Here is a 144,179-nt window from a genome sequence, read left to right as displayed (position 1 = left end):
TTGGCCAACCTACCCTAGTAAATGCATGTGAGAGCACTTAAGCCTGGAAGGGTTGGTAAACCAATCTGTCAAGCCCATTTTTCACTTGTCTGGGAAAATGGGGAGAGCAAATTATATTAACAATTCCAATGACTAAAGGGCTGTAAAAAAGTGCTGCCTCTTTTCTTGATCTCTGGATACACTGTATTGTTGTTGTCTAGAGGGATGAAGGTCCCCTGTGAGACGTGGACTCGAACTTCCCTTTTTAAGTCTTTTTAAGCATGTTGTGCTGTTTGCATTGTCTTTCTTTGTACAGAGCTAAAATGACTCAAGTGAGTTAAAACATATCTACCTTTGTGAACATCTGTTACCTATTGGACTGTGCTTGAAGAGATCATTTGAATTTGTTATCAAGGGTCAGTTCACATAACTCATGACAAGCAACCTATGTCCACAAGTGTTTATACAGGATAAAAGTCGTGAATTAAATGGCTAAACAGCGATCATTACATTGCAGCATTGAACATTGTGCAGTGTTCACACAAGCAGATAATATAAAATGTAGATGTGTTCAGAGTTCACATCCCATAAGTTCTACTATTTATTTCAAATAGATTAATTCATAAAGTATTGTCCAATCGTTTTGGTGTATAATGTTCAAAGAGAATACTTGTGTATAAGCCAAGTTTTTCAGCACATTTTTTTGTGCTGAAAACGCCCCCTCACCTTATACATGAGTCATTGCCCAGAAAGATGGCGGGGGAGAGGAGCGGCGGAGCAGCGGGTCACAGAGGCAAGAGCCGGCAGCTGCGGCTAAAGCCTGTGCCCACTGCTAAAGAGAAATGTATATTCACTGTGCTGGCAATGAATATTAATTTCTCTTATAGCCTGCACAGTTACAGCCACAGCCGCCGGCTTCCAGCACACATCCTACTTACCTTCCCTGTGCACCCTCGCTGCATCTGTTTCCGGTGCCAGCAGCTCTTCTGGCCGAGCGATCACGTGTCCCTGCTTTTTAAGGTAATGAAAATTCACGTCTCTCCACTCCCATAGGCGTGGAGTGAATATTTATTAACTTAACCCCTTTCTGAAATCCGACGTACTCTCCAGTCCACGTGGGCTGGGCCCCTCTGACCATGGATGGGATAGTATATCATAGCCGATTGGCCACGCACACAGGTGGTGCCCCAATCGGGGCCAGGTGTCAGCTGATTGCTACAGCTGACACCCGACACTATGTGCCAGGAGCAGTCACGGTCTGCTCCCGGCACTTTAACCCCCAGAACACTGTGATCAAACATAATCGCAGTGTTCAGGAGGCAGCACAGGGGCTGACAGCCCCTCTGCCTTTGGATCGCTGCCATGGAGACCCGATGTCATCATGACGACATCCGGGTCTCCAGAGCTGAGAGACTTCCTGTCACGTGTAGTGCATGTCAGGAAGTCTCTTAGGTTAGTGCACAGAAGCTGCAGCACTGACAGCTTCTATAGCATGCAGATCTGCATGCTATAGAAGCGATCAGCCTGCACAAAGTTATTGTCCTATAGTAGGACAAAGTGTAAAACTAAGAATGAAATTAAAAAAATTTAAATAATTGTAAAATATTTTTTAAAATAATAAAAAATAATAATAAAAAAATCAATATTTATTCTATCATTAAATAAATATTTGAATAAAAAAAAGTCTACACAATAAAAGTACACATATTTGGTATTGTTTGGTATTGCCACGTCCGTAACTACCCACCTATAAAACTGTCCCACTAGTTAACCCCTTCAGTGAACACCATTGAAAAAAAATCAAGCCAAAAAACAATGCTTTATCATCATACAGCCGAACAAAAAGTGGAATAACACGTGATCAAAAAGACAGATATAAATAAACGTGGTACCGCTGCAAATATCATCTTGTCCCGCAAAAAACAAGCCACCAAAAATTAAAAAAAGTTATAGCTCTTAGAACAAAGGGATGCAAAAATAATTATTTTTTTATATAAAATAGTTTTTATTGTATAAAAGCGCCAAAACATTAAAAAAAGATATAAATGAGGTATCGCTGTCATCGTACTGACCCGAATAATAAAAATGCTTTATCAATTTTACCACAAGAGGAATGGTGTAAACGTCCCCCCCAAAAAAGAAATGCATGAATTGCTGGTTTTTGTTCATTCTTCCTCCCAAAAATCTGAATAAAAAGCGATCCAAAAATGTCATGTGCCCAAAAATAATACCAATAAAAGCATCAACTCGTACCGCAAAAAAATAAGACCTCACATGACTCTGAGGGCCAAAATATGGAAACACTATAGCTCTCAAAGTGTGGTGATGCAAAAACTATTTTTTGCAATAAAAAGTGTCTCTTAGTGTGTGACAGCTGCCAAACATAAAAAACAGCTATAAAACTCCACTTTAAATAATAAATAAAATCCCGCTTTATCACCCCCTTAGTTAGGGAAAAATAATAAAATTAAAAAAATATATTTATTTCCATTTTACATTAGGGTTAGGGTTAAGGTTAGGGTTGGAGTTGGGGTTAGGGTTGGGGCTAAAGTTATGGTTAGGGTTACGATTGGGATTAGGGTTAGTGTTGGGATTGGGGTTAAGGTTGGGACTAGGGTTAGGGGTGTGTTAGGGTTAGGTTTGTGGTTAGGGTTATGGATAGGGTAGGGATTTGTTGTGAATTCTGCTCTTGGGCTCCCTCCGGTGGTTATAAGTGGTAGCGCTGCTGTCTTTGGATCGCAGCATTCATTAGGTGTGTCCACTTATTGCAATTCTGACTGGGCTATTTAGTCTTGCTTGACCCTTTAGTCAGTGCCAGTTGTCCATTGTTCCTGGAGGATTCACATCCCTGCCTGGTCTCTCCTGCTTTGCTGTTCATTTCAACAAAGATAAGTTCTGGCTTTGTTTTTTGCAGTCCACATGCTGTGGGCCTTATTGTTCAGTTCTTTTCCAGGTTTTGTCTTGTCCAGCTTGGTCTGCATAAGGATTTGTTCAGCCAAGCTGGTATCTCTGGAGATGCAGATATACCCTCCATATCTTTAGTTAGATGTGGAGATTTTGTATTTTCTGTGGTGGATATTTTCTAGTGTTTTAATACTGACCGCATAGTACTCTGTCCTATCCTTTCTATTTAGCTAGAGTGGCCTCCTTTGCTAAATCCTGATTTCAGTCTGCGTATGTTATTTCCCTCTCCTCTCACAGTCAATATTTGTGGGGGGCTGTCTATCCTTTGGGGATTTTCTCTGAGGCAAGATAGTTTTCCCTTTTCTATCTCTAGGGGTATTTAGTCCTCCGGCTGTGTCGAGATGTCTAGGGAGTGTTAGGTACATTCCACGGCTACTTCTAGTTGCGGTGTTAAGTTCAGGGTCTGCGGTCAGTACAGGTACCACCTTCTCCAGAGTACGTCTCATGCTGCTCCTAGGCCACCAGATCATAACAGGGATTAGGGTTAGGGGTGTGTTGGAGTTAGGGTTGGAGTTAGAATTGTAGATAGAATTGGGGGCTTTCCATTGTTTAGGCACATCAGGGGCTCTCCAAGCATGACATGGCGTCCAATCTGAATTCCAGCCAATTTTGCATTGAAATGTCAAACGGCACTCCTTCCCTTCCGAGCTCTGCCATGCACCCAAACAGTGGTTTATCTGCATAGGGTATCGGCGTACACAGGACAAATTGCACAACAACTTTTGGGGTCCATGTTCTCTTGTTACCCTTGGTAAAATAAAACTAATTGGATCTGAAGTAAATTTTTTGTGAAAAAAAAGCTAAATGTTCATTTTTTAAAACATTCCAAAAATTCCTGCGAAGCACCTGAAGGGTTAATAAACTTTTTGAATGTGGTTTTGAGCACCTTGATGGGTGAAGTTTTTAGAATGGTGTCACACTTGGGTATGTCCTATTATATAGACCCCTCAAAGTGACTTCAAATGTGATGTGATCTCTAAAAAAAATGGTGTTGTAAAAATGAGAAATCACTGGCCAACTTTTAACCCTTATAACTCCCTTACAAAAAAAATTTGGTTACAAAATTGTGCTGCTGTAAAGTAGACATGTGTGAAATGTTACTTGTTAAGTATTTTGTGTGACATATCTGTGTGATTTAAGAGCATGAAAATTCAAAGTTGGAAAATTGTGAAATTTTTTTCACACATAAACACTAGTCATATCAAAGAAATTTTCCCACTATACTCATGAAGTACAATATGTCCCGAGAAAACAATGTCAGAATCACAGGGATCAGTGATTCTTGTCACACTGTACTACTGAGAGTTAATGCAGAGTAACTCAAGCTCCACTAGATGGCAACAGAGTGGACAGTGAGAAGCAGACCCACAGCAGTACAGCGAAGTCACCACTAGATGGCAGCAAAATAGTCAGAGAGCAGAGTTTAAAACCAGGGGAAAACGCAGTACAAAAGGGAAAAACCGAGTTGCAGAGTCAGAGGAGATCAAGGGTCAGTACCGGTCAGTAGCAGGAATACCAGAGGAGAGAAAGAGAGAAAATCAGGTCAGAGTCAAGCCAAAGTCAGGTACAGGGAAATCCAAACAAACAGAGAAGTCAGGAGCTGAGACAGGTAGACGGGAGATAAACTCAGGTCGGGTTAACTGAATGCAGCAGGACAGATCAGGAACTCACCAGAGCCAGCTAGCACAAGGCAAACAATATAACTGGCACTGAACACAGGTAGCAGCACAGATACATAGCAGACCGGACACAGGAACGAGGCTGTGAAAGTTAACCCCTGACATGACCAGACCAGGAAAGACAAAACAAAACCTGGCCTGGATCATGATAATTCTGTTCTGCAGAAAATAATTTTGAATAGAATACCATTTTGTGACATAAGATACATTTTGTAAAATAGAATAGCATTTTATGGTACAGAATTATATGGAATAGCATCTTCTTAGAGAATAGAATTTTGTCTCCAATAATTTTTTAACATGATAAGAAAGCCCAAAAAAGACTTACTCTAAGTAGAAATGAGCGAATCTCCCAAAAGTCTAGCTTCGAACACAAGATTTGATTTGTCCTGAATAAAATTAATACAACTCGCCATTTCCCCAAAATACATTTATTATGCTTTGAGGTTTCTATAGTTCCAAAAGCACAATAAACAAAGAGAAAAGGGGTTAAAAATAATGATTCCTTACTCACCCATGGTAGGCCCATCACTCACCTATCCTGACCTGTTGCATCTCCCCAGTCCTCCGCATCAGTCTTTGGTTCTTCTAGTAATTCCTTCTTTTACTGAGACCTGTGATTTGCATCAAGCTGTTCACTTGGGAACCCAAACATGACCAGATCTTTTGACTGTCCCTTCCAGACAGTGGCGTAACTACAAAGTTATGGGCCCCGGTGCGAACTTCCAAATGGGGCCCCCCCCTACCCCCCCCCCTACCCCACCCCCTACCCCCCCCTACCCCCCCCCACAACCCCCCCACCTTCCCCCGCCCCGCTTCCCCTAGATACGCCTCGGACTGTTGCAGGAATCTCCTGCACTGCAACATGGTGTTGGGTGCCAGCACAGCCCACACAGTGGTATATCCAGCACAGCCCGCACAGTGGTATATCCAGCACAGCCCGCACAGTGGTATATCCAGCACAGCCCGCACAGTGGTATATCCAGCACAGACCGCACAGTGGTATATCCAGCACAGACCGCACAGTGGTATATCCAGCACAGACCGCACAGTGGTATATCCAGCACAGCCCGCACAGTGGTATATCCAGCACAGACCGCACAGTGGTATATCCAGCACAGACCGCACAGTGGTATATACAGCACAGCCCGCACAGTGGTATATACAGCACAGCCCGCACAGTGGTATATACAGCAGAGCCCGCACAGTGGTATATACAGCACAGCCCGCACAGTGGTATATAGAGCACAGCCCGCAGTGGTATATAGAGCACAGCCTGCACAGTGGTATATAGAGCACAGCCCGCACAGTGGTATATACAGCAGAGCCCGCACAGGGATATATAGAGCACAGCCCGCACAGTGGTATATCCAGCAGAGCCCGCACAGTGGTATATACAGCACAGCCCGCACAGTGGTATATACAGCACAGCCCGCACAGTGGTATATACAGCACAGCCCGCACAGTGGTATATACAGCAGAGCCCGCACAGTGGTATATACAGCACAGACCGCACAGTGGTATATAGAGCACAGCCCGCAGTGGTATATAGAGCACAGCCCGCACAGTGGTATATAGAGCACAGCCCGCACAGTGGTATATAGAGCACAGCCCGCACAGTGGTATATAGAGCACAGCCCGCACAGTGTTATATACAGCAGAGCCTGCACAGTGGTATATAGAGCACAGCCCGCACAGTGGTATATACAGCACAGCCCGCACAGTGTTATATACAGCAGAGCCCGCACAGTGGTATATAGAGCACAGCCCGCACAGTGTTATATACAGCAGAGCCCGCACAGTGGTATATACAGCACAGCCCGCACAGTGTTATATACAGCAGAGCCCGCACAGTGGTATATACAGCACAGCCCGCACAGTGGTATATACAGCACAGCCCGCACAGTGGTATATAGAGCACAGCCCGCACAGTGTTATATACAGCAGAGCCCGCACAGTGGTATATACAGCAGAGCCCGCACAGTGGTATATACAGCAGAGCCCGCACAGTGATATATACAGCAGAGCCCGCACAGGGATATATACAGCAGAGCCCGCACAGGGATATATACAGCAGAGTCCCCACAGGGGTATATACAGCAGAGCCCGCACAGGGATATATAGAGCACAGCCCACATCTCATCTCATCCCCCCCCCCCCCGATAATGGCCCCACAGTCCGGTTAAAAAGAAAAAAAAAAAAAAAACTCTCCTCACCTTTCCTTTTGCCCGCGCTGCTCCTGGCGGCTGAAGTCTGCCCAGGACACTGCAGGTGCGCGATGATATGACGTCATCGCGCACCCGCAGTGTACTGTCAGAGGCAGAGCGGGGAATGATGGGAGAGGAAGCGTCAGGTGACGCTCTCTCCTCCCATCATTGCATTGAACTATACCGGTGTCATAGACGCCGGTATAGTTAAATGCGGCGGCGGCGGCGGCGGCACTGGGGGGGGTTCCGGGGGAGGAACAGTGCAGCGGCCCACTACTGGCATCGGCTCTTCTGGCATTTGCCAGAAGTGCCCGATGGCCAGCCTGGCCCTGCTCAGACCTGCCGGCCCGGGGCCCCTGACCTGCGGGGCCCGGTCGCAATGGCGACCGCTGCGACCGCGGTAGTTACGCCCCTGCTTCCAGAGCTCAGGGCTCATGTGAAGACCACTGCAGAGAATTGGGAAGCTGCAACAGTGTAAGTACAGATGATCAATGGGCACAAGACAAGTTAGTGACTGGTCACCATTTCCTGGATTCTTGCAAATTCAATATCAAAATTTTTAGCTTCACCAAAATCTGAAATTGAGGAACTTTTTAAGTAATCTTTGGGAAATGTAAAATAAATTTGATTCATAACAAATTGATTCACTTAATAATATATTGCAGTGCTGATTCAAAAGAAGGCAAACTCCCCCATAAAGCCAAAGCCAATTTTTTTCATCAAAAAGAAAAAATTCCTTCCCAACTCAAAATATGGTCTCCTACACATAAAAGTTTTGTGATGTGTATCATTATTTACCGTATTTTGCATTTACCAAATGCATTTTTATTGCAAAACATACTGTGCCTTATTACTTTTTTTGCTATATTACAAAACTAATGTGAAGTCTAAAAGACTCCTTCAGATCATAGTTTTACAAATTTGACAATGTTTTCTTAAATGCTATATTAATTCTGAGTAACATTTTAAAAAACATATGCTTACTCACCAAACCGGTGCCTTACTATGTCAAGTGAGCGCTGCAGCCAATCAGAAGCCGCCAACGGGCTGCAGTGCTCTCACCTTCCCCTGACTCTCAAGCTTCATCTGCGGAAAGTGTGAGCACGGTAGTCGATTAGCGGCCACTGATCGTCTGCAGTGCCCCTGTGACACAACAGTGTCTCGTGAACCTGCCGGCAATGAAGCAGCGCCAATGCGAAAGGTGAGTATAAAGGTTTTTTATTTTACTTGGGTCAACACAGCATTTAAGAAGGAGGTTGCCCACTACTTTTAACAATTAAGTGTACTTCATATATTTACAAATACAGGAACATTATAAAATAGTTAACCACTTCCCGATAAAAAAAACAAATTTATAATATGTGGTTGAATTAGTAACAGCTGGAAAGTGTTGTAATCGAAAACACCTTCATGCTGCCAGCGACGATATAACACATAAACTTTAGAAAAGCAAAATCAATTGTGCTAAGAATAGGCAGAGACACTGCCAAGAATGACTGATGTGTTTTTAAGATCGACTTGACTCCTGCTTTACATTATTGTCTACATCTTACATGCCAATTAAAAGTGGAAGAGGCAGAAGATGCTGTGTTTCACTTCCCAAAGAGCCTTACATCATAATTTACAGCGGCAGCATTCATTACAATACAGTGCGGACTATTAATCATTAATGCCTATTTACTCCTAATAGTGAGTGATTTATGGAAAGCTAACTTCATTTATATTTACGTGGAAGTAGTCAGTGGTGCAGTGTACATTTGTTAAGTAGTTGTTATTTGCTATAAATTGCAATGTACATGTCTGTTCCATATGGACCGTCCTCCTGAGAAATGAAAGGTTCTTTAAATGACTTTCGTCTTTAATGAATTGTGTAGGTCAGCATTCTAGTATTGAAATTGTAGCTTATGTCTCGCTTATGCTGATTGTTTCAAGCAATATGGAAGCTATTAATTATATTTCAGTACAAAATGTTGACAAGATACTATTCTGGAAATGTTAAAGATTGATTCTGAGTCTTAAAAGAAAGATTTGTATATTTTTGAGTGAAATAATTCTGGATGATATTTATACCTATCTTTCCTATGAAGATAGCTACAACCAATACTGTAATACTGCAGTAACCACCGATAGACCAAACCGCTGCACGACCAGCTCTATCCTCACCTACAGTATTCTCACCCATCCCTTGTAGATTGTGAGCCCTCGCGGGCAGGGTCCTCTCTCCTCCTGTACCAGTCATGACGTGCATTGTTTAAGTTTATTGTACTTGTTTTTATTATGTATACCCCTCCTCACATGTAAAGCGCCATGGAATAAATGGCGCTATGATAATAAATAATAATAATAAATAGGAAGACCAAATATGCTAAATCAGGGGCCTTCCATTTAGCCTTTGACTAAAAGTTGTATACGTGTGGCCATACAAAGTAGATCAATGTCGGATGTATTTCCCAGCTTTCTCCAAAGGCCATCTTCTGGAGCAAATAAGTATTGGGCTGTTGAGTTTCAACAAAAAACATATCCAATCCTTTCATTTTTAGAGGAGATATGATACTGAAAGAAGTGTTTGGCGCCAATTGTAATCACTGTAAGTCTGGGCTGGAAAAGTTGCCATTTCGGTCTGGGCCAGATGGAAAAGACGAGAAAAGTGGCCAACTCCATCAGAATGAACGTGAGCTCTAAGTGAAATTATCTGTAACTGTGCTGTAATCTCTTAACATGTTCTGCAGGACTGGTATCTACTACTATTTGGTCACCATTTAGCGGCAATATCAGTGGTGGTCTTAGTATAAAAATGTATTTTCATTAACAGCATACGCATCTGCTGAGGTTCCCTTATACCAACTATTAGGGTCCGTCACCGTAGTTGTAATCAGGGTAACCTGGATAGGGGCCCACTCAGAGGTTTCATCCCCCTCTGAGCTGAGCGCCTCTAATACTGAGTCCAGTCCAACATGAACAATTTGATGAAAGGTCCTCTTTAATAGAGAGCAGTGACAGATGAAAAAGCATCCAAATGCAGAAATATTATTTGTCTAACATAGGAATTCATAATGCTTTTTGTATAATGTAGTGTTACATCTATGAAGACATTTTCATCATTTCGAGCAGACATCGATTTTTAAAATGCTTGTACACTTTAGCAGAGCAAGCTCAACCTGGCTATTTAATATAAATGAATACCACTATCTGCTCCTGTAAATCATGTCCTAATTGCTGTAATTACTGCATATTTTACCTGTCCAGACAGCACGGTTATTAGCTAATCACAGTATGATAGTTCTATCTTTGCTCCCATTTATTTTTTCATTCTTCTACTTACCATAAGGGTCTACAAGCCAAGCAATTAGGTCACATCACACGTTCCCTTTTTTCAGATCTGATTGGCATTGAGAGTGCAGATTAGAGAAATAATTGACATTTGACAATCTCCTCTGAACTTTTGCAGAAATCAGTCAAATTTAATATGATCCCCCATTGCTAAAAGCAACTATTTCTGGAGACATGTCTTGTGGCATCGCTCATGGCTCAGTTCCTCAGATTTTATTTACTTCTTCAGAAGTTTGTTAATGTAGAAAAAGTGAAAGCTGAGTAGAGAGATCATGTCATCTCCGGGCCTAGATGAATAGGAGCAGAATAAAGCAGTGAAAGCTGTAACTGGAAAACACATTTACATTTTCACACTGTGTTTCTGATGCTTTTGACAATGCCGGGCTTTTAGAGGCTTTGAGGTGCAATGTGTGATGCCGATTGTCAGAAAACACCACAGGGGATCAAAGCAAAAACCGGCTGATAATTCTCCCTGCATGAGCAGACATCTTGTACATTTTTAACTCCCGATGATCAGCAAAGATTAGGCATGAGTTAATATTTGCAGTTTAATAGTTGAGAACATTGAAAGTAGAAAAGGAACAATACAAAATAACAAGCTAAAGTTAGGAATGCATGGTCAACAAGACCCAACACGATGGAGGAATATAATGGAAAGGTGAATATGGCACAATTCTGAGATTGAGATGCATTTTTTTAATTGATTGTGAATAAATGTACAAAATTGGATACAATTGCACAAAGCCAACATATTACAGGGAACCTTTCACATCATTTAGCCCTCCTAAACTGCCCCCAATATCTTATAGGTCATGCAATGTTCATCACTAACATTTTGTTCTCAAACACCCCAGTATATAAGGAAAAAATACACTTTTAATCTTTACTCAATTTCCGACCAGGCCCTGGCCTTCATTTATATGGGTGGCACTGCATATCGTATCAGTAACGTCCAATGCAGTGTGATTGATGGGCTAGACTACACCGACATCATGCCAATTGCTGATGAAATCCCGCACTTGTGTGCTGACAACCACCTGCCTGGGCATGTGCATTGGAGCTGGGTGTAAACTTACCCTCTTCTTCACCTCTTGGCAGTGGTGGGAGCACAGCAGGATATCTTCAACCATTGGCGCGATGTCGGTGAAGTCCAGCCCATCAATTAAACTGCGTTGGTCGTGATTACTGTACAAAGGACCATGACTGAAACAATATGACTGAAATCAAGGGTTTGGTAGGCAATTGAGCAAGAAACTCTTGTACTGGGATGTTTAGCTTGCAACCAATATGTTAGTGATGCACATTGCATGAACTGTAACTCTTTGGGGTAAGTTTAGTAGGGATAGATGAGGTATTAAGTTCCCCTTAAAGGGAACCTGTCACCCCCAAAGTTTAAGGTGAGCTAAGTCCACCGGCATCAGGGGCTTATCTACAGCATTCTGTAATGCTGTAGATAAGCCCCTGATGTATCCTGAAAGATGAGAAAAAGAGGTTATATTATACTCCCCCAGGGGCGGTCCCACTGTGGTCCGGTCTGTTGGGCGACGCGGTCCGGGGCCTCCCATCTTCTTACAATGATGTCCTCTTCTTGTCTTCACGTTGCGACTCCGGCGCAGGTGTACTTTGTCTGCCTTGTTGAGAGCAGAGCAAAGTACTGCAGTGCGCAGGCGCCGGGAAAGGTCAGAGAGTCCAGGCACCTGTGCACTGCAGTACTTTGCTCTGCCCTCAATAGGGCAGATAAAGTACGCCTGCGCTGGAGCCGCAGCGTGAAGACAAGAAGAGGGTGTCATCCTATGAAGATGGGAGGCCCCGGGCCGGACCGCGATGCCCATTGGATCGGACCGCCCTCCAGGTGAGTATAGTCTAACCTCTTTTTCTCATCTTTCAGGATACATCGGGGGCTTATCTACAGCATTAAAGAATGCTGTAGATAAGCCCATGATGCCGGTGAGCTTAGCTTACCTTCAATTTTGGAGGTTACGGGTTCCCTTTAAAACAACCTTCTAAAGCTAAGTTCACATTTGCATTCGGGGGCTTTGCGGAGGGCTGCTTACGTCCTCCATTAAGCCTCGCCTACTTCTGCATGCGTCCCTATCTTTAACATTGGGTACGCAGGACACAGGACATGCGGATGTATGCAGAAGCATTGCTTTGACGTGCCCACCGACCGCACAGGAACACAACAAGTTATGCATTCCAAAAGCTATCTAAAGGGTTCTTGTGGTATATTGTGGTGACAAGGTGCTAATAGTATCAGTAAGTTGGAGTTAACTGAATTGCAAGACCCCATTGGATTAACCATGTTTTATAGCACAGCCCACAGATGCTCCATATGATTGATAACTGAAAAATTTGGATGCCAAGTCATCACCTTGAAGTCTTTGTCCAGTTCCTAAAATTGTGGCACATTATGCTGCTTAAAAAGGTGACTAAAATTTGAGAATGTAAACCTAAAATCCAACAACGCAGTTCTAAATATAGCTGGCAAACAATACAAAAATAATAATAATAAAAAAAACTATAAATCAGCACCCACAAAAAATATGTACACAAAGTTTGATACCTTATTCACCCTTTATTGGAAAATGTATACGAAATTCCAAATTCATAATAATATAAATTTCAATATATTATACACATGAACATAACAAAACAGGACAATATAGAAAGGTTCATATTTCCAGTCTATCGTAGTGTCCACACAGCCAGCAACTTGCAATGTCCACATATCCAGTGGCTCGTAGTGTCAACACTGCCAGCCCCTTGTAATATCCACATATCCAGCTCCTCATAATAACCACATATCCAGTCCCTCATAGTGACCATAGAGCCAGACTCTCATAATGTCCACACAGCCAACTCCTCGTAATGTGCACACAGCCAGCTCCTTATAATGTCCACACGCCAGCTGCTTGTAAATTCCCCACATCCAGCCCCTCGTAATATCCGCACAGCCAGCCCCTCATAATGTCCCCATAGCCAGCCCCTTGTAATGTCCACATAGCCAGTTTCTCGTAATGTCAAGACAGCCAGCACCTCATAATGTGCCCACAGCCAGCCCTTCTTGTGATAGCTGCAATTTATTGGCAAAATAAAAGAGGAAAGATTAAAAGAAGCTTATACCCATCTAATCCAGGCTCCCCATCCAACCCAGCCTCCGTCTCCTCTTCTGTCTGGTGCAGCAGTGGGTGCTGTATGGCGCGTTGCCGTGATGTCATTGCACCGTCTAATGACCCCTGCATGTTCAGTCTCCAACAGAGCAGGACAGATGTTGTCTGCGTTCTGATGGAGTTACCGGCAGAGCAGGGAGCTTATTACACCTCTTCTGCTCCTATGTCTGGTATTCACATGCTGAAGACACAAATACAATTGAGTGCAGAGAGTAACGGCTGGAGCGCAAGCAGACAAAAAGGGTAAGCGGTGTCAGCACTGTCAGGTGTTGTTTTCCAAAGTACGCTCCGCAAGGGAAGACAGGAGGTAGCACACTAGGCGGGGGCCTGCCCTGCCTATCCCGTGTCCCGGCCCTGCTTTATGGTATAAGCTAATGAAGGAGTAAAAGAGGTTAATAAAGAGGTAAATGCCTGCTTTGAGTAAACTTTGCTACCAAATGTCTTTCTTTCAATAAATCATCTAAAGATGAGTGGAGCAAAGTATGATGATAGTGATAATGATAATGATGATGATGATGATGATGATGATGAATATAAATGATTTAAGCCTCATGCTTTTGCACTTCTTACAATTAACTGTAGGCGTGATTTTTCACTAGCACTTCCATAACACTTAAGGCTTTAAACCTAAATTTGTGGACTAATTAAATTAAGCTCACTCATGTAGTTAGTGTTACATTATAAATAGTAATAGAACAGATTCCATCCAGAATAATGAGTGCAGCATGTTAGTATTGTGGCTTCTCGTTACTTTTTTACTTTGTAAAGTGTAAGATATCACTAAGATTTTATTTTACATCATGTAAATATTCTCCCCTAACTGTTGCTTTTCACCCGTCTGTGGTTTTTCACAGACCGTGTGTCCATGCAAAGCACATACAGACGTGTCCGTTTTTTTTTCCAGCAGCACAGGTGAAAATGTCCAAAACATGTCTATACGTCCGTTAATAACACATACAGCTCACGGGTGGCATGCGTGTCCCATCCACGTGCCGTACATATTTATCATTGCAAAGAATAAGACAAGCCGTGTCATTTACCGGTATTTATCCATCGATGAAAAACTCCAATGACTGATGGTAAAAACGTACACCTGGATCACACACTGATGGTAAAAACGGACACACTGATCACACACTGATGGTAAAAATGGACACACTGATGACACACTGACGGTAACAACTGACGCACAGATAACACACTGATCCAAAACACTAGAGTCCAGTGGCCTTTTTTCATGGACGTGTTTAAACAGAGATGTGTGAATGGGGTCTTACACACTGGAAGAAGCAACTGTAAAAAATGTGATAAAAAAAACAAGGACAGAAAACAGATTAAAGGTTTATATTTATTAGTGACATTCAAATACAAAACTGATCTTTAAGATAAAATGGAAGATGGTGGTTGGTTCCCTTTAAGCAGCAGCTAGAACCACTCACAGCCCTTTCATGAAGTATAATTTTATTTTACATTTTGTAGCCAATAAATTATTCACGGTGCATTCTCGTGCACTTAAAACCTTCCCTAGGAGCAGATTAGAAGAGACGCTTACAGAGGTCACATTTATTGGCATTTAACTAAAAATCTAGCACAGTGTGAGTGATAAAGTTATACCAGAAATAAAAATGATAAAATCAGAGGCGAGAGGTTGAAGGGATTATGTAACATAGTTAATGTGACTTTAATAGATTAGCTCTGAGGCTGTGACTCACGAACCACAAAATAAGTAAATGTTTCGCTATAAAATGAATGGGCCGTTTGAAGGAAGATTAAATTGATAGCTTATTCAGAATATAGCTGACTTATGTTCAGTAGATGGAGATATTTTCCGGTGTCATAAACTTTAAACATATCTGTCAGTTTCCTGAATGGGGCATTTTAAAAACTTCACGGAGAATCACAGCGAAAATAAATCCGTTTGAGCGCCTTGAATTGAAACACAAAGGATAAAGTTCATGACTTTATATCAAGTCTTATTTTTGTTCAGTCTCACTTTGAAACTTTTAGTGATGACCATTAAGCACACTGCTGCGTACAAATGGCCAGGCCATCGCCTCCGATGAATAAATGATGAAAAAGTTATTTTCAAGGCACAAATTTAAGCAGTAAAGGCAATAAACATTAAAAATATAGGCAAGGGCGTACAAGAGATTATTCACCAAGACTGGGGAATGCCTAGTAATGAAAATTGCACTTGGGAGTAAGGAAAATGGACCATGTATTATAATTAATTAATCATCATATGAGAATTGGGTGGGAAATTCAAAAATTCCTGCCTTGTACACCAAGGCTCCAAAGGGTGAACTGGAGAAAAATTCATCAAGAGAACATCATGATTCTCCTTGTGAATTTGGCCATCTTTGAGTTTCATGCTTACAATGAGAAACAAGAGTTTTTGGGGGTATTAAAAGGTAAAAGCTAGAGTTTATTGAAAGTTCACATTACATATAATTAACACTGATAAATACAGAAAAGAAATCAGATAAAGTGATACATGTGCAGAAACAATACCAGGGTAACCAGAAGCCTCCAACAACATTTGCCCCTCAGTGCCGGACAGTCCGTTCAATCATAAAGTGCATGTGCAGCGAAATATGGCACAGGTAGGTTTGCCCTGCCCAGAGTGGACCTTATATATGTGGTGACCAGAAAATAGAGAAAAATATATGACACCATATAGGACCGGCAAACACTTACCACGAGCAGGAGTTGGGGGGTTCTGGGCCGGGTGTAGAAAAAGCCCGACGCGCGTTTCGCGTCCTCAATAGACCGCTGAGTTTCAGTTGAAATTTACACTTCTTTACACTTTTCTTTACACTTCTTTTGTAAATTATGATGGATTTACTGACCAGAGCTGCTGTTAATATGCCCCCCCAAAAAATTGAAAATGTTCTGCACAACTGCAAAATTTGGTGACATTTCAAACAGTTTTACGCCAGATATATTTCGAAAACTGTTTAATGACTTGGGTCCCAAAACTGTTTAGGCCTCGACTCACGCAAAAAAGCGTCAAAGGTTTACTTTAGTGACAACAGCCATGGTGAATACAGCATCCTACTTAAAGTGAGTCAGTCAGTAAATTTTTGCTATGTAATCTGAGGTCAGCATGATGTAGGGGCTGAGACATTGATTTCAGGGATGTATCACCTATTAACCTCTCTGTTGTTGTTTCAACACAATGAATGTTTTAGCAGCAGGAGATTATCACCGCCTGGACTGATGCCTGCCTGATGCCTGTTCCGACCACGCCCCCAGCTCTGATTAGCAGCTGACTGTCAGTAGAAAATGTACCCAGAAAGCTGTTGTGTGGGCGGAGTTAGCTTTCTCAGCTCTGCTAGATACTACTATCTAAAAATTCTGGTTGTTCCATGAGGGCTGCACCCAGTAAAATAAGTGACACATCATTGTAATCAGGTTCTTTTTTTCCTACAATTTGCTGCTCTCAAAAGAGGTAGCAAAAGACTGGTGACAGATTCACTTAAACTGATATAAGGGTCCTTTAATCTTCCTCGTGCAAAATGCCCTTAAATAGTGAATGAGACAATTGATAATAATTATGCGAAAGGCTTTTTCTATATTCATAAGAAAGAAGCAATGAATGCATTTAGGCTTTAAATGAAGCACCACCTTACAGAAACAGCACCACACTTACCCTGGAGCTGGACTCAGCATGTGAAATAAATGGAGGTAAGATACAAAATTAGCTTACTAAAAGGAGAACCGATATAGTGGGTAAGTGTAAATGTAATATAGGTACTAATGCCGTGATAATATAGGTACTAATGCCGTGAGGGCTAAAATAAACTACAACATCCATACACTATAAAACTGAATTCTTGACAATATTAAGGGAAAATCAAATGTCTCCTAAGTGCAGGGTAAAATAAAGGAAGAAGCCTATCTAGTAATACTCGTAGGAGAAGTTCACTACTACTGATAAACTATCACACGTAGATGCAGTGTTATATGTACTATTGTGGTAGAGGTCTGCAGAATCCACCAAATACATGGCAATTGAAAGGAAAAGTCCCTCAATGAAACAAAATATTGTGAGAAGTCGACCTCCCAACATGGTTTACTGTCTACACAGCTTTATCAGGGGAAGAAGAGGGGCAAAAAGCTACTATATTCAACAAAACGTGTATTCACATGTCAGTGATTTTCATCGATAGGACAGATAGCGATTACACCCTGTGTGTATGTTTATACTGTATGCCCATTTTACTGTTGGGGACCGATTGTCAACGAAAAAAAGAACTATGTCTGATACTGATCCAATTTGCTGTTTCAAGTCACTGGATGTCATTTGTATGGTTGCATCCTCTTGATTTATTGTGTCATGGTTTCCTCACTTACTGTGGCCTAGGGACGCTGTAAGTGACAGCTGAGCCGCCCTATGGGATCTGGAGTGTGCTGGACTGTCAGTTTTGTGAGTAACAGTATAGTCATCCAGTGTGATACTGAGGCATGCTGGGCTGTCAGCATTTTGACTGACAGCCCTGCTGCTAAATCTAGTCTAGTCTAGCAGAGGGCGCATCACCGCAACTCAAGGTAACTACAGATCACCCTGCTTTCCTTTCAGTACCCGGGGTTTACAGGCAGGAGCGAGTGCATTAGCACAGCTCCTGGCTGTAAAATTATTTGACCCCTTCAGATGGATTTACATCGTGGGACATAACGACGGAAGGTATAGAATATTGTTGTTTGTTTTTTTTAACTTTGTTACAGAACGATGGTCTTCAGGTGGATTAAGAGTCTAATAAAATATTACAACAACATGTGTCTTTATTTCATTAAAATGCTTTGTAATAATGTGTGTGTGTGTGTGTTTTATTAACCATTTCATACTATTGGATTAATAATGGATAGGTGTCATAATTGACGCCTCTCCATTATTAATCTGGCTTAATGTCACCTTACAATAGCAAGGTGACATTAACCCTTCATTACCCCATATCCCACCGCTACACGGGAGTGGGAAGAGAGAGGCCAAGTGCCAGAATAGGCGCATCTTCCAGATGTGCCTTTTCTGGGGTGGCTGGGGGCAATAACCATGGACCCTCTCTAGGCTATTAATATCTGCCCTCAGTCACTGGCTTTACCACTCTGGCGGAGAAAATTGCGCGGGAGCCCACACCAATTTTTTCAGCCATTTAACCCTTTATTTTAGCAGCTACAGCGCCCAAATTTTGCACATACACACTACTAACATTAGTAGTGTGGAATATGAAAAAAAAAGGGATATGAGATGGTTTACTGTATGTAAACCATGTCTCATATCCTGTCGGGTTTGGGAAGGAGAAATGAAAAGCCGGCAATTGAATTACCGGCTTTTCACTAACACCGCTGCGTATTTCTCGCAAGTCACACTGCTGGTCCGTGTGTAATCCGTATTTTTCTCGCCCCCATAGACTTTCATTGGCGATTTTTTTGCGCAATACGGTGACAAACGCAGCATGCTGCGATTTTCTACATTGGGCCGTGTGCAATGCGTATTTTACGGACGTAGTTTATGCGCTCATACGTCCGTAAAACTCGCTAGTGTGAGGCCGGCCTTAGAGACCTTTTTATTTAGTACTAGTTTTTATGATCTTTACCAAGTGGGCATTGCTCACGGTATGAATATGCAGAGCAGCCTAAAGACATGCCCCAGAAAATCCTGTGAGTAACGCCCCCTTGTAAAGAATTAAAATTAGGACAATATCTCTGAAACCGTACGTCAGATTAATGAGAAATAAAAAACAATGGAATACTCAGTAAAACAGAAGGAATAAAAAAAGAGTAAAAACTGGTCACTTTTCAAATGGGGTCAGATCCTCTTTAACCCCTTAACGTCCAATGACCTTTTCCAGCACATGACGACTGGTCTACATGTGCCTGGAACAGCTGCGGGTGGAATTGTGATTCAACCACAGCTGTTAACATGTTAAATGCCGCTGTCAAACGGAAGTGCGTCATTACCTCCTCCCATTGGCGCCCGTGTCACATGATCGCGGGTCGCCGATGGGTTGACATGACAACTCGGGGTCAGCAGGAGACCCCTGTGGTTGTCATTGCTGGAACGCTATGAAAGTTAGCATAGAAAGCTAGCATATCTGCTACATAGAGCAGGGCTGCAGCCCTGCTCTATGTATCAGAGGCGATCGGACAAGTGCAGCTTCTAGTATCCCATGGAGACTATTGAAGCAAGATAAAGAGTAAAAAAAAGTTTTTAAAAATATGAAAAAAAAATTAAAAATATGTAAAAGTTCACATCACCCCCCTTTCGCCCCATTCAAAATAAAACAATAAAAAAAAGAAATGTACACATATTTGGTATTGCCGCGTTCAGAATCGCCCGATCTATCAATATATAAAAAGAATAAATCCAATCGGTAAATGGAATAGCAAGAAAAAATATCAAAACGCCAGAATTATGTTTCTTTGGTCGCTGTAACATTGCAATAAAATGCAATAACAGGCGATCAAAAGATCGCATACACATCAAAATGGTATCAATAAAAATATCAAATCGGTGCACAAAAAATAAGCCCTCCGCCAGCCCCAGATCCAGAAAAATGTAGACGCCATGGGTCTCGGAAAATGGCAACTTTTTTCTTTTTTTTTTTTTTTTTTTTACAAACTCTGGAATTTTTTTTCACCACTGAGATAAAAAAAGAACCAAGACATGTTTTGTGTCTATGAACTCCTAATGACCTGGAGAATCATAATGGCAGGTCAGTTTTAGCATTTATTGAACATAGCAAAAAAGCCAAACAAAAAATAAGTGTGGGATTGCACTTTTTTTTTGATACAGGAAATAAATATATCTTGGTACCGTGTTAGCCAGTAGATAGAAAAATATTTAGAATTGAGAGTCCTCAGTGCTTAAAAGGTATCAACCACTGAGGACTCTCAATTGTAAATATTTTTCACTTTTTTTTTGCAATTTCACCGCACTTGGATTTTTTTTTCCCATTTTCTATTACAAGACAAGGTAAAACCAAAAAAACAATGGCATCATTGAAAAGTACAACTCGTCCCGCAAAAAATAAGCCCTCACATGGCCATATTGACCAAAAAATAAAAAAAAGTTATGGCTCTGGGAAGAAGGGGAGCAAAAAAATGAAAATGCAAAACCAAAAAATACCCCTGGTCGTTAAGGGGTTAACCCCTTCCCTACATGCGCTGTATATGTACGGCGCTGTATATGTACGGCGCTGCAGGAGCTGCATTCCCACGTGCCCTTTCAAAAAAAATCTGAAATTGTTAGATTCCGCCACAAATCGGGGGAAAAAAAACAAACCAGGCAAGCACATATACAATAGACTTAGAAAAAGACGCAAGTAGAATATTTTACAGGGGGCAAACAAAAGCAAAAGGCAGAAATGAGCCAAAATAAGACAGAAAACAGGCACAAAGACACAATGGATGGATCGGGGCCAAATACTTAAAAAAGAAAGACAACTTAAAAGAAGAGCAAAACGTGTACAGAATAGGGAACAAATACAAAAGCCACTAAAAAAGCAAATTACTGTAGAAAAGTCGAGAAGCAACTATGAGCAACTGTGTGTATATTTATACATGGACTTAATCTTTAACATTAAAAATGCAAAGTAAAATTTAGTCTTGTGCTTAATTAGCCAATTAATTTAAGCAATAGAATGTTTCAAAGCGATTAGTTTCTTTTTCATTTTTTTTTCTGCTATTTGTCAAAATAGCCTTGTTTTAACAAAATGAACAGATATTTTGTTTTCCACCTCCTTTAATTGAGCAGAATTGGACCGTACAATGACCTCAGTGTTATACGCCTGTTAGCCACAAGAGGTCACTAGTTGCTCAGTTGTGTTCTTGTGAACCAGGCCAAGCAACATAACAGCCCTTTACTTTAATTAATGCACTAATTAATCCGATAACCCAAGTTATTGTAAAAAATTTGAATAAACTAAAGCTAATGGATCATAGTTAAAGGAAATAAAAAGAGCGAGCAATAATTATCTTGTGCAAATGTAGCTACTTGTATTTTTTATAAAATGCTTCATTAATTGCTCATTAATTAACACAGCGTGGATTCCCTCTGCCCCGACATCCTATCCCAGAACCAAGGCTCACTTACATGTCAGTTTGTCATTCATGTCCTATCCATTTTTTTAATTATGGACAAAACAAATTTATTTCATTGGTATATTGAAATTATTGTTGTATTTTTTTGTGGACCATCAGAGCGATGTCCATTTTTTATCTCATTTGTGGATCAAGGTCGTTCATTCATGTAAATAGGATTGTGAAAAATAACGAATATTGCTTGGATGCTTCCCGTGTGTCATTGAAGTGCTAGCCATTCTTCACATTAACCCCTTAAGAACCAGGGGTATTTTCGCTTTTACGTTTCCGTTGTTTTGCTCCCCACCTTCCCAGAGACATTTTTTTTTAATTTCTCCGTCAATATGGCCATTTGAGGGCTTGTTTTTTGTGGAACAAGTTTTACTTTTGAACGACACCATTGGTTTTACCATATCGTGTAGTGGAAAATGGGAAAAATATTCCAAGTGCAGTGAAATTGGAAAAAAAAGTGCAATCCCATAATAGTTTTTTTTTTTTTTTTTCACCATGTTCATTAAATGCTAAAGCTGACTTGCCATTATGATTCTCCAGGTCATTATGAGTTTGTAGATACTAAACATGTATAAATTCTTTCTTATTGAAGTGGTGAAAAAAAACCCAAAGTTTCTAAAGAAGAAAAAAGTTGGCGCCATTTTCCGAGACCCGTGCGTCTCCATTTTTTGGGATCGGAGCTGGATGGAGGCTTATTTTTTGCATGCCGATCCGACCTTTTTATTGATATCATTTTGGGATAGAACGCCCGTTATTGCATTTTATTGCAATGTTGCAGCGACCTAAAAAAATGTAATTCTGGACCTTTGACTTTTTTGCTCATTCTTTTTAAATTTCGATAGATCAGGCGATTCTGAACGCGGCGATACCAAATATGTGTATTTTTTTAATTGTTTTATTTTGAATGGGACAAAAGGAGCGTGGTTTCAGCTTTTATATTTAAAAAAAATTTACTTTCAACTTGCTTCAATATTCTCCATGGGAGAGGCTGCAATCATCCGATCGCTTGTGCTTCGACCCTGCTCTATGTAACAAAAATGCTCATCTGCTCTGCTCATAGCAGTTCAGCAATGACAGACACAGGGGTCTCCTGCAGACTCTGGGTTGTCATGCCAACCCATCAACACCCACGATCATGTGACAGGGGTGTCGATCAGCAGAGATAAGACAAGCATCCAGTTTGCGAGAGTTAAATGCTGCTGTCAGAGGTTGATAGTGGCATTTAACTAGTTAAGGCTACTTTCACACTAGCGTCGTGCACTGCACGTCGCTATGCGCCGTTTTGTAGAAAAAACGCATCCTGCAAAAGTGCTTGCCGGATGCATTTTTTCTCCATAGACTTTTATTAGCGACGCAGTGCGAGGCATTGCCACACGTTGCATCCGTCGTGTGACGGTTGCGTCGTGTTGCGTAGGATCGTCGCCACCAAAAAACGTTGCTTATAATGTTTTTTGGTGCGTCGTGTCTGCCATTTCCGACCGCGCATGCACGGCCAGAACTCTGCCCCCTCCTCCCCGCACCTCATAATGGGGCAGCGGATGCGTTGAAAAACAACATCCGCTGCCCCCGTTGTGCGGCGCTTTCACTGCTTGCATCAGTACGTCACAACAACGCAATTTGTCGTGCGTCGTACGACGCTAGTGTGAAAGTAGCCTAAGGCTTGTTTCACACTAGCGTACGGGAGTGGTGCGTATGGCAGCGTGCTTCCTCCCTGAAACCACGCCTACGCTCTGCCTACGCCTCCTTGTGCCCTGCGTACCTATCTTTATCATTGGGTATGCAGGAACGTATGCTGTTTGTGGATGCCTCCGCATGCGCCATTTGGACGATGCGCCAAACTGCGGCAAACGCAACATGTTGCATTTTGTTGCGGTCGGCGCAGTGTCCAAACATGCAGAGGCATCCGCAAACGTCCCTGCGTACCCAATCATAAAGATAGGTATGCAGGGCACCGCAGGACGCAAGGAGGCGTAGGCGGAGCGTTGGCGTGGTTTCATGGAGGAGGAAGTACGCTGCCAACCGCAGCACTCCCGTAAGCTAGTGTGAAACCAGCCTAACAGCTGCAAGTGGATCACGATTCCATCCGCAGCTGTTAGAGGCACATGACAGCTAATCAGATCAGCTGTCATGTCCTGGAAAAGGTAACGGATATACATGTCATAGGTCATTCAGGGGTTAATAAGAGAAGCCTGATTTTTTTTGTAGTAGAACAATGGGTAACATTTGGACTGTAAAAACTGACACAAGGATCAAAATGAGATACAAACTCTATGAAAAAAAAGGTACATGTAGGAGAGAGGTAAAAAACACTCATTAATTCATGTAGATGAGTCGCCCGTCAGAGCCATGGGGTACTCGGCACCGGGTCCGGTGTTCACAGGGGGATGTCACGGTGGCGACCCAATCCGTGGCCCTGGGCGCGCATTTAAAAGGGAGAAAGTCTTTAAAGGGATTTGGTGAATAGAGAATATGTTCGTGACACTACCTGTGGTATTCGGTCAGTGGGGACCGACGCTGCTTAGAGAGGTTCACTGGGGTGATGTTATGGCAGCTAGATGGTATAACTTCCCACAGGTGAAGTGTATCCCCAGGGCTCCTGGTGTGTAGATGGAAGATGGTGAATTGCGCAGTAAAGAATGAGGACACAGGTTTGCAGTCTCTTTACCTGGTTTACTGAAGACTTCAGGCAGCCACAGTCCAGGGTACCAGATCACAGGGCAGGCAGGGTCCGGCCGGCTTGGAAGCGAATCCAGAGTCCCCTTTACCAGATGGAGTTAAAGGGAATCGGTCACCTGAATTTAGCGGGCCCTTTTTTCAGTCCGATGGGCGGTGTTTTCGGGTGTTTTATTCACCTTTTCCTTTCCCTCTGGCCGCACGCTGGCCGAAATATCATCTTGAAGTTGATTTGCTTTCCATCGTAGAACACGCCTGCGCAAGGCAATCTTGACTTGCGACACGCAGTATGCTTTGCCCAACTGTGGGCAAAGCCGAAAAGCATTAGTGCGCATGCGCCGGCACACTATGTCCCTGAACACAGCGAAATACTTCCGGGACATAGTGCACTGGCGCATGCGCACTAATGCTTTTTGGCTTTGCCCACAGTTGGGCAAAGCATGCTGCGCGTGCGCAAGGCAAGATTGCCTTGCGCAGGCGTGTTCTACGAAGGAAAGCGAATCAACTTCAAGACGATATTGCGGCCAGCGGGAAAGGAAGGGGTGAATAAAACACCCGAAAACACCGCCCATCGGACCGAAAAAAGGGCCCGCCAAATTCAGGTGACAGGTTCCCTTTAAAAGCCTTCTTCTAGTGCGGTGGCATTGTAGTCCCTTACTGCCTATGGCTTCAGATAAGGTCCTCACAGATCTTCTCTGTCCCCCATATAGGATAGGACAAAACCTGTATGAGTGGTGACTTTAGCCTTTTTACAGGGACTCTAGCACGCCCCGGGCTCTATAGGTGTCACCGTGCCTCCTGGGTATTAAAGTGGACAGGTAACTTGCAGTTCAGCTGTCCTGCCGGTCTCTGCTGTAAGTCGTAGAGTTCCTTACAACCTCGGTGGTCCGGCTACCGGAATTTGCGCTTCAGAGGGAGGCAACCTGCTTGTAGTTGGTCTCCCCTGATGTTACTCTCGTGTGCTTTGCTCTCCTTCATGCTCACTGAACAATGTTCGGCTTTCTGTATGTCTCTTTCCAGGAGCTGTAGTACTTCAGACTACACGGCCCCTTCAGACGTTCTTCCTGCCTCAGACTGCTCCAGTCTGCTTCTTGGCACTAACTACCTCACTTTCCCTCCAAAATCACACTATATCTATATATGCAGGGGAGTCACCTAGTAAATAGGATCAAAAGCTTCACCTTGTGGCCTGGAGTGTGAACATGTTGTGTGTATGGTGGTTACCTGATAAGAGTTATCCTTCATCGCTGCCAGGTGTAACATCACTCTCCCCGTGAGGAAAGCAATGTTACTGTGATGACCAGGACCCTGGGGTGCCACATATATGTCAGGTGTGACAATTCTCCTTTAAAAACATCCAAAATGGAACTCTTTTTCTATCTACTTATTAGATTACTAACTAAGGATGTACATAGAAATTACAAGGTTCAATATCAAAATTTCTATTCCCAACCTCCCTTGTCTCCACACCACCATCAAAAAAATATGCAGCGATGTAGTAAGGATCATAGCACATAGACGAAATAAAGAAGGGCCACACCACACCTCCTATCTTTGAAAGACAAAGAGGGGGGATTATCAAGGTGCCTACAACGTAATAGTGACCCTGGTGAAGTTCAATAATGTTTTCACCCGGTACACAGCCCCTTTCATCACACAAAGTATGATGGTCCTCACACATGATAATGCAGTCACACAGTGTGATGGGCCCCACAGTCTTCTAACACAATATGAGGGCCCCCACAGCTGCCTCCCCACACTCACACATACACATAATATTATGGCCCCTACAACACCCACGCACACTCACACACACACACACATAATATGATAGACCTTAGGGTACGTGTCCATGGGTACAACCCGCAGCATCCAGATGTTACAGCCTAGTGGAGGGGATTTTTTGAAATCCAGTCTCCAGTATGCATGCGAACACGCATCCGGCGGCCTGTGTTTACGGACATGCGACGCGTCTTTTTAGAACGCAGCATGTCTATTTACCTTCTTGCTAAGCTCTGTTGCCGCAAGGTAAATATCACAGCCCTATGTATAGGGTGCAGCGATTCCGAATGTGTACAATGAACACATCCGGAATCACCGTGCGTACAGAAGGGGGCGGTGCTTTGGGCGGAGTGGGTTTTCAGCTCCGTCCAAAGCGCCGACAATCCGGACTGTGGACACGCACCCTTACAGCCACCTAAAAAAACACAATCTATCCCAGCTGAATCATGGTTTTCCTTAGTAACGCTCCATACAGCTTCTGCTTCTTTCTTAAACCCAGGAGCCAGGATACCTTCAACGCTCTAGCAGTTTTCTGGATTGACTGACCTTAATGTCTAAAGTAATGATGAATTGTCATTTCTCTTTTCTTAGTTGAGTGGTTTTTGACATATTTTTGTTGAAAATGGATATGGAATAGGACTCGGCACTGTATAGAAATATGTACTGACACTGCCTCTGCAAAATACAGCTGATGGTCGCCTTCACTTTCTGAAGGCCGGTGACTCGACAAATGAACTCTTGATGAGGCATCTCTCTTTATTGAAAGCCGTTCCAGGTGATCACCTGTTGAAGGTACTTGAGAGAATGCCAAAGGTACATAAAGCTATCATCAAAATAAAAGGGGTACTTTGAGAAAGACCAGGCTGGAGCGAGCCGCCCCACCCCCTCCCCCGGGCGGCCTGCGTGGAAGCCGACATGACAGGGGGTTTGGAGCAGGGAAAAAGGGGGTGGGGAGTTTGCCCTGAGGGGAGGGTTGATGCTGGCCTGGAGAGGGTATGGGGTGAGTGGGGGGGAGGAGCCGGTCACTTCCCGCTCTGAGGACCTGGGAGCAGGAAGCACCAGCAGCTTACCATGGCGTCCATTGAGGGAGTCCTGTCACAGCTGCGGGCGGCGGCGGCGTCTCAGCCTCCAGGCTGGCTGGAGGCTCAAGTGGCTGCTATCCTCGGCGGTGGCGGCAGCAGCGTCAGCGGCGGTGTGGACCCTCCGGCGGTCGGGACCGGTGAGCAGCGGCGTTCTAGGCGGGTGCGGCCCCCTGAACGCTTTTCCCCAGCCGCCGCTCCTGTGGCTCAGCGTCGGCGCAGGAGCCCCTCACGGGACCCTCCAGGCCGCGTGCCTGCTCAGAAGCGCCCCAGCAGGCCGCGGTCTGGGAGGAATGCGCCTGCCGCGCTGAGGCCTGCGGCGCCAGTCAGGCCTTCTCCCCCAGCACGCCGGGGGGGCGGGGCCTATGCGCGCCAGAGCTTCCAACGCTCCCACTGATGTAACGGCGGGCCGTCCAGGTGATGACCAGGCCGGGCGGCCTGCTTTCAGCGACAACATGAGACGGCGGGGGAGTATCCCTGCAGCAGCGGCGGGCAGCGCCCCAGACCCGGTGGGGCTGCTGGACACGACCAGGGGGCACCATCCTTCTGGAGCACCGGCGACCGGGCCTGCATCTCCCTGGGTGGCTGTGCCCGGCGGCAGCGTTTCCGACAGCGGGTCCGGGTCTGGACATTCAGGACGCCTGGCAGTCACCCCGGATGACGGATTCGGCACGGTCCCCTCTGCGGTAGGCGGATCGGTTGGACCGGTATTGCGGAGCGAGGTTCACGTCCAGGACAGTACACGGACGGCTTCGGGATCAAGAGACGGCTGGACGGCGTCTGCGGCTGGGGGGATCACAGCTCCCCTGCAGCCTGGTGAGAACCCATCTATGTTTTGTTTGTCCCCTACTAACTACTGTGAATCGGGTTGAGGGGGATGTAGAATGTGGTGCTGGAGTTGGTATGCGGGTAGATGCGGGTCGTGAAGGGGTGGGGGAGTTGTTGTCGGGTGTACGCGAGCTGTTGTCACGGTTGGGCAGTGGCAGGCCAGGGCCATCCCCTTTGTCAGCTTGGGCCGGATCGTTTGCTCCAGGGTTGGCGTTATCTGGCAGCGGGTCTGCCGAATCGGGTAGGTTGTCCGAGCCGGTCTCTGTATCGGTGCAGACTGAAAAAGAGAAGGAGGGGGGCATTCGGTTGGATGATAAGGCGCGTGGCGAGGTGTACGTATGCTTTGAAGGGCCGTTGGGGGCGCACTTAAAAAAGGAGGTGCGTGAGAAGATTTGGAAGGATGAGTATGTCGAGATATTTTCGCTCTTGCCGTTGGAGAAATTTAACCTCGATAAGAGTAAAAAGGAAGATAGCAAGAAGGAGGATGAAGAAAAGCGGCGATGGCGCCTTATTCCGCAGACGTTTGTAAACTGGCTTCAGGCGTTCGCGATTTTGGCAAGTGTTATTGGCGAGAAGGCTCCTGAGAACTGCTCAGCCTTGTTTTGTTATCTGGATTCCATAGGTGAGGCGCATAGGGCATATGGTGGGCAAGCTTGGTTACGATACGACGAGCAGTTTCGGCAGCGGAAGGCGGTTCGTCCGGCGATCCGGTGGGATCAGAAGGACATTGGTTTGTGGTTACGGGTGATGGCGCCAACAAAGTTTGGTCACTCCTTTCAGAGCGGGGCCGGACCTTCCGGCCAAAGCGCTTCGCAGGGTTCCTCTCCAGGAGCCGGGGGTCAGTCGGGTCAGTCCGGCGGCCAGAAGCATGGTGTTTGTTGGCAGTTCAACGATGGCCAATGCAAGTTTGGAGCGACTTGTAAGTTCAAACACTTGTGCTCCAACTGCAACGGGGCCTCGCACGGAGCCTCCAAGTGTTTTAAGAAAAAAGGGAAGCCAGAGGGTAATTCCAAAGGGGAGGATTTTTTCGCGAAGATTAGCTAGTGCTACGGCTGGGATTTCCGCCCCGCATCATTTTGTTCGTTTGTCATCTGAACACAAGGCCGACTTGGAGGTCTGGGACCGTTTTTTGTCCGGGTACAACGGGCGTTCATTGTTGATGGATGAAGCGCTGGGTAATGCGGATTTGGAGTTGTTTACCGACGCGTCGGGTGGTTTTGGATTTGGGGCCTTCTTCAGGGGCCGTTGGTGTGCTTCACGATGGCCTGAACCTTGGTTCGAAAACGGATTGGTACGAAATATTACTTTGTTGGAGATTTTTCCGATTTTGGTGGCTGTGCAGCTTTGGGGCGACGATTTCCGAAATAAGCGGGTGCGCTTTCACTGTGATAATATGGCGGTTGTGTGTGCCTTTAACAGTCTGACGACAACGTCGCCTCCTGTGATCAGAGTTCTTCGGCAGTTGGTTTTGTCTTGTTTATCTTTGAATGCTTGTTTCACGGCATCTCATGTGCCCGGTGTCAATAACGGCATTGCTGATTCTTTGTCTCGTTTCCAGTGGGAGCGTTTTCGGTCGCTGGCTCCGGATGCCGAGGAGACGGGGCTGGAATGTCCGGCGGAGCTTTGGAGCGTGGTGTCCGGGCTGCAGAACCTTTAATTCAAGCGTCCCTGGCGCCGAGTACGTGGTCATGTTATCAGGCGGTATGGAGTGCGTGGGAGAGCTGGTTGGCGTCGTGTGGTGTGGCGGGTACTGGTCGTGACCTAGTAGGGGCATTGTTGTTGTGGATGAGGCACGGCGCGGATCAGGGTTGGTCGGCAGCAAAAGTTGATAGGACAATAGCGGCGTTGGCTTTTGGTTTTAGGCTCCGCGGCCTGCAGGATGTGACGAAGTCCTTTTTGGTAAAGCAAGCTGTGAGGGGGTTGAGAAGGACAAGTAGCCGTGGCGATTGCAGGCGCCCGGTGTCTTTTGAGATGTTGGAGCGGTTGGGGGCATGTCTGGATAATATTTGTGTTTCCGTTTTTGAGGCTGTGTTATTTCGTTTAGCTTTTTCGTTGGCCTTTTACGGAGCCTTGAGGGTGGGGGAGTTGGTGTCTCCCACTACAGTTCATCAAGGGGGCCTTCGGGCTGGGGACTTTTTTGTTTCCGAGAGGTCGTTGCAATTTTGGATTCGGAAGTCTAAGACGGATCAGACGGGACGGGGCAAAAGGGTGATTTTGAGTGCAGTTCCCGGGTCCGTGATGTGTCCTGTTCGTTGCTGGCAGGATTTTGTTGGGCTTCGCCCGCAGGGTGATGGGCCTTTGTTACGTCATGAGGATGGGGCTTTTCTGTCAAGATACCAGTTTGTAGCGGTTTTCCGGCAGTCTTTGGAGACTATTGGTGTGGACTCGTCCAGGTTTGCATCGCACTCTTTTCGGATCGGGGCCACTACGGAGGCAGCACGGAGTGGTTTGGCTCCTGAAGTGGTTCAGAGGATAGGGCGGTGGGAGTCTGGTCGTTATCGGAGCTACGTGAGGCCCTGAGAGGCGGGTGGCTGTCATTTTTTTCTGTACCTGTGGTTGGTGTGTGCTTAAGTTGTTTATGTTTTTCAGGTTCATCCTCGCTGTTGGTGTCGATTTTTGGCCACTCTTACGTGTACTAGGGTGCGCGGCGAGCAGACGTCCGACAGGATGGAAGACAGCTCGGTTTTTCCAGGGACGTGGCCATCATCAGGTGGTTGGGGTTTCGGGGTTTGGGTTGGAATAGGGTCCTGGAGGAGGTACACAATGGGGTTCGTTTGGACAGGCCTCCCGACATTCTGGTTTTGCATGTCGGAGGAAATGACTTGGGAGTTCGCCCTTGTCGCGAGTTAATCCGGGACATTAAGCATGACATGCTGCGCTTATTGGCTTCCTTTCGGGACATGTCTTTAGTGTGGTCGGAGATCGTTCCAAGGAGGTCCTGGCGGCATGCCAGGTCGGTGGATAAAATTAATAAGGCCCGCATCAAGGTTAATAGGGCCGTGTCTGGTTTTGTCGCTCGGAATGGGGGTTTCGCCGTGCGTCATTTTGAGTTGGAGCGGGGTGGTGACCAATTTCTTTTGGGTGATGGCGTTCATCTGAACGCGGTGGGTATTGACTTGTGGGCCCTTGGGCTGCAGTCTGGCATTGAGAGAGCCATAGCGGTTAAGGTTGGTGGGGTCTCGGGTACTTGAGGGGGTCAAGTATCCTCGTGGTGGCGGGGGGAGGGGTCCTTGGAGTTGGTGCTAAATTGGCCTGGGGGGTCCGTCGGGATACGGATTCTCCAGTTGGATACGTTTTGGTTGCGGGTCTGGTGATTTGGAGGAATCTTGGTAATGGTGGCCAGATTCCTAAGTTGCAAGTGGACAACGGGAACCCTTCGGGGTATTTTGGTGCTCTCGAGCCTGTGGGGTAACGGCTGAGAGTAATCTATGGTTGGTCTTTGTCCACTTGCTTATAATATGGTTAACACCAGATTTTTAGCTTCAAGGACCCCCTCCCCGGATCAGGTTACGGTTAAAATGTTGTGTTTGTTTATAATAAAGGCCGCTGTGGCCATTTATATCCAATTTGAGACTCATGTCTTTATTCGGAGGTTGGGGAGGTGAGGGGTCGGAGACTCTTGGGGGGGAAAACATTTTTACGGTGGTCGACAATACCAATGTCAAGACCAGGCTGGAGCGAGCCGCCCCACCCCCTCCCCCGGGCGGCCTGCGTGGAAGCCGACATGACAGGGGGTTTGGAGCAGGGAAAAAGGGGGTGGGGAGTTTTCCCTGAGGGGAGGGTTGATGCTGGCCTGGAGAGGGTATGGGGTGAGTGGGGGGGAGGAGCCGGTCACTTCCCACTCTGAGGACCTGGGAGCAGTCCCGCCCACCCGCCCTTTATGTTGTGTATTTTGTTAATTTTCGTTGTTTTAGTTAGAGTCATAGTGGCTGTAGGCGGGGGGAGGGGTCCTTGGAGTTGGTGCTAAATTGGCCTGGGGGGTCCGTCGGGATACGGATTCTCCAGTTGGATACGTTTTGGTTGCGGGTCTGGTGATTTGGAGGAATCTTGGTAACGGTGGGCCAGATTCCTAAGTTGCAAGTGGACAACGGGAACCCTTCGGGGTATTTTGGTGCTCTCGAGCCTGTGGGGTAACGGCTGAGAGTAATCTATGGTTGGTCTTTGTCCACTTGCTTATAATATGGTTAACACCAGATTTTTAGCTTCAAGGACCCCCTCCCCGGATCAGGTTACGGTTAAAATGTTGTGTTTGTTTATAATAAAGGCCGCTGTGGCCATTTATATCCAATTTGAGACTCATGTCTTTATCCGAAGGGTTGGGGAGGTGAGGGGTCGGAGACCCTTGGGGGGGAAAACATTTTTACGGTGGTCGACAATACCAATGTCAAGTAAAAGTTTAACACGTATTCTGGTTTGTTTCTTGTTTCTATACTCCTTGTTTCCATGCATGCTTCTTTATGTATTTGCTGCCTACAGTATGATTATACAATGTGCACATTTCAATAAGGACACGAAAACCCATTGCTTTAACAGTTGTGTCCAAACTTTTGAATCTTGTATTGCACAACTGTATTACAGTGCTATAACGAAGGCATGTGACTGATCTACTGTGAAACTGCAACTACATATAACCCTGAGTAATGCTGCAACTAATATCTTGTGGAGCTGTTACTGACTACTAGTAAGGGTGCGTTCACATCTGGGCCAGCATTTCTGTTTTCCTGCAACTTTATAGTGATAAAAATTAAAATAACTTAACGGGGATATGCAAGACTACCAACCTATCTGTTGACTGTTGTACCTGCACCATTCTCCACCAGCACAGAACGGTCACAGACCTCCACTGATGTCACATCAACAAAGTCTCGGTTTCTTTTCCTGTTGACAGGGCAGGACTAAAGGTGTAATGCTGATTGACAGCCAGCTCCTCGCTGCTGAAATGAGGGAAGACGGCTGTCAATCAGCATGACACCAGTAGTCCTCACCTTGCCTCTGTTAGCAACTAAATGTCTGTTGGTCCATAGGCATATATTTTTTTTAAGTCCTGGATATCTCCTTTAAGTGCTGAATCCATCATTGGATAGAAACCCACAGTACCCCACCAGGTTTCTATCGTGGTGTCTTTTTTTATCATGGCTTTTTTATACTTTTGCTGTGCCATTTTTACATATTCAATGAAACTGTGATGGAGGCTCCTAGCAGTCTCTAACGCCAATGTGACCTTAAAAGGGTTGTCCACTACTAGGACAACCCCTTATTGATCAAAATTTTTGGCCCCAATAAAATTAAAAAAACTATACTCACCTCCCGTGTTGGTGCCGTTCCAGCAGTGTCAGCACTCGCACTCCCGGGACTCTCGTGTGGATGTTGTGAGATGTGACCCAATCGCCCAATCAGCACTGGTGTCACGGTCTCCACCTTCGGACAAATCAAGCATGAAGAGGAAGTCCGGCCTGCAGTCGATCTCTCACTTCCTCTTCATGTTTAATTTGACAGGAGGCAGGGACAGTGACACCAGTGCTGATTGGGTTCTGGGGTCACGTGTCACAACAGCACAGGAGCTCCAGGAAGAGCAAGTGCCAGCAAAGCAGGAAAGCCGCCAGCACAGGAAGTTAGTATAAGCTTTTTTTATTTTATCGGTGCCAAGCATGGGGTATGAGAAGAAGTTGTCTAAGTAGTGGACAACTTCTTTAAGTTTAATGTGTGAAATGGGAGAGCAAAGTGGGTGAAAACTTGCAAAATTGAATGAGCGTTATTGAGTAATTTCAAGTACTCAGTTTCTGTGATTGAGAGAGTGTAACTAAGTCCGCGTTGATTGTGAATGTTTGACTGTCTAAAATATTTGTAAATGTTTGACTGGTGAAAATAGAAAAAAAACAGCAAACTGTTATGCTCAATATCAAAGGTGTACCACCTAAAAAGGCTAGACCCCATACAGAAACTTCTGAATTGGCCTTCATTCTCTTGTCTGAACCCATAGATGCCATCATGATGGCCAAAAAAATTATATCTAAAATATGTAAACTATATGAAAAGCGCTAATGACAAACTACAATAGCCCATTCCCATGGCAAGACATAAAAGTTTGAATGGTGGGTTTTGAATGTCGAGGGGCCTCTGATCCCAATGACAGGTTAACAGCAAAGAGAGAACTTTCTCACTAGGCTTTTTAAATCTAGAAGGGGATCATGAAAGCTCTGCCAATTTTCCACCAAGTCCCCTGATTTCAGGATAATTGGTCTTCCCAACAGTCAAAATACGCTATTCCAAATTTTTGCCCCATCTAATAGAAATTGGCAGGCATTATATCATGGGAGAAAGGGCATAAATAGGAGGCCATAATGCAAGTACACAAGGTCAATCTACCAAGAGGCCTAGGACTCTGTGACAAAGGAGGTTCAAGGAACAGGACAAAGGTCTCTGTGGAGTTTAATAGGCCATGGCTTTGTAGGGAGTGATTTTTCATAGCAAAGTGTTGTGAAAATTCTACAGCTAATCCCCCGATTTGCATGGTAGCCTAAATGTTTAAAGGCACTTTCCAGGCACACTGTCAGAATTCTGCTCTGTTTGCCTGCTGGAGTAGTTGTCAGGTGAGCCTTCACATGAAGTCATGTTTGGCTGGCTACTTTTCCAACGTCTCTCAATGTTCTGTTTAGAAAAGTGGAATGGATGTCGGCACATGACTACAGGTATAGAAATTGCATATAAGCTGTCAAGTGATGACAGCTTCAGTAGGCGAACAGAGCATAATCCTAGCAGTATGCATATTGCACAGTCGAAAAACGGTAGTCAGATAAAGTGACTGCAAAAATTCATACATGGCCCGGAAAATTCCTTTAAACATTGGAATAAAGAACAGCTGTTGGTACCAGCACTCTCCTCCTTCCTTCCACTCTATGCTCATCGCGACAGTGACACGTGGGCAGCAAGTGCCAGTAACACGCAGCAAGTGACAGACAAAAGTACCACCCTTTTTAATATTTTGCCTTGGTCTAAGATGGGACTATGAGCCTACTGCCAAGGCACACTGAGACGGTGGGATGGAAAGCAGTCACCACGGCTGCTGGGGTTGTCGTTTCACCACTGCAGAATATCTTGGTGATCTATGCCCGCCATGTGGACAGTTGCAGTGGCATAGCTAGGCGAGGCAAGCAAAGAATGTCTTCTAGGTGCTGGATGCTAGAAGAGCTGACAAGAGGAATTTATATACAGGGTGAGGTAAATCTTTCTCATTGAAGGAAATCCTAGCTGCAAAGTAGAATTTACAGAAATAATCATATATTTTCACAAAAAAAGAATCATTTCCTGAAAAAGATTCTCTAATTCTTTCTCCAGGGTAGCAGAGATAGACGTTAATATGATTTAATGCATATTGTGCACCTTAGTAAAATATTAGTCAATGAATGCTACACTGCTGACCGAGACAGATTAAAGTCCATTGAGAAAGAAACATTATATTGTACAATTTCACAGGTTATCGTGGATTAATGATTGAATATGAAGTCCAATAAATCTGCTGTTTTATTGATCTGTTCCAAGAAGGTCAAACAATTACGGATTACAGCGGCTTATATTAACTGCACATTTAGCTGTAACCTGCACCTTTCTTAAGCCGTCTGGGCAATGTACAATTTTGGCACTGATGATGAAATATGTTTTAAGGGAGTTCTTGCTAGGAAGTGCAATTAAGAGAGGTGTAAAAGGATCTTTCATGTGATATATGCCTGTTGTAATCTTCACATAATAGTTATCTATTAAGATAAACAGAAGAATATAATTCAATGGAACACCAGGAGGGGTCATTTTACCCCTTGGAGGCTGGTTCATTTTTCATTTCTTTCATTTCTTTCTTTCTTTCTTTCTTTTTCTTTCCTTCTCTCTTTTTTCTCTCTTTCTTTCTTTCTTTCTTTCTCTCTCTCTTTATTTCTTTCCTTTCTTTCTTACTTTCTTTTTCTTTCTTTTTCTCTTTCTCTTTTTTCTTTTTCTCTTTTTCTTTCTTTCTCTCTTTCTCTTCTCTCTCTTTATTTCTTTCTCTTTCTTTCTCTTTTTCCCTCTCTCTTTCTTTCTCTCTCTTTCTTTGCTTTCTTTCTTTTGTTCTTTTTCTTTTTCTCTTTCATTCTCTCTTTTTTCTCTCTCTCTCTTTCTTTCTTTCTTCCTTTCTCACTCTCTCTTTCATTCTTTCTTTATATCGTTCTCTCTTTCTATCTTTCTTTCTTTTTCTTTCTTTCTCTCTCTCTTTCTTTCTTTCTTTCTTTCTTTCTTTCTCTCTCTCTTTCTTTCACAACTTTATTTTTCCATCAATATAACTGTATAATGGCTTGTTTATTGTGGGCATATTATAGTTTTGAATAACACCATTCATATTAGCATATAATGTACTAATAAACAGGATGGAATTGAAAAAAACAACACCCCCAATAAATTACCTTGGAACTTTTCTCTATGAGTCAGTAAGGTTTGTATGTCCTTAACCAATATAGTTTGTTTGATTTTTTTTTACTGCTTAAAAAAAATAAAAAATAACATTTACAAAAACTTGGCTTCAGTTGCCATATTCTGAGTCTAACTTTTTTATTTTTCACATTGTGTGAGAACCTGTTTTTTGTGTGATAAGCTGTTGCTTTCTTTAGTATCCCTGTGGGATTATTTTTAGTACATTTTTGGCCAAAAACAGCAATTCTGACTGCTTTTATGTGTTTCGGTGTTTACCATTTGGGATAACTATTTTGGTAATTTATTAGATAAGACAATTATGAATGCAACAATACTAAATGTGGTAATTTTGTAAAAAAAAAAAAATACATTTCACTATTTACAATTTGGGAAAAGAGGGGTGATTTAAAGTTTTTAAAGTTTTAAAGTTTTTCTTTTAAATAATTACATTTATTATTAGTACAATTAAGAGACTTAAGCAGGTTTGCTTCATTGCTTATGTACCAATGCAATACCATAGCATTGCAATCTACTGTATAATTATTGATCTTCTGTTCGTGGTGTACAAACATGGCAAACACAGTGGCCTACAATAGGCCCCCAGGTGCCATGACATTGCCATTGGTACACCAGTGAAAGCATTGTGGAGAGCTGGAGGAAATAATGGGTGAAAGAAGGAGCCCCCCTCCCTTCTCTATGAAAATATCTGAAATCTGACGAGAACCTCAAAAACAATTTAATCCTGCAGGGGCCTATCAGATGAAAATTTTTATTTTTTACAGTGGATAATAAGAGAACATGAGTTCCACAATTTATAACGCAATTTCTCGGACACACAGTGATACCCCCAAACAGCTGCTAGTCACACGGTAGGGCTCAGGAGCCAAAGCAGCATTGGACTTCTGGAACACAATTTTGCTGGACTAGTTTGTGGACCCCATTTGCAGAGACCCTAGGGTGCTAGAATTTTTGAAACTAAACCCTTTAATGAAATTATCTACAGGTGTTTTCCAGAAAATAACATACAGTAGATGTTGCAGACTGAAAACTACAAATATGTCAGCTTAGTGCTCAATGCATCATGTTTATTGAGTCATGCACAACATTAATTTTAAAGTGGGTTCTTCCCAAAACAGCAATACCAAACATATGTATGCTACCTGCAGTTTAGGCACATTATGGGGTTCTGATGGTAGTTGGGCATTTGGATTTGGGAGTAAATATTTCTCAGGATTTTATTTGTATGAAGATCCATGCTGTTTTTCCAGAGTCGTTGATTTACCTGTGATATGGAACCACATTATTTTTACATTGACACATGATGGTCCTGGGGGAGGGGTTGTTTTTTTGAGATGAGATGTAATTTTACTGGTATCATTTTGGGGTACACAACGTTTTTGATTACTTTCAAAGCTATGTTCACATTTATGGTATGGTACATCAGGGTTTCTATCTAGACTCCCAAAAAAATAGGTGCAGATGAAACTACTCATGGAACCATTTACTATAATGAGACATAGAAGTAACTTTCAACTCTGACCTGTGTCCCGGCAGTGCAGTGTCCCGTCTTTTTAGCCATCCGCCGTTTGGTGGTTGACCCAGGTAAGGACTGGGGCTGAAATTCTGTCCTGGCATTTGAAATCACACAGGCCCATGTTGTCCCCGTCCCCATGAACCAGATGTGATATATTACTAAAATTACTCTGGATGGAGGAAAGGAAGATTTTCTACAAGACCAATATTTCTAATGATACCTGTGGCCTGTTGGGGTAAGTGACGGAGTCAGCGACTTTGTGCTCCATCACAACTATTAACAGTACGGGTGTCTTGAGAACAGAGATTCTGTTAACAACGTAGCAGACAAGGCAGCCCATGACCAGAGAGGCCCTTCTGGCACTTGCATAATTGCCAGATGGCCAGACCGAACCTGTGGTCGACCACACTTTTGTGCACTAAAAATACAGACACCACCAGAACAGAGGTCAAACATCTACCTTATTATAGTGAATGGAAGTAGGCATTTTGTCTGAATTGCCTTTTTGTGGGGATTTAGTCTGAAACCCCGAGGTAAGAGCTCCTTCGGCTCCCGTTGCTGCCTACTTGGTACTTCTCTGAAGCTCAGTAAAAGGGTTCACTCACACTTGCAAGAGAGAATCATCGGATGCTATAGACAAATTACTCTTGGCTCAAACACTACTGTGAGCGTGAGCCGATTGTTATTTAACTATGATCCAATTCTCTATCATGTGAGAATTGGATCACAGGTGCGGAGAAGATCAAGAACTAAACTTCTCCATCTTCTCCATTGTGTGAGTCGATGTATATCGGACTGCACAAAGAAGACATCAAAGTGCAGTCTGATGTTTTGTACACAACCATAGATTTTTATGGGTGCATGCCATCTGATATACATTGCCAATCTCAGCATGCAGCAATTTTTTTTCTCATGCCAACTCAATTAAGTAACATCATAGCTAACACCCGGCTCTCACTGCCACCGTACTCCCAGCACTTTAACTCCTTAAATGCTGCAATCAATATCCCCTCCGGTCGGCACCCCCACAAAGTCATCGTGAGGGCCCCATCACTGCCATGGTGACCTGAGGTTGTCATGACGACATCTGGGACACCAGACTAGCATGTTTGTTATACCATGCTGAGTGCATGGTCTATCAAGCTTGTGTGTCAGTGCAGAACTGAAAATTATAAATCAGAACAATGGTGGTGCATTGCAATGCTTTATGACAGCGATAAAAGTGGTAAAAGTGAAAGTCCCATAGAGGGACTAAGTAAAAAAGTTTTAAAAAAATGAAAAACATTTAAAATATATATATATATACCACATGCAAAATGGCATAGAAAATAAATAAAGCCAATTCTTTACCTGCTGTTGATTTTTTCCATTCTGCCTCCCAAAGATCGCAGTAAGACTCGGCTCACATTTATTCTGCACTCTACGCTGAGTGCTGACACAGGGGTTTCCATGTAAATCACTGAAATACATGATTCAGATGGAACGCCTGGGGGAAGATTCCCTATAATGAGGAAGATGTAGACACTGTGGACGCTGTCTGACCTGTGGTTCGGCGGTGTCCGTCATTTTAGACGTGCATAAAAGCGCGGTTGGCCACAGTTGTGTGCACTTCTGAAAAGAAGTACAAAGCTGAACAGAGGTCAGACAGAGTCCAAAGTAACTCTGCTGCCTCATTATAGTGAATGGATCACTCGGGGGGGGGTGTTATCTGAATCATGTCACTCGTAGATTTAGATGGAAACTCCTATGTAAGTGATCAGCATAGAGCACCGGATAAATGTGATCCCAGACATTATGTCAAATGTTTCCAATAAAAGCTTCAGCTCATTCCACAAAAAAACAAGTCTGCACTCAGGTCCATCATCTGTTAAAGGAAATATAGGAGGTTTCCACTCTGCTCGTAGTACAAAGGCAATTGAAAAGCAAAATGGCTCCTTGCCCCCCAAAAGAAATTCAGCAAATTCTGCGCTCCAAAATTCAAATGTCCCTCTTTCTTCTGAGTCCCACAGTGTGTCTAAACTTCATTTAACGTTTACATGTTTGCATTTCTGTAGCAATAAGAGTCTGCGTAATTTACGGGTGTATGTCTCTAGAAGCATGGGCTTGGCATAATGCATTGGGCACTACAACATACTGGGCATTAAAATGCCAGATTTGCAGTTTTCACTCAGCAACATCATCTGGTGCTTGCTTCTGGAAAACACAGTAGTTTTCAACCACATATTGGGTATTGGTGTTCTCAGAAGAAATTGCATAACAAATTTTGGGGTCCATTTTCCACTGTTATCTTTTTAAAAATAAAAAAATTGGGGGTTAAAGTAAAACTTTTATGGAAAATAAGTACCGTATACACTAGAGTATAAGCCGAGATTTTCAACCCATTTTTTAAGGCTGAAAGTATACTCGAGCTATTGTCCCAGGGGGTTGGCAGGGGAGGGAGAGCGGCAGAAGTGGCGGCTGTCACCTCATACTCACCCCCTCCTGATGCGGTTTCTGATTGTCCCTGCTTCTCAGATGGTCTCTGGTGCCTGCAGCTCTGTGTTCAGCGGTCACGTGGTACTGCTCTTTAAAGTAATGAATATGGACACAACTCCACTCCCATAGGCGTGGAGCGCATATTCATTACTTTAATGAGCGCTACCACGTGACCACTGAACACAGGAACAAGCTGTCAGTGCGCACTGGAAACCATAATACAAAGCTCCTGCACAGGCGCACTTCTCTGCCCTGTTGTGGGCAGAGCAAAGTACCTCAGTGTGCAGGTGTCGGGACAGGTCAAAGAGCCCGGGCGAAGGCGCACTGCAGTACTTAGTTCTGCCCTCAACAGGGCAGAGAAGTACGCCTGCGCAGGAGCGCTGTGCTGAGGAGACTGTGTGGATGACGAAGGGACGTGTCATCCACATGAAGCAAGCAGAAGGACAGGGATCGTAAGAAGATGCGAGGTGCTGGACCAAGACCAGCGACGCCCATCGGACCGGACCGTCCTGCAGGGGAGTATAATAAAAAGGAACTTTTCTTCTCTTGCGGATTGGGTTGGGGGCTGATATGCAACATTATAGAATACTGTATATCAGCCCTGAAAGATGGTGTCGCATCTCTTATCGGCCAAACCTGGTGACAAGTTCCCCTTAATTATCATAAATTGAATAAAAACTCAGCAACAGGTTGGATAAATAAGGCTGCAGTGCTTTATTAAGGATATTATTCAATATTAACCAAATAAATACCATATAACTTTATCATTAAACATTAACGACTCAGTTCTTACTTGACTCAAGTCGATCAACCAGTCCTTTGTTAAATAAAAAAGATCACACAGCCAGATGGCTAAGTGTTACCTCCCTTCAATAAAGCAATGCGACAGTAATGATCAACAAAAAAGGGGGTGAGTGAGTGGGGAAAAATCTTCTGGATCCTGTCAGAATGCCAGCACACTCATCAAAATAGGGATAACTAGGTAGAGGGTGTGGGTGGAGGAAGTGAAGGGTTGTTATGGAAACAGGATTGAGGCTCAGTTAGTCAGTCAGAAGAGTTAGTGAGTTGGTGAGGAGAAGAGTGAGCAAGGAGAAGCTCCAGAAAGAGAAGGGGTCCTAGGGGCCAGGGAAGTGAAGAATCCACCGGTGACGCCTGAATCCAAACCGACCGTAGTTGGGTGGAGGGACCAGGTCGCAGTGGGGGACCGGCCCCAGACAAGTGGAGAGACTGTAGGACTCAGCTAGCAAACCGAAGGCTGTGGTGTCTGTATGTGCCACAGCCAAATCTACACACATTCACTAAAAAGGCAGCCGCATAGGGTCAAGGGGACCAGGAGGACGTCGCCCGACAGGACCTGAGGCTGCTGTTTTGGGACACTGTATGTAAGAAGGAAGGCGGGAGCCAGCGCAGAGTGAGACAGCCTGGAAAGGTACATAAAAAGGGGGTCCCAGAGAAGTGCACCCCAAATTACCTGAGAGCTGGCTAGACCACTGACCGGGAGAACACAGCACCTAGCTGGTGACTGTAACCCACAAACTGTGAGTAAAGTGTGAAGACTGCACCCCGCTGTGTCGTCAGAATAATTTAGTCCTTTTATCTGCCCTGGAGCTTCACTCTACCTGTGGGGAGCTGTACCATCTTTACTGCATCACCATCGGCCCCAGTGGACCTGAACCGCAGCGTCGGCCATCCCTTGCCGAACACCATGGGTGGCGTCACAAATCAATCCCAAATAACTTTCCCCCTTGCATTTTTATTGCACGCCCAGGGCCACGGAGTCGGGTCACGGCCCCGTGACTTCCCCAAAGAAATGTCTGACCCTGTTCTGAGTACCCCACTGCCCTCGTGGGCACCGCAGTTGCAGCACCCCAGGTAGCTGGATGCTGCAGTGATGTTGCCTTCACTACGGGGAGGTTAATGTCATGCTTGGAGGCAAGGGGGAATCTATCTATCACATAAGGCACTCGCATTCAACATATCTAAATCTAGGCCAGGAGGGGGAGCTCAAGACCCGATTCAGGGGAGCTTTCTTACACTTTATGTATCCTGGTCTGGAGGAGGAGCTAGCTAATCTGTGGGAGACAGTAGAGGGAGACAGTTAGTCTCCAAGAGAGCAGAAGGATGTCTGAAGCAGATGTGGGGGCCGAGCAGCCATGAGGGAGCTGCTACCCCTGGAAAGAGAAGCAGAAGGAGAGTTGAATTGTGGAGGAGCTTAGAGGGAAGAAGCACAGAGGAGGAAGAGGCTCAGTAGGGGAACAGCGGAAGGACACCCTGAGAGCCAGAGCACAGAACCGGGTACCGGGAGCCCGAGGTCGTGTTCTCTAGGACACGCGACAGAACTGGAGGGCATAGTACTGTGTGTCAATTGCCTGTAATAAGTCTGAGGTGAAGTAGTGACCTTAAGAGCCAGGTCATCTAAGAGATCCTATAAACAGGCTCAAACTGCCTATCATACAGACATCTGTCTTAGGACAGGAGAGAGGGCACCCTGCCAGCAAGCTTTAAGCCACAGGGACCTCGCCATCTGGCGCAAGTAGGAAAGGTTTACAGACCTCACCCGGGAGAGGGATCTCCTATTGCCTCCAAGCCGGCCGGACTACAGCTACCCTACACCTGGTACTCTGGACTGAGGACTGCTATCATCAGTAAACCAGGTAAAAGACTGCAAACTCTATGTCCGCCACTTATTCGTCGGCATACACCATCTTTCCTTGGGAGCCCTGGGGACCCCGCTTCACCTGTGGGAAGCGTTACCATCTTGCTGCAACAACATCACCCCAGAGGACCCCTTTAAGCAGCATTGGTCCCTACTGACCGAATACCACAGGTGGCGTCACAAACAATAGACATTACAAATCCCTTTAAAGATCTTTCTCTTTAATTGGGCGCCCAGGGCTAAGGACCAGGTCGCAGCCAGTGTGACATCCCCATTAAGACCGAACCCAGTACCGAGTACGCCGCTGCCCTGGTAGGGCACTCCACAGTAGCATCTATTGGAACGCGCCATTTTGCTACAGCAAAAACAAATTTGGCTACATCAAAATGGTACTGGCGCCTGTGCAAGTGGCATCTATCACCGACGCATCATACCATTAATTCTCCTGGTAGTCACATACAGAATTTATGGTGCTGTCATGTGTATGTACAGTACCTCCATTACTTCATTGAAACAGGGCTATGCAGAGCATCAATGTCAGGACCGGTGGGGTCTTAGCGGCTGAATCCCCACCAATCAGCAAGTTATCAACTATACTATAAAGGGATGGTTGATAACTTCTAAACATGGGAATAACCCCTTAAGGTGAGGTGTAGACAACCATTTTCTCCCCATCTGAGAAAAACTATTGGTTATGCTAACCAGACTCTGATCAGAGTGTGATCAGAGTCTGATCAAAGTGAGATCCTATTTTCTCAAAGGTGGGGGTGGGGGGGATTCTCCACCTTTTCCATTATTTCAGTCCATGAAAACCAGACAGCAGTCAGATGTCACCTGAGTGCAGTCTGATTTTCACGGACCCATAGATATGAATTGTTGAGTGCCATCCGATTCTCTGAGACAAATCATGCACGCTGCATTCTTTTTTTCTTTGGACCACTCGGTGTGAAGGAAAAATCAGGCATGTGCAGTGCACGACCCCATAGAATGGGCATGAGTGCTATCTGTCACAACCAAGGATAGCACTCGTCCGATTAAATCGGTCGTCTGCAGGAGCCCAAATTGTAGTCACCCAGACAGGAAGCCAAATATCATAAACTGCAGATTTTACTAGTGAGCTGCAAAAAGAGAAGTGGACAAACATTCTGGAAATTCATCTAATAGTAACTATACTAGGCTAAAAGATTGCAATGTTTTCTGATCGCTGGGAATCCAGGCATCCGCTCTGCAGACTTCATCTACATAAGGGAAATATGTTGTATTGTACAATGGTATAGTATTTTTTTCTTTTACACACTGGTGTTTTTGATACATTTTATGTCTCGGCTGCCTTTTCAAAGAATGCTGATTATGAGTCTTACTGCCAGTCATGGTTCCAGGGCTGCACTTCCTTACGGCTGGGCTGGATGCCAAGCTAATATTTGTAAATAGCAGTGCCAGGTACTGGGCAGCCCAGGCAAACATGCCGAATGCTGATTTGCTAAGGGACAGATGGCAGTTGCTGGTTCACTACTGGTGAAGACAGTTGTGATAAGTCTGGGGACTAGCGAGGATATATAAAGCAAAGATGACAATGTCCAGAGTCTAGCACAGGAATAATCCAGACTGACGAGCAGTCAGACTGGCTGAGGAGGGCCAGGAGAATGGCAAAGACAGATCAGCCTATGAAGGTAAGATATTTCTAAACTAATTCTACCTGTTAAGTTTTTATTACGTCTGATAAAAAATGATTTTGGATAAAATATAGCAATGCTACATAAAAATGTATATGGTCAGTCAAAGCATTTTTCCTTAACCTTATGCCTCTGCAACCAATTTTTATTTTTACGTTTACATTTTTCCCCCCTTCTTCCAAAAACCATAACTTTGCTATTTTTCTGCTTACATAGCAGTATGAGGGATTACGTTTTTTTTTTTATGTAGTTTTGAATGACATCATACATTTTGCAATATAGTGCACAGGAACGGGGGAAAAAAATCCAAGTGGGATGAAATGGTGAAAAAATAAATGCAATTCTATCATTGATTTTTGGGTTTTGCTTTTACGGTATTCATTGCATGGTAAAAATGATTCTCCAGATCAGTATGATTATGGAGATACCAAACTTGTATAGATTTGTTTTTTCTATTTAAGTGGTGAAAACAATTCAGACGTTTGTAAAATCATGGTGTCTTGTTCCTCCATCTTTCAAGACCCATATTTTTTTTTACTATTTCTTTCGATGGCGCTGTGTGAGGAATTGTTCTTTTCGATGGTGAAATCACAGATTGATTAATACCAGTTTGGGGTACATATAATATTTTTTACACTTTTGTTAGGGACTCAGTGTTTCCGGTGCTAAACTCCAAACATGGACTTCGAGAAAGAGAGAATTTTCCAGATCCAAAGTTTGGGTCCCCATTGTTTTCAGTGGAGTTTGGGTTCAAGTTCGAGTAGAGTTTTAGTACCTGAACTGTAGGGTACCAGAGCCCGAAGTTCCATGGGTCCGCTCATCCCTAGTGATGACCAAAAAAAAACATAATTCTAGCATTTATTTTTTTTTCACCTTTAGGGTGCTTAGTATATGACTTGAATAAATGTATATTTTGATAGTTCGAATTTTTATAGACACAGCAGTACCAAATAGCCAATATGCTTTTTTTTTTATTTCTTGACTTTTATGTAAGGAAAAATGCAGTGATTTGAATGTTTATACTTTTTAAACTTCTTTTTTTTATTTTTCCTTAAATTTTTTTGTCTCCTGAAAACACCACTCCAGTATTTTGCTTCAGCGCAGGAGTGGCGCTTTAAATGTAAGCCCCCTGCTCCCATTCTTATACTCGCCTTCCAGCGACTTCACCTTTTACAGACGCTGCTCCGGTCCCGCAGCACCATCTTGTGCCAATAACTTCTGACTGGCCAGAAGTCTGAAGTTACGTCACAAGAGCTCAATGCACGTCTGTGATAGCCAGAACGAAGCTCTCCTAGAGATATATTGTAAAGTGATCTCTGGTTCGCTCCATGAAAAACTGGGGCTGCCGGCATATCACTTTTAGCCGGAGACCAACTGGTGCAATGCTGGAAAAGGCTGAAGGTGGCGCCAGGTGAGTATGAGTCAGGGGCATGGGAATTACATGTCAAGCACCATTCCAACGGTGCAATAAAAAAAAAACACTGGAGTGGTGCTTTAAGAGTCAGGAACCTTCAACCATTTGATTGCTTATATTGCAGCATATAGGGTAAATAGGGGTCCCCTTTGAAGCTCTGACTTTAGCTGAGCTTCACAGGAGTACCAAGATGGCAGTGACAGGGGACTTCAGCTGGCTCCCGGCTGCCAAAGTAATCCATTGGTGTCCTGCCATGGTGTTGCAGTGGGCCAGCAACCACTCCATGTAAATATTTTTAGCAGAGATGGACAGTATCACCTAAATGGTTACTAGCAGCACTCGAAGCTCAGCTGTGGATACGTGATAACTTGTTTTTACTAGAGAACCCTTTCAAGATCTAGTTAAAACATGGATATTTTCAGACCCACACAGACAGCACACTGATCTACAAGTCCAGAGGGGAGGAGGGCCCTGAACAAATACTATTTTATAAGGAATACCACAGTATGTCCTATTTAATAGACTCGGTGGTAACCTGTTGCCGCAGGACGTTCACAATTCCTTTTGAATGGGGCTTAGTGCAGTCAATGGGTGGGGCTAATAAAATGGGGAGGAGCCTTCTATCTGCACAATTTAACATCTTAGAGATCAGCACTAGATGTAATTATTCATACTATGTCGATAGCTTTACTGGCAGGCTTATGATCTGGTTTGTGCATTGATAACTGTGCACATTCCGAGTGTGTTTGCGATTGTGTGGTTTCCACTGTATGGAGCCCCATACAGTATAGAGAGCTGCACTGTTCAGCAGGTTGCTATCTCTTCCTACGCCTTCTTATACAGGGGGTGCTTGCACTGATGAGCGCTCCTGAGTTCTCTACGAAGTCATTGACTGGCTCCTCTAGCTGTGTGATCTCAAAAGAACAAAATGATCAGATGTCCAAAATCGGAAATGTCAGATTCTTATCATCATCTGTCAGGAGAGAGTCAACTGGACCACTTTCACAGATTGTCAGCCGATCCCGCTGATAAAGCTGGTTTATAAGATGTTAATTTAATGTGTACAGGGGCCTTATCACACTTTTCTTCCCCTCATGCTGTCCCCTCACACTTTTTGCCCACCCTACTGTCTCCTCACACTATTCCTCCCATACTTTGCCCTCACACATTTCTCCCACCAAACTGTTTCCTCACAATTTCTCCCCTTATACTGTCTTCCTCCACTTTTCACCCCCATACTGTCTCCTCACACGTTTCTCCCCATACTGTCCATCACACTTCCCCCTTACTGTCCCTCCTTATTCTTTAGCTCCATTGGAGCGCTTACCTTACTGTCGATTGTCCTTCTCTGCGGCGCATGAGTGACATCAGCAGTGTGATCACATGATCATGTTACCTAAATACTCTCCTGACAAAGTGTTGAAAAGACCCTAGAACAATTGATTGCAGGAGCTGGTGTTTTTCATTTTCTCTTAGCCAGATCTCAGCTTGATAACCGGCTTGGAGAATGGGTGAATCCCACTTCCAGGGAGCATCACAGACCGCTACATTAGAGAGCCCCCCTAGATACTCCCCCGACAAGACCAATGGGTGCGGTGTGCTTGTATGACATGTGCGGTTGTGTACAAACTTCTGTAACGAGTCCCATGTGTGTGATGTTCTTGTGTGACATGAGCGCTAGGCTTGCCCAATGTGTGCAACATATTTTGTTGTATGATGTGTTACTTAAGGAGCACGCCTATCCACAGTTCTCACACAGGGGGACTTTGCTCTCAGTGTCCACCTCTGTGTGCAATTAGTATGTAAATTAGGATTTCTAATCTAAAATTTAAAAAGTTAATGCGCAACGTTGTTTATTAGCTTCATTTAATATATGACAGAGTAGCAGGTGACTCAATAGCAGGTGAATCACTACGCCCATTCTCTTCCACATGGTGGATAATGAGAAAAGAAGAATGGGGAAATACAATACAAATAAGATGATTATCTTATCCAAACAGGGAACTACAAGCTGTCTGTTTCTGTAGAAATGCTTGCTAGCTAATAAAGACCAGTGTTCACAGCACCATTAACGCTGATTCAAGCAGGAAGTTTCTGTCTTTCTACAGTGAGAGGAAGAAAGGAGAATGTTTAACCCCTTCACAACATATGACATACATTTATATCATATTGTCATGTTCCTTAACTTTGAGGTCGGCTCACAAGCCGAGCCTACATCTACCCTGGCTGATGATGGCTGTTTAATCAGCCATCATGTGCCTCTAACAGTTGTAGGTGGAGTGTAGTGTAGTCCATGGTTATTAACCTGTTAAATGCCAGTATCAATCTCTGACAGTCACATTTAACATGTAGCGGTAGGGTGGAGTGTCATTTCACACTATCATTGGCGCGCCCGTGATGTGATCATGCGGCACCCATTGGTTGCCTTGATAGCTGGGGGTCTGTTATGATCCTTAGTGGCTGAGGATCACGAATAGACCAGCAAGTGAATAAACTAAGGACAAGCTCTAGGGAGATGGTAACTGGACTGATCGCAAATCTGAACCTATCCAAAACAACTAGAGGTAGCCGGTGAACGTGCCTACAAAATTCCTAGACGTCTCGAGCCAGCCTGAGGAACTAGCTACCCCTAAAGAGAAAGAAAAGACCTCGCTTGCCTCCAGAGAAATAATCCCCAAAGATATAGAAGCCCCCAACAAATATTAACGGTGAAGTAAGAAGAAGGCACATACGTAGGGATGAAATCAGATTCAGCAAAAGAGGCCCACTAGTACTAGAAAGCAGAAAATAGAGCAGGGGTCTATGCGATCAATAAAAAACCCTTACAAAATATCCATCCTGAGATTACAAGAACCCATGCACCAACTAATGGTGTGTGGGGAGAAACTCAGTCCACTAGAGCATCCAGCAAGCGAGGAAATCACATTTTAGCAAGCTGGACAAGAAAACATGATAAACACTGCTGATCAAAAAATGAGCAAACAAAACTTAGCTTTGTCCTGGATGGACTGGGAGCAAGGTAGTCAGAAGGAATCTGAGTAGCACTGATTACATCGACAGCCGGCAACAAGAGGAAGTAAAACAGAGCTATATAGGAACCTCCCAGAGGATAACGAACCAGCTGATAGCCAGAGACCAGCAGGATAACAAACAAAGCCACCAGGGGGAGCCCAAAGCAAAAGTCACACCATACCACCAGTGACCACAAGAGGGAGCCCGAAAACAGAGTTCACAACAGTACCCCCCCCCTTAAGGAGGGGTCACCGAACCCTCATGAAAACCCCCAGGGCGATCAGGATGAGCCACATGGAAGGCACGAACCAAATCGGCCGCATGAACATCAGAGGCGACAACCCAATAATTATCCTCCTGACCATAGCCCTTCCACTTGACCAAATACTGGAGCCTCCGTCTAGAAACACGAGAATCCAAGATCTTCTCCACCACGTATTCCAATTCTCCCTCAACCAGCACCGGGGCAGGAGGCTCAACCGGAGGAACCACAGGTACCACATACCTCCGCAACAACGAGCGATGGAACACATTATGAATAGCAAATGATGCCGGGAGGTCCAGACGGAATGACACAGGGCCAAGGACTTCCAGAATCTTATAAGGACCGATAAACCGAGGCTTGAACTTAGGAGAGGAGACCTTCATAGGAACGAAGCGAGAAGACAACCACACCAAGTCCCCAACGCGAAGTCGGGGACCCACACAGCGACGGCGGTTGGCAAAGAGCTGAGCCTTCTCTTGTGACAACTTCAAATTGTCCACCACATGATTCCAAATCTGATGCAACCTATCCACCACAACATCCACTCCAGGACAGTCAGAAGGCTCCACCTGACCCGAGGAAAAACGAGGATGAAACCCCGAATTACAAAAAAAAGGAGAAACCAAAGTAGCAGAACTAGCCCGATTATTAAGGGCAAACTCGGCCAACGGTAAAAAAGTAACCCAGTCGTCCTGGTCGGCAGAAACAAAACATCTTAAATAAGTCTCCAAGGTCTGATTAGTTCGCTCGGTTTGGCCATTCGTCTGAGGATGGAAGGCCGACGAAAAAGACAATTCAATGCCCAACTTAGCACAAAAGGTCCGCCAAAATCTAGACACAAACTGGGATCCTCTGTCAGAAACAATGTTCTCAGGAATCCCGTGCAAACGAACCACATTTTGAAAAAACAGTGGAACCAACTCGGAGGAGGAAGGCAACTTAGGCAAGGGCACCAAATGGACCATCTTAGAAAAACGATCACACACCACCCAGATGACAGACATTCTCTGAGAGACAGGGAGATCTGAAATAAAATCCATGGAAATGTGCGTCCAAGGCCTCTTCGGGACAGGCAAAGGTAACAGCAAACCACTGGCACGAGAACAGCAAGGCTTCGCCCGAGCACAAATTCCACAAGACTGCACAAAGGAACGCACATCCCGCGACAAGGAAGGCCACCAAAAAGACCTGGCCACTAAGTCTCTGGTACCAAATATTCCAGGATGGCCCGCCAACACCGAAGAATGAACCTCGGAGATGACTCTGTTGGTCCATCTATCCGGGACAAACAGTCTCTCCGGTGGACAGCGGTCAGGTCTATCCGCCTGAAACTCTTGCAGCACACGTCGCAAATCTGGGGAGATGGCAGACAAAATCACCCCTTCTCTAAGGATACCAGCCGGCTCTGAATCTCCAGGAGAGTCAGGCACAAAACTCCTAGAAAGAGCATCAGCCTTCACATTCTTCGAACCCGGCAGGTACGAGACCATGAAATCAAAACGAGAGAAAAACAACGACCAACGAGCCTGTCTGGGATTCAGCCGCTTGGCCGACTCGAGATAAATCAAATTCTTGTGGTCAGTCAAGACCACCACACGATGTTTAGCTCCCTCGAGCCAATGTCGCCACTCCTCAAATGCCCACTTCATAGCCAACAGCTCCCGATTACCGACATCATAATTCCGCTCGGCAGGCGAAAACTTTCTTGAAAAGAAAGCACATGGCTTCATCACAGAGCCATCGGGGCTTCTCTGTGACAAAACAGCCCCCGCTCCAATCGCGGAAGCATCAACCTCCACCTGGAAGGGAAGTGAGACATCTGGCTGACATAAGACCGGAGCCAAAGAAAACCGACGCTTAAGCTCCCGAAAGGCCTCCACAGCCGCAGAAGACCAATTAGTCACATCAGAACCCTTCTTGGTCAAATCCGTCAAAGGCTTAACAACGCCAGAAAAATTAGCTATGAAGCGACGGTAAAAATTAGCAAAACCCAAGAACTTCTGAAGACTCTTAACAGATGTAGGCTGCGTCCAGTCATGAATAGCCTGAACCTTGACTGGGTCCATCTCAATAGTAGAAGGAGAAAAAATGAAACCCAAAAAAGAAATCTTCTGGACTCCAAAAAGACATTTTGAGCCCTTCACAAATAAAGCATTGTCACGTAGGACCTGAAAGACCATCCTGACCTGCTTAACATGAGACTCCCAATCATCCGAAAAAAACAGAATATCATCCAGATACACAATCATAAACTTATCCAGATATTCACGGAAGATGTCATGCATAAAGGACTGAAAGACTGAAGGAGCATTAGAAAGTCCAAAAGGCATCACCAAGTACTCAAAATGGCCTTCAGGCGTATTAAATGCAGTTTTCCATTCATCACCCTGTTTTATACGCACAAGGTTATACGCACCACGAAGATCTATCTTGGTGAACCAACTAGACCCCCTAATGCGAGCAAACAAATCAGTTAACAATGGCAAAGGATACTGAAATTTGACCGTGATTTTATTCAAAAGGCGATAATCAATACAGGGTCTCAGGGAACCATCCTTTTTAGCCACAAAAAAGAATCCTGCACCAAGAGGGGATGAGGACGGGCGAATATGTCCCTTCTCTAAAGACTCCTTTATATAACTCCGCATGGCAGCATGCTCCGGCACAGATAAATTGAAAAGTCGTCCCTTAGGAAACTTACTACCATGAATCAAATTTATAGCACAATCACAGTCCCTATGAGGAGGTAAAGAATTGAGTTTGGGCTCCTCAAATACATCCTGGTAGTCTGACAAAAACGTAGGGACTTCAGAAGGAGTGGATGAAGCAATAGACACCACAGGAGCGTCACCATGAATTCCCTGACAATCCCAACTTGACACCGACATAGCTTTCCAATCCAGGACTGGATTATGAGTCTGCAACCATGGTAGACCCAACACGACAACATCATGCAAATTATGCAGTACAAGAAAGCGAATCACCTCCTGATGAACAGGAGTCATGCACATGGTCACTTGTGTCCAGTACTGAGGTCTATTCATAGCCAATGGTGTAGAATCAATTCCCCTTAGTGGAATAGGGAATTTCAAAGGCTCCAAATCAAAACCACAGCGCCTGGCAAATGACCAATCCATCAAACTCAGGGCGGCACCTGAATCTACAAAAGCATTAACCGGGTAAGATGACAGGGAACAAATCAGGGTAACAGACAAAATGAACTTAGGCTGTAAAGTACCAATGGTGACAGATTTATCAACCTTTTTTTTTGCGCTTAGAGCATGCTGAGATAACATGAGCTGAGTCACCACAGTAAAAGCACAACCCATTTTGCCGTCTATAATTTTGCCGTTCACTTCTGGTCAGAATTCTGTCACATTGCATAGATTCAGGTGTCTGTTCAGAAGACACCGCCAAATGGTGCACAGGTTTGCGCTCCCGCAAACGCCGATCAATCTGAATGGCCAGAGTCATTGACTCATTCAGACCTGCAGGCGTAGGGAACCCCACCATGACATTCTTAATGGCTTCAGAAAGACCTTCTCTGAAATTTGCAGCCAGGGCACACTCATTCCACTGAGTAAGCACCGACCATTTCCGAAATTTCTGGCAGTACACCTCTGCTTCATCTTGCCCCTGCGAGAGGACCAATAAAGTTTTTTCAGCCTGGTTCTCAAGATTAGGTTCCTCATAGAGCAATCCAAGGGCTAGAAAAAACGCATCTACACTAAGCAATGCAGGATCCCCTGGCGCCAATGCGAAGGCCCAATCTTGGGGGTCACCACGCAAAAAGGAAATGATAATCTTAACTTGCTGAACGGCATCACCAGAGGAACGAGGTTTCAAAGAAAGAAACAACTTACAATTGTTCCTAAAATTCAGGAACCTAGATCTATCTCCAGAAAACAACTCCGGAATAGGTATTCTAGGCTCTGACATAGGACTGTGAACAACAAAATCCTGAATACTTTGAACCCTAGCAGCAAGATGATCCAGACTGGAAGCCAAGCTCTGGACATCCATGTCAGCAGCTGAACTCAGAGCCACACCAAGATTAAGAGGAGGAGAGAAGCTAGCTACAGCAGCTAGACACACGGCAACAAAAAAAAAAAAATTCTCAAGGCTTCTTTTCTCCTGCTTCTGTCATGCAATTAACACTTTAGTGGCCGGCTGTACTGTTATGATCCTTAGTGGCTGAGGATCACGAATAGACCAGCAAGTGAACAAACTAAGGACAAGCTCTAGGGAGATGGTAACTGGACTGATCGCAAATCTGAACCTATCCAAAACAACTAGAGGTAGCCGGTGAACGTGCCTACAAAATTCCTAGATGTCTCGAGCCAGCCTGAGGAACTAGCTACCCCTAAAGAGAAAGAAAGACCTCGCTTGCCTCCAGAGAAATAATCCCCAAAGATATAGAAGCCCCCAACAAATATTAACGGTGAAGTAAGAAGAAGGCACATACGTAGGGATGAAATCAGATTCAGCAAAAGAGGCCCACTAGTACTAGAAAGCAGAAAATAGAGCAGGGGTCTATGCGATCAATAAAAAACCCTTACAAAATATCCATCCTGAGATTACAAGAACCCACGCACCAACTAATGGTGTGTGGGGAGAAACTCAGTCCACTAGAGCATCCAGCAAGCGAGGAAATCACATTTTAGCAAGCTGGACAAGAAAACATGATAAACACTGCTGATCAAAAAATGAGCAAACAAAACTTAGCTTTGTCCTGGATGGACTGGGAGCAAGGTAGTCAGAAGGAATCTGAGTAGCACTGATTACATCGACAGCCGGCAACAAGAGGAAGTAAAACAGAGCTATATAGGAACCTCCCAGAGGATAACGAACCAGCTGATAGCCAGAGACCAGCAGGATAACAAACAAAGCCACCAGGGGGAGCCCAAAGCAAAAGTCACACCATACCACCAGTGACCACAAGAGGGAGCCCGAAAACAGAGTTCACAACAGTACCCCCCCCTTAAGGAGGGGTCACCGAACCCTCATGAAAACCCCCAGGGCGATCAGGATGAGCCACATGGAAGGCACGAACCAAATCGGCCGCATGAACATCAGAGGCGACAACCCAATAATTATCCTCCTGACCATAGCCCTTCCACTTGACCAAATACTGGAGCCTCCGTCTAGAAACATGAGAATCCAAGATCTTCTCCACCACGTATTCCAATTCTCCCTCAACCAGCACCGGGGCAGGAGGCTCAACCGGAGGAACCACAGGTACCACATACCTCCGCAACAACGAGCGATGGAACACATTATGAATAGCAAATGATGCCGGGAGGTCCAGACGGAATGACACAGGGCCAAGGACTTCCAGAATCTTATAAGGACCGATAAACCGAGGCTTGAACTTAGGAGAGGAGACCTTCATAGGAACGAAGCGAGAAGACAACCACACCAAGTCCCCAACGCGAAGTCGGGGACCCACACAGCGACGGCGGTTGGCAAAGAGCTGAGCCTTCTCTTGTGACAACTTCAAATTGTCCACCACATGATTCCAAATCTGATGCAACCTATCCACCACAACATCCACTCCAGGACAGTCAGAAGGCTCCACCTGACCCGAGGAAAAACGAGGATGAAACCCCGAATTACAAAAAAAAGGAGAAACCAAAGTAGCAGAACTAGCCCGATTATTAAGGGCAAACTCGGCCAACGGTAAAAAAGTAACCCAGTCGTCCTGGTCGGCAGAAACAAAACATCTTAAATAAGTCTCCAAGGTCTGATTAGTTCGCTCGGTTTGGCCATTCGTCTGAGGATGGAAGGCCGACGAAAAAGACAATTCAATGCCCAACTTAGCACAAAAGGTCCGCCAAAATCTAGACACAAACTGGGATCCTCTGTCAGAAACAATGTTCTCAGGAATCCCGTGCAAACGAACCACATTTTGAAAAACAGTGGAACCAACTCGGAGGAGGAAGGCAACTTAGGCAAGGGCACCAAATGGACCATCTTAGAAAAACGATCACACACCACCCAGATGACAGACATTCTCTGAGAGACAGGGAGATCTGAAATAAAATCCATGGAAATGTGCGTCCAAGGCCTCTTCGGGACAGGCAAAGGTAACAGCAAACCACTGGCACGAGAACAGCAAGGCTTCGCCCGAGCACAAATTCCACAAGACTGCACAAAGGAACGCACATCCCGCGACAAGGAAGGCCACCAAAAAGACCTGGCCACTAAGTCTCTGGTACCAAATATTCCAGGATGGCCCGCCAACACCGAAGAATGAACCTCGGAGATGACTCTGTTGGTCCATCTATCCGGGACAAACAGTCTCTCCGGTGGACAGCGGTCAGGTCTATCCGTCTGAAACTCTTGCAGCACACGTCGCAAATCTGGGGAGATGGCAGACAAAATCACCCCTTCTCTAAGGATACCAGCCGGCTCTGAATCTCCAGGAGAGTCAGGCACAAAACTCCTAGAAAGAGCATCAGCCTTCACATTCTTCGAACCCGGCAGGTACGAGACCATGAAATCAAAACGAGAGAAAAACAACGACCAACGAGCCTGTCTGGGATTCAGCCGCTTGGCCGACTCGAGATAAATCAAATTCTTGTGGTCAGTCAAGACCACCACACGATGTTTAGCTCCCTCGAGCCAATGTCGCCACTCCTCAAATGCCCACTTCATAGCCAACAGCTCCCGATTACCGACATCATAATTCCGCTCGGCAGGCGAAAACTTTCTTGAAAAGAAAGCACATGGCTTCATCACAGAGCCATCGGGGCTTCTCTGCGACAAAACAGCCCCCGCTCCAATCGCGGAAGCATCAACCTCCACCTGGAAGGGAAGTGAGACATCTGGCTGACATAAGACCGGAGCCAAAGAAAACCGACGCTTAAGCTCCCGAAAGGCCTCCACAGCCGCAGAAGACCAATTAGTCACATCAGAACCCTTCTTGGTCAAATCCGTCAAAGGCTTAACAACGCCAGAAAAATTAGCTATGAAGCGACGGTAAAAATTAGCAAAACCCAAGAACTTCTGAAGACTCTTAACAGATGTAGGCTGCGTCCAGTCATGAATAGCCTGAACCTTGACTGGGTCCATCTCAATAGTAGAAGGAGAAAAAATGAAACCCAAAAAAGAAATCTTCTGGACTCCAAAAAGACATTTTGAGCCCTTCACAAATAAAGCATTGTCACGTAGGACCTGAAAGACCATCCTGACCTGCTTAACATGAGACTCCCAATCATCCGAAAAAAACAGAATATCATCCAGATACACAATCATAAACTTATCCAGATATTCACGGAAGATGTCATGCATAAAGGACTGAAAGACTGAAGGAGCATTAGAAAGTCCAAAAGGCATCACCAAGTACTCAAAATGGCCTTCAGGCGTATTAAATGCAGTTTTCCATTCATCACCCTGTTTTATACGCACAAGGTTATACGCACCACGAAGATCTATCTTGGTGAACCAACTAGACCCCCTAATGCGAGCAAACAAATCAGTTAACAATGGCAAAGGATACTGAAATTTGACCGTGATTTTATTCAAAAGGCGATAATCAATACAGGGTCTCAGGGAACCATCCTTTTTAGCCACAAAAAAGAATCCTGCACCAAGAGGGGATGAGGACGGGCGAATATGTCCCTTCTCTAAAGACTCCTTTATATAACTCCGCATGGCAGCATGCTCCGGCACAGATAAATTGAAAAGTCGTCCCTTAGGAAACTTACTACCATGAATCAAATTTATAGCACAATCACAGTCCCTATGAGGAGGTAAAGAATTGAGTTTGGGCTCCTCAAATACATCCTGGTAGTCTGACAAAAACGTAGGGACTTCAGAAGGAGTGGATGAAGCAATAGACACCACAGGAGCGTCACCATGAATTCCCTGACAATCCCAACTTGACACCGACATAGCTTTCCAATCCAGGACTGGATTATGAGTCTGCAACCATGGTAGACCCAACACGACAACATCATGCAAATTATGCAGTACAAGAAAGCGAATCACCTCCTGATGAACAGGAGTCATGCACATGGTCACTTGTGTCCAGTACTGAGGTCTATTCATAGCCAATGGTGTAGAATCAATTCCCCTTAGTGGAATAGGGAATTTCAAAGGCTCCAAATCAAAACCACAGCGCCTGGCAAATGACCAATCCATCAAACTCAGGGCGGCACCTGAATCTACAAAAGCATTAACCGGGTAAGATGACAGGGAACAAATCAGGGTAACAGACAAAATGAACTTAGGCTGTAAAGTACCAATGGTGACAGATTTATCAACCTTTTTTTTTGCGCTTAGAGCATGCTGAGATAACATGAGCTGAGTCACCACAGTAAAAGCACAACCCATTTTGCCGTCTATAATTTTGCCGTTCACTTCTGGTCAGAATTCTGTCACATTGCATAGATTCAGGTGTCTGTTCAGAAGACACCGCCAAATGGTGCACAGGTTTGCGCTCCCGCAAACGCCGATCAATCTGAATGGCCAGAGTCATTGACTCATTCAGACCTGCAGGCGTAGGGAACCCCACCATGACATTCTTAATGGCTTCAGAAAGACCTTCTCTGAAATTTGCAGCCAGGGCACACTCATTCCACTGAGTAAGCACCGACCATTTCCGAAATTTCTGGCAGTACACCTCTGCTTCATCTTGCCCCTGCGAGAGGACCAATAAAGTTTTTTCAGCCTGGTTCTCAAGATTAGGTTCCTCATAGAGCAATCCAAGGGCTAGAAAAAACGCATCTACACTAAGCAATGCAGGATCCCCTGGCGCCAATGCGAAGGCCCAATCTTGGGGGTCACCACGCAAAAAGGAAATGATAATCTTAACTTGCTGAACGGCATCACCAGAGGAACGAGGTTTCAAAGAAAGAAACAACTTACAATTGTTCCTAAAATTCAGGAACCTAGATCTATCTCCAGAAAACAACTCCGGAATAGGTATTCTAGGCTCTGACATAGGACTGTGAACAACAAAATCCTGAATACTTTGAACCCTAGCAGCAAGATGATCCAGACTGGAAGCCAAGCTCTGGACATCCATGTCAGCAGCTGAACTCAGAGCCACACCAAGATTAAGAGGAGGAGAGAAGCTAGCCACAGCAGCTAGACACACGGCAACAAAAAAAAAAAATTTCTCAAGGCTTCTTTTCTCCTGCTTCTGTCATGCAATTAACACTTTAGTGGCCGGCTGTACTGTTATGATCCTTAGTGGCTGAGGATCACGAATAGACCAGCAAGTGAACAAACTAAGGACAAGCTCTAGGGAGATGGTAACTGGACTGATCGCAAATCTGAACCTATCCAAAACAACTAGAGGTAGCCGGTGAACGTGCCTACAAAATTCCTAGATGTCTCGAGCCAGCCTGAGGAACTAGCTACCCCTAAAGAGAAAGAAAGACCTCGCTTGCCTCCAGAGAAATAATCCCCAAAGATATAGGAGCCCCCAACAAATATTAACGGTGAAGTAAGAAGAAGGCACATACGTAGGGATGAGATCAGATTCAGCAAAAGAGGCCCACTAGTACTAGAAAGCAGAAAATAGAGCAGGGGTCTATGCGATCAATAAAAAACCCTTACAAAATATCCATCCTGAGATTACAAGAACCCACGCACCAACTAATGGTGTGTGGGGAGAAACTCAGTCCACTAGAGCATCCAGCAAGCGAGGAAATCACATTTTAGCAAGCTGGACAAGAAAACATGATAAACACTGCTGATCAAAAAATGAGCAAACAAAACTTAGCTTTGTCCTGGATGGACTGGGAGCAAGGTAGTCAGAAGGAATCTGAGTAGCACTGATTACATCGACAGCCGGCAACAAGAGGAAGTAAAACAGAGCTATATAGGAACCTCCCAGAGGATAACGAACCAGCTGATAGCCAGAGACCAGCAGGATAACAAACAAAGCCACCAAGGGGAGCCCAAAGCAAAAGTCACACCATACCACCAGTGACCACAAGAGGGAGCCCGAAAACAGAGTTCACAACAGGGGTCCACTGAAGACCTCCATGCTGTGATGACGATGCTCCTGTGAAAGACGCTGCTGTTCATAAGAGATCTTGATTTTCACTATGCATAGCAGTGCTGATTCACCGCAACGTATAGTGTAAGTGTTCAGATGATCGCAATTTCAAATCTCTTAGGCTACGGTCACACTATCAGTATGTGGTCAGTATTTTCCATCAGTATTTGTAAGCCAAAACCAGGAGTGGAACAAACAGAGGGGAAAGCTATAATAGAAACCCGTCACCAAGTCTGTATTTTTGACCTACTCCTGGTTTTGGCTAACAAATACTGATGTAAAATACTGACCAAATACTGATAGTGTGACCGTAGCCTTAAAGGGACTGAAAAATACGGCAAAAAGTGAAAAAAAAAGTTTTTTAAAATAGGAAAAGAATACAAGTTCAAATCGCTGCGGTTGCAAAAGTCCGAATTATCAAAATATAAAATAAATTAATCTGATCAGTAAACAACATATGAAAAAATCTAAACCCCAGAATTATATATTTTTGGCAGCTGCAACATTGCAATAAATAGGAATAAGGGGCTATCAAAACATTGTATCTACTCTAAAATGGTATCAGTAAAAACATCAGCTAGGATGCAAAAATAAGCCCTCACACAACCCCGTATCTTGAACATTTGGGTCTCAGAAAATGGCAACACAAGCAATATTTTTTTGAATATACACCTCTTAGATTAGAACAATCTTTGGTATTCGCGTTATTGTACTGACCTGTGGAATGATATTGCCAGGTCAGTTTTACTCTATATTGAATCTGGTAAATAAAAAATAATTGTGGAATTGCACTTTGTGTGCAATTTCAATTCAGTCAAATTTTTTTCCCGCTTTAAAGTACTTCACATGATAAAGTGAATAGTGTCATTCAAAAGTACAACTCATCTTGCAAAAAACAAGCCCTCATATGGCTATGTGGATGGAAAAATAAAAACAATACTGCATTTGGAAGAAGGGGATGAGAAAACAAAAGCGAAAAATCGTCAATTGACCGTGGCGTGATGGCATTAAATAGATTGTCCAGGAATGAGATATTGATTACCTATCCATAGGATAGTTTGTAAGGGTTTATTTGGTTTTATAGTGTGTGCCCCCCACAATATCCCCCAGTCTGTATGGGGAATTCCCAGACAGAAAAGTAGGGGCAATAAAACACAGGAGACAGTTCAATGAGTAAAAACTAAAACAGGACGGTAAAGGGAATCTGCCTATCTAAACTATTAATATGGGCATTTAGTATACTGCTGAGGAGAGTGATGCATGTAAGCCTCATATCAGATCGCTTGTTGTTGATAAATCATCTCTTATAACTTTATATAAATGACCTCTTCCAGGCTATGGGGAGGCCGCTGCCCGGAAGATAACTCTGCCTCCAGAGATTATTTTACATGAAGGGGAGTTACCAGTGTGATGTGTGATGGCCGCTCTCTGCTCTCCCGATCTCACTGCAGAGCTGTGCGTGATTATACCTGACACATCTGCAGGTTCCTCTCTGCTTCCATCTCACAGCCAGACAGGACTGCAATATAGTTGCAATACAGCAGAGCTCAAGAGAAGTAAAAAAATGTGTTTGCAAGAAGACGAGTTTAATTTCTCTTGTTCTATATTAGTTACTTGTCTCACACTGATAACTCGGTAACTCTCCCTTTATGTAAAATAAGCTATGGAGGCAGTCGTTTTCCAGACAGCAACCTCACCTGGAAGACATCATTTATATAAAGTGATAAAATATGATTTCCCAACAAGAGACATCTGATATGAGACATACTGGTAGGACTGTTTTCGGCATTCTATAACATGTGTCCCCACATTAATAGTTTATCGAGGTCAACTGTGGTGACAGATTCCCTTTAAAGGGAATCTGTCACCATGAAAATACAGTCCAATCTGCCGGCAGTGGCAGATGAGCAGATTGATATTTAGTTTTTTGAGAAGGGATTCCGTATAACTTTTCATCAGTTTTATCCCTTCCTCTTTTGGGGATTTTCAGTCCAGTACATGGTTCTACACGTAGCAAAAATAAAATAGTCCCAGATATCTTCTTGAAAGAAGCTCTCCCAATAACTATTTTTACTCCACACCTGTATATATGTGTATGTAGTGTAGTGTCAGTATGTTAATAAACTCACCTACTGCCGTCTTCTCCGGTAGCCATTGCCATTTTTCTCCTCAGTGACATTACTGCTCTTCAGACTCTTCAAACTACTCTATGCTGTATTTGTGAGCCAGAAGTCTCTTTTAGGGGCAGACAGACGGTCGCATTGCAATCCTCGGACTAAGGCCGGCGTCACACTACTGTAGAATACGGGCGAGTGCTAGGCGAGAAAACATTTCATAGCACTCGGCCCAGTGTTAATCTATGGGGAAGCTCACATCACTGTTTACTTTCTCAGGCGTATTCAACGTGCATGTAAAATTGCAGCATGCTGTGATTGTATACGTACAAGACTCGCCAATGCAAGCCTATGGGTGCGATAAAAAAAACGCACAGCACTTGGACCATGTGAGTGCTGTTCAATTTTTACACACCGGTGACCTTTGAAAAGCCAGCAATTCATGTGCCGCATACAGTAAAATCACACTGACAGGATAGAATATAATAGATAAAATAGATATATACACATAGAATACATAGATACATAGATGTCAGTGACACACACACATATATATATATATATATATATATATATATCATAGATAGATAAAGAAAAACCGGCAATTCATCTGCCGTGTACTGTAAAGTCACTGCTGGAGCTGACAGGATAGAAGAGATGTATTACATACAGTAAATACGAATAGAATAGATATATAGATGTCAGTGACAAATACAATTAGTACAGTTTGTGTGCAGCTTACTGTACATGTATTTAATTCATAAAAGATTAATGGAGTGGGCTCTCTCACAATCTTCATAACTAGCAGAGGGAAAGCCGACGGCTGGGGGATGATGTTTACAGCCTGGGAAGGGGGAGCTTCCCAGGCTATTAATATCAGCTCACAGCTGTATAATTAGCCTTACTGGCTATTAAAATGAGGGACACCAAAAAAAATGACGTGGGGTCCCCCTATAATTAATAATCAGCAAAGGCTATGCGGAGAGCTGCGGGCTGATATTAATAGCCTAGTAAAGGGCAATGGATACTGGCCCCCCCAGGCTAAAAACAATAGCTCTCAGTCGCCCCAGAAAAAGGACATCTCTAAGATTCGCCAATTCTGGCACTTAGCCTCGCTCTTCGGTTATGACCTGGTGGTAACGGAGCAGCACTGATATGACCTGGTGGGTACGGAACAGCACTGATATGACCTGGTGGGTACGGAACAGCACTGATATGACCTGGTGGGTAAAATAGATAATGGACAAGCTCTGAGGAGGTGGTAGCTTTACTGACCGCAATCCCTAATCCTAACACAAACACTAGAAATAGCCGTGGGACGTTCCTGTCACTCCCTAGATGCCTCTTCACAGCCTAAGAACTAACTACCCCTGCAGATGGAAATAGAAAGCTATCTCGCCTCAGAGAAATTCCCCAAAAGGAAAGATAGCCCCCCACATATATTGACTGTGAGTGGAGAGGGAAATGACAAACGCAGGGATGAAAACAGATTTTAGCAAACGAGGCCAACTCTGACTAGATAGACAGAAATAGGAAAGGGCACTGTGCGGTCAGTATATAAAACCTAAAAATCCACGCAGAGATTACAACAATAACCTCCACACCGACTCACGGTGTGGAGGGGCAATTCTGCTTCCCCAGAGCTTCCAGCTAGCCTGAATATTTCATAATGACAAGCTGGACAAAAAGAGACATAACTTTAACTGAACAGTAAGTACAAGAACTAGCAAGAACTTATCTTATGCTGACATGGACAGGCCATCAGGAAAATCCAAGGAGAGGACTGAGTCTAACCTAGAAAAACATTGACAGCTGGCATGAATTACAGACCAGAGCCCTGTTAAATAACAAGGCCAAGGGAGCCGATTAGTGAAGTCAGCTGCCAGGCCAAACTCCAGGAGAAGCAGTTCCATTCGAAATCACCAGAGGGAGCCCAAGGGCAGAACTCCCAAAAGTACCATTCATAACCACAGGAGGGAGCCCAAGAACGGAATTCACAACACTCTTCCCACTTGCCCTGTAGCGGTGGCAAGTGGGGTGATAGTTGGGGGGGTTGATGTCACCTTTGTACTGTCAGATGACATCAAGCCCCGAGGTAAGTAATGGAGAGGCATCAATAAGACGCCCCCATTACTAACCCCATAGTCACATTGTATGAAAAACAGACATGCAGAAAAAGTCCTTTAATTGAAAGAAAGACACAGACTCCTTTAGTAATCTTAATTAAACCAGAGTTACGACCTCGCCCATTTCCCCGATGCCCTCGCCACCTGGAAAAGAGGTAAAAAAACAAACAACAATATTCCTCACTTTTCTGCAGAGATGCTTTTAATCTATTTGTCCCATGATGGGTCTAGCTCTGCTACATCTAGATGGCAGGCTGTATGGTTGCGTGATGTGACCATACAGCCTGTCATCCAGTAGACACTGAGTATCGTGTACTCAGTGTCTGCCTGTGAACTGCTATTCCCTGGTCTGAGGGCACCGCAAGCGTGAGAAAGTTCTCCTGCTCGCGGTGCCGTCTGACGGATCCTGCGAGCTCATGGCCAATTAGCTCAGTTCACCTATGTGATGTCGGTGTGAGCGCCATGGGAAATTCGGATGCTAGGTGTGAAAAATCGGATTGTACTAGCATTACACTTATGCGACTCTCAGCAGGGAGACTCCGGCCTAATTGGAAAAAAATGTTAATGGGAGTGCTTCTTTAGGGTATGTTCCCATGGTCAGTAAACGCTGCGAGTTGGACACTGCATACATCTGCAACATCCAAACCGCAGTGGCTAGATGTTACAGCATAATGGATGGGATTTCAAAAAATCCCATCTCCACTATCATGCACTGACACCCGTGGCTTACCTGCGGAGACGGACATGCGTTGCATCTTTTCAGACCACAGCATGTCAATTTAACAAGTCTCCACAAGATAAATTTCACCTGTTCAATGAATTGGACGTGTTGATTGTTTATGGTTCAGTGAACATATGCAGAATCAGCTGCGTTCAAAAGCCGGCAGCACTTTGGAAGCAGCGGACATGTGCTGCGTCCAAAGCGCTGCCGATTACTGACCATAGGGACGTAGCCTTAAAATCAGTCATCTGGCTGGGTTGGAGTGTTTTGGGGAGGGACTGGTGCTGGGATGTAAATGTCCTAATACTTCCAATAATGCTGTAAAATATATTAATGTTGCTCTATATTTTTACCGAACAGCAGAAATGACAGTCTGTTCACTCGTTCCACTTTGCTTTCAGCGCTCTCTTCACAGTGCTCTCAGCAACATGTTCACTATCAGCACTCTCACACCCATGGGTAGTTCTTTCTTATGTGACTGCCACCCCATTTGTCTCCCTTCTGTGGCACTGATTTTGACTCTTCATGTTTTCAGCCTCAGAACCTCCTCTCAAACAGGCTTTAGGGGAGGATGGCCTTTATGAAGTTACTTCACTTGCGTAACAGACTCAGCTCTTCACCTTGCAGTCTTTTCTCACCTCAGTGAACAACTTAGTTTCACTCTCCTTCCGGCATTGCTCTTTACTGTGGGATTTGTCTAATTTACTCACACTCAGACTTAGGGCAGAGTTAGATGACTGTGTAAAATGGACAACGATCACATCACAATGCTCAGACTGGTCGTCAGCTCTCCTGGCCTGACCGTGACAGCATGTATTTCTATGCAGCTGTCACGCTTGGGTCAGGAGAGCCACTGGCCAGTCCCTACACTGTGATGCGATCCTCGTCCGTGTTATATGGCCTTCTGAATGCGCCCTCAGACTTTGAAAATTCCATGGACGCAATTGCTTGTCTGGAAGTCTGTAGTGGACCTCCATCAGACAAGTATACATGTCCCCCACTTAATTGCATTGCAGGCTACTCAAACAGCATGAAGCTCTGACCTGCTCACATGCTATCTCTGACTGATGGGAAACAGAAGAATTTATATCATCTGATGTTCTTGATTTGTCCTAACACTGACCCCTATGCTCTACCTAACTCATCTGTCAAGTGCATCAATAAGAATCAGGGGTCTAAGGGGTAATGTTTCTCCTTATGGAGAGTGACATACCAGCTGGCTTGTCAAGGTAAGGAGGCTTATTCGCCGTGCAATGCTCCTCTGGGAAATTAAATATGCAAATTGCATCTTCTGAGAAAAAAAGGACTTAACTCTATAGCGCAACCTGTTGGAAGTAGCGATCCTACAAGTCACAATAAATCCTTTAACGAGTCGTGCAATATGACTTAGGATAAAAGCCAAATTGAGATACTGATTTGGCTTTTATCCTAAGTCATATTGCACGACTCGTTAAAGGGTTGATTGTGACTTGTAGGATCGCTACTTCCAACAGGTGGCGCTATAGAGTTAAGTCCTTTTTTTCTCAGAAGAGGCAATTTGCATATTCAATAAGAATCATTAACTCATTGCAATCACACATTCATCCAGGCAATGCATACCTCACTGCTATAGAGTACCACTTCAGACAGTTTCTTAGGAATTCCAGCAGTTTGCACAGGGATAATGACCGGGGCTACACCAGATGGAACACATCCTTAACATTCCTGCGTCTGTTTATGGAACTCACTCTCCTAAAAACAGATACACACATACACAATCAGTGCAATAATTACATAATATTAAAACATAGGTAGTCCATAAGAAACAGCAAACTGACATAGTAAAAAAATAAAAGGGATTGAAGGATGTAATAATATGAATGTCTAAGTCTCTAGTAAGAGGGTGTTTAGAGAACAGTTTTCAGCGTTCGCCCAATGTAATTAATATCAGATTGATGAAGGTCTGACATCCACCCTCCATGATCAGATAATACCTGGAACAGCAGCCACTGAAGTCAAAACACAACTTAGCTCAAATTGAACAAGAACAAAGCTGCAGTGTTTAATACTATGGTTTACCATCTCCGTACTTCATCAGGTATCGGCTGATTGGTGAAGGTGAATATTATTATTAACCCCTTAGTGTCGTAGCCAATTTGCAGCTTAATAACCAAGCCAATTTTTACAATTCTCACCACTATCAATTTATGAGGTTATAACTCTGAAATGCTTTAACAGATCCCGCTAATTCTGAGAATTTTTTTTTCGCGACATATTGTACTTCATGATAATGGTAAAACTGCTTCAATATTACTTGCATTTATTTATGAAAAAAAAATTGAAATATGGCGAAAATTTTTAAAATTTTGCAATTTACAAACTTTGAATTGTTATGCCCTTAAATCAGAGAGATATGTCACACAAAATAGTTAATAAATAACATTTCCCATATGTCTACTTTACATCAGCGCAATCTTGGAAACAACATTTTCTTTTGTTAGGAAGTTATAACGGTTAAAAGCTGACCAGCGATTTCTCATTTTTACTACAAAATTTACAAAACCATTTTTTTTCGGGACCATCTCACATTTAAAGTCACTTTAAGGGGTGTACATGACAGAAAATACACAAAAGTGACACCATTCTAAAAACTGCACACCTCAAGGTGCTAAAAACTACATACAAGAAGTTTATTAACTATTTACGTGCTTCACAGGAGCTGAAGCAATGTGGAAGGAAAAAAATTAACATTTAACTTTTTTTTTTAACAAACATTTTATTTCAGAACCAATTTTTTTTTATTTTCACAAGCTTAAAAAGAGAAAATGAACCATAAAGTTTGTTGTGCAATTTCTCCTGAATACGGCGATACCCCAAATGTGGGGGTCAACCACTGTTTGTGCACACGGCAGAGCTTGGAAGATATGAGCGCTGTTTGACTTCTTCAATGCAGAATTGGCTGGAATTGAGATCATACGCCATGTCGTGTTTGGAGAGTCCCTGATGTGACTAAACAGTGGAAACCCCCACAAGTGACAACGTTTTGGAAACTAGTCCCCTTAAGGAACTTATCTAGATGTGTGGTGAGCACTTTGAAACCCGAAGTGCTTCACAGAAGTTTATAACATAGAGCCGTGAAAATAAAAAAATCGTATTTATTCCACAAAAATGATCGTTTTGCCCCCAAATTTTTATTTTCACAAGGATAACAGGAGAAATTAGACCACCAAAGCTGTTGTGCAATTTATCCTGAGTACACCGATACCCTACATGTTTGGTAAACCACCTTTTGGGCACACGGCAGAGCTCGGAAGGAAAGGAGCGCCGTTTGACTTTTTCAATGCAGAATTGGCTGGAGTGATCGGACGCCATGTCGTGTTTGGGAAGCGCTTGACATGCCTAAACACTGGAAAATTGGACCCCCAAAGTTGTTGTCCAGTTTGTCCTGAGTTTGCCGATACCCCATATGAGGGGGGACCACTGTTTGGGCGCATGGCAGAGCTCCGAAGGGAAGGAGCGCCGTTTTGTAATGCAGACTTTGATAGAATGGTCTGTGGGCATCATGTTGCGTTTGCAGCGCCCCTGATGTGCCTAAACAGTAGAAACCCCCCACAATTGACCCCATTTTGGAAACTAGTCCCCCAAGGAGCTTATCCAGATGTGTGGTGAGCACTATGAACCCCCAAGTGCTTCACAGAAGTTTATAACGCTGAGGCGTAAAAATAAAAAATCATATTTTTTTCCACAACGATTTTTTAGCCCGCAATTTTTTATTTTCCCAAGGGTAACAGGAGAAATTGTACCCCAAAAGTTATTGTCCAATTTGTCCTGAGTACGCTGATACCCCATATGTGGGAGAAAACTACTGTTTCACACACGTCAGGGCACGGAAGGGAAGTAGTGATGCTTTGAATTGCAGACTTTGATGGAATGGTCTCCGGGCATCATGTTGCATTTGCAGAGCCCTTGATGTGCCTAAACAGTAGAAACCCCCCACAAGTGACCCCATTTTGGATTCTAGACCCCCCAAGGAGCTTATTTAGATGTGTGGTGAGCACTTTGAATGCCCAAGTGCTTCACAGAAATTTATAACGCAGAGCCATGAAGATAAAAAATATTTTTTTTCCACAAAAATAATTTTTAAGCCCTCAATTTTTTATATTCCCAAGGGTAACACAAGAAATTGGACCACAAAAATTGTTGTCCAATTTATCCTAAGTACGCTGATACCCCATATGTGGGGGTAAACCACTGTTTGGGCTTATGACAGAGCTCAGAAAGGAGGGAGCACCATTTGACTTTTTGAATGCAATATTGGCTGGAATCAATGATGGCACCATGTCATTTTTGGAGACCCCGTGATGTACCTAAACAGTGGAAACCCCCCAATTCTAACGCCAACCCTAACCCCAACACACTCCTAACCCTAATCCCAACCCTAACCATAACCCTAATCAAAACCCTAACTCCAACACACCCCTAACCCTAATCCCAACCATAACCCTAATCATAACCCTAATCACAACCCTAACCCTAACACACCCCTAACCCTAATCCCAACCCTAACCATAACCCTAATCCCAACCCTAACCATAACCCTAATCCCAACCCTAACCATAACCCTAATGAAAACCCTAACCCCAACACACCCCTAACCCTAATCCCAACCATAACCCTAATCATAACCCTAACAGTTATAGTTATTATTAAGGTTGAAGGAAGACTTTAAGTCCATGTAGTTCAACCCATAGCCTAACCTAACATGTCCTAACATGTTGATCCAGAGGAAGGCAAAAAAAAACCATGTGGCAAAGAGTAAGCTCCACCTTGGGGAAAAAAATTACTTCCCGACTCCACATACGGCAATCAGACTAGTTCCCTGGATCAACACCCTATCAAGGAATCTAGTGTATATACCCTGTAACATTATACTTTTCCAGAAAGCTATTCAGTCCCCTCTTAAATTTAAGTAATAAATCACTCATTACAACATCATACGGCAGAGAGTTCCATAGTCTCACTGCTCTTACAGTAAAGAATCCACGTCTGTTATTATGCTTAAACCTTCTTTCCTCCAGACGTAGAGGATGCCCCCTTGTCCCTGTCTTAGGTCTAAGATTAAAAAGATCATCAGAAAGGTCTTTGTACTGTCCCCTCATATATTTATACATTAAAATAAGATCACCCCTTAGTCTTCGTTTTTCCAAACTAAATAGCCCCAAGTGTAATAACCTATCTTGGTATTGCAGACCCCCCAGTCCTCTAATAACCTTGGTCGCTCTTCTCTGCACCCGCTCCAGTTCAGCTATGTCTTTCTTATACACCGGAGACCAGAACTGTGCACGGTATTCTAAGTGTGGTCGAACTAGTGACTTGTATAGAGGTAAAATTATGTTCTCCTCATGAGCATCTATGCCTCTTTTAATGCATCCCATTATTTTATTTGCCTTTGTAGCAGCTGCCTGACACTGGCCACTGAATATGAGTTTGTCATCCACCCATACACCCAGGTCTTTTTCATTGACGGTTTTACCCAGAGTTTTAGAATTAAGCACATAGTTATACATCTTATTACTTCTACCCAAGTGCATGACCTTACATTTATCCCCATTAAAGCTCATTTGCCATTTATCAGCCCAAGCTTTTAGTTTACATAAATCATCCTGTAATATAAAATTGTCCTCCCCTGTATTGATTACCCTGCAGAGTTTATTGTCATCTGCAAATATTGAAATTCTACTCTGAATGCCCCTTACAAGGTCATTAATAAATATGTTAAAAAGAAGAGGGCCCAATACTGACCCCTGTGGTACCCCACTGCTAACCGCGACCCAGTCCGAGTGTGCCCCATTAATAACCACCCTTTGTTTCCTATCCCTGAGCCAGCTCTCAATCCACTTACACATATTTTCCCCATTATTCTCATTTTATGTAACAACCTTTTGTGTGGCACCGTATCAAAAGCTTTAGAAAAGTCCATATACACTACATCCACTGGGTTCCCTTGGTCCAGTCCGGAACTTACCTCTTCATAGAAGCTGATCAAATTAGTCTGACATGAACGGTCCCTAGTAAACCCGTGCTGATACTGGGTCATGAGGTTATTCCTCTTCAGATACTCCAGTATAGCATCCCTTAGAATGCCATCCAGGATTTTACCCACAGTAGAGGTTAAGCTTACTGGCCTACAATTACCGAGATCAGTTTTTGTCCCCTTTTTGAATATTGGCACCACATTTGCTATACGCCAGTCCTGTGGTACAGACCCTGTTATTATGGACTCTTTAAAGATTAAAAATAATGGTCTATCAATGACTGTACTTAATTTCTGCAGTACTTGAGGGTGTATCACATCCGGGCCCGGAGATTTGTCAATTTTAGTGATTTTTAGACGCCGCCGTACTTCCTGCTGCGTTAAGCAGGTGACATTTAATGGGGAATTTTTGTTATCACTGATCATATTGTCTGCCATGGGATTTTCTTTTGTAAATACTGATGAAAAAAAGTCATTTAGCATATTGGCTTTTTCCTCATCCTCATCCACCATTTCACCCAGACTATTTTTAAGGGGGCCAACACTATCATTTTTTAGTTTCTTACTATTTATGTAGTTAAAGAATATTTTGGGATTATTTTTACTCTCTCTGGCAATGAGTCTCTCTGACTCAATCTTTGCTGCCTTGATTTGCTTTTTACAGAATTTATTTAATTTTTTATATTTATTTAATGCCTCCTCACTACCTACTTCCTTTAATTCTCTAAATGCTTTCTTTTTGTCCCTTATTGCGCCCCTTACAGCTCTATTTAGCCATATTGGTTTCCTCCTATTTCTAGCATGTTTATTCCCATACGGTATATACTGTGCACAGGTCCTATCCAGGATGCTAATAAACGTCTCCCATTTTCTTTGTGTATTTTTATGTCTCAGGATATCGTCCCAGTTAATTGCACCAAGATCCTCTCTCATCCGTTGGAAATTTGCACTCCTGAAGTTTAGTGTCCTTGTCACCCCTCTACTACACATCTTATTAAAGGATACATGAAAACTTATTATTTTGTGATCACTATTCCCCAAGTGACCCCCAACCCTTATATTTGCTATGCGGTCTGTCCTGTTGGTTAATATTAGGTCTAGCAGTGCCCCCCTCCTTTTTGGGTCCTGAACCAGTTGTGAAAGGTAATTGTCTCTCATAGTTGTCAAAAACCGATTACCTTTGCTGGAACTGCAGGTTTCTGTTCCCCAATCTATTTCAGGGTAGTTGAAGTCCCCCATAATAATGACTTCTCCTTGAGTCGCAGCTTCATCTATTTGCTTTAAGAGGATGTTCTCTATTGCTTCCATTATTTTTGGAGATTTATAACAAATCCCTATCAGTAATTTATTATTTTTCCCCCCTCCCCTTATCTCCACCCACAGGGACTCTACATTTTCATTAAATTCACCTATATTATCACGCAGGATGAATTTTAAGGACGATTTTACATATAGACACACCCCACCCCCTCGCTTATCTGTACGGTCATTTCTGAACAGGCTATAGCCCTGCAAGTTAACAGCCCAGTCATGGCTCTCATCCAGCCATGTTTCAGATATCCCCACCATGTCATAATTATGCTCCAACAACATTAGTTCTAATTCGTTTATTTTGTTGGTGAGGCTTCTAGCATTAGTATACATGCACTTAATGTTCCTCTCTGTACCTCTATTCTTTCTTAAATTATTATCTGTTCTAACCCCACCCCCATGCCACCGCCACCCCCAACTTCCTTATTTGTGCCCAGGTCTCTATCTGCACTATCTGCCCCTCCTATAAATTGAATACCCTCCCCCCAATCCCTAGTTTTAAACACTCCTCCGACCTTCTAGCCATTTTCTCCCCCAGCACAGCTGCACCTTCCCCATTGAGGTGCAGCCCGTCCCTAGCGTAGAGCCTGTAGCCAACTGAGAAGTCAGCCCAGTTCTGCAGGAACCCAAACCCCTCCTTTCTACACCAATTCTTGAGGCATTTATTAACCTCCCTAATCTCCCGTTGCCTCTCTGGCATGGCACGTGGTACAGGCAGTATTTAGGAAAATACCACGTTGGAGGTCCTTGCTTTCAGCTTGCAGCCTAATTCCCTGAAATCATCTTTAAGGACCTTCCACCTACCTCTAACTTTGTCATTTGTGCCAATGTGCACCATGACCACTGGGTCCTCACCAGCCCCTCCCAGTAATCTGTCCACCCGATCAGCGATGTGTCGGACTCGAGCGCCAGGTAGGCAGCACACCGTTCGACGATCCCTGTCTTTGTGACAGATTGCCCTATCTGTTCCCCCAATAATTGAGTCCCCCACTACCAGCACCTGTCTGGCCTGCCCTGCTCTCCTATTTCACTCCTTACTGGAGCAGTCACTCTTCCGGCTTTCAGAGGACATTCTTGGCTGCAGCAGTGCTACCCCTGTACTGGCACCCCTCCCTCATCTGCCAACTTAGCAAACTTATTGGGGTGTGCCAGATCAGGACTAGCCTCCCTAGCACTCTTCCCTCTACCCTGCTTTCTAACTGTCACCCAGCTTGCTACTCCATTGTCCTGCAGCTCCATCCTACCATCCCCCCTCATCTATCCCATTGAGCGTCTGCTCAGTGAGCAGAAGACTCCTCTCCATATTGTCTATGGATCTCAGTGTTGCCAGCTGCACAACCCTAACCCCAACACACCCCTAACCGTAATCCCAACCCTAACCCTAATCCCAATACACCCCTAACCCTAATCCAAACCCTAGCCATAACCCTAACCACAAACCTAACCCTAATCCCAGCCCTAACCCTAATCCGAACCCTAATCTCGACCCTAACCCAAACCCTATTCCCAACCCTAACCCTAATCCCAACACTAACCCTAATCCCAACTCTAACCCTAACTTTAACCCCAATCCTAACCCTAATTTTAGCCCCAACCCTAACTTTAGCCCAACTCTAACCCTAATGGGAAAATGGAAATAAATACATTTTGTTTATTTTATTATTTTTTCCCTAGCTAAGGGGGTGATAAAGGGGGAACTATTTACTCTTTTTTTTGATCACTGTGATAGGGTCTATCACAATGACCAAAATGAACCAATAGGAAAAATCCTTCCTATTGTTGCCGGGTGATGGCCGGCAGATCTCAGCATGTGTCCTCCATTTTCTTACCGGAAGAAGACGCCAGCGGCGATCGCAACCTGGGGGTCGGTAAAAACCGACCCGAATCATGACTCTGGGGGCGCTATACACTTTTTCGTCACCAACGCTAATTAACGGCACTGTGGTTTAAGTGCCCTTACCTACCGCCATTAAAAGGCGTATCGGCAGTCGTTAAGGGGTTAAATGACCTTTGGCTCCATCTCGAGCCATGGCAACTTGATGGTTGAATGATCTGTAGGCACACCTAAATAGGTACACCAGAGCTTCAAACCTAAAACCTCAATAGGTCCACCACAGTCTTCTCCACCATTATTCTGATTGTATTAAGCCATCGAGTTGCTGGTCTTCCTCTTCACCTTGTTCCTTCTATTCTTCCGTCCATGATGTTCTTCTCTAGTGATTGCTCTCTTCATATGATGTGTCCAAAGTAGACAAGTCGTAGATTGGTGTTCTTTGCTTCGAGTGACTTGTCTGACTTGATTTGTTCCAAGATTGATTTGCTTGTTCTTTTTGCCATCCATGGTATTCATAACATCCTTCTCCAGAACCATATTTCAAAGGAATTGATTCTTCTTCTGTTTTGTTTCTTTAACTTATCTTTATTTTATATTTATTTATCTTTTTTATTTATTCACCTATCTAACATTGTTGATTTATACTAAAGGTCCCAATACACATTATACTAATGTTGGCTGATATTGACAGGCTCGAGCAACAGATTAATATGCATGAGGGCCTCCTGGGTCTCCTCAGACAGATGATGTCAGGGAACATAAGGACCTGGCATTTCTAATGTCGTACTAATGACTTTTTTTATCTCAGCGAAATAAGCCATAGTTGGGATAACCTGGCAGAGGCGCTTTCATAGAGAACAAAGGAGCGCTTGGCAAAGTGAGCGCTCTTGTGTGTGGAGGAGTTGGAAGAGGTAGCTGCCAGCCAAATCATCATTTTGGCCAACAGCCATCTATTGTGTATGAAACCCTTAAGGCTACATTCCCACAATGAGCTTTTAGTGAGTTTTTGATGTTGCACATTTTCTTCAGCATTTCTACACTTAAGTAAAATAGGCTACTTGTGTTTTTTTGAAAAAACTCATCAGGGTCACACAGCCTAATAAAAGCAGTGCAAGTTATCAATATCTCTGTACCAGAGATAAATTCTTTATTATTTGCTAGCAGACTTGTATAAACTATGATTGTGACCAATCTGTAACTTCACTGTATCCGTATCAAAGACAGTGATAAACTTAGTGATGAGAAAGGAGAGTTGTGCAACATATGTGTTGGTAACCAGTTATTACAGTGATGTTGCCTTCCTTTCGGGGAGGATGATATCATGCTTGGAGGCAAGGAGAATTCCCTTCACCAGGTAAGGCACTCACACACACCACATTCCAAATCCAGGCCAGAAGGGGGAGCTCAGGACCTGGATTCAGGGGAGCTTCCCTCAGCTTTAAGTATCCTGGTCTTGAGGAGGAGTTAGCCAGTTGGTGAGAGACAGTGGACAGAGAAGGAAGTCTGGAAAAGAGAGAGGAGCAGACAGCGGAGCTGTGCAGCCAGAGTTGAGCTGCAGCTCCAGGAAAGAACGAGAACCCGAGGGGTGTTGAATGTGGCGGAGCTATTGAGGGAAGGAGCACAGTAGTGGAAAAGGGCTCAGAGGGGAACTGCGACCGGACACCCTCAGAGCCAGAGTGCAGGAACCGGGCACCGGGAGCCCAAGGTCGTGTTGTGCTCCAGGACACACGACAGAACCGGAGGGCATTGAACTGTATGTAATTTGCCCACACCACACCTGAAGACAAAGCAGCACCTGAAGGGCCCGGGTCGTGATAGAGACCCTGTAAAATGGCTCAAGCTGCCGGTCATATAGGTACCTGTCCCAGGACAGGGGAAGGAAGGGGCAATTTACCAACCAGCTTCAGGCAGCAGGGACCTCGCACATCAGCGCAAGTAGGAAAGGCTTACGGACCTCACCTGGGAGAGGGATCTACCATTGCCTCCAGGCCGGCCGGGCAATACCATCACCTGTTCCTGGTACTCTGGACTGTGGGCTGCTATTGCCAGTAAACCAGGTAAAGACTTTACCACTCTGTGTCCTCCACTTATTTGTCGACATACACCATCCTTGCCATACACTTTGGGAGCCCTGGGGACCATGCTTCACCTGTGGGAAGCGTCACCCTCTTGCTGCAACAACATCACCCCAGAGGACCCCTTGAAGCAGCGTCGGTCCCTATTGACCGAGAACCACAGGTGGCATCACAAAAATAGACTTTCACAATTCCCTTAAGGGACTTTTCACCTTTAATTGAGTCCCAGGGCCACGGACCGGGTCGCAGCCACCGTGACATCCCTTTTAAGTGCGACCGGACCCGGTACCGAGTATCACCATTGCCCTGGTGGATGACTCATAAGCAGCACTCTGGAAAGGCACTCGATCTGATTGTTTACACGCTGCTGAAAAAAATCTGCAGTGGAAAATGCAAGTTTAAAATCTACATCAAGTCATTGTTTGAATGCATCCAGTGTAATCTCCAATAAAGTCCGTGAGATATATGCATGTAGCCCAAATTTGCTGCAGGTAAGCAGCGGAATCCACAGTGTAAACCTTGCCTGTGGGAACGTGCCCTAAAAAGAGATGTTTGAGAGTAGTTAGATAAGTCCAAAGTAAACTAATAGTTCACAGCAGTTCAGCAGCTTCAGTCACATGACTTGCTGTCACCATAGTGTAATAACATTATCGTAATTTGATTTGGATAGTAAGATTCTTAGAGGCCAAGAATACTGGACCAAAGTGAAACTTGAAAATCATTTGTAGAAAGCATATCTTTATAAAAGGTTTTATATTGCAGTTTTATTTTTATAGTCAGCTTTATTGGATTTTTAGAAAATTGACCTACTGCTGGACAACCTTTTATGGTTTCATATTTGTATGTACATATGCATGTATACTGAATATCAAACTTCTAAGTCTATGCCATGGAAAAATTATATCTATCAATTAGAGCTCATCCTATGAACAGCATACATATGGCAAGTTTCAGGTTTTACCCATACGAGTCATAGAATATTCAATATACGTCCTTCATCAGGATCAGAGCAAATATGCTCCAGTCTCTATAGAGTCCTGATATGGTAATTGCTTCATTGTGTATGCTATTTTGTGTCACCATCAAGAAACATATATGATTACCTCTCATAAATGATGAATTGGTAGCATGTTCCCCTACTCCTTCCTATAAATCAGTGTGTGATATGTGCATGTTTTTATCCTATAGCAACAGAATGGACCAGTCAATGGCAGATTATACAAGAAAGAATACAAGGAGTCATTTGAAGAAGCCCCATTGTACATTCCTGTGCTCACCTACCTTGGTTATGGCATTCTAATTTTATTCGGCTACTTACGGGATTTCATGAGGAGGTGGGGATTAGAACAATGTCACATGGCCCAAGAAAGGGAAGAACAAAGAGTAAGAATATTTTCAGTTTATTAGACAATTAGTATAAATACAGATAGTCAAAATTTAGAAATTTAATTTTTACAATGTTTCGGTCAATTCGGTTATCCGAGTTGCAACTTACCTGGACCTTTATTAATGTCATTTAGGTAGGAAATCTAAGATTATATAGAAGCAAAGAGATGAGATCCTGCTGGTAACCTAATAATTTACTTGTCTTTAACTCATTTACCCCCCAAGCCTGTTTTCAATTTCATGACCAGGGCCAAGGTTTACAATTCTGACCAGTGTCATCTTAAGTGGTAATAACTCTTTAACACTTCAATGGATCCCAGTGATTCTGAGAAAGATTTTTAGAGTCATATTCTACTTCATGATAGGGTTAAAATTTGTTTGAAATAACTTGCTTACATATGTGAAAAAATTGGAAATTTGGCAAAAAAATGTAAAATTTTGCAATGTTCAAACTTTTAATTTTTAAGCCCTTAACTAGTGTTGAGCGATACCTTCCGATATTTGAAAGTATCGGTATCGGATTGGATCGGCTGATATCCGAAAAATATCGGATATCGCCGATACCAATACCCGATACCAATACAAGTCAATGGGACACAAATATCGGAAGTGATCCTGGATGGTTCCCAGGGTCTGAAGGAGAGGAAACTCTCCTTCAGGCCTTGGGATCCATATTCATGTAAAAAATAAAGAATAAAAATAAAAAATATGGATATACTCACGCACCGCACACGCCTGGGAACTTATAGGAACTTCCGATTCCGATTTCCGATATCACAAAAATATCGGAACTCGGTATCGGAATTCCGATACAGCGAATATCGGCTGATACCCGATATTTGCAGTATCGGAATGCTCAACACTACCCTTAACCCCTTCATGACCTTGGGATTTTCCATTTTTCCGTGATTGTTTTTCGCTCCCCTCCTTCCCAGAGCCATAACTTTTTTATTTTTCCATCAATATGGCCATCTGAGGGCTTATTTTTGGCAAAACAAGTTGTACTTTTGAACGACATCATTGGTTTTAGCATGTCTTGTACTAGAAAACAGGAAAAAAATTCCAAGTGCGGTGAAATTGCAAAAAAAAGTGCAACCCCACACTTGTTTTTTGTTTGGCTTTTTTGCAAGGTTCAATAAATGCTAAAACTGACCTGCCATTATGATTCTCCAGGTCATTAGGAGTTCATAGACACAAAACATGTCTAGGTTCTTTTTTATCTAAGTGGTGAAAAAAAAATCCAGAGTTTGTTAAAGAAAAAAAAGAAAAAAGTTGCCATTTTCCGAGCGAGACCCATGGCGTCTACATTTTTCTGGATCTGGGGCTGGCGGAGGGCTTATTTTTTGTGCACCGATCTGATATTTTTATTGATACTATTTTGATGTGTATGCAATCTTTTGATCGCCTGTTAATGCATTTTATTGCAATGTTACAGCGACCAAAGAAACATAATTCTGGCGTTTTGATATTCTCTTCTCCAGGTCATTACGAGTTCATAGACACCTAACATGACTAGGTTATTTTTTACCTAAGTGGTGAAAAAAAATTCCAAACTTTGCTAAAAAAAAAAAAAAAATTGTGCCATTTTCCGATACCCGTAGCGTCTCCATTTTCCATGATCTGGGGTTGGTTGAGGGCTTATTTTTTTGCATGCCGTGCTGGCATTTTTAATGATACCATTTCAGTGCAGATACGTGCTTTTGATCGCCCGTTATTGTATTTTAAAAAAAACGTAATTCTGGCGTTTCTAATTTTATTCCCGCCACGCCGTTTAGCGATCAGGTTAATCCTTTTTTTTTATTGATAGATCGGGCGATTCTGAACTCGGTGATACCAAATATGTGTAGGTTTGATTTTTTTTATTGTTTGATTTTGAATGGGGCGAAAGGGGGGTGATTTAAACTTTTATATTTTTTTTATTTTTTTCACTTTTTTCACTTTTTTTTTTTTACTTTTGCCATGCTTCAATAGCCTCCATGGGAGGCTGGAAGCTGGCACAACACGATTGCCTCTGCTACATAGCAGCGATCATTAGATCACTGCTATGCAGCAGAAATTCAGGTGTGCTATGAGCGCCGACCACAGGGGGGCGCTCACAGCAGGCCGGCATCAGTAACCATAGAGGTCTCAAGGACCTCCATGGTTACTCTGCAGAAGCATTGCTGACCCCCGATCATGTGACGGGGGTCGGTGATGCGCTTATTTCCGTCCGCCTGGCTGGAAGCGCCGGTTAAATGCCGCTGTCTGCGTTTGACAGCGGCATTTAACTAGTTAATAGCGGCGGATGAATCGCAATTTCACCCGCCGCTATTGCGGGCACATGTCAGCTGTTAAAAACAGCTGACATGTCCCGGCTTTGATGTGGGCTCACCGCCGGAGTCCTGCATCAAAGCGGGGTATCTGACCTCGGACGTACTATACCGTCCGATGTCAGAAAGGGGTTAAAGAAGAAAGATATGTCACATAAAATACTTGAAATAGCATTTCCCACATGTCTAGTTTACATCAACACAATTGTTGAAACAACATTTGTTTTGTTAGGTAGCTAGAACTGTTAAAAGTTGACCAGCGATTTCTTATTTTTCTCACAAAATTTACAAACCCATTTTTTTTAGAGACCACATCACATTTGAAGTAACTTTGAGGGGCATATATGACAGAAAATACCAAAAAGTGACACCATTCTAAAAACTGCACCGCTCAAGGTGCTCAAAATCACATTCAAAAAGTTTATTAACCCTTCAAGTGCTTCACAGGAACTGAACCAATATGGAAGGAAAAAATGAACATTTAACTTTTTTCACAAAAATTTTACTTTAGACCCAATTTTTTTTTTTCATTTTCCTCCTAAGTACACCGATAATCCATAGGCAGTGCTTGGAAGGGAAGGAGCCCCATTTGGCTTTTTGAATGCAAAATTGGCTGCAATCAAGAGCAGATAGCATATCACATTTGATATAAAGCGCCCCTGATGTGTCTAAACAGTGGAAATCCCCCACAAGTGACCCCATTTTGGAAACTAAACCCCTCAAGGAATGAATCTAGATGTGTGGTGAACACTTTCAACCCCCATGTGCTTCACAGAAGTTTGTAACGTAGAGCTGTGAAAATAAAAAAAAATCAAATTTTTCCCACAAAATTTTTTTAGCTCCAAATTTTTTATTTTTACAAGGATAACAGGAGAAAATAGAACCCAAAATTTGTTGTTCAATTTCTTCTGACTACGCAGATACTCTATATGTTGCAGAAAACTACTGTTTGGGCACACGGCATGGCTCAGAAAAGGAGTGACGTTTTGTAATGCAGACTTTGATGTAATGGTTTGTGGGTGTCATGTCACATTTGGAGAGCCCCTGATATGCCTAAATATTGGAAACGCCTCAAAAGTGACCCTATTTTGTTAACTAGACCCCTCCAGGAATTTATCTAGATGTGTGGTGAGCACCTTGAACATCCAGGTGCTTCACAGAATTTTGCAACGTTAATCTGTAAAAATGAAGAATAATTATTTTCTCACAAAAAAGTTTGTTTATTCTCAAATTTTTCATTTTCACAATGATATCAGGAGAAAATGGATGCCTAAATTTGTTGTGCAATTTTCCTGAGTACACTTATACCCCAAGTGGTTAAAAATTACTTTTAAGGCACAGATGAAAGCTCAGAAGGAAGACGCGCCATATAAGGGTATGTGTCCACGTTCAGGAAACACTGCGTTTTTGACGCAGCGCTGAGCTGCAGCGTCAAAAACGCAGTGTCCAGATGTTACAGCATAGTGGAGGGGATTTAATGAAATCCCGTCTCCACTGTGCATTAAAAAACGCATGCGTTTTTCCCGCAAAAACGCACATGCGTTGCGTTTTTTCAGAACGCAGCATGTTGCTACAATGAGCAAAACACGCAGGAACACCACAGGTGACCTGCCAGTGACCTCAGGTGCATTTTTGGTCAGGATTTTACCTGCATAAAATCCTGACCAAAGCCTGAAGCAAAACTGAACGTGGACACATACCCTTAGAGTACAAATTTTGCTGGAATGGTTTGAGGGTGCTCTGTCACATTGGCAGAGCCCCTGAAGTGCCAGAACAGCACAAGCCCCCCATAAGTGACCTCATTTTACAAATTACACTTTCCAATGATTTAATATAGGGGTGCAGTGATCATATTGACACACATGTGCCTCACAGAATTTTATATCATTGGGCAGTGAAGAAAGAATAATTACATTTTTATTTTTACTATCAAAATTTAGATTTAGCCCCAGATTTTACATTTTCACACAGGAAAATGGGCAAATGTGGCACCAAAATATGTACCACAATTTATGATGAATTTAGAAATACCCCATATGTGGCTGTACAGTACTGCTTAGCCATACGTCGAGACTCGGGAGGGACAGAGCGCTATTTGCCTCCTGGATCACAGATTTTCCTAGAATAGTTTGCAAACTCCATATACCGAGCCCCGAAGAGCAAGAAAAGCAGAAGTTCCCCTCAAGTGACCCCATTTTGGAAATTATACCCCTTTGGGAATTTATCTACAGGTGTTGTGATGATTTTGACCCTATGGTTGTTTCCTAGAAACAAGCAGCAGTGGATATTGCTGAGTCAAAATTGCAAACTGCCATTGTAATGCCCAGTACGTTGTAGTGCCAAGTACGTTATAGTGCCCAGCTCATGGTTCTGGATATACACACTTGTAAATTAGGAGGGCTCTCATCACTACAGAAATGTCAAACATGGTCGCTTAAAGTGCTTTAGGCACAATGGGGCTCAGAAGGGAGGGGGGCATTTGGATTTGGGAGAGCAGAATTTGCTGAATTTCTTTTGGGGGGCGAGGAGCCATTTATCATTTCCAAAGCCTTTGTACTATCAGTTATGTGGAAGCGCCCTATATTTCCATTAACAGATGATGGACCTGAGTGGGGATCACATTTTTCCTGCTCTCTACGCTGAGCACTTACTTTGGGGTTTCCATCTAAATCTCTGAAGTGATGTGATTCACATGACACCCACGAAGGATCAATTTACTATGAGGCAGTAGAGTTACTCTGGACTCCGTCAGGCCTCTGTTCATCATTGTCCTTCTTTTCAGAAGTGCATAAAACTATGGCGGGCCGCGCTTTTTTGGATGACTAAAATGATGGACATCGTCCGATCATAGGCCACACAGCATGCACAGTGTCTCCATCTGCCACTTTATATGGAATCTTCGGCTGGGGTTCAGTCTGAATCATAAAGTTCACAGATTTACACGGAAACCCCGGTGTAAGCGCTCAGCGTAGAGCCCAGGATACGTGTGAGCTGAGCCTTACTGCAATCTTTGGGAGGCAGAATGATAAAATCAACAGCAGGTGAAGAATTGGTTTTATTTATTTTTTACACCGTTCCTCTTGTGGTATAACTGATTAGATGATTTTATTCTTCGGGTTGGTGCAATCACAGCGAGATCAGATTTATATTGTGGGTTTTCTTTGTTTGGCTGCTGTCACAAACTAAAAATCACTTTTTATTGCAAAATATTTTCATATTTCATCCGACAGAGACATGCGAGTGCTTGTTTCTTGTGGGACGAGTTGATGTTTTTATTGGTACCATTCTCAGGCATATTCAGCATTTTGATCGCTTTCTATTCCAATTTTTGGGAGGCAGACTAAACAAAAAACAGCAATTCCTGAATTTTTTTAATGCCTTTCCTCAAGTGATAAAATTGATAAGGCAGATTTATTCTTTGGGCCAGTATAATTACAGTGATACCACATTTATATGGGTTTTTTATGTTTTGGTGCTTCTACATTATAAAAACTATTTTATAGAAAAAATAATTATTTTTGCATCGCTTTATATTGAGAGCTATAGCTTTTTGATTTTTCCATTGATAGGGCTGCATCACAGATTGTTTTTTTGTGGCACAAGATGATGTTTTCAGGGTTACAATTTTTATTTATATCTGTAGCGCCCCCACCGCCGCAGGGCCGAGGGGTACCCGGTACCGGGCCTCCGAAATCTCTGCTCTGGGGTTGTCACGGCGGCTAGGCCCCGGTCCGTGACCCTGCCGTGGGGCGCACAGTGAATGATAGGTGTGGATGATGATAGTGGTGGTGTGGTGCAGTAAATAACGAGGACACCAGGTTGCAGTCTCTTTACCTCTTTACTGAAGATCTCTGAGTCCATAGTCCAGAATACGGTTCACCAGGCTGCGCAAGTCCGGCCGGTCCAATGGCACCTCCAGAGTTCTCTTCACAGGTGGAAATCGGTGCCTTCCTTCTAGCGCTATGTGTTGCGGTCCTTCCCTGCTGTGCTTACGGAAAGTCCCCACAACCGTTGTGTCTGTTTCTTAAGTTCCCTCACAACTCGATTAAATGATGTTCTTCTAATCCTCCGTCCCTCCCTGATGTTCTGGTTAGGACGGCACCCGTTTGACGGGTAGGCTCGGAGCTCTTCCGGGACCCTAGAGTCGCCCCTCTCCACAAGGTGCCCCCCAAGACTTCATAGGTGATTTGTGTGAGACAGCCCGCCTTAGACTGACTGTCCTGCTGCTGTTTAGAGTATTGCTTGAAGCTGAATGTTATGATACTCCCTCGGCGTTCCGGCCACCGGTAGTGCGCCTCAGTAGGGTGTTGCTCCGGTCTTACAGCACGACCCCTACTGGTATTCTCCTATTGCTTGATCTCGTTTCTCACTCAGCACAATCTATCTCGCTTCTAGTCCTTTCTTGGGCACCGCCGCTTCCCGGAGCAGGCGCGAACCCGTTACGTTCTTTCCAATGCCAAGCCTCTGTCAGGATCCCACCCCTGACAGAGACCCTACTGTATCTTCCCCCACAACACCCTCTGCCACAAGGTGTTGCCTGGTTCCAACCCAGTCAGCTTTCTGATCTAACTTCCTGCCTGACCCCCAGTTTACCCACTATGGTGGGGAGTGGCCTAATGAATAGCACCCTTAGCTCCCCCCGGAGGCCCAGCTGTGAATTGTATTGGTGTCTGTGATACCTGATCAGATGAACTCCTTCAGTGCCATCGGACGCACCGTAGCTCCCCATAGTGGCGGAGCCACAGTACTGCAACGACCAGGACTCTGGGGCGCTGCATATCCACTGTTTTGATCTCGTTTTATCCCACTTATTGTTCAGCGGCATGATGAAAAAGCATCATTTTTTTCCCTGTTTTTGTTTTGTTCATGGTGTTCACTGAAGGGGTTAACTAGTGTGACAGTTTTATGAAGCAGGTTTCTTTACACAAAAATACACATTTTTGAGTACAATATATTTTTTTTATTTTGTGATTTAAAAAAAATATTTTTTCAAATTTTTTTTGACATTTTTAACTTTGTCCCTCTTTGGGCCTTTCACTTTCATGTGCCTGGTAGCTGTTATAAACCATTGCAATGCATGAGTATTGCACTGGTTTTTAATTGTCAGTGCTGCACTGACTCAAGCCCCATAGACCATGCTCTGCGCATGGTCTAAGGGGCTTGCCGTAGCCTGCTGACCCGGATGTCGTTATGATGACATCGGGTCACCTTGGCAACGATCGGGCCCCCTCGATGATGTCACAGGGGCGCTGATCAAAGGCGAGAGGGAGCTTCCTCTCTCTGCCTTCTAAATGATATAGATCACAGCAGTGAGAGCCGAGTGTCAGCTATAATAGCTGAACACCCCGCGGTGATAGCACGCAGACAGCTCCTGTGCGCGCAAAATTGCCATGACGTACCCAGTACATCCAAGGTCAGGAAGTCTTTCCCTTCCATGATGTATTGGGTATGTTGAAGGTTGGGAATGTGTTAAGATTGTGTGCATTTAAGGTCACCACCAGGTTTTTGATCACCAATCCGAGAATAGCATAATATAGGGGCAGATATGCCACATCCAGTGATGCCACTTGCTGTACTGCTTGCCGTCATGTGGATAAAATCACTGTTCTATCTGCTGCAGATCTTAGAGTTCTGTGTATAACCCAGCCCATACTAATGATTGGCAGCTTTCTGCCTATGAACAGTGTAAACACAAAGCTGGGGTGGAGTTTATAAAGATCTTATAAATATGCTTGACTACCTGGCTACAGGTTTACTAGTTCTATAATGATAATCTCCTTCTGAAAAAACTATGATTTTATAAAAAATTACACTAAGCAGCCCAGTGATACATCACTGAAATCAGGGTCTCTGCCTCTACATTATTTTGCTCTCAGTTTAGGTGCCAAAAACCTAGTGACATATTCTTTTTCAATTGTTAGATCTACTACAATTGACACTCTCTTGAGAAAGCATCGCTGTGAAACACACATCGGGGTGCTTGTGTTGGTCCTCATAACACATTATGGGTAAGCAGAGACCCTTTACTGTTCAAAGTATGGTCTCGCTTTTCTCTACTTGTGTCAATAACAGACTGTTTATATTAATAGCAGCCATCTTTAATATATTATAGTTGTAAGTACTAACCCTTTTCCTTGGATCTACCATTCTCTTTACTTGATCCTTTCTCTTTGTGTAGTATGTGTAAAAACGTCTTCAATTATGTTCAATAAAATGTATTTTATATTTTAATATGAGAGAATAGTTTAGGGAATGCCTTGGTATTCATATGTACAGTGGGTACAGAAAGTATTCGGACCCTTTTCAATTTTTCACTCTTTATTTCATTGTAGCCATTTGGTTAATTCAAAAAAGTTTATTTTTTCACATTAATGTACACTCTGAACCCCATCTTGACTGAAAAAAAAACAGAAATGTAGTAATTTTTGCAAATTTATTAAAAAAGAAAAACTGAAATATCACATAGTCATAAGTATTCAGACCCTTTCCTCAGACACTCCATGTCCATTTCCTTGTGATCCTCCTTGAGATTGTTCTACTCCTTCATTAGAGTCCAGTATTGTTTAATTAAACTGATAGGACTTGATTTTGAAAGGCATACACCTGTCTATACAAGACATCATAGCTCACAGTGCATGTCAGACCAAATGATAATCATGAGGTCAAAAGAACTGACCAAGGAGCTCAGAGACAAAATTGTGGCAAGGCATACATCTGGCAAAGGTCACAAAATAATTTCTGCAGTACTCAAGGTTCCTAACAGCACAGTAAACATAAGGATGAATGACCTCGGGGAGATCAAAACATCCAACACCGCAGAGACACCATCACGTGTTTCTCAACGCAGTGATCCAGAACACTGCCCCCATCCCTGATGGGAAATATGCAAATGCATGTAGAAAAGCTGCGGAGACACCATCACGTGTTTCTCAACGCAAGCAATGAATAGCCAGGTCTTTCACCGGGAAGGAACAACCACGGGAAGGGCAGCATCCAATAAAGGAAAACCACCTATGCCAAAACATGGTATCCATCCACAGACAGCTGTTTCGGGGTATTTGCCCCTCATCAGTGTGGAGTAGGAAACTGGCTATTAGGAGCAGTGCCTAGTGAAAAGACTGTAAACATAAGGATGAATGACCTCGGGGAGATCAAAACATCCAACACCGCGGAGACACCATCACGTGTTTCTCAACGCAGTGATCCAGAACACTGCCCCCATCCCTTAAGGGAAATATGCAAATGCATGTAGAAAAGCTGCGGAGACACCATCACGTGTTTCTCAACGCAAGCAATGAGTAGCCAGGTCTTTCATCGGGAAGGAACAACCACGCGAAGGGCAGCATCTAATAAAGGAAAACCACCTATGCCAAAACATGGTATCCATCCACAGACAGCTGTTTCGGGGTATTTGCCCCCCATCAGTGTGGAGTAGGAAACTGGCTATTAGGAGCAGTGCCTAGTGAAAAAACTATAAACAGCTTTATAGCCAGCTATAATAGTCAGTTTTCTACTCCACACTGATGGAAGGAGACAGGTGTCTCTGAAACACGTTGGTTGTTTTTGGTCCTAGCTGCACTAGGTCACGTGGCGATTACGTCACTCAGGTCCTGCGCACCGCTCGTACTCCCCGCCGCCACTGCACACAGCGGTGGCTCTGCAGGATCCCGTTCCCACCCGGAAGACTTCTGGTGGTGGCTTGCCGCCGGCCGGGGCAGCCACCCGCTCACATCTCACATTTTACTTGCCGGAAAGCTTCTGGAACAGAATCAAAGTCTAAGACTGTCAGCCAGCAACGGAGGTAGGAAAGAACTTTTTCTGAAAGCTTCTATTACGCTCTTTGCTCCGTGAATTGAAGACACCTGGTTCTTAGTAGCACCCACTTGAATGTCAGACCTTTATTCAGGGTTATTTATAATTTTAAGTTGTTTTTTAAAGGTTCTTCAGCCCTTTTAATAGCATTATTTAAGTTTTGATTATCCGTTCCGCTACCTTTACCAGCGCATACCTATATATACTCTGTGTATATATATATATATATATATATATATACATATAAGTACTAATATTGGAGTAACCCACTCCTTTTTACTTTTCCATATAGTCATGAAGAGACTGATATGAATATGTCTCTAGCCAAAGTGAATAGTATATGTGTGTTTTGAATAGTTTTTTACTGTCTAATACAGTATAGGGTCTAATACAAATTCATATCCAGAAACAATCCCTATAGATGTATGCATTCTCCATTCCTGCCCTTGACCAGATACGGAGTGGATAAGGCTGTGTTGCTCTTGGGATGTTCCTGCATCGATGGTAGGAAACCTGTAAATAATGCCACTAGACTAGTCCAGTAGGCTGGAAAAAATATATGCTTGCCATATTTAGAAAGAACATGTTTTTGTTAGAAGAAAACAGACTTTCTACCACAGAATATCCAGCTCCATTACGGAGTGTGTATCATACAACATTAAAAAGTCAAAAGAGGAGTTTAAAACGTGTTGAAGCATTACCCCATTGTTGTGTTTTCAAGGATTTTGTGCCTCTTTACCAAGACTTTGAAAATTTCTACACAAGAAATATCTACATGCGCCTCCGTGATGCTTTTAATCGACCCATATGCAGTGTCCCAGGGCCTCAGTTTCACCTAATGGAGCGAGTAACTGATGACTACAACTGGACCTACAGGTGACCATTCTGCTGCTTCTCTTTTTAATAAGCTTCAGTTAATTTTGGTTCATTTATTCTATTCATCCATTGCTGATTTTAGTGAAGAAAGCCGTCATCAAGGAGAATCGCTCTTTCTATTTCCCACATTCTGTGTTAGGGCAAATTCAGACATAGATTATTTTTATAGAACATAAAAATTTGCGTAATTTATCACTGTTTTGGATTCAAATGTAATCAGTGTTTCAGTTTTTACCATCAGTATTTCATCTGTGATTTTTCACAAAAACATTGCAAAGCTTCTCTTATCCATTACCAAAGTTAATCACGGACAGCACATGGACTGCTCGCTGATGCCATTCATGATTTCAACAGACCCATAGACTTGAATGGCTTGATTCATGACTCAAATGAAAAATGGACCTATGGTCCGCAAACAAATACAGTGGGTATGGAAAGTACCGTATTCAGACCCCTTTAAATTTTCACTCTTTGTTTCATTGCAGCCATGTACACTCTGCACCCCATCTTGATTGAAAAAACTGAAATATAGAAATTTTTGCAAATGTATTAAAGAAAAACTGAAATATCACATGGTCATAAGTATTCAGACCGTTTGATCAGTATTGAGTAGAAGCACCCTTTTGAGCTAGTACAGCTATGAGTCTTCTTGGGAATGATGCAACAAGTTTTTCACACCTGGATTTGGGGATCCTCTGCCATTCTTCCTTGCAGATACTCTCCAGTTCTGTCAGGATGCGTGGTGAACGTTGGTGGACAGCCATTTTTAGGTCTCTCCAGAAATGCTCAATTGGGTTTAAGTAAGGGCTCTGGCTGGGCCAGTCAACAATGATCACAGAGTTGTTATGAAGCCACTCCTTTGTTATTTTAGCTGTGCGCTTAGGGTCATTGTCTTGTTGGAAGATGAACCTTTGGCCAAGTCCAAGGTCCAGAGCACTCTGGAAGAGGTTTTCATCCAGGATATCTCAGTACTTGGCCGCATTCATGTTTCCTTCAATGGCAACCAGTCAACCTGTCCCTGCAGCTGAAAAACACCCCCATAGCATGATGCTGCCACCACCATGTTTCACTGTTGGGATTGTATTGAGCAGGTGATGAGCAGTGCCTGGTTTTCTCCACACATAACACTTAGAATTATGACCAAAAAGGTCTATCTTCATCTCATCAGACCAGAGAATCTTATTTCTCATAGTCTGGGAGTCCTTCATATGGGTTTTAGCAAACTCTATGAGGGCTTTCATATGCCTTGCATTGAGGAGAAGCTTCCGTCGGGCCACTCTACAATAAAGGTCCGACTGGTGGAGGGCTGCAGTGATGCAGTGAGTTGACTTTGTGGAACTTTCTACCATCTCCCTACTGCATCTCTGAAGCTCAGCCACAATGATCTTGGGGTTCTTCTTTACCTCTCTCACCAAGGCTCTTCTCCCATGATTGCCCAGTTTGCCTGGACGGCCAGGTCTAGGTAGAGTTCTGGTGGTCCCAAACTTCTTCAATTTAAGGATTATGGAGGTCACTGTGCTCTTAGGAACCTTGAGTACTGCAGAAATTATTTTGTGACCTTGGCCAGATGTGTGCCTTGCCACAATTCTGTCTCTGAGCTCCATGGCCAGTTCCTTTGACCTCATGATTCTCATTTGGTCTGACATGCACTGTGAGCTGTGAAGTCTTATATAGACAGGTGTGTGCCTTTACAAATCAAGTCCTATGAGTTTAATTTAACACAGCTGGACTCCAATGAAGGAGTAGAACCATCTCAAGGAGGATCACAAGGAAATGGACAGCATGTGACTTAAATATGATTGTCTGAGCAAAGGGTCTGAATACTTATGACTATGTTATATTTCAGCTTTTCTTTTTAAATTAATTTGCAAAAATTTCTACATTTCTAGTTTTTTTCAGTCAAGATGGGGTGCAGAGTGTACATTAATAGTGAGAAAAAAATGAACTTTTTTTCAATTTGCCAAATGGCTGCAATGAAACAAAGAGTGAAAAATGTAAAGGGGTCTGAATACTTTCGGTACCCACTGTATGCACATATGAACAAAACCATAATTAATAAAAGTTACATTTCCTACCCATGAAAACCACGGATAGAACAAATATGTAACTCATGAACATCTGAATAAGGCCTTAGTTTCCCATGCGGTACTATTAGAAAAATGTATCAATATGTAAAACAATCTCCAAGAACATTTATACTCCTGCCGAAATCTCTCCACTTGAGATCTGAAGTCTCGCCACCGTTTTGTATAATGTTACACTGTTCAAAAAATAAAGGGAAAACTAAAATAACACATCCTAGATATCCCTGAATGTAATATTTCAGTTGCAAATCTTTATTCTTTACATAGTGGAATGTGTTGAGAAGAATAAAACATCAAAATGATCAATGTAAATCAAAACTAATATCCCATGGAGTTCTGGATTTGGAATGATACTGAAAATCAAAGTGGAAATTCAAATTGTAGGCTGATCCAACTTCAGTGGAAATGCCTCGACAAGTAAATGATGCTCAGTATAGTGTGTGACCTCCACGTGCCTGTTTGACCTCCCTACAATACCTCGGCATGGTTCTGATGAGGTGGCAGATGTTCTCGTGAGGGATCTACTCCCAGACCTGGATTAAAGCATCAGTCAACTCTTGAATAGTCTGTGGTGCAATGTGGCATTGGTGGTTGGAACGAAACATGATGTCCCAGATGTGCTGGATTGGATTCAGGTCTGGGGAACAGGCAGGCCAGTCCATAGCATTAATGCCTTCATCATTCAGGAAATGCTGAAACACTTCAGCCACATGAGGCCTAGCATTGTCATGCATCAGAAGGAACCCAGGGCCCAGTGAACCTGCATATGGTCTCACAAGGGGTCCGATAAACGCATCCCGCTACCTAATGGCAGTCAGGGTACCTCTGGCTAGCACATGGAGGGCTGTGCAGCCCTCCAAAGAAATGCCTGCCCACACCATAACTGACGAACTGCCAAACTAGTCATGCTAGAGGATGTTGCAGGCAGCAGAACGTTCTTCACGGTGTCTCCACACTCTAAGTCTGTCACATGTGCTCAATATGACCCTGCTCTCATCGGTGAAGAGCACAGATGCCAATGTCGAATCTGCCAATGTTGATGTTCTTTGGCAAATGTCAGTTGCTCTGCACGGCGTTGGGCTGTAAGCACAACACCCACTTGTAACATAAGTAACATAGCAAGGCTCCAAGAAGACATCCAGGCCTCTCTTGAACCCCTCGACGGAGTTCGCCATCACCACCTCTTCAGGCAAAGAATTCCAGATTCTCACTACCCTAACAGTAAAGAATCCTCTTCTATGTTGGTAGAAAAACCTTCTCTCCTCCAGATGCAGAGAATGCTCCCTTGTGACAGTCACCTTCCTTGGTATAAACAGATCCTCAGAGAGATATTTGTATTGTCCCCTTATATACTTATACATATTTATTAGATCGCCCTTCAGTCATCTTTTTTCTAGACTAAATAATCCTAATTTTGCTAATCCCTCTGGGTATTGTAGTTCCCCCCATCTCCTTTATTAATTTTGTTGCCATCTTTTGTACTTGCTCTAGTTCCATTATATCCTTCCTGAGCACCGGTACCCGAACTGTACACAGTACTCCATGTGCGGTCTAACCAGGGATTTGTACACAGGCAGTATAATGCTCTTATCATGTGTATCCAGACCTTTTAATGCACCCCATGATCCTGTTTGCCTTGGCAGCCTCTGCCTGGCACTGGCTGCTCCAGGTAAGTTTATCATTAACTAGAATCCCAAAGTCCTTCTCCATGTCAGATTTACCCAGTGGTTTCCCGTTCAGTGTGTAATGGTGATATCGATTCATTCTTCCCATGTGTATAACCTTACATTTATCATTGTTAAACTGCATCTGCCACCTCTCGGCCCAAGTTTCCAAATAATCCAGATCCATCTGTAGCAGAATACTATCTTCTCTTGTATTGACTGCTTTACATAGTTTTGTATCATCTGAAAATATCGATATGTTTCTGTGTAAACCTTGTGATAGATTGTTAATAAATATGTTGAAGAGAACAGGTCCCAATACCAACCCCTGCGGTACCTCACTGGTCACAGTGACCCAGTTAGAGACTATACCATTTATAACCACCCTCTGCTTTCTATCACTAAGCCAGTTACCCATTTACACACATTTTCCCCCAGACCCAACATTCTTGTGTACCAACCTCTTGTGTGGCATGGTATCTTGTGTGGCACTTTTGACTGCCAGACCCTCATACCAACCTCATGGAATCTTTCTGACAGTTTGAGCAGATACATGGATGTTAGTGGTCTGCTGGTGGCAGGGCTCTGGCAGTGCTCCTCCTGTTCCTCTTTGCACAAAGGAGAAGGTAGTTGTCCTGCTGCTGGGTTGTTGCCCTAAGACGGCTCCCTCCACGTCTCCTGGTGTACTGGTATCTGCTTCATGCTCTGGACACTGTGCTGACCAATACAGCTACCCTCCTTGCCACAGCTCACTTTGATGTGCCATCCTGGATGAGCTGCACTACCTGAGCAACTTCTGTGGGATGCTATTGGTCCTCTATGAGTGAGAGCAATGACAAAATGCAAAAGTGACTAAAACAACAGCCAAAAAGGATGAGAATGGAGAAATGGTCTGTGGTCACCACCTGCAGAACCACTCCTTTATAAGAGTTGTCTTGATAATTGCCTATCATTTTTACCTGTTGTCTGTTCCATTTGCACAACAGCAGGAGAAATTGTTTCACAATCAGTGTTGCTTCATAACTGGACAGGTTAATTTCACAGAAGTGTGATTGACTTGGAGTTACATTGTTTGTTTAAGTGTTCCCTTTATTTTTTTGAGCAGTGTACTTTTGAGATTGAATTAACCTTCTCCTGTCATTTCTATGTGGCAATCCTCAGTCCTTGCTTGTCTGTTGGAGTGCACAGATTCTGTCATGCTAATTAAAGGTTTGGTTTGATCGTAGGTACACTGGAAAAGTCATTAAGGATGTGATAAATATGGGATCCTACAACTATCTGGGTTTCGCAGAAAATAATGAAGAGTCCTTGGACACAGTGAAGAATGTATTAGAGAAATATGGTGCTGGGGTGTGCAGTAGCAGACATGAAATGGGTAAGTAGAGTTACACTTGAATATACGCTCAGGCTAGTTTCACATGTCAAGCCTTAAGTGTTCGAGCACGGATCACAATGACTAGGTCAGCCTCAGGTTTCACAAGACCTGAACTCAACAGTCTCATATGTGTGTATAAGGCTGGCAAGTCAGTGCCAGGATATCTATGACCAGTCTGGACATAGTGCTCTGTATTAAATCAGCAAGGGATCATATATTATTTCCCCCACTGTAGATACTGACAATGCATACATATATACAGGTTTAGTTGAGGTGTTGGAACTTAAAATAACTGTTGGATTATCTTTAATACATATTTTCCCAATCAGTGAAAGGACACCCTCAAATATGCAAAAAATTAAATATATAAATGTAGCCATTAAAAGAATGCAGATAACATAGCAAGCACTGGGATATCATGAAAAGGTAATTTGACACCTAACTTGAGATCACTCAATGGCTTTTGCAATGTTAACTTATCTAAATCCATTTAAGTGAGATAACTTTCTTGCAAAGTTATCAAGATGGTGCTCTTTTTATATAGTTAAACTTGGCTACATTTGTATATACTAACATATCCACACTAGCTCCAGGGCATACATGGAAATCATGGGACCTAGTAGTAATAGTCATAATTGCCCAGTCCTTCTCCTTAAAGAAAAAAAATAAATTATATATATATATATATATATATATATATATATATATATATATATACACATACATACATGTACAAACATGTATATGTGTATATACACTGCTCAAAAAAATATAAGGAACACTAAAATCCCACACCCTAGATATCACTGAATGAAATATTCCAGTTGTAAATCTTTATTCATTACATAGTGGAATGTGTTGGGAACAATAAAACCTAAAAATGATCAATGTAAATCACAAATAATATCCCACGGAGGTCTGGAGTTGGAATGATGCTCAAAATCATAGTGGAAAATGAAGTTACAGGCTGATCCAACTTCAGTGGAAATGCCTCAAGACAAGGAAATGATGCTCAGTAGTGTGTGTGGCCTCCATATGCCTGTATGAACTCCCTAAACGCCTGGGCATGCTCCTGATGAGGTGGTGGATGGTCTCCTGAGGGATCTCCTCCCAGACCTGGACTAAAGCATCTGCCAACTCCTGTACAATGTGACTTTGGTGGATGGTGCGAGACATGATGTCCCAGATTTGTTCAATCGGATTCAAGTCTGGGGAACGGGCCTGCCAGTCCATAGCCTTAATGCCTTCATCTTGCAGGAACTGCTGACACACTCCAATCAAATGAGGTCTGGCATTGTCCTGCATTAGGAGGAACCCAGGGCCAACCGCACCAGCATATGGTCTCACAATGGGTCTGAGGATCTCATTTTGTTACCTAATGGCAGTCAGGCTACATCTGACAAGCATATGGAGGGCTGTGCTGCCCTCCAAAGAAATGCCACCCCACACCATTAGTGACCCACTGCCAAATTGGTCATGCTGAAGCATGTGGCAGGCAGCAGATCACTCTCCACGGCGTCTCCAGACTCTGTTACATCTGTCACATGTGCTCAGTGGATCCTGCTTTCATCTGTGAAGAGCACAGGGCACTAGTGGTGAATTTGCCCATCCTGTTGTTCTGTGGCAAATGCCAAGCGTCCTGCATGGTGTTGGGCTGTGAGCACAACCCCCATCTGTGGATGTCGGGCAATCAGACCATCCTCATGAAGTCGGTTTCTAACCATTGTGCAGACACATGCACATTTACTTAGGCAGTTAACTGGTTCATGCAGCTTTACATGAACACCCGAGCCTTAGGGTGAGTGTCCACGGTAACCCGAGCCTTACACTATGGCTGGTCCAAATAACTAAAGCAATTGCTACCATCCACCTCTTGTGTCTCCCCTTTTCCTCATAGATTGTAAGCTTGCGAGCAGCAGGGCCCTCATTCCTCCTGGTATCTGTTTTGAACTGTGATTTCTGTTATGCTGTAATGTCTGTTGTCTGTAGAAGTCCCCTCTATAAGTTGTAAAGCGCTGCGGAATATGTTGGCGCTATATAAATAAAATTATTATTATTATTATTATTATTATTTGTGGCCTGCTGGAGGTCATTTTGCAGGGCTCTGGCAGTGCTCCTCCTGTTCATCCGTGCACAAAGGCTGAGGTAGCGGTCCTGCTGCTGGGTTGTTGCCCTCCTACGGCCCCCTCCACATTTCCTGGTGTATTGGCCTGTCTCCTGGTAGCGCCTCCAGCCTCTGGACACTACGCTGACAGACACAGCAAACCTTCTTTCCACAGCTCGCATTGATGTGCCATCCTGGATGAGCTGCACTACCTGAGCCACTTGTGTGGATTGTAGAGTACGTCTCATGCTATCATGAGTGTGAAAGCACAACCAACATTCAAAATTGACCAAAACATCAGCCAGAAAGCATTGGTACTGAGATGTGGTCTGTGGTTCCCACCTGCAGAACCACTCCTTTATTGAGTGTGTCTTGATAATTGCCAATAATTTCCATCTGTTGTCTATTCCATTTGCACAGCAGCATGTAAAATTGATTGTCAAACAATGTTGCTTCCTAAGTGGACAGTTTGATTTCACAGAAGCTTGATTTACTTGGAATTATATTCTGTTGTTTAAATGTTCCCTATATTTTTTTGAGCATATATATGTATATAGGAATGGAGAGAAATGCCGGCACCACCAACCTGTGTGTTTCCGTGTCTAGTGAAATAGAGGACTTGGCAATCAAGCCATAGAATACCGGGTGCTCACACATAACAAATTCCACATATGTTCAAAGAAAGAAAAAATAGTGGCATTTCCTGGTCCTGTAAAATCCAATGTCTTTATTCAGTACAATATTAAAACTGGCTGCAGGGAGGTAGGAAGCACATGAGAGGAACGAAGGTTGTTTTGTTCGTACCTGCACTTCAACGGGTCTGTTGAAGCACAGGTACACGCAAAACGGCTTTTAACACATATATATGTTTGGAAAGTAGTCAAATAATACACAACTTTCAGGCACAGACATACTGCACAACTTTTGTAGACAGGAAGAAGTGTTACGACACGTACACAGTAATTAAGCCCCTTAGTGTTTCACCTACTACGATACTGCTTTTAATGCTCCCTTTGAGTCTGATGCCCCCAAAAATGCCCCCCCCCCTACATACAGTATGAGACCTCTATAGTAAATTCATCCACACAAGCATAGTATGATGACCCCAGAGTAACTCCACCAAAGTTTGATTTCCCAGCAGCACAGTATGATGTCCCCACAACCCCTATATGCAAAATGTGATTTTACCCCACCCCCACAAATCCCTATACATAGTGTGATGGCCCACAGCTCCCTTTACACAGTATGATGGCCCCCACAGCTCCCTATATATATTAAGATATAACCCACATCTCATAAACATCTTTTATACAGAATCACGGTATCACAGTCCCCTAAAAAAACATTATGAGGCCCCCATAGTCCCCTATACCCATTATGATGTCCCTATAGCTCTTTATACATGGTATGATCACTCCATAGATCCTGTATTCAGTATGATGGCACCCCACAGCTTCCTATATACAATATAGTGGCCATAAAGCATCCATTTACACATTATGATGACCCACAGCTCCCCAATAAACAGTATGAGGTCACCATAGCCTCCTATACACAGTATGATGCCCCCACATCTTTTTATATACAAAATGATGCTCCCCTATCCAGTTTCTCTAGTGAGTGGATGATGGACGCAGCAGTTGCAGTAACGTCACTAGGTTGCACCTGCTGCATCCAGTCGTAGATGAAAAGTCTAAGGGTATGTTCACACGTTCCTGATTTCAATCCTTTTTTTTTCAGGACAAAAACCGCAGCTCTTGGCAGAAAACGCAGGTGCGTTTTTGGTGCGTTTTTGATGCGGTTTTTAGTGCGGTTTTTTATGCAGTTTTCTCTGCAGATTGTCTGTGTTTGACACAAATAAAGCTTTAACTGCAGTGGGGGAAAAAAAAAAAAGAAATGATGTCATTTCCTTGTCCAACCCTTTTCTTCTTCCATCCTCCATTTTGGGACTAAACACCAAAATGAGTGGACGTGTTTTGATCACAGATCACAGCCCGCGGATCCAGCTCTATCCAGCTATTTAAGTCTACGTTCACATTTGCGGTCTGCGCCGCAGCGTCGGGCGCCGCAGCGTCGCCGCATGCGTCATGCGCCCCTATATTTAACATGGGGGCGCATGGACATGCGTCGCACTTGCGTTTTGCGCCGCATGCGTCACTGCAGCGCACGCATCCGGGCGCAGAGGACGCAGCAAGTTGCATTTTTGCTGCGTCCAAAATCAATCAAAAAAAGGACGCATGCGGCGCAAAACGCAGCGTTGTGCATGCGTTTTGCTGCGTTTTTGTTTGCGTTGTGTGTTGCGGCGCCGACGCTGCGGCGCACAGCGCAAATGTGAACATAGCCTAAGTGCCACGTATTTAAGTGCCACGTATCACGTATTTCAGTGCCACGTATTTCAGTGCCACGTATTTCAGTGCCACGTATTTCAGTGCCACGTATTTCAGTGCCACGTATTTCAGTGCCACGTATCACGTATTTCAGTGCCACGTATTTCAGTGCCACGTATTTCAGTGCCACGTATTTCAGTGCCACGTATCACGTATTTCAGTGCCACGTATTTCAGTGCCACGTATTTAAGTGCCACGTATTTAAGTGCCACGTATCACGTATTTCAGTGCCACGTATTTCAGTGCCACGTATTTCAGTGCCACGTATTTAAGTGCCACGTATCACGTATTTCAGTGCCACGTATTTAAGTGCCACGTATTTAAGTGCCACGTATCACGTATTTAAGTGCCACGTATTTCAGTGACACGTATCACGTATTTCAGTGCCACGTATCACGTATTTAATTGCCACGTATTTCAGTGCCACGTATTTAAGTGCCACGTATTTCAGTGCCACGTATATACGTGCCACGTATTTCAGTGGCACATATATACGTGCCACGTATTTAAGTGCCACATATCACGTATTTAAGTGCCACGTATTTAAGTGCCACATATCACATATTTAAGTGCCACATATTTCAGTTGCACGTATTTTTGCTATTGTAAGGTGGCATTAATCCCGGTTAATAATGGAGAGGCGTCAATAAGACGCCTATCCATTATTAATGCTATTAAAGGGTTAAATGGCGGAAAAAATTGGCGTGGGCTCCCGCGCAATTTTCTACGCCAGAATGGTAAAGCCAGTGACTGAGGGCAGATATAAATAGCCTAGAGAGGGTCCATGGTTATTGGCCCCCCCCCCGTGGCTACAAACATCTGCCCCCAGCCACCCCAGAAGAGGCACATCTGGAAGATGCGCCTATTCTGGCACTTGGCCACTCTCTTCCCACTCCCTGTAGCGGTGGGATATGGGGTAATGAGGGGTTAATGCCACCTTGCTATTGTAAGGTGGCATTAAGCCCGGTTAATAATGGAGAGGCGTCAATAAGACGCCTATCCATTATTAATCCAATGAAAGGGTTAAAAAAAAACCACAAATGCTAGAAAAAAAATATTTTAATGAAATAAAGACACCCACTTTTTGACCATATTTTATTGTACGCTCAATCCGTCCTGAAGACCCTCGACCTGAAAAAGATGAAAAATAAAAAAAACAAATTCATACTCCCTGGCCCTGTCCGCAGAAATCCATCGAGGGTCCCACGAAGATCTTCCATGGAGAACAGACACATCCAGAGATATGTCTGCTCTCCACGGCTGCAGCAACACACTGACAGGAGCCATAGTTCCTGTCGGTGTGTCACTGCGCATGCGCGAGCGAGTTTACCGGCGGTCATTGACCCCGACACTCTCGCTTAACGGCAGTGCTGCGTGGGAAAGTTCAACGCAGCTGTACTGCCGTTAACCAAGACGCCGGCGCCATTGAGCTCCGGAACAGTACGCGATACACTGCTAGGAGCTTCGCTCCTGGCAGTGTATCGCCGGAGAGCAGCCGATCGGCGTGGGACACTCGTTTTATGGATTCTGCGGACAGGGAGTATGGATTTGATTTTTTATTTTGGGATTTTTTCCTGGAGGATCGAGGGCTTCGCCTACAAGTGTGCTGTTGGTGAGTATATACTCTATGTTATGTGTTGTATGTACTGTACTGTGTGTCATGTATGTGTATTGTGTGTAGGTGTTTTGTGTAACTTTACAATTGTGCTAAGTCGCCGGACACAGGGACAACTCTCCCATCCTAATACCGGATGGGAGTAGTAGTCCCATACGGCGACTTAGCACAATGGAGGCACTATCGTCGCATAAGGACACACACACACACGCACACACACACGCACACACACACATACATACACACATATACACACACACATACCAAATCAATCAAACGGCCGACACGATCCCCATGCGACGGTATGCCTCCATGTCTCTCCGCCCAAGCACTTCCGCCCACGCACTTCCGCCCACGCACTTCCGCCCGCTTCCCCGCACTTCCTGCTGCAGCGGTTCTGCACCACAAACCGCAATAAAACCCGCAGATATATTTTTGATCTGCGGGTTTTACTGCGGGTTTGACCTCACAATGTCTAATGAGGTCTATGGGTGCAGAACCGCTGCAGTTTCGGACAAAGAAGTGACATGCTCCTTCTTTTTTCCCGCAGCTATTCAGCGCGGCTTTTTTTTTAAAATTCAGGATCATGTGCACAGTGGTTCCTGTTTTCCATAGGGTACATTGTACTGTACCCTGCATGGAAAAAAGCTGCGGAACCACAGCGGCAAAACCGCTGCGGTTCCGCGGTAAAAAACGTACTGTGTGAACATGGCCTAAATAGTGGGGAGATGCGCTGTTTCCTCATCCATTGTATCCAACAGTATCTGCATCCTGAGGATGCAGATACCATTTATATTCAGACACGGTGCTGGAAGCCCGTTGCCATTTGGCCCCAGGTTCCTCCTGACCCAGGGGCCCCATAGTGACTGAAAGTCTTCCACTATCGACATCCCTGAAGAAAAGGACAGGCTCGGAGAAAAGGTCAGGGCCCGCCGGGCCCACCTGGAAACTATCCAGTCTGACACTGCTTTGTAGATATCAAATCAAATAATAAAATGTATGTATTTTTGGACGCTACCTAAAAGTAATGTCCAAAATGTGACTTTTCTGAAAGCCCATGGTGAATACACATATTGTAGTTCACCATAATGATAATAATTATAATTCCTATATTATTATTATTGTTATTTTATAACACCAGAGTTATACTACTTTGCAATTGTTTTTGATTACTGTATTAAATAGCTTCCAGTGCACTTAGGGGAATGGATACATTAGTGCATGACAAACAAACATGTATAATTTTTTCATAACTCCACAGGATACTCATAAGAACCACTCAGTAACTATTTTTTATGTTAAAGAAGCACTCCAGCAATTTTAAATTGATTTATTTGTTTGCATACGTATATAATGTTTACTTACTATACTTACCAGCTCCACCTACTATATGCCCCTGTACGTCCTCCCATGCAGATAAAGATATAGATGAAGACTTATCAAACTATCTAAAAGAATTGATGTCTTAGACAGTTTCATAAATATATTAATATCATATTAACTGTATGTAAGAGAGCAGTGATATAGTAGGTGTGACGGAATACAGAGACTGCAGTATACATCAGATAAGATACACTGAGACTACTGTATATATCTCACATATGATACACTGAGACTTTGCTGTATATGTCATGCATGATACACTGTGACTACTGTATACATCACATAGGATACACTGAGACTACTGTATACATCACATAGGATACACTGAGACTCTGCTGTATGTCATGTATGATACACTGCGACTACTGTATACATCACATAGGATACACTGAGACTCTGCAGTATATGTCATGCATGATACACTGCGACTACTGTATACATCACAAAGGATACACAGAGACTTTGCTGTTTACATCACCAAGGACATAATGAGACTGCTGTTTACATCACATGGGGTACACTAAGACTCTACTGTATACATCACATAGGATGCACTGAGATTGCCCTATACATTACATAGGATACAGAAGTCTGCTGTGTACTTCACAAAGGATACTGTTACGCATGCAGGTGGCACACGTGGTTTTGCGGTCCACTGTGCCACGGGGCCAGGCTTACCTAAGAGAGGCACAGCTAAGTGGCTACCAGGTGTTCACTGGAGCTCCTGATTGTGGAGTCAGGCTTGGCTGCAGGTAGTCACCAGGTACCACTCCTAAGCTGTCCCGAGTAAGGCAGATGCCAACCCCAGGGATCAGGTATGCAGACACGGATAGGACTAGGGCTCCATTCAGACTACTAAATTCTGGATCCTCTGTAGAATGGTTACTGACATGGACTTGGGCTCCATTCAGACTGCTAGGTTTAGGATCCTCTGCAGAATGGTTAATGACACTGAGTCTCGGACAAGGCTGATTCAGAGACTGGTTGTAAAGTCCAGAAATACAGGATACTCAGATAGGCACACACTCAAGACCCACAGGTCTCAGATACTGATTCAGGGACTGGCTGCACACAGACTGGGGGATGAGAACTAGGGCTTCAGGTTCAGGACAGGATGCAACAGGACCAGGGACTTAGGGTTCAGGACTGGCCACATCAAGACCAGAGACTTTGGGTTTAGAACTGGCCACACCAGAACCAGGGACTTTGGGTTCGGGACTGGCCACAAAAGGACTAGGGACATCAGGTTCAAGACTGGTCACACAAGGACCAGGGGACCTCACAACTCATTAGGAGACCACCTCACTCACTAATGTTTCACTGTGTTGATTGGCACCTCTCTGGCTTACATACAAGATGTCTCCTAGCAACTGGCTGGGGGCCATCTTGCAGGTGTACTATGTTACTAAATGTCTCCCAGCCATTGGCTGTGGGCATTTTACTAGGTGTACATGCTGCCCCTTTAAGAGCGAGGTAGTGCACGCGCACTAGGCATGCCACCATGAAGAGTGGCGCACAATACAGCAGACGACAGGACAGATGCCGGGAACCATGCAGCGCAGATCCAGCGGTGAGTATGCCGGCGTCCCTGCATGGAGTGGGAAGCGGTACCATGCAGGGGTGCCAGCAATAGCGTTACAGATACACAGAGACTGCTATGTACATCACATAGGATACACTGAGACTGCTGTTTACATCATATGGGTTACACTGAGACTGCTGTATATACATCACATAGGAGGCAATGAATCTGCTGTATGCATCAGGATACTCTGAGGCTATGTTGTATACATCAGGGGACAGCAGCTTTGTCACTGATCTATGACTGTTGTTAGATAGGAGCAAGAGAACATTGATGAGACTTTGACATTATGGGGAACATAGTCTTCAGTAGGTCCATCCATATCAATGAAAAAGAAGGACTCAAGATAAGAGACAATCCAGAGATGACACGTAAATCACGTATACACAGGGCATACGTAAAAAAATCTACATTATTATCTAATTATTTCCTATACTACACTAAATAAGCCAAAAATTATTTTAAAAGATGTATCTTAATTTTCTGCTGTTGACAATATAGTTTTTATTCTGTTTCAGGACACATGGATAAAATCAAAGAAGTGGAAGACTTGCTTGCAGAGTTTCTAAACGTAGACGCAGCAATGGTTTGCAGCATGGGTTTTGCCACAAATTCAACAAATATTCCTGCTCTAGTTGGAAAGGTTGTGACATACAGATCAGTTATTACCATGTATTTTATTAACAGCATAAATTATCCAGATTTGAATGTAACAGTAAAAAAAAAATGCAATTAAAAGTTAAGACAATTAATACTAAGTAATAATTCTAATGGTATTCTGCAAACGTTATCAAGTTGCCACTCTATAGGCAATCATTTTTAGATTGGCTATTGTCCCTCTACCAGGAACCTACCGATCACCAGAATGTAGGAAGTAGCACAACTAACATTGTCACACCCATAGACAATGTATGAAGTGCCAAGGTGTGTGTGTGGCAAGCGATTCCATGCACCTTTTTTTTTCAGCTGAAATAGTGGAAATGGGAGAACCAGGGGGACATTAGTGGTGTATGAGGGCCGCATTGCTGAAGGGAGATGGAAAAGATCCTACTCCAAAGAGAACTTTATCGCATTCAAACAGTCCCTCACTACTTCCAAGTTCATGGTCACTGCAGTAAATAAACAACCATACTTCTCATCTCTCATATCCTCCCTGTCTTTACAACCCTAATCAGATATTCAACCCTTTCAATCCTCTCCTCCATCCTCCTGCAACCTCCTGTTCCCCTCTCATATCAGATGACGACTTTGCCTCATTTTTCAAGCAGAAGATTGACATCAGACAAAGCTTTTGCCTAAAATCCACACGAACCCATCCTCATAACTACTCAACCCTGCTTTAAAATCAGCTTCTCCCGATTACGGAAGATCAACTTTCCTGTTTACTCTCCAAATCACATCTCACCATCTGTGACCTTGACCTAATTTCATCCCACCTCATCCAAAACCTCCATCCAAAACCACAGTCTTCATCCCAACCCTAACTCATCTCTTCAACCTGTCCGGATATCACATCCCTACTAACCAGAATCCCACAATGTCTTTTTGCTAGTTCATCTTTCTTCTCTGCTAGATTTCTAAAACTTAACATGAATAAAACAGAATTCATCATCTTTTCACCATCTCACTCAACCCCCTCAACAGACCTATCCATCAAAATCAAAGACTGCCTATACTCCCCAGGCTCACAAGCTCACTGCCGCTGGGTAACCCTTGACTCTGATCTCTCGATCAAATTGAAGATATATTCTTGTTCATTTAAAAGAAGGTATCCAAAAACATTTACCAAAAATATTTCCCCCTTTTTTCCAAATATTTTTGGTAAATGTTTTTGGATTCCTTCTTTTAAATGAACAAGAATCTTAGATTTTATTCATAACGTACCGGGAGGTGGATCACTTTCTTTCCTGAATCTCTTCACTACCCACAGACTCCAATTCAAAACTCTAACCTTGGCATAAAAAGCTCTCCACAACCTGTCTGCTCCATATATCTGTGACCTAGTCTCCTGGTACTTACCTGCACACAACCTCCGATCCTCACAAGATCTCCTTCTATACGTTCCTCCTATCTCCTCTTTCCACAATCACATACAAGCCTCTTCCTGAGCATCTCCCCTACTCTGGAACTCTCTACTCCTATCAGACTCTTGCCTACCGTAAAAACCTTCAAAAACAACCTGAAGACCCACCTCTTCCGGCAAGCTTACAATCTACAGTAACCCTCGTTCCACCGTACTGCTGCATGACCAACTCCATCCTCACCTACTGTATCTTTACCCATCCCTGGTAGATTGTCCTCTCTCCTCCTTTACCACGCGGTGACACTTTTTGTTCAAGATTATTGTACTTATTTTTTGTTATCTATACCCCTTTTCACATGTAAAGCGCCAAGGAATGGATGGCGCTATAATAATGAATAATAATAGGCTGTACCAACACCAATCTAAAAATGATCACCTATCCAGTGGCTAGGTGACGATTTTTGCAGACTAAAATACCATTTCAAGGTACCACACAAACATTTAGAAATTTATTATTGTGTCAAAGGTCTGGGATTAATTAATCTTGCAGGGACTATTATTTTAAAACTGCAGAGCATGCACATAGTGCTTCATTTTGGGGGAGAGATTGCTTGACAAACTACAAAGACAAATGTACATTGGTCTAAGAACCTGTGTTATTTCCACAATTGTTGCACAACCAAGAATGACTATGGGGCCAGATATGTAACTATAGAGGTTACATGGGTTGTCCTTAGGCTCTTATGAGAAGTTTAATACTAATAAAGACCTGTTATAGTTGTTAAAATTTTTGCACAAACTTCACATCACTAGAGAGGCCCCACACTACATTGTAAAGACAGCCATTGATATCAATTTTATGGCCAAGAGGCTTCATAGTGTATCACTTTTGGTACAAGAACTACCATAATCTCATATTTATTGTTACATATATTTGCAGGGCTGTCTTATCCTTAGTGATGAATTAAACCACACCTCTCTGATTCTCGGAGCAAGACTTTCTGGAGCTACTATTCGAGTTTTCCAACACAACAGTAAGTGTCAGGGACAGAGAAGAGAGGTCAGCGCTGTAACTTCTGTACAGTGACGAGTGACCTGCACTGAGTCTTCTTGGTGAGTAGCTTTTCCTATGCTGGACCTCTGCACTGTATACTAGTTACTAAGTATCAGATAGGCTTGCACGATTTGGCTGATGCAGCAGTTCCATTCATTGTCTATGTATTCTTATTGCAATGTTTTTTTCTCTATTGAGATGTATTTAACTTACCAGCAACTAGGTGTATTAGTCAAGCTGAATTGTACCATAGATATGTATGGAGCAAACTATAACCACTTACAATATCATGATGGAACAAAAACGTTCACTTGCTTATGCTGAGGATAACTTATGTCAATGTCTTATGCTACGGATAACTAAAAGAGAACCGGTAATGTAAAAAAAACACTATTAACCCGCAGATATGGGATTCAGAGCCCTGCTGCCAGGAGAAAATTAACTTGTACCCTCCCGGCTGGCTCGAGCTTTTAGTCATAGAGGATGGCTGCGCCATTGTTCAAAACATAGTGAGTGGCAGCTGAAACCACACCCCAGCGCTGACTGAAAGCTGGCTCAACATTAAAGCTGGCTGTCAGTCAGTGACGGGGATGCGGTTACAGACGCTACTCTGTATGTACTGAGCAATGACTGAAGCCTCGCCGGCTGCCTCTACTAGCAGAATCCAAGAGCCCACAGTTAGGTTTGGCATTTCAATCATGCTTGCACCTTAATCTATCAGTCTTCACGAGCATACCATTCATGGAAAGCAGGAAGGAGGGAGGCAGGTGACCTATGCACGCCTGAAGATTGATCTTGATAGCAAGCCGTTATAGAGTTTATCTGGTTTAGACAACCTTATGTCAGACTGGACTTTAGCCTTTGGGCAGGTGATTGTGTAATGAGACACATGGAAAATGAAGATGTGTACAGGGTCCATGGTAGTCTGATAGACACTAGACTTCTTACTGCAATTGCTGTGATGCCTTGTGATACAGTATGGCATGCCCCCTGTAAATATGCTTTCACAAATAAATTGGCACAAGCATTGTACTAAAAGCAATCAATAAGATGGAGAGGCTTGATGGTCCAACCTGTTTTTGTCTGTTTTCAAAGTATATATTTTTTATATGTGAAGATATGGGAAATCTGGAAAAATTATTGCGGGAAGCAATAGTGAGGGGTCAGCCACGTACTCGCAGAGCCTGGAAGAAAATTCTCATTATTGTTGAAGGAATTTACAGGTAAAATATTATGTGACAAATTCAGATGTGTTTCCTTGTTTTTTCCAATGGTTTCATGTGTTATCAAAGATTTTATCTTGTACTTATTTGTACTTTGTACTTATGGCTAGAGTATATTAAAGGGAGCCTATCATGTCTGGTAATGTCATTAACCTGCAGTTATAGGGTTAATCTGCACGTTCATAGCATTATGAGGGTGCCAGGCCGCTGTACTAAAAGAGCGAAACCCAGGAGAAAATGAACTTTTTTCCTCCCAAGAGCTGCCGGTTTTCAGTCCTGAAGGCGAGCCGGTGAGGCTTTAGTCATCGCTCTCTATACTGTGAGTGATGGCTGTAATCATGCCCTGCCACTTTAACTGCCAGCTCACTTAGGTCTGACAGTGGCATTATCATATATAACACACACTCCAATTGAAATAAAAAGGGGAAATGAAGAGATCCATAAAAAGATTTGTATTAATGAATTAAAAAAATGTAAATTACTGAAGTTAAAAAACTTCAGTAATGCCCCGGAAGAAGCCAGTGGCGAAACACGCGTCGGGGTGAGAGGACGCCGCTCCAGTCTCCAGATAGCAAGGTGAGTCGGTCTCCTATCATTGCGGGCACTGTCCCCATACTTATTGGTATGCACAGCCTTCTATATGATCTGAGTTTACCAGTTCATGTCTGCTTCTCACTGGTGAATTTTACTTTACTAATTTTTACTCCATTTAATTTGCAGCAGCTTATAAAGTCACTTAAGTGGTTTTGCACTATAGGCATCCGATTGTTCCATATACTCTGGCTATTACTGCAGAGGCATTCTAGCTACATGTACTCTGGCATAAATTAGCCAACATGGAATTACCCCTTCTTTTTCTACAGTTAGGCAGTCAATAGTTTGGCGATTTGAGTATATTCAATTGGAGAATCCTTATCGATTTAGTTATTGATATTTATTAATCTGTCATTACAATATGTGTATAAGGTAATTTCATTGGTATCACTAACTGTTGCTATTACTCCACGTGCCATGTATACATAGCATTGATTTAATGAGTTTTTGCTTCTGGTAGTCTTAACCGTCCTCTATGTGAGGCACACTGTTTTTTAACTTCAGTCATTTAAATTTTTTTAATTCATTAATAAAAAATCTTTTAATTGATCTCTTTATTCCCCCTTTTTATTCCAATTGGGGTGTGTGTTATACATTTTGAAGCGAAGTGCCATCATTCACTAAAATTGGGACATTATATTGACAAGCGGCATTATCATGTCTGCATCGAGGTGCATCATTCTGTGCACCCATGTGCACCCATGATTGCGGGGCGCCGATGAGTTGCTATAACAGATGGGGTTAAGACCTGTCATAACGGAGCTAATTTCAAAACCAGCCTGCGGCCTGGCTTCAAAGTAGACTGTGATTTTTACTACATGCAGCAATATGTGGTATTTATATGTATAGTATTTGTATAGTATAAGCGATCAGACGATCCCAGGTTCAAGTCCTCTAAAGGGACTAATAAATAAAGTACTGTATTTTTCGGACTGTAAAACTCACCGGACCACAAGACGCACCTAGGTTTTAGAGGAGGAAATTAGAAAAAAAATGAAGCAAAAAATGTGGTTAATTCTGTACTTAAAATACTTTATCCTGGTATATATGATCCCTTCATCCCCATACTGGTATGTATGGCCCCTCAACCCCATCCTGGTATGCATGGCCTCCTCATCCCTATCCTGGTATGCATGACCTCCTCATCCCTATCCTGGTATGCATGACCTCTTCATCTCCGTCCTGGTATGCATGGCCCCATCATTATCCTGGTATGTTTGGCCCCTCATCTCCATCCTGGTATGCATAACCCCATCAGAAAAACATTAAAAAACCATAAACCATTATACTTACCTTCCTTGCACTCCCTTGCAGCGTCTTGTTCTGATGCCAGTAGCTGATTTATGCTTGTAAGCAGAGCATGGCAGGGACGTCATGTGCTGCTTACAGGCTGAGGACAGCTACTGGAATACTCGCTGCTCTCCACACCTGGATTATGTGCATGGAGAGCAGTGAATATTCATTAGTCTTTAATAGCGAGCACAGTGTTAGCTGCAGCCGCCAGCTACTAAAGAGAATATTCACTGCATTCCATTCTTATGAATATTCATTGCCTTAAGTAGCAAGCACACGCGAACGCCTGGCAGCTGCAGAAAGCCAGCTGCTGAGGCCAACAGCGTGTCCGCTATTAAAGAGAAATTAATATTCAGTGCCCTCCATAGGTGTGGAATGCAGTGAATATTCATTACTCTTTAGCAGTGGGCACAGGAGTTAGCCGCAGCCGCCAGCTCCTGCCTCCTGTCACCCGCTGCTCAGCTGTTGCCGCTCCCCCACCTCCCCACCACAGCTAGAGAAGGTACATCCAGACTATAAGACGCACCTTCCATTTTCTTCCACATTTTTGGAGGAAAAAGTGTGTCTTATAGTTCGAAAAATACCATAAATAGTAAAAAAAAAAGTTTTAAAAAATATGAGTAAAATAAAAAAATGTAAAAGTTTAAGATCACTCCCTCCCACCCATTAAAAATTAAGATAATACAAAAATATTAAGTTATTCATCGTCAACAGAGAAGAATTCAAAAGACCAAAATTGAGGGTTTTTTGGTTGATGCAAAACATCAAAAAGTGCTGTAAAAAGTGATCAAAATGTCACATCTATCCCAAAATGGTATCAATAGAAATGTCATCTCACCCTGCAAAAAAATAAACCCTCACAAAACTCTATTGACTGAAACATAAAAACTTTTTTTCACCACTAAATTAATAGAAATAAATGGACAAGTTTTTAATCACCATAATGTTGAGGGGAACCATATTGCCAGGTCATTTTTACCACTCAATGTACGCCATAAAAACAATTCCAAAAAAACAATATCAGAATTGCTTTTTTTTGCACTTTCACTCTCTTGGAATTTGTTTTCTATTTTCAGTACACTATGTGGTAAAATTAATGTTGTCATTCAAAAGTTCAACTCATCTCACAAAACAAAAAAACCCTCACATGTCTATGTGGACAGAAAAATAAAAAAAACATGGCTCTTGGAAGAAGGGGAACAAAAAACAAAAACGCGAAACAAATGCAAATTGGCCGTGTAGGCCAGGGGTTAAAGTTTAACACAAACATTATCTGAACTTTAGTATATTTAATTATAGCATAATATTGAAAAATGTCTTTATATTCCAGCATGGAAGGATCTATCATCCGTCTTCCAGAAATAATAGCGTTAAAAAAGAAGTACAGAGCCTACTTATATGTGGACGAAGCGCACAGTATTGGAGCAGTGGGGCCCACAGGACGAGGTGTGGTGGAATACTTTGGAGTGAACCCTGCAGATATCGATGTGATGATGGGAACATTTACCAAGAGCTTTAATGCTATAGGAGGGTATATTGCTGGAAGAAGGGTAAGTAGGTTCATTGGCTATAAAACTAAAATATAATATAAGGCTATATTCACAAGGAGTGTTTTTATGTGGATTTTGTAGAGGAAGCAAAGCAAAATCCACATGAGAAAAGGAGTCAAAGAGTATTGGAAGCATTTTTTTAATCTGGATTTTGAAGTTGATACTGCACAAAATCCATGTCAAAAAGAGCCTAACCTAACTGCTGTAATGACTTATGTACAAAGAATACGTTTAGTAATGTACCCAAACTAATATGAGGACGTTTGATATAATGTACAATATATATCTCTATAAGGCTATGTTTCCACGATAATCTTTTGTTGAGTTTTTGATGTTGCAGACTTTCTGCACCTATTATTTAAATTAGGTTGCTTTTGTTTTTTATTGTGTTTTTGTGTGCAGCTTTTTAACATTTGTATTTATTGCATTAGGAAGCTGTGGTTTTTGTCTCTTTTTGATATGTCATGCTTTAAATAAAGCTGCTTTGTTTTTTATACTTCCTAGTATTTGGCTTTTTGGCAATACTTTATTGACATACATTGGGTACGGAAAGAATTCAGAACCCTTTAAATTTTTCACTCTTTGTTTCATTGCAGCCATTTGGTATATTAAAAAATGTTCTTTTTTTTCTCATTAGAGTACACTCTGCACCCCATCTTGGCTAAAAAAACACGGAAATGTAGTAATTTTTGCAAACTTACTAAAAAATAAAAACTGAAATATCACATGGTCATAAGTATTCAGACCCTTTGCTCAGACACTCATATTTAAGTCACATGCTGTCCATTTCCTTGTGATCCTCCTTGGGATGGTTCTACTTCTTCCTTGGAGTCCAGCTGTGTTAAATTAAACTGATAGGGCTTTACTTGGAAAGGCACACACCTGTCTATTTAAGACCTCACAGCTCACAGTGCATGTCAGACCAAATGAGAATCATGAGGTCAAAGGAACTGGCCAAGGAGCTCAGAGACAGAATTGTGGCAAGGCACAGATCTGGCCAAGGTTACAAAAGAATTTCTGCAGTACTCAAGGTTCCTAAGAGCACAGTGACCTCCATAAACATTAAACGGAAGAAGTTTGGGACCACCAAAAGTCTTCCTAGACCTGGCTGTCCAGCCAAACTGAGCAATCGTGGGAGAAGAGCCTTGGTGAGAGAGGTAAAGAAGAACCCCAAGATCACTGTGGCTGAGTTCCAGAGATGCAGTAGGGAGATGGCAGAAAGTTCCACAAAGCCAACTATCACTGCAGCCCTCCACCAGTTGGGCCTTTTTGGCAGTGTCCCGACGGAAGTCTCTCCTCAGTGTAAGACATATGAAAGCCCGCATAGAGCTTGCTAAAAAACACATGAAGGACTCCCAGACTATGAGAAATAAGATTCTCTGGTCTGATGAGACAAAGATAGATCTTTTTGGTGATAATTCTAAGCAGTATGTGTGGAGAAAACCAGGCACTGATCATCAATCCCAACAGTGAAACATGGTGCTGGCAGCAGCATCATGCTATGAGGGTGTTTTTCAGATGCAGGAATAGAATGAGCGGTTGCCATTGAAGGAAACATGAATGCGGCCAAGTACACAGATATCCTGGATGAAAACTTCTTCCAGAGTGTTCTGGACCTCAGACTTGGCTGAAGGTTCACCATCCAACAAGACAATGACCCTAAGCACACAGCTAAAATAACAAAGGAGTGGCTTCAGAACAACTCTGTGACCATTCTTGACTGGCCCAGCCAGAGCCCTGACCTAAACCCAATTGAGCATCTCTGGAGAGATCTGAAAATGGCTGTCCACCAACGTTCACCATCCAATCTGACGGAACTGGACAGGATCCTCAAATCCAGATGTGAAAAACTTGTTGCATCATTCCCAAGAAGACTCATGGCTATCTCAATAGGGTGCTTCTACTCAATACTGATCAAAGGGTCAGAATACTTATGACCATGGGATATTTCAGTTTGGTTTTTTTTAATAAATTTGCAAACATTTCTACTTTTTTTTCAGTCATGATGGGGTGCAGAGTATACATTAAAGAGAAAAATGAACTTTTTTGAATTTACCAAATGGCGGCAATGAAAAAAAGAGTGAAAAATTTATAGTGGTCTGAATACTTTCTGTACCCACTGTACTTAAGTACAGATTACTTGCGTTTTTGACGTGTTTCCACTGCGGAAACACATGTGCGTTTTTTATCTGTGGAATTTCCCCACTTAATGGAGGTCTATGGGGAAATCCCAGATAAAAAACTCAGCGTACCAGCAGGAGAAATTGACTCATAATATTAGGTAACAGGATTTTTGGAGGCTTTTATTTAAATTATTTCTCCCCACTTGGAATTTTTTTCACATTTTTCAGTACATTGTGTGTAGATGGAGAAATAAAAACATGGATCTTGAAAGGTGGAAAGGAGAAAATGGAAGACAAAAAACAATGGCTGGATGTCTAAAGAGATAATCACGCATTCTCAGGAAGAAAAATGCAGTGTTCTAGAAAAAAAATTTCTGGAAGTTTTTGTTTTTTTGTTTTTTTCTAAGTGATACAAGTATTTATTAAAACAGGCACATCAAGAGTGTTGTACTAAAATCCTTGTGATAAATCTACACAGTATTAATTGTCTTATTTCTACAATAATAATAAGCAATTAATAATCACGGACATCAGAAAGTTGCTGCTGAATGATCAGTTCTCTATTCTATCTCATCTATACATACGCTTATGACATACCCCAATGGGCAGAGTATTTTTATGGAGGGAAGTAGATATTTTATGATGGATGTTATTAACAAGTAGCCCTAAAATAAAGAATATAAATGCAAAATAATTCTGTGAATGGAATTTCATCTCTAGGATCTTGTGGATCACTTACGAAACCACTCATACAGCGCATTTTATGCAGCATCTATGTCTCCACCAATAGCTGAGCAGATTATAAAGGTCATAAAGTGCATCATGGGTCGTGACAGGACACCGATAGGTACCACATTATTTGTTTTCCTGTTTTTCGTATATATGGATGTTTTTCTTTACTACTTATTATTTCTAGAGCTTTACCATAAGTGTCGACATTGTAGTGAGAGTTCACTTCTCTTAAGGGCAGGTGCAGATGACCACATTATTGGTCCCAGTGCCATCCGACAAAACATCAGAGCAGATGACCAGAGCAATGTTACATACGCTATGGGGCCATCCACATGTCCAATTTTTTCCTTGGACTGAGCCATTCCAGGGAAAAAACCACTGCATGCCCTAATTTGATCTGATATTCGGATTGCACTCGGCCATGCAAGTCAATGAGTCCGTGGAAAACATCGGACTACACTCGGATAATATGAGTGCAGTCAGGTTTCCACGGACTGACAGAACGGAGAAGATGGAGAATTTTTTTTCTCCATCTTCTCCTCATCCAAGAGAATCGGATTACACTATGATCACGCTCTGATTAAACCCTAATCAGAGATTGATCAGAGTGTCATTTGCATAATTGATCAGATTTTCTCAGATGTAAAAAAATAAGCTTGTCTGCATTTAGGCTCATAAGTTATCAGCTATCCAGCGAATAAGTAATAACTGTTGGATTGGTGTGGACCTGCACTCATCACCAGGATGAGGGACTTGGAAATCCATTCGTCCATGGTTCTCATCTAGAAGCATTTGCCGTGCTGCTGAATTTTAAGTATTTAACGCTGATCAAACTAGCCACACACTGTGTTGCCTTTGGCTTTTTTGTATCTTCAGTGCCATAGGCTATAAAGGCGCGGTAGGGAGCATGTGCCACCTTCCACACTATTCAGATTTTCATAGTTACAGTCTTGCTATCAGGAGAGAATGAGAGCGGAACAAGAGACACAAGTCCACTGAGCTGGCGATCGGTGGAGGTCTTTCTAAATGATAGGTGATAAGTTGTGCTGACCAAAATACCACTATAATGATGAAAATTGTTTCTGAGTATTCTAGTCTTTAGGCACACACACTTTATTTATATTGCTCTTCATCTGTATTTGTATAAAGGCTCCAAATCAACTTCCTGTGGAATTGAGCAAAAATGTTGTGATTTTTGGTGCCAAAATTTGGAAGAGATAGGGTGGGACGAAGGTGTGACACAAAACTTCGTCCAATTCATGAACTGTGGCATTCCTCCTTAGAATCTTACTCAAGGACTGAAATAAGATTCGTGGCAAGGTACACAGAGGTGCACGCCTCCTGAATCATTAAGGGGTGAGCGACTCATAATGAATTATTGTCCACTCCTAGGACAACCGCTTCTCATATCCTACACTCGTCCCTGATAAAATAAAACAGCTTATACTCACCTCCCGTGCCGGCGCTGTTCTAGTGCCGTCAACATTCGCATTCCTGGGGCTCTCATGTGTTTGTTATGATACGTCGTACCTGGCGCCCAATCAGCGATGGCATCACTGTCACTGTCTTCGTACCAGGGCCGGACTGGGACTAAAATTCAGCCCTGGCATTTGAAGTTACACAGGCCCACTTGTCACATGGTGACTGTATAATATCTTTGTACACTTGTAGGCAGGGCCGGTTTTAGGCAAAGTGGGGCCCTACGCCTAGGCAAAGTTTAAAATGGGGCCCCAAATGCTAACATATTGCACATCACACAAAAGCATTTCGGTTGTATTTACAAGCGCTGAGTTCAGGCCGCTAAATGAGTTTGATCAACAATACTGAAGTTGTTCAACGCTTGTTTCCCGACCTCTTTCCACCAGCTGAGGAATAATGATCAGACAGAACGATCACTAATAGATCACTACCAGATCACCATACGGTATCATGTTATCAGCAGCACATCTACAGTTTACACCGGTGATGTGCTGCTGAGAACCAGGATATTTGTTCCAGCAAAAACAATCTGAACATGCAGCATTTTACTTGTTTAGTAAAATACACCCCATAGTCCTCCATATATTATAATGTGCACCACAGTCCTCCATATAGTATAATACACTCCCTATAGTCCTCCATATATTAAAATACACTGCTCAGTCCTCCATATAGCATAATACACTCCTCATAGTGCTCCATATAATGCACCGCCATAGTCATCCATGTAGTAAAATTCACTTCCCATAGTATAATGCACCCCATAGTTCTTCATATAGTATAACGTATTCCCCATAATCCTCGATACAGTATAATGCAGCCCACATATAATATAATGCAGCCACCACCCTACAGAATATAATGCAGCCACCCCAGAGTATAATGCAGCCACCCCATAGAATATAATACAGCCCACCTTCCCATAATATATAATGTAGCCCCCATAGAATATAATGCAGCACCCCATAGTATAACACAGCCTCCCCCATAGAATATAATATACCCCCACAATAGTATATAACAGCCACATAGTATATAACATGGCCTCCCCCATAGAATATAATATACCCCTCATAGTATATAGCACAACCCGCATAGCAGATAACACAGCCCATGTAGCAGTATACAGCACAGCCCATATAGCAGTATACAGCACAGCCCACATAGTAGTATACAGCACTGCCTACATAGTAGTATACAGCACTGCCCACATAGCAGTATACAGCAGAGCCCACATAGTAGTATACAGCACTGCCCACATAGTAGTATACAGCACTGCCCATATAGTAGAGTATAGCACAGCCCACATTGTAGTATAGAGCAGAGCCCACATAGTAGTGTATAGCACAGCCCACATAGCAGTATACAGCACAGCCCACACACTAGTATACAGCACAGCCCACATAGTAGTATATAGCACAGCCCACACAGTTGTATACAGCAGAGCCCACATAGTAGCCCGCAGTGTCAGAGGCAGAGCGGGGAATGATGGGAGAGGGAGCGTCAGGTGACGCTCTCTCCTCCATCATTGCATGCAACTGTACCGGCGTCATAGAGCCCGGACTTTCTTTTCATGTCCAAGTCGTATGAAGGTGGGTATAGTGACCCCAGCATTGATTGGGCACCGGGCACCACATGTCATACAGCTGCACGAGAGCCCCGGGAACACAAGTGCCAACACTGCAGAAGTGTCGCCGGCACAGGAGGTGAGTATTGGCTTTATTATTTTATCAGCGCCAAACATTTAGATCAAAAAGGGGTTTTCCTAGTTGTGGACAAGCCCTTTAAGATTGTCTGACTCCAGCATGCCACGTCATCAGGACTGACATGAATATCAATGGGGCCTAGGTTTTTATCTCTTCATTGTGTTAATATTAATATTCTGGTGTTTTCCTACAAATAACACTTTGTGATATACACTGCCGCTATGCGTTGTAAAGAACATGACATATACTGGGCTGTATAGGGGGACTTAGTATTTTTTTCTTAATATATTTTATGGTAATGATGGCTGTAAACCCCATAGGCCAGCAAAGAGTGAGTCAACTTGCAGAGAACACCAGATACTTCAGACAGAAATTACATGACATGAATTTAATCACTTATGGGAATGAAGACTCGCCTGTTGTCCCTGTGCTCATGTACATGCCAAGCAAAGTAGGGTAAGTGCTACATGTCATAATTAAACTAAGCTCCCAATGATCAGATCATTATGTGACATAACAATACATAACCTCCACTTCTGTGACGATTGCTTGCCTGCCTGTGCCTGAACTAATTGCTGTCGCCATTTAAACCATCAGAACATAGAAATGCCACCATCTTAGATACCCATAACATTGGTCTGGTACAATGCATAATTCAAAATCCTATCACCATCCTCAATGCAATGCAAAATTCAATATTTACTAGCAATAAAAAAATCTAACCCTATTTGATGCTTACTTCTGTAGCCATAGCATTGACACAGTGATCATTTACACAGTTTGCGAACAAAGACATTTGTATATTGTATTGGATATGTCAAACAACTCAGTGCTGCAGGCATTTTCCCAGTATGATTTATAAGATTTAGTATCATGTGCAGCAACGTGTGACTTAACTTAAAGTAAACATAGTGTGGGAAAATAGAAAATACACTCAAAAAATTGATGCACATGGATGTAAGGAGAGGTGTTGCCTGTTAGGGAATCTCCTCTATGATCAGCAAATGAAAGTCACTTTTTAAAGGGAAATTGTCACTTGATTCATGCTGCATGAACCACTCCAGTGTGAATCACAGACTGGATCCTTTGTCCAATCTGGTACAGGGGCATGCTGAAGCTTTCAGTACTTTGATTGACAGAATGACCATCCAGTCTAGTTCAGAGGCGGGCTGAAATGTTGGTGTGTTGGGTGACAGCTCAGCTATCCAATCTGTGACTGGGAGGCGTTGGCTGTCTCAGGTGTTCACTATTCCAGGTAATTGTCATGCTGTCATGATCCAGACTGGGTTTTGAGTCTTGTCTTCCACTTTTTCCAGTCTGGTCATGCCAGGGGTTAACTTTCTCAGCCTCAGTCTGGTCTCAGGTTTGCTATTTATTCCTGCTGTGTCCGGCAGACCATGTCAGTTATAGCTTCTGCCTACGGCGTGAGTAGCTGACCCAGTTTGCCTTGATTTGTCATGCTGCTTGCTTACTGAACCCGTGTCTGTTTATGCCTTGTTCCCTTTCTGACTCTGTGTTCCTCTTTCGTGTATTGACTCTCTGGTTTTTTGACTCAGCTTGGACCCTGACCTGTTGTTTTGTCTCTTGTTTTTGGCATATCTGCTCCTGACTGGTACTGACCCATTTGGCCTGTTAATGACTCTGTGTTTGCTTATTCCCTTTGTACTGTGCTACAGTCTAATATTTGACACGGCTTGTTTTACTATTCTGCTGCCACCTGGTGGTGGTCTTGCCGCTGCATTGCAGGTCTGTTCCTGCTGTGTGCAGTCCTCCCTACACACTATTGCCACCTAGTGGAGCTTGCAATTACCTGTACGGCAGCGGCTTGACACATGCCTACTTAACTGAGCAGCTTCTCCCAGACCACAGCCAGATGTACATTCATCTTGTGAGGTTTGTGCTTTGTTCTCCCTGTGCCTGAGCTCTGTATGCTTGATCTGTTGCCTGACTTTGGACTTCGTTCTGACCATCCGCCTGTTTAACCCCTTCAGCTCTGATCCGGTACTCTGATCTTGGAACGTTAGCTGACTACGCTTTTGTCTCTTCCTTCTGTTTATGCATGTAGAGAAGCTGCGGAGACACCATCACGTGTTTTTCAATGCAAGCAATGAATAGCCAGGTCTTTCACCGGGAAGGAACAACCACGGGAAGGGCAGCATCCAATAAAGGAAAACCACCTATGCCAAAACATGGTATCCATCCACAGACAGCTGTTTCGGGGTATTTGCCCCTCATCAGTGTGGAGTAGGAAACTGGCTATTAGGAGCAGTGCCTGGTGAAAAGGCTATAAACATAAGGGTGAATGACCTTGGGGAGATCAAAACATCCAACACCGCGGAGACACCATCACGTGTTTCTCAACGCAGTGATCCAGAACACTGCCCCCATCCCTAAAGGGAAATATGCAAATGCATGTAGAGAAGCCGCGGAGACACCATCACGTGTTTCTCACGTACCCTCCTGGCTTCTGATCTTGGACTCTTTGACTACTCTGACTCATGGCTTAGCTGTGAGAAGTGACTAGTGTCACAATTGCTTTGAGTGTCACAGACCCTCACCGATAACCATGACGTGGGCTTAAATCCATTGTTTTTTTCTTCTCCCATCTCTTCACTGGGTCATGCACACTCTGTTCCATTCTAAGTCACCAAGTCTATGGCACTTGAAAGCGCTGCCTGTAAGAGGTGACTAGTCCCAAAAGGCAGGTTCCCAGCAGCTTCCCCCTGCCTGCTCATCGAGGTTGACTGGTCTCTCTTTATGTGTGTGTTTAGGGAGGGACCTTCTAGCTGAGCAGGTGGGAAAAGACTGGAAGGGACATATCTCTTGGACTGTTCATCTTGTTCCCGGATGCGCTTTCATCTATGTTTTTCTCCGAAAGGCTCCAGCATTTCTGAATGTAATGTAGATGTTTAGAATGTAGGAGTTGGACTCTGCTTCATGCTGCCATTGTTCATGCAGCATGAAACCCGCTGAAAGGTTCCTTTTAAGAACGCTTATCATTGTTAATTACATATCTGCAAGGTTTGGTGCTGGCATTAGGAAAGCTAAAATCAATTATATCCTCTGTTTTTCTTTTTTTGTGAAAGCTAGTCAAAAAATTAAGTTAACTTTCTAAACTTACCATTTCATAAGAACTTCTCCATCATGTAATAGTTCATAACCTTCCATAACTAGGTTGTTTTTTTTATATTTGAGCCTATATGTAGATATGGGATAACGTGAGAGTATTTTAAAAACTCCAAGGTCCACTATACACCCCACTGTTCTAACTAATCATGATTTTTTTTTTTAAGTCTTCAAAAATACTCCATATAGTCTGTAGTTTTATGACTACTAATAACATTGTTAAAACCAAAGTGAAAAAGAGTATTATTTGTACATTGCTTTGCAGTCAGGTTTGCCTTCCTAAAACAAGTTGTTCTTCTGGCAGAGTTAACATCGGAATTTATTTTTTCTCTCTACCCATAGGGCTTTTGCACGGCACATGCTGAAGAAGAAAATTGGTGTTGTTATAGTTGGTTTTCCAGCTACTCCTATTGCTGAGGCAAGAGTGAGATTTTGCATCTCAGCCGCACATACAAAGGAGATGTTGGACAAGGTGTGTTTTTCAATCTCGAATGTAAAAAAAACAATTATAATTTTTTTCTGGGAGATACATATATTTTGGATGAGTTACCAAAAGTAGCGCAAGAAATAAGTGGAGCAAAAAAGGAAATCAATGTGATAAAAAAGGATAAATGTTTTGTTTCTCCCCTGTAATAGTGTTGATAAATCTTAAAGCTTGAGTCTCTTCCCTAATGCATTGTCCAGAGAATTGATCACCTAGGGATGAGACCTATTTGATGACCCTGACATAGATTTAAATAAGTCTAAGTCCAGGTGCAAACAACCATATTTTCTCTGATTCTAGAGAATTGGGTTGATTATGCAAATAACACTCTGAACAAACTTTGATTTCAGTTTATCAGAGTGTCAGTATAGTGCAATCCAGTTCACTCAGACGAGGAGAAGATGAAGGCAAAAATGTCTCCATCTTCTCCATTCTGTGAGTGCGTTGAAATCAGACTGCACTCAGATGATGTCTGAGTGCTGTCCAAGGTTTGCCATAGACTTACATGTTTTGTCAGACAAAAATGCGCTTTTGCGCACCTGCCCTAAGGGTTTGTGCACAAAACGTCTTTTAAGGCAGGTGCGAACTGTAGACCTCCTGAAAAAGCACTAACGAAACACTAAAAAGAAAGAACATATGCACTGCAATGTAAAAGTGACTTGCTGTGCAAATGTTCAGCCATTTCAGCTTCTTTTAACCAGCTTCAGGTTTCCAAAGCTGCAAAGTGGGTAAAAGAAGTGACCTGAACATTCTTCAGCTTTCTCTTGGAAGCCACGCACTATTTTATACATACAAGTAAAAATAAAAACACATCACACCAGTACAGTCGCTGCAAAAAAAAAACAACTGGAAAAGGAAGAAAAAATACATTACTGGGGAAAAACACTGTGCTTTTCTGAAGCATCTTCTGCTTAAAAACTGGGCGATTTTGATTGAGTTTAATAAACCTTGTGTGCACATACCCTTAGTATTGAGAAACACTAATGAATAAAGCCACTTTCCTTTACATATTCATATTTTTGTATAAAAAAAGGTGAAGGGGCGTCATAAAAATGTAATTTGGCATAAAGACCGTATTGCTCAATGTAGTTTTGGAAAATGGTAACGATACATTAGTAAATCAGCTATACTGTTTAAAGGGGATCTGTCACTCTCTTGGACGTACCTAAGCTATTAAGATGGGCATACAGGCACTGGAATACTTAAAATAGTGGTTGTCCCGTGTAATTGTAGGGTGCAGGCACCACTAGATGTCACGGGGCCATGTGACACTGATGGGAGGCAACAGGCATGCAAATGAAGACGGGAGGCCGAGTTTCCTTTCAGGCACCAGATTAGCATAAGAGAATAAAAGAGGATTTCTGAAGAAAAAGACCGCAGATATGATTATTTTAAGTGTTCTAGTACCTGTATGCCCATATTAATAGCTTACATATGTCCCGGGGGGTGACAGATTCCCTTTAGGCTATGTGCACACGCTGCGGATTTTGCTACGGATCCACAGCGTTTCCGCAGCTGCGGATCCGCAGCAGTTTCCCATGCGTTTACAGTACAATGTAAACCTATGGGAAACGCAATCCGCAGTTCCCATGCTGCAGAAAAAAATGCGCGGAAAAGCAGTTTAGATTCCGCAGCATGTCAATTCTTAGTGCGGAATCCGCAGCGGTTTTACACCTGCTCCAATAGAAAACCACAGGTGTAAAACCACAGCGGAATCCACACAAAAACTGCAGTAAATCAGCAATAAATCCGCAGGAAAAATGCGTAGTTTTTGCCCTGCGGATTTATCAAATCATTCCACGTGTGCACATACCCTTAAGCCTGTAACCATACTTGCCAATTCATTTCAATCATCAAATTACACAGCATTGTGTACTTACAATTGCTCATTTTGCTTTTCTACCCAGTAAATTATTCTATTTTTGGTGTTCTAAGTAGAAAAAGAAAGTCTCATTTTACTGCTGAAATCATTCCCCTCTTCAACTCCTGACCCAGCTACTCCGCTCCTCCCCCTGCCAGGGACTTTTGCAGTGACTTATGCATGAATCATGCAGGGAAAATTGACCTCCTGTTTCTACTTAGAGCACTGTTCCCCAACTCCAGTCCTCAAGAGGGACCAACAGGTCATGTTTTCAGGATTTCCTTAGTATTGCACAGGTGATGGAATTATTGCCTGTGCAGGTGATGCAATTATCACCTGGGCCATACTAAGGAAGTCTTGAAAACATGACCTGTTGGTGGCTCTTGAGGACCGGAGTTGGGGAACACTGACTTGGAAGAATTCAGGTAGTTTTTAATCGCGTGAAGTCATAGACCTAATGGAAGAGAGAAGAAATAAGTGGGTAGAAAGGCAAAATGAGCAATTGTAAGTACACAGTGCTGTATAATATGATGATTACAGTATAGTAAGAGGATAAAAACTTTGATGGGACGAGGAGTGTTTCTTTAATTACAAGAATTTTTTGACACCTTGCTCTATACATGTTTTCCAGGTATTGCATGAGCTGGATAAAATGGGTGACATTCTATATGTAAAGCATTCCCGTCATAACAGAGCAAACCGTACAGTGGTTTATGATGAAACTAACATAGAACTTGAAGATTGACATCAATGGACACTTGAAGTTGCGAAGACCATCTCCAGTGCATCTTTTTTTTTTTTTTTTTTTAATTCAGGTCTTTATCCTGAGAACTCAATGCCATTTAATGTAAATATACAAAGGCGGATACTCCAATAGTGTTTTTAAAGCTGTAACATTTTTGTTAAATAAAGCCAGTATTTTATACAAATCATTTAGTACATTGCATACAATTACATTACAGTCTGATTATCCTGGTGTCAATGAATCCTAAAGTAACTTAGAATAGTTTTATTATTGTTACTGTCAATAGTTTCGTAGTTTTTATTATGAGGTGGAATCGAATTTTAGTCAAATTTCACAAAATTTTGCATTCTGGAGAATAGGATTTTTAGGTAATTTTCCCCAGATGCTCCCTGCCCGTCTTCCGGTCCTCCGGCACACTACGTCTCCTGCCTGCTGTTCACTGTAGCTTGAGGTTTCTGGGTATGAGTAGGACCCAGAGTTTACTGTGCAAGCGCAGTGAACTCTCCATGGGTTGCTCTCATCTGGAATCCCCAGCATAAAGTGAACACAGGGAAGAAGATGTAGCGCTATGGAGGACCGGACATCAAACACGGAGCAGCAGGGGCAGCCAGAGAGGTGAGCGTTGAGCTGAATGAGTTTTTTTTTTGTTCTTTTAAATCTTTGGTTTATTGTGGTCCAGGGTCTGGAGAGACCCAGGAGCATAATAGGGAATATTCAATTTACAGAGAATAACTTTACTATGAACCACATTTACAGCAGATGCCTTGTGGGGGGAATCCAACTCTGCATCCAAACGTAGTTGTCCCCCAAAGTAATTCTTTCTCTCTAACAGGAGTCACGTGAACAGGTACATGTTTCTCCAGTACTCTGGTCAATTTCTGGAATACAGCGAACTCTGAGCTCCCAGGATGGCAGTCCATGGTCCTACTCCAGTGAGCTCTTGGCTCAAACTGAAAAACACCATAAACTCTGTAATAGAGTCTATTTAGGAGGCAACAGTGACCTCTTGTGGCCAGAGTCCAATAATGCAATAATGTCTATTCATTACTAGTGTTGAGCGATACCGTCCGATACTTGAAAGTATCGGTATCGGAAAGTATCGGCCGATACCGGCAAAATATCGGATCCAATCCGATACCGATACCCGATACCAATACAAGTCAATGGGACTCAAGTATCGGACGGTATTCCTGATGGTTCCCAGGGTCTGAAGGAGAGGAAACTCTCCTTCAGGCCCTGGGAACCATATAAATGTGTAAAAGAAAGAATTAAAATAAAAAATATCGCTATACTCACCTCTCCGACGCAGCCGGGACTTCAGCGAGGGAACCGGCAGCGTTGTTTGTTTAAAATTCGCGCTATTACTTGGTTACGTGAATTCCCGGCTTGTGATTGGTCAGGTCGGCCATGTTGCCGGGACGCGGACCAATCACAGCAAGCCGTGACGAAATTACGTCACGGCTTGCTGTGATTGGTCCGCGTCCCGGCAATATGGCCGCCCTGACCAATCACAAGCCGTGACGTCACGGGAGGCTGGACACGCGCTCATTTTAAAATGGGCGCGTGTCCAGCCTCCCGTGACGTCACGGCTTGTGATTGGTTGCGCCGCGGTCAACCAATCACAAGCCGGGAGGCTGGACGCGCTCATTTTAAAATGGGCGCGTGTCCAGCCTCCCGTGACGTCACGGCTTGTGATTGGTCCGCGTCCCGGCAATATGGCCGCCCTGACCAATCACAGCAAGCCGTGACGTAATTTCGTCACGGCTTGCTGTGATTGGTCCGCGTCCCGGCAACGTGGCCGACCTGACCAATCACAAGCCGGGAATTCACGTAACCAAGTAATAGCGCGAATTTTAAACAAACAACGCTGCCGGTTCCCTCGCTGAAGTCCCGGCTGCGTCGGAGAGGTGAGTATAGCAATATTTTTTATTTTAATTCTCTCTTTTACACATTTTAACATTAATGTTGTTGCGATACCCGATACCCGATACCACAAGAGTATCGGAATCCCGGTATCGGAATTCCGATACAGCAAGTATCGGCCGATACCCGATACTTGCAGCATCGGAATGCTCAACACTATTCATTACCAATTCACATGCCACCTCACTAGAGGTTGGCGTCCCTGACAGACCTTTCCAGATGAAATAACCCTGCACATAGCATTGTGGGGGTACACCCACGGTGGCCCGAGCTGTTGACTCCCCCAGTGCACTATCACTGAGGACAGCTACAGGTCGGGCTGGGGCAGTCACCTCTTCCTGTATATCGTCTCTGGGGGGACCACATGTTGTGAAATAGTCTCACTCTGGGAGGCAATATTACAACAGATGGGCCCTCAGTGTGCAAGGAAGCGGGTACAGACCACCAATCAACATCTATGTGTGGGTCCATGCTCCTTGGCTCAGGTTTAGGTGTTGCTTCATTACCACTGGTTCTTCAAACTGGCACCATCACAGCTTGTTGTTTAGATAGAGATTCCTAATGGCGCACCAATCCCCAACGGTTCCACCTCATTCACGGATATATTGGGCCCCATTCTCCTTTTCATCACATACTGTACTGTCTCCCATCGGTCATCTAACTTCTCAGACTGCATTTTGACTCCGACTAGCACTCTTTACCCTGGAGCAAACACTTCCTTCTGTACCGGTCTCTGGTCATGATGTGTCACTGATGATCCACCACTGTGCACCGTTCGAAAGGTGCTCCTGGGCCCACGCAGTAGTGGTCTAAGGAGAATCAGCCATGGGATCAGGCATGTGTAGGTCTTTAAACTCCCTTCTTGCCCTCCTGAACATCAGTATGTGGGGTGAGTATTTGCAGGAGGGTGCTGTTGAAACGTTCACATGCATCGTTGCCTTGCTGATGATAGGGCATCACTCTAGACTGCTCAATACCATACAGGCAATAAAGTTCCTTCATTAAGGCACCATGGAAACACTCCCTGATCAGAATGAATCCACCATGGACACCCAAACACTTGAATGAAGTGACGACATTCAGCCTCAGCGGCTGATTGTGCGGTCTGGTCTCTAGTAGGTACCATCACTATGTATTTAGTGAAATGATCAGTCATCATCATCAAACAATACGAGTGTCCCAAACTGGAGTACCCTATGTGCACATAATCTATCATGAGTATCTCCAGCGGAAATGCGGATGGTCTGAACAGGAGCTCACTGTTCCAGGCTCCTGCTGAACCCACATGCTCAACATTTTTAGCACATTTCAATTACCATCTTTTCCAGATCTGGGCAGAATATCATTCTCTGTAACCACTTATGTCTCGCCTGCAGATAGCTCAGGTGGTTCATGGACCCACTATACCACAGGGCCGGAAATGCCTAGGAAGGGGCATAGCTAAGTGGCTACTTGGTATTCGCTGGAGCTCCTGATGGTGGAGGCAGACTGGGCTGCAGGTAGCCGCCAGGTACCTCTCCTAGGCAGGCGTTGGTACTGCAACTGCTGATCCCAGAGATCGGGTTCTCTGACATGTGGAGGCGTGACCGAGGTCACTGACAGACTGTACGGACAACTTGAACATTGAAGACAGGTTTTCGTTCACACTCGTAAATATCAAGAAATGGTTCTGGAGCTAGCCGCACTAGGGCCAAGGGCAACAGAAACAGAAGCAGTCACAGGAACACAGACAAACTATACTAGGCTAACGGGAACACAGGATACAGGAATAACTGTAATGGACTTATGACGGGGGACCTGGCAACATAAAGTTGCATGCACCAACACCACTAAGGCTAACTATAGGGGTAGTTCAGGCACTTCCCTATTGGGGAGAGTGCCTTTTAGACAAGATACCTCAGTTGTTGATTCTTCCCCAAAAATTTACATTTGATATCTTTATGTTTGAAGCATGATATGCGGGAAAAGGTTAAAAAGTTCCAGGGAGACTAATACTTTCGCAAGGCACTGTATATATTCCTGATATGCTTATTTTATGCTCCTATATCTGGTGGCCATCCTCAGGAACTTCTAATTGCTAAGATGCAGAATCTGCCTGGCATTATCTTTGGCATTGCCTGCTAAGTGAGAAAAGTCAAAGAAAACCTATTATACAATGACAACTACCATATTTTTTTTAATATAAGATGCACCTTTTTCCTCCAAAAATGTGGAAGAAAATGGGGTGTGTGTCTTATAGTCGGGATGTACCTGCTCTGGCTGTGGATGGGAAGGTGAGGGAGCGGTAGTGACAGAGCAGCGGGTAACAGGAGGCAGGTAACAGGAGGCTGCTGCGGCTAACTCCTGTGCCCGCTGCTAAAGAGAAATTAATATTCACTGCTCTCCATGCCTATAGGCACTCATGTGTGCCCGCTATTAAAGAGGATGAACATTCACTGCTCTCAGGGAATATTCAACTCAGCAGCTGCATGAAGCTGGCGGCTGTGGCTAACACAGCGCCCACTATTAAAGATCAGTAAATATTCACTGCTCCACACGCCGATAGACTTGGTGTGGGAAGAAGTGAGTATTCTGGCGGCTGCCCTATGCTTGTAGGAAGAGCATGTTGTCACTGCCATGCGCTGCTTACAAGCAGAAATCAGCCGCTGACATCAAAACAGGAAGGAGCGAGGGAAGGTAAGTAGAATGGTTTATGGGGTTTTTTTATTTGTTTTTTTTTTTAAACTGTTTATTTTTGAAAGATTTTCCTTTTTCTCGTATAAATAACATCATAAACATAATTATAGTTGTAGCAAAATTATGCAAAACAATGCAAAACATTTTAGATGTTTCTTCCAGTGGCACAGTGTGCAGCACTGCTGCTCCTACTAAAATTAGGGCAAACATCTAATGCATCATCTAAGAGTAGGTGGGGTACAGGGAAGGGATAGGGAAAAAGTCAGGGAGGGGAAAAGACACAGAAAGAAAGAAAAAAGGCACGTAACATCAGTTGGTTAGCTTAGTTACATAGTCATCCCATGGAGCCCAGATGCGATTGAACAAATCAAGTTGATTATTAATACAGGCCGTAAGATTCTCCATACGTCTCATTTCTTTAATCTTCATCCGGAGTTTTTTCATAGTGGGAGCTGATCTTTTCTTCCAGTACAAGGCTAATAGACACTTTGCCGATGTTAAGATATGGAGGAGAAGCCTGGCAGGGCCCTTTGTCATGGGCACGGGGGGGAACATTAAGCAAAAAAGTTACAGGATCCAGAGGAATCTCTACATCTAACACATGAGAAATCAAACCCTGTACTCTCTTCCAGAATGGGGATATAGTCTGGCAATCCCTGGTTTATGTTTTTTAATGTTTTTCTGATGGGGCCATGCATACCAGGATAGGGATGAGGGGGCCTTGCCTACCAAGATAGGGATGAGGGGCCATGCATACCAAGCTAAGGATGAGGGGGTCATGCATACCAGGATAGGGATGAGGGGGCCATGCATACCAGAATAGGGATGAGGAGGTCATGTATACCAGGATGGGGATGGGCACCATGCATACCAGGATGGGGATGAGGGGGCCATGCATACCAGGATGGGGATGAGGGGGATATGCATACCAGGATGGGGATGAAGGGGTCATACATACCAGGATGGGAAGGAGGAGGCCATGCATACCAGGATAGGGTAGAGGGGGCCATGCATACTAGGATTGGGAATATATACAGTATATATATATATATATCAGGATAGGGGATATTAGTACAGAGTTGACCACATTTCTTGGCTCAAATTTTTTTTCAAATTTCTAAAACCTAGGTGCGTCTTATGGTTCGGTGCGTCTTATAGTCCAAAAAATACAGTAAGACACGAATAATTGCAAAGGGAGCTTGTTTTCTTTTTAACTACCGGCAATAAGGTATTTAGGGAAAGATAAGTTATCACCTATCCAGGCCCTAGGCACCAAAGGTCTGATGCAAATGAGCCTCTGAATGTGCCAGCACTGCCGGGGTCAGAGGAACTCCAATCAGTTCCCTGCCCTAATGTGAGTGTAAGAGTAAGTTCACACAGGGCGTTTTTGCTGCGTTTTTTATGCTAATTTTCAGCTGCTTTTTACAATACCAGCAAAGTCTATGAGATTTCAGAAATCTCAAACACACATTGTTTTTTTGTTTGATCAGTATTTTGTGCTTTGCTGCGTTTTTTGGACATAGAGCATGTCACTTCTTTCAGTGTTTTTGCTGCGTTTTTTCACCCATTGGCTTGAATGAGTGTTGAAAAAAACGCAGCAAAAACGCAGGTATCATTATTTGCTGCATTTTTGCTGCTGAAAATTCAAGGACATTAGCATGGACAAAGAGAAAAAAAAACGCACAAAAAAAACACACCAAAAAATGCATCAAATACGCAACAAAAAACGCACCAAAAACGCACCTAAACCTGCATTTTTCACGCAGCTTCTTTCCTGCCAAGAAGATCAGGTTTTGCTGCAGAAAAAAAAAGCTGCAAAAATGCCCTGTGTGAACTTACCCTAAGGGGATGGCAGGTCCCCTCAGTTGTGCCCTCCTCTCCTTCCGTATGACCCCCTGTGCACTTCTTATGTACACATGTTATGTCCCTGTAATGTTTTCTATGTGTTCTATGCTTTGTAATGTAATGTTTATGGAGTATTGTATTGCATATGTTTCTCCTTTAAATGCTTGTCTAGTTAGTGACAGAAATAGTTAAAAAGGGGGCTGGGCTTGCAGCCACAAGGTGAAAGGAGGCTGCAGCTTCCTAGGAACTGCCTCTAGAATTTGACGAGGGCAGACGTGCTTGACAGACAAGGCACTGCCAGACCCCCTGGACGGGAGAGGTCTGTTGCTCTGCACTAAGGACTAAACAGAAGGAACTGAGGATTGCAACACAGGCCCCAGGACTGGAAAGGGCCTGTGCTTAAAGGGTCTCAGGCGCCCAGATGCCAGTGGTTGTATGACTGCGAATCTCGGTTACCGTGGACATTGTGGGTACAGCAGTGGATAGTGTCAAGGAAAGAACAGGAAGCCAGTGTTGTGCCTTCGTGTCTACCATCCATTCGTTATTTTTACAAAAAAACATAAAAATAAAGTTATCTCTGTTGGATCCCAGTGGTGACCCTGAAGTCTCATTGCCTGGATTGCGGTGATCAAAGAAGAGAAAAGGTAATCTGTGGGGTAAAACTGCATTACTCCAATCTTACATGTACAAGGGGCTGGAGGTGCTCGCTGACTGTGTGCTCAGTGGACTCTGTCCAAGTACTGTGCCTTCAAATACTTCGGCTACAGTTACACCCCCCCGGTTACCTTTGTTACATGGCGGCATACTCAAACTGCTGACATCGCTGCAGCATGAAGAGGTCACCTCATCACGCTGCAGAAGTCATTGAAATATGCAACACAGAAGGAAAATGTACTTGAGCGGGGAGTAGGTAAGCATATAAGCCAAAATATCAGCTGGGCATTTACTTTAGACTGGAGTGTAGAGGGGAGTTTTACTATAGACTGGGGGATTGTGGGACTTCTAGTGAAAAGGAGACCAGACCACCTGGTCCAGCTTCAAGTTTAAGCCATCAATAGTTAAAATCCATTTTTTTTTTGTTGCAATTAAAACATGACGATACAGTACAGAAGTATTCAATGTATGACCAGGTTTAAATCGCACCTAGAGATGACCGTTAAGATAATTTAGGATCGGCGAATTTCCAGATGTTCCACTGAACATAACCCCATTGAATTCAATGGGAGGCAAAACCAAATGCATAGACAACACCTTCAGGGGGGCATAAAAGCTGCCAAAACAGCTCAAATTAGGGACAGACACCAGAAAAAGTGGCATCAATTCACCCAAAGTACAAATAGAATAATTGTGTGTGAACACACAACAAGGAGACCCGAATAAGAGTCTCTGTTTACCAAAAATTTGGCTTGTTGTGACTCAGGAGGAAAAAAAAGGAGGAGTAATAGGAGAAATAATTGATGCTTTAAAAAAAAGGCAAATTGTAAAAGTAACAGCGGTGGACACACCTGATTGTTGCATGATTGTTGCGCCACCAAGGCACTTGTTAGTAACATAAACAGCAGTAGCAATAGCAGCCACAAAAACCATGACAAAGGTATCACAGGCTGCAATAATGCGAGATCAATGCAGAACACTGAAAGCTACACCATTGCCTAGTCTGCCAAGTCTGTGAGTGGGGAGCAAAAGCCATTGGAGATCCATTACTTGTTCATCTTGTTAAAAGTTTGGCTGTCTACATTTTCACGGGACAGCCATATGCGCTTATCCGTCAGGACACCACCAGGAGCTCTGAAGACCCATTCTGAGAGAACGCTGACTATCAGACATGACAAAACATCCAAGGCACGACTGGCAAGCTCAGGCCACTTCCAATTTTGAAGACCAAAATGCAAAAGGGTCCAAACCCTCCCTGATGGCGTCAAATATTGAGCTTGATATACTCTTGCACCATCCTCTCCAGTCATTCACTATGTGTCAGACCTGTACTCTGTTCTGCTGGGACACAGGATGGTGTAAAACATGTGTGAATCGACTCACAGAAATTACTTCTGTCACTTACACTGCTGCTGCTAATGTTTTTGCATTGAATACTCAACATTCCTGGGGTTGGAAGGCTAGAATTGTGATGCACACTGTGTGCCTCACTGCTGTCTTGGGGAAAACCACAAGTGTTTCTCGATACTCAAGCATGCAAGCATCCCTTTCTGGGGGAGAAGCATCTGGTGGCAAAATTTACTCTTGTACCTTGGATCTAACAGAATGGCAACCCAGTAGTCAGCACTATTTCAAATCCTAACAATACGGGCGTCAGGTTGCAAATAGCACAGCAAGAAGGCACTCATGTGTCAGGTGCTTCCATGAGGTCCAAGTCCATGGTGTGTAGGAGGTGGGGTAACACTCAAGGTTACTTCCTCCTTCCCCTCCCAGCAACCACGGACAACAAAGAGGGGATCATTATCCTCATTGCCTCCTGAGTCCTGACTGTTTCATGCCCATCACCTCTTCCTCCTCATACTCCTCCATTTGTTCCTTGGCTTCTGCACCTTTGCTAACACTTTGTCTGGCACCATGAGCCCCACTCGATCGCTGCAATCCACCCTCCCATGGCACCTGCCTATGCAATGACAGTCCGGGACTTAGAGATATTGTTATCCCTTTCACATCCTCCTCTGTTTCCTCCTCTTCCTCTGGGACCACCACCTCCTCATGTAAACTATTCAAAGTGTGCTCCAGCATGTAGATGACCGGAATAATGATGCCGATGAGGGCATCGTCAGTGCTAATGTAGCGCCCCCACCGCCGCAGGGCCGAGGGTACCCGGTACCGGGCCTCTGAGTCTCTGCTCTGGGGTTGTCACGGTGGCTAGGCCCGGTCCGTGACCCTGCTGCTGAGGGGCGCCCAATAAAAGGGATGACAGTTCGGTGTGTGGTGCAGGACGCAATAAATAACGAGGACACCAGGTTGCAGTCTCTTTACCTCTTTACTGAAGGTCTCTGGGTCCTCAGTTCGGAATACAGTTCACCAGGCTGCGCAAGTCCGGCCGGTCCAATGGCACCTTCAGAGTTCTCTTTGCAGGTGGAAATCTGTACCTTCCTGCTAGCGCTATGTGTTGTGGTCCTCCCCTGCTGTGCTTACGGGATAGTCCCCACAACTGTTGTGTCTGTTTCTCGTGTTCCCTCACAACTCGATTAGATGATGTTCTGCTAATCCTCCATCCCTCCCTGATGTTACGGTTGGGACGCACCCGTATGACGGGTAGGCTCGGAGCTCTTCCGGGACCCTAGAGTTGCCCCTCTCCACAGGTTGCCCCCTATGTCTTCTTAGGTGATTAAGGTGAGACAGCCCGCCTATGACTGACTGTCCTGCCGTTGGTTTGAAGTATTGCTTGGAGCTAGATATATAAATACTTCCTCGGCGTTCCGGCCGCCGGCTGTGCGCCTCAGTAGGATGTTGCCTCGGTCTTACAGCACGACTCCTACTGGTATTCTCCTTCTTGCTTTGATCTCGTTTCTCACTCAGCACAATATATTTCGCTTCTGATCCTTTCTTAGGGCACCGCCGCTATGCTGAGCAGGCACGGTCCCGTAACGTTCTTTCTCGTTGCCAGGCCTCTGTCAGGGTCCCAAACCTGACAGGGACCCTACCGAATCTTCCCCACAACACCCTCTGCCACAAGGTGTTGCCTGGTTCCAACCCAGTCAGCTTTCTCTCTAACTTCCTGCCTGACCCCCAGTTTACCCACACGGTGAGGAGTGGCCTAATAAATAGCACCCTTAGCTCCCCCTTGAGGCCCGGCTGTGAAATGTATTGGTGTATGTGATACCTGGTCAGATGAACTCCTTCAGTGCCATCAGACGTACCATAGCCCCCCTTAGCGGCGGAGCCCCAGTACTGCAACGACCAGGACTCTGGGGTGCTGCACTAACTATCTTAGTAGCCATTTAGAAACTGTACAGAGATGTGAGGGTGCAGAGATCTTTCGTCTGTGCCCACTCCAGAAGAGTGATTTGCTCCACATCCATACTGCGTTGGCCCAGACTATGCAAAATTACATACTGGACCAGGGCTCGTCGCTTCTGCCACAGTCGCTGCAACATGTGCAGAGTCAGATTCCACCATGTCGGCATATCGCCTATCAAATGGTTAATCGGTAAGTGAAAAGACCTCTGTAGTGATGCAAGTCGATGACCTGCGTGGTGCATACGGGAGAAGTGAGCATGCAGCAACTGTCCTTTCTGTAGTGGTGCATCCAGGCCGGGATAGTGGTGGAGAAATCACTGTACGACCAGGTTGAGGATGTTAGCCATGCAAGACACGTGTGTGAGGTTGCCCTGGCGTAGGGCCACCACCAGGTTTGCACCATTATAAGATAAGGCCTTCCATGGCACCAGTTTCAGTGGTTCAGTTGAGACAGCCATAGCTCAAACTTTGCCTGAATAGCTGTCAATTCTTGAGCTGTGTGACTGTGAGCTCTAAGGCATATCAATGTAAACACTGACTGATTGCGGTGAGTCCTGGTTGTGCAGGGGGGATTCAATCTGCAATGTTATAAAACTTGTCTCATTAATGGAGAGGTTAAGGGTGCAGATGCCCTAGAGGAGGTGGAGTATGCAGAAGCAGTGGTGGGAGTGTTAGATACAGACGTTTGCCCTGCGAGCCTTGAGGATTCAAAGACTTGTGGAGTAGCCCCTTGACTGCCTGCCCCCACAGCCACCAGAGTCACCCAGGGCCCAGTCAGCGAGATTTAACGCCTCTGACCAGGCTTGCTCATCCAGGTGTCAGTGGTGAAATGCACCCTGTCAGATATAGATTTTTTCAAGGAACAGGTGATGTCTGTGACATTCTGGTGTAGCACTGGCACAGCTTTCTTAGAGAAGTATTGGCAACAGGGCAACTAATACTGGGGGACTGCGATGGCCATCAGCTTTTTGGAAACCGTCTGAATGCCCCCAATTGGAGATGGTGAAGTTCAAGCTCTTAGCTTTGGCATGTGTCTTTTACGTGACCAAAATTGCGGGACCAAGGGCTAGCTACTGTGCTAAGAGAAGGTGGAGTAGGGTGTACACGACAAACTGCAGGACTGTGAGTGAGGTGCACGTGAATATGTTATGGTGGATTGAGAAAGATGTGTCTGAGATCTGTCAAAAACAGCAGGCATATCTGCTTCTGTAACAGGTGACGGGGTCTCACTCACCTCAAATGTTGTGGGTAAACAATTGGAGGTACTGTGGCCGGAGACCTGTCTGAGAACACTTGCCATGGTGATGGAGGAGGAAGAAGCAGATACAGCTAATGAGGCTGCTGATGATTGGCGAGGTCCAATAAGCAGCATTTTAGCGCATTGAGATTCCCAGACTAAAGCATGTTAATCACGCATGTGCTGAAGCATGCATGTAGTAGTCAAATTATTGGTATTTTCTCCTCTACTGAATCATTTTTTACACAGTTGGCAGATAACGTGAGTTGGGTCATCCTTTTTGCAGTCTCGAAAAAGACCCAGGCTAGGCAACCCTTGCTGCCCCTGCGAACTGCATATCCATGACTGCTGCTGGCCACAGCCAGAGTTGTAGCTGAGGATGCAGTTCTTGTCATGGTTGCATCACTCCGTGTCAGCGCTGGAAGCTTACTCCTCCACCTCCTCTGCTGAGCTACTCATCTGCATGCCTCTGGGTTCACACCAAGTGGGACCTACAACCTCATCATCATCATCCTCTATGTACTCCCACTCCTTGCTCTGAGAGTCACCTTCCTCCTCTTCCTACCCTGACAGCACAGTACAGTCCTAGTGCGCCTCCCATATCTGAGTCTCATCAGGATCACCTTCATCCTTGAGGGTTAACATATGGTGACAAGGGTCTGGATTCTGCTGTCACTACTTCATCCCTGGTCTCCCTGCCTTTCCCCACAAGTCCCAGAAAAGGCTGAAGTCGGGCCCGATTATCACAGGGTGTAGCAAACCTTTTATTACCCAGACCTCATGGGAGTAAGTACCCCAGATCATTTTGTGGCGATGGGATAGTCCTTGGCATCCCTGTGGATGCAGCAGATGCCCACGTTTTTCCCTGGGATCAACTGGTGGGGGAGTGTGGCTCTTATCAGGGCCATCAAGCTCCCTGAGTCTAAGGGTTCTGACACCAGCACCCCATTTATTGACACGGGACATGCCTGCAGCCCCTCACCAGGCAGATAGTCTACACTGCAGGCGGGATAGGCATAGTATGTAACACGAAAGTCCTATGACTAGGGAAAAACCATATATTTGTGAAACATATAATCCCTTAAAAAGTATATACTTATTAATTTCTTATAAAAAAAAACAGTTAAGAGAGCAATTGTTTGGCACCCCCACTCGATGTCGTCTAAGACCGGCGTCACACTCAGCGTATGAAAATATGGTCCTTTTTTACGGCCGTAATACGCAGAAATGTTCCCAAAATAGTGATCCGTATGTCATCCGTAGGCAGGGTGTGGCAGCATATTTTGCGCATGGCATCCTCCGTATGTAATCCGTATGGCATCCGTACTGCGATATCTTCTCGCAGGCTTGCAAAACCGACATCTAATGGATTTATGTGCTCAAATGTTCGTTAAAACATATATACAGTATATATATACATATATATATGTCATTGAGACACACATATATATACTGTATTTATATTTAATTCAGCGCGAGATATGTGAAAAGGAATTTTTCCCAGGCTCAAGTTCATATGAGGACATCCAGCAGAGGGCGCATCACCGCGACTCAAGGTAACTACAGGACATTCCCCTGCATTACATTCATTCACAACATTTTACAGACAGGAGCGACTGCCTTAGCACAGCTCCTGGCTGTAAAATGATTTAACCCCTTCAGATGGATTTACATCGTGGGACTGACAGAACGATGGAAGGTATGGGATATTGTTGATTTTTTATTTTACCTTTTTTACAGAACGAGGGTCTTCAGGTGGATTACCAGTATAATAAAATATTACAACACCCTGTGTCTTTATTTCAGTAAAGTACTTTGTAATAATGTGTGTGTGTTTTATTAACCATTTCTTACTATTGGATTAATAATGGATAGGTGTCATAATTGACGCCTCTCCATTATTAACCTGGCTTAATGTCACCTTACAATAGCAAGGTGACATTAACCCTTCATTACCCCATATCCCACCGCTACATGGGAGTGGGAACAGAGTGGCCAAGTGCCAGAATAGGCGCATCTTCCAGATGTGCCTTTTCTGGGGTGGATGGGGCAGATGATTTTAGCCAGGGGGGGCCAATAACCATGGACCCTCTCTAGGCTATTAATATCTGCCCTCAGTCACTGGCTTTACCACTCTGGCGGAGAAAATTGCGCGAGAGCCCACGCCAATTTTTTCCGTGATTTAACCCTTTATTTTACAAGCTACAGTGCCCAAATTTTAAAGAAATTGTAAACACCAAACGGGGTAAAAAATGACCAATTAATATAAGATTATACCCCAGTGAAAACAAAAGAAGCGAGTGGGAACCACTCCTATACGTAGAACCAAGAAACCAATTACCACGAGCAAGGATACCAACCCCAGAATAAGGATAAAAAAGCAGGGTATACGTATTAAAATTAATAAATTTTTATTGGTAGTAGTGATACATATATATATATATATATATATGTATCACTACTACCAATAAAAATTTATTAATTTTAATACGTATACCCTGCTTTTTTATCCTTATTCTGGGGTTGGTATCCTTGCTCGTGGTAATTGGTTTCTTAGTGCCCAAATTTTGTACATACACATTACTAACATTAGTAGTGTGGAATATGCAAAAAAAAAAGGGATATGAGATGTTTACTGTATGTAAACCATGTCTCATATCCTGTCGGGTTTGTGAAGGAGAAATGAAAAGCCGGCAATTGAATTACCGGCTTTTCTATAGAACACCGCTGCGTATTTCTCGCAAGTCACACTGCTGGTCCATGTGTAATCCGTATTTTTCTCACCCCCATAGACTTTCATTGGCAATTTTTTTGTGCAATACGGTGACAAACGCAGCATGCTGCGATTTTCTACGGCCGTACAAGACCGTATAATACGGATCAGTAAAATACAGCAGATAGGAGCTGGGACATAGAGAATTATTGTACCGTATGCAATCCGTATTTTCTGCACCTCTCATACGTCCGTAAAACTCGCTAGTGTGACGCCGGCCTAACCCGGTCTTTCCTTAATAGCCCTGTGCTGGGCAGGTGGGAAAACATAGATTTTAAGATAAAAAATCAATTATGGATATAGTAATGCAAAATTAGGGTTAATTTTCTATATCAAGGAAAAATAGTATAATCCAGTAGGTATATTGTAAATGATGCAAAAGATTTTTAAAATTGCATAATTCATTTTCTTTTTTTTTTTAAATCCGTTTATTAGTAACAAAATCAGTTGCGTTACATACAGTGTATATTTGAGTTATGAAACATAGCATATAAAGTATACACGTTAAACATGTAATAAAAAGGTATTTTCTACCCACAACCAGATTTTGTCAAATTTCCCGGACAGCCTCTATTCTGATATAGCGTACGTTCATACGGAATGACGGAATTAACTAGGTCAATCCAGGCTCTTCTAGATGGACAGGAGTTTCCCATCCATCTCAACACTAATACCTTACGCGCCATAAAAAGCGCCTCACGCAAGAAGATACTGATGTAGTGATCCCAAGTCTCTTCCTCCCACACTCCAAATATACAAACTAGTGGGTCAAGGGGAACAGGAATCAGCAGCAATGATGTTAGTAGTAATGTCACCTCTTTCCAGTATTGAAGAATAATAGGACACCTCCATACCATATGTATAAAGTCTGCATCTGACGAGTGACACCGCATACATTCTGACGTTTGGAACCGACCCATTTTAAAAAGACGTATCGGGGTTAGGTATGATCGATGTATTATATACAACTGGGTCATCCTGTTATTAACTGACGGGGATACTTTAATCGGAGATTCAAGGATATCTTCCCATTCCTCCCCCTGCATATTAGAAAGCAATTCCCCCCATTTCTCTTTAATAGAATTGACGGTAGCTGCGGCTCCCGAAGATAGCATATAGGTGTAAGACCCTGGAGGCCTTGCGATTTAAGGATTCCTATCAAGGGTAAAGAAGATATAGCACGACCTGTACCCGCGTGTCTCATATATGTTTGAACGGCTGATCTTAGGGTACCGTCACACAGTGAAATTTCCATCGCTACGACGGTACGATTCGTGACGTTCTAGCGATATCGTTACGATATCGCAGTGTCTGACACGCAGCAGCGATCAGGGACCCTGCTGAGAATCGTGACACACAGTGACACCATCTGCAGCAAGTTGATGCTGCAGATCTCTGGAGGTGGCCTGAGGATTGTCCTTGACTGATCTCACCATTCTTCTTCTCTGCCTTTCTGATGTTTTTCTTGGCCTGCCACTTCTGGTCTTTACAAGAACTGTACCTGTGTTCTTCCATTTCCTTACTATGTTCCTCACAGTGGAAATTGACAGGTTAAACCTCTGAGACAGCTTTTTGTATCCTTCCCCTGAACAACTATGTTGAATAATCTTTGTTTTCAGATCATTTGACAGTTGTTTTGAGGAGCCCATGATGCCACTCTTCGGAGGAGATTCAAACAGGAGAACAACTTGCAAGTGGCCACTTTAAGTAGCTTTTCTCATGATTGCATAGACCTGGCTATGAAGTTCAAAGCTCAATGAGGTTACAAAACCAAAAAAAAGTGCTTTAGTAAGTCAGTAAAAAGTAGGTAGGAGTATTTAAAACAAGAAAATGATAAGGGTGCCCATACTTATGCACCTGTCAAATTTTGTTTGAATGCAGATTGCACATTTTCTGTTAGTACAATAAAACTAATTTCAAGGCAGAAACATTACTGTGTCCAACAGTTATTAGATATATGAAACTGAAATAGCTGTTGCAAAAAAAAAAACATTTTTATAAAACATTAAGCTTAAGATTAAAAGGGGTGCCCAAACTTTTTCATATGACTGTATGTGTATACCTTTAATAGCAGAAGAGGACCTTATTCGTATCGCCAACGCTTCCAACGCCAGGGCGAAAAGGGCCGGGGAAAGGGTGCATCCCTGGCGTGTCCCTCTGTACAAAGAGAAGGGTTTAAAGATGGAACCATTTATAATGATACGGGCTCTAGGTTTCATATATAGCAGTCCCACCCATTTTAGGAAATTGTCACCAAAGCCGTATTTTTTCAAACATGCTGATAAAAAGGGCCATTCAAGAGAATCAAAGGCCTTGGCCGCATCCAACGATTCCAGTCCCCAAGAGTTATCTGACACCAGTGAGCTGTATTGGACTACTGATTGGACTCGTCTAATATTAATAGAGGTATTTTTTTTTTTTTTTTTAATCAGATAAGTTTTTATTAGGCAATTGCAAAAATACAAACAATTTTCAATGCATTTTTCAAACAACTCCAATAACATTTTTATTTTGAAGTTTTCCCCCCTAACAACTCTACCCCTTACCCTCCCCCCCCTTACAGACCCTCAAAGAGCCAACCAAACTTCATCTTCCTGTAGTTTGTAAAACGTACTTCGAAAAAACCCACCCCAAAATATACTTGAGTTTGGGCTCTCCTTCCTAACTCAAATCGAGCCATGGTTGCCACAATTTATATAGTCCATGAGCCAAGAACCAAATTTGACGATATCGGTACCAAGCGGAGTGACTAATTCTCTTTGGTATTTTTAGGTAGATGCATGTCTGTAGTTTATTTTTTGATATGATAGCCCTTACATATACGTAGCTTATTAACCCCTTCAGCCCTAGGCCTATTTGTACCCAAGTGCCTAAGCCAATCTGACCTGTGCCACTTCATGGGCTAATAACTTTGGAACGCTTTCACCTATCCAAGCCATTCTGAGATTGTTTTCTCGTGACATATTGTACTTCACGTCAGTGCTAAATGGGAGTCAATATATTTTACCTTTCTATATAAAAAAATGCTAAATATTCGGAAATTTTGGAAAAATCGGCAATTTTTTAACTTTGAAATTCTCTGCTTTTTACAAAAATACTGATACCCCCCATAATAGTTATTAATTTACACTCCCCACATGTTTACTTCATATTGGCATCATTTTGAAAATGAAACCTTATTGTTTTACGACGTAATAGGGCTTATAGTTTTATGCGCAATTTTTCACATTTACAGCAAAACCCACTTTTCAAAGGACCAAGTCACTTCTGAAGTCACTTTAAGGGGCTTACATAACAGAAACCACCCATAAATTACCCCATTTTGCAAACTACACCCCTCAAGCTGTTCAAAACTCATTTTTAAAAACTGTTAACCCTTTAGGTGTTCCACAGGAATTTTAGCATGAGCCAAGAACCAAATATGACGATATCGGTACCACCCGGAGTGACTAGATGTAGTATTTGTAACAAAATTTAATCCAAGTTATGTAAATACACACTGAACATGTCATGTGCATATATATATATATATATATATATATATATATATATATATATATATATATATATATATATATGTTACTCCATAATATCTTCAACATCGGACTCTGAATCTGACTGTTGTTCTACTGGCTCGTCTTCAGTACCCTTGTTCTGGCATGTCTGTAATCTGCACATGTCTGTGCACTTCAGGCCATTGCTGAGGCAAGTACACTGAGGAAGTTCACATGACCGCACACACTTGCAGGACAGTAGCTGTATAATAGCTTCTGGTGCTGGTGCCCCTTGCATCCACTTGACAACAAGCTTTCCGTCGTTATCTATCATCCAACCGCAGTCTGTTGGGTTTGCAACCCATGGCTGGCTCTGCAGACTTCTCCTCCAGATCGCAGCCTGGTAGTTTGCACGCAGTGCATGCATGAAAAGGCAGTCCTGGCAAGGAGGGAGTTGACTTGACTCTACCACTCCACGTCTGGCACAGAACAGCTGATAACGGAGCCTGTTTACCTCAGTTGTTTGGGTAGTTGGCAGGTACATGTGGCAGGTGATTTCCTGTAACTTCTCAAAAAGTTCGGTAGACACTTCCCATGAACGACCAACTTCCTGAAAGGCATCCTGGTATGTCTTGTTCATCTTCAACTGCTTGAGTGTCGTCATCTTCCCACGGCCAGCGAATGCACTGACGGTGTCACAGCCTGTAAATGCATGCATACCAATCAATGAATCACATACGCTGCCTCCCAATGTTCGGCTCAGAGTGGTGATATCCAGGAATCTTGTCCGGTTCTGTGTACCGCATTTCTGGAACAGGTGGGATGGGATTTTGTGGCACATGCCCAGACACAGGACCATGACATCAGTATCCTCCGAAGTGATGATGACCGACTTGTAACCAGATTCTGCTGCATGAAGAGCATGGAGAAGGAGGCGTGTGTCTGCTTCTTCTTGATTTGACTTAAGGTCAGCAGCCTCTTCCCACTGTTCTTTGGTGATCTTAAAGCAGAGCTGCTCACATGTGACATACAGCTCCTTCTCCTCAAGCTTCTCCCTGTGGTGTTTCGCCTTCCATTCTTCTACCAGAAACTTTATGAGACTTGCCTTGTTGGAGGAACTACTTAGAAGCTTTTTCCACTGCTGGATGTTGTGCCCATGTTGAATGTTCTTGAAATGGATCCCTGTGCCTTCATATCTGTTGACTCTTTCTGTATCTTTGATGGATGTCTCCTTGTAGACGTCAAAGACAATATCAATGCGCTTGCTCTTAGCACCCTCATGGATAGCGCGACTCATTGCTGTGCCTGCTAGCTGGCCAAATGTTGCATTGTTTCCCTTCAGTTTCTGAACCAGGCTCATCCCATCAATGATGGTTGCAGAGGGCTCGGGGATCACTTCTGCAGGACGAGCATTCCTCTCCAACTCCCTTGCGAGGGCAGCCTTGTTGGTCTTGCGGATAGACCCATCACCATTGGCAAGTGCCCATGGCAATGGACCCAGGGGATGAGTCAAGACATCACTCATTTGTAGCTTTCTGTTCTCAGCTACAAGTATCATCTGGCCAAATAGGTTTCTGTCAGCCTTCAAAATTACCTCCTTGCCAAGACCTTGTCTGCGTGTCTTCATTTGGATGTTAGAGAACGTTTTAAGTTTGTTCTTCGTCATCTTGTCATGAAACAATGTAGTTGGCTTATCGGTACCCAAACGCTCATCCTTGAATGTTTGATATGCATCCTCTCCTATACTGTATGCCCCTTGAAGGTCTTTGGCTACATCTGGTGGTGCTACAGTCGCTGTTGACAAACTGATAAGTTCACCATTATGCTCTTTGTTGAAGGGGTTCACCCAACCTGTCTCCAGCAGTTGAACGAAAGATTGGACATCGGCTTCATCTCTTCTAATCCTAGACACCTGTAGGTCTGAATGGCTGAAGTCAGTATATTGTTGGCCTACCAGGGCCCTCAGCTGCCTCAAGTACATACTGCGGTACTCTGATGTCAGGTAGAACCTGGAAACAGCTCCAACTTTGAGGCTGAAGCCTTTTGTGCCCCCTGGTGTCTGGGTGTCTTTGTTGATTGTCTCTTCAATGGTCTGGTCCACAGGAATTCGTCCAAAAGGATTCTTGCTACCGATCTGGACCGAAAAGCCACCTTGCATGAAGTATTCATGGACCTCTGGGTGTTCTATGGGCAGCCGAGACATTGTGGCATAGTAATAGGTTAGGTATCGGGCATAGTTGACCTTGTCATAGGCAAAACACCATGGTATCATCTGTCGGATTGCTCCTAGGTGAAGCATCCAGTTGCCTTCTCTTGAAGCTCGAACCAGGGCCAGCATGGTCTCGACCATGTCCAAGTATGACATCCAGAATGCTGAGAGTTGTTCATTTCTGAGGGTCTCAAGATAAACTTGAAAGAGCTTCAGGGTAAGTGTGCAAGATTCATTATCCAAGAGCTTTTCGAAGGATCCCTGCGACACACTGATGCGAAAGTTTGTGATGTTCTTCAGTGTTTCATCCAGATGGTGAAGGTCCCTTGCATGGTTTTCTTCTAGCCATGGAAGGAAGTTTTTCCATGCAAGCCTCATAAGTGCTTCATAGACCAGCTTGTGTAGTCTCACTGCTCTGTTGTACCTCCGGCCGTCCATCACTCCAGACACTGATCCTTCAGCGATTACACCGGATTCAACACACAGATCTCTAAGGCCTGCATCCTGAAATCTGTTCCCTATGATAGAGAGGAGATTACAGATTGTGTGGAAGACACCCATTCTAATTATAATGTTCTTGAACTTCTCCTGTTTCCAGATAACCTCGGCAGCTTTGGCATAGAGTGCTTGATCAAACACACACACAATTCTGTTAAGCTTCAGGGTCTGCATGATGGCATGTGTTTGCTCCAAGACTTCATTCACAGTGGACATGGCTGTTGCAGGAGCATTGATAGTGGGCAGGTAGCTTACAGTGTCCTGGGCCACTACAATGTCGCTGCGGATTTTTATGTTGAACCCAGTCCAACTGCTGGTGGTCTGATCCTCATGGTCTGACATTCTAGCCAGAAGCCAGATATGGTTTTTGGTTTTTGAATCCTGGACCTCCTTGGTAGTGTTAACATTCGAAGTCTCAATCCTGGGTGGCTCTCCCCGCTGCCCAACATTGTATATCGGTAGCATTAATTCTGTCAGAGTTATGCTTCTTTTCTTCGACTTGGTTACATCTGGCAGGACTTTCTTTGTCACAGAGCATGCAACATTGGACTGAACAGCAATGCCATTGACTCTATGAGATGTACCTGCTCCACTTAGTGTCTCCTCAAGTCTGTCAATGTTATCCCAGGCCAGGGTTGTGAACACACCTGGGTAGATACTTGCTGGCATTGGGATGTCATCCTTTGAACATTCCAACTTCTGGATACAAAGGGCTGTATCGATCTCCTCAGCCATTGAATATGACACACAGTGGCCAAGACGATTCAGAGTTCGAATCAGTTCTGTATTGCCGGTCAAAGACTTAACTGCAAAGGATAGCAGTACGTGCTTTGGTGGCTTTGTCTTTCCATTGGTAACAGCAAAAACCAAGTCACTGCCGAAGGATGTGGCAAGACGTTGAGCTCTTTCACAGGTAGTTTGGCACTCACAATCTCCTGTAAGCAGGGTTTGCAGGAATTGAGTGACTAATGCAGGAACGACATTCTGATCTGTATTGGGAGGCCATGGCTGACTCACATCTTGCTTCTTGATCTCATTCCTTAGCTGCATTGCTGCTTTGGTTACGATATCTCCAGAGTTAGCAGCTCTTGCTTCTTGCAGATCTTTTGTCATGCTGTGTACTTGCCGGACAAGGTCGTCCATTGATAGGCTACATGGATAGACTAGAAGCTTACCTTTCTCATCTGAGAGAAAGCGGAGTGATTCCCCAATCTCTGTTTCAAGTTTTCGTCGAACATGTTTCTTTGTCGATGGTTTCAGTTGGATGATACCACGGGATATCATTAATCTCTCAAGCCTAGATGTGAGGTTTATCATAGGCAGTACTTCTGGGTTTGGGAACAATTTAGTCCTTATATACAAGAAGAGTTCTTCAAGGGCCTCTTTCTCTGCCTCTTCGTAGCGTACTTCCTCGCTTTCGACCTGATTTTCAGCTGCACTAGACCTACAGGCCACTTGGGAATCATCTTTTGTGAATAGTTTGTAGCACGACTTGTGGTAGTGCCCCTCTGCAGCAACAAGGTCTCTGCTAAGTAAACCAA

At 43.6% G+C, this 144,179-nt stretch overlaps 1 protein-coding gene across 2 annotated transcripts; it reads left to right on the top strand.

Annotated features, from left to right (window-relative positions):
• The first annotated feature begins 44,384 nt into the window (after positions 1-44,384).
• Positions 44,385-122,214, top strand: LOC143804473 (serine palmitoyltransferase 3-like). 2 transcript variants are annotated; one of them, XM_077282594.1, is made up of 12 exons: positions 44,385-44,553; positions 76,642-76,836; positions 87,682-87,836; positions 92,811-92,959; positions 102,549-102,673; positions 104,994-105,087; positions 106,225-106,330; positions 109,548-109,767; positions 112,611-112,737; positions 116,128-116,263; positions 119,276-119,405; positions 121,910-122,214. In XM_077282594.1, exons 1-12 carry the CDS (start codon positions 44,527-44,529, stop codon positions 122,021-122,023), a joined length of 1,578 nt encoding a protein of 525 aa, XP_077138709.1. In that variant the 5' UTR covers positions 44,385-44,526; the 3' UTR covers positions 122,024-122,214. The 2 variants fall into 2 exon arrangements, with proteins under 2 accessions (XP_077138709.1, XP_077138710.1); XM_077282595.1 differs by lacking the exon at positions 76,642-76,836 and having other exon boundaries at positions 44,386-44,553.
• The last annotated feature ends 21,965 nt before the right edge of the window (positions 122,215-144,179 follow it).

The sequence above is a fragment of the Ranitomeya variabilis genome, chromosome 2 (assembly GCF_051348905.1).
Source record: "Ranitomeya variabilis isolate aRanVar5 chromosome 2, aRanVar5.hap1, whole genome shotgun sequence".
In the NCBI taxonomy this organism is placed as follows: Eukaryota; Metazoa; Chordata; class Amphibia; order Anura; family Dendrobatidae; genus Ranitomeya; species Ranitomeya variabilis.
This window is presented reverse-complemented; position numbering and strand designations above follow the sequence as displayed.

Coding starts and splice junctions, on each gene's coding strand:
- LOC143804473 (XM_077282594.1), top strand. CDS start 44,527: ATGGCAAAGACAGATCAGCCTATGAAG. Junction 102,674..104,993: donor TTCCTGCTCTAGTTGGAAAG/GTTGTGACATAC, acceptor ATATATTTGCAG/GGCTGTCTTATCCTTAGTGA. Junction 109,768..112,610: donor GGTATATTGCTGGAAGAAGG/GTAAGTAGGTTC, acceptor TTTCATCTCTAG/GATCTTGTGGATCACTTACG.